This window comes from Eubalaena glacialis, chromosome 3 (assembly GCF_028564815.1).
Source record: "Eubalaena glacialis isolate mEubGla1 chromosome 3, mEubGla1.1.hap2.+ XY, whole genome shotgun sequence".
Classification (NCBI taxonomy): Eukaryota; Metazoa; Chordata; class Mammalia; order Artiodactyla; family Balaenidae; genus Eubalaena; species Eubalaena glacialis.
In genome coordinates, this window is record NC_083718.1 from 115,545,005 (window position 1) to 115,689,183 (window position 144,179).

Here is a 144,179-nt window from a genome sequence, read left to right on the forward strand (position 1 = left end):
GTGTGTGTGTGTGTGTGTGTGTGTGTGTGTTTGGGGAAGAGGGTGGTTAGGTAAGACAGTTTATGTGTGTGTGCCCTGGTTAGCAGGTTAGCAGGGCAAGGAGGCAAATAAGGAGCATGATCCCTGGACTTTAAAACCATGAAGAACCATTTCTAGAAAGATCTTTGCTACCATTGATGGAGGACTTTAACCTGTATTAAGCATTTTATATGGACCGTCTCCTTTTAATTCTCACGATAACTCCATGAGGTAGATTATATTATTATTATCCACATTTTGCACATTAAAAAACTTGCCCAAAGTCACACAAATAGAAAGTGAGAGTGAGGATTTGAATTAAGGTCTGTCCTCTAGCTTGAAGCTCTTATGCTCCACAAATTAGTTACTCATCAATCTAATTAACAATTTACAAAGAGCTCCTAAATTCCCTGTAATGTAGATTTGTTAAATCAGGTTTGTTTTAGATAAGAAGGGGGAAATATGTCATTTTATTCACTTGGTAATTGAAATATTTCGATCATTATACTTTCACAGTGGGTGTTTCCAAGAGATAGATACACAGATGAAGGCCTGTTTTGTTTTGTTTTGTTTTCCAACTAAATTGGCTTCATACTTATAGGGAATTTAAGCTATGGCGACTTCCCAATAGTCGTAGGAAACCTAGTGTTATGGGTTGTACTTACTTTCATTGATTAAAAAAAAACCCTTCAGAATTAGAAAGGCGATTAGAAATTACCTTGAAATGTGACTTTGAATTTAGAAACCTAGAATGGAAAAACAAGTGATGGGTAATTTCGTATGGCATGAATGGACCTATGAAATATACATTTCTCTTCTCCTCATCTTGCCTCAACTCATTTGGTGTTTCAGTTTGTATAATAGTTAAAACTCCTGGCAGAGCAGAGGCAGTAATTGCAAACAGCTGTAAAGGATTACTCATCTTGCTGATCAAAATGACTTCCTGCTAAATAAACCATGAAAAAAGCTTTTCCACCCACAGAGAAGTGAAGTGTAAATGATATATAGACTCCACCATAAAGAGATCAACAGATTGCATTTTACTATAACTATGGTCTTGTATAGCTACAGTCACTTTCAAAAATGGCTTAAAAACTGAGCTATGTTCAACAAAAAGAATTTGGGTAATAGCATTCACATGGCAGTAGAATCCTGCGAAGTACTTGGCATTTCAAAACTTTTAGGAGATCTGTCTGGTTTCTTCTCTCAGACTTTCCAACTTGGTGAAAGCAACTTGCAGTGTGGCTTTATGTATGCTTATTTTGGACACCATTCCGTTTATCTTACCTTGTATCCAAGAAACATTAGCTAGACATCCATATCTTAGTCTTCTATCATGGTTTTGAAGTTTCAAAGGAAACATGGTGGTGATAGCATTGACAACGGTGATGGAATTGACAATGGTGATGGCATTAACAATGGTGATAGCACTGATAACGGTGATAGCATTGATAATGGTGATAGCACTGACAATGGTGATGCTACTGCAGGGAGCATCTGACACAGAGTTTCAGCTCTCTGACATAAGAACAATCTGGTGCTGCAGTCACAGAGCTGACCTCTGATGTCACTCCAGCTATTTGCCCAGACTACACTTTGTGATTCTCTCAAACTAGGGAATTAGGCAACTTTTACCAAACTATACACACAGACATAGATCTTTGTCCCCTACCTATCTTCGTTCCCCAAATCAAGACTCATAAAAAATTTGCTACTAAACCTGTCTTTCCAGTTTGACTCTTTAAACCTGACCAAGCATACACCCATAAACACACGTCAAACCCCTCCTCCATCATTGATCCAATGCCAACCCAAGTGGTAGCTCCTCACTCTTATCTTCCCTCGTTCTCTGTACCCCATTTGACTCCATATTCTAGCCTCAGGCCTTCCTATACTATTACCTATTTGGAGCACTCAATTTTTTATTCAACTTCAGTACTTTCCTTTGGGAAATTGTGAAGTGGTTTGGATACGGAATTTTTTTTTACCATAATGTTACCTCAGATTTAATAAACCCAAAGTAATACTGTTCGTCTTCCTGCCAAAGTCCTCCTTTCAATTGCATAATCTGTCGATGTCACCACTGTTTCCTGGTTGTGTAGGGAGAAGACAGATCACTCCAGCACCATAAATGTGTAGGGGCTAATAAATATTTGTTGAATATATAAATGAATGGATTTTCACAGAGAACACCCTTGTAACTGGGCTGACCATTAGTACATAGGTGTGAGTTTTAGTCTCTAAAAAGTGAATGACTAAGGGTTTATACCAGGATTGTAAACATCCCTCAAAGCAGACTCAGGACATATATTGCAGAGTTACTGAACTCGTGGTACCTGCATGTTTCATAATGAAAATATCTAATGCCTTGTGTGTAAGATTTTTGCCAGCAGGAATCTGAACATCAACAACTCTGAAGGGCTTACTCTACCTTCTCAGCTATGTGCCCAGCCCTGGGGAAAAGGCAGGACAGATAATATTGCTTGCATTTGACAAATGAGAAACTCAACTCAAAGAAGTAAAGGTCATATTGTAGACATGGCAGAGCAAAACCAGCTGTGTTTGTAAGACTCCAAGCTCAGCGTTCTTTCTCCTGTGAGTGCCTCAGCCCATAGAGGACTTTTATCAACCCCTGTGCCATGATGCCACAGAACCACAGCCATGCTAATGGTTCAACAACATGAAGAAGAAGAGGCTAAATGTCATCTGCACCCAAAGCCTTTGAAGAGTTGTAAGGGGAAAATACTCTTGTTTCACTGAATACTTCTGTACTCCAAGTGTGTGTGTGAGGGTAGGGTTTCCCACATTAAACAAATCTCCAACACCAGTTGGGTTTCCCACAATTCAATTCGGTTCTGACACTATCTACCTGGAGTTAGGGTCAGATCCCATGGGTTAAGGGCTCAGTCCCACAGGCCCACCCTACTTCAAGTGCCAAACCCAAGTCCCAGCTTGTCATTTGTACTTCTGAACAACCAGCTATAAACCAGGGTTTCCACACCCTCTCCTCAGGCTCAATAATTTGCTAGAATGGCTCACAGAACTCAGGGAAACACTTATGTTACCAGTTTATTATATAATAAAGGATATGACAAAAGATACAGATGAACAGCCAGCTGAAGGGAAGCATAGAACAAGGTCCAGAAGAGTCATGAGTGCAGGAGCTTCTGTTCTCATGGAGTTGGGGTGCACCACCCTCCTGGTACGTGAATGTGTTCACCAACCCAGAAGCTCTCTAAACCCCATAGTTCAGAGATTTTTATGGAGGCTTCATCACATAGTCATGATCAATTATTAACTCAATCTCCAGACCCTCTCCCCTTCCCAGAGGATGCGGGGTGGGGCTGAGTTCCAAGCTTCTAATCATGACTTGATCTTTCTGGTGACCAACCCCCATCCTGAAGCTATCCAAGATTGCACTAAGAGTTGTCTCACTAGAACAAAAGATGCTCCCATCACCCAGGAAATTCCAAGAGATTTAGGAGCTTTGTATCAGGAGCTGGAGTCAAAGACTAAATTTAGAACAAAAGATGCTCTTAGCACCTTTACCGCATAGGAAATTACAAAAGTTTTAGGAGCTCTGGCCAGGAACCAGGGACAAAGACCAAAATATGTATTTCTTACTATATCACATTATCACAGGTGTAGTTGCCTGAGGTCAGGTTAAGGGTAGAGCAGTCCTTCCCCAGATGTGACTGAGTTTGTGTTGTACCCACTTGTCCCTGGTTTAAGGAGGAGAACATAGGGGAGCCAGATGCACACTCTGTTAGTGACTTTGTGCAGGTCTCTAACTTCCTTCTGGGGCAGCAGGTGTCCATAGTGCAGAGCTGGAGTCTTATGAGGAAGGGTTGATTTCCTCTCCTCCTTTACAATAGATACCTCAGTGTTGTAAAGGAAGCCACCACACTCCTCTATAAGGCCACATGCTTCCAGAGAATTTGGTTCCTACTCTATGTCTATCCCCAGGAGATGAATTATGATTTGTCTCAGCCAGCTTAAATATGGGTGCTACTGGGAGTCAAGTGGGAATATTCTTTGTTGTGTATCCCACACATTAAAGCTGGTTTAGCATCTGTGGACCTCACCTACTAAATGTCAGTAGCCTCTCCAGTCATTATAACCAAAAAAAAAAAGAAAAAATCACCACACATTTGCTAACATCTTGATTTGGGAAACACTGTGGTTTTGCTCCCCTCACCAATGAGCAGTTTAGCGTAGTCACGTGATGGAGTTCTAATCAACGAGACTTAAGGGAAGTATTGCTGGTGGACTTCTGGGAAAGGTTTCCCTCTCTGGCTGAAAAAAAAATACAGAAAGAAATAGTCCCTCTTCTTTCACTGGACATCGTCATGGTGTGTGTGATGCCTGGAAGTCCTGCAGCCATCTTGCAGCCATAGAGGAGGTAGTCTCAAGTGTGAAGGGAAATACACTGAAGGTGGCAGAACAAAAAGGTGGAAAGTACGTGGTCCTTGATGATGCCCCTGGGCCACTAAAGAACCAACCCTGGAACTTCCCTAGCTTGGAACATCTGTGAACTAATAAAGGTTCCTTGTGGTTTAATACAAATGAGTTGGATTCTTCTCTTACTTGCAGTCAAAGGCCCAGTTAATAGAAGCCCTTGTTTTGGTTGCTGGGGTGGGCTGATGCTATGGGAAAGCTCTTTGATACCCTGGGAAAGAGGGGAAGAACAGGGAAAACCCTTCTGGGGAGGAGAGAGGCGAGAGGAGAAAGTGCACGCCAGCACTTTGGTCCAACGTTGATAACAAAAGAGGATCGCATTCACTGTCCCACAGCCTTTCCAGGAGGTCAAAGAAACGAGGACAAAAGAATATGAAGAAGAAGAAAGTGCTGCTGCCCACTGAACTCTTGATAACTTCGATCTCTTCTGATTATTCCTTTGCTATTTCTTTTGAAATTTTAAGGACGAAATTCCCCGTTTTGAAAACTGATTTTGCTTCTTTTATTCTTTTGAGCTTCCTTCCAAATAATAAACAGTGGCCAAAAATGAAGCATTTGCTCTTTCCAGAGCATCTGCATATTGACCTTGCAGAAAGTAGACAGTGATGAACACTTTCATTTTAATACTTCATCTTATGTATATTTCACAACTCTTTAAAAGATTTAATGACATAGCTAGTTCTTTTTATTTAGACAAACTTAATTCTTAAAAGGATATGAAGTGGCTTGGAACAAATTCAGAGACACCAGAGAGGTGAAAACTATTAACATGGAATAAAGGACACATGTAATAAAGAGAGACAGTAACTCAGAAACTCCTTTGCTGGTTGGTTTGCTCATTGCTCTATACTCTGGAGAAATTCTTATGCATGTGTATATTTATGTGTACACATCCACACCCTGGAGAAATCCTTGCGTGTGTGTAACAAAGAACATATTAAAGGATGTTCATAGTACCATTGTTTGAAACAGGAAAAAGTCAGAAATAACCTAAATGTTCCTTATTGAGTAAAGGAATAAATAAAATATGGCATATTGGTATGATGGATTACTTCACAACAATTGAAGGAATGAGCTAAATCTATATGTATCATAATCAGATCTTGAAAAATATGAAATGCAAGAAGAATAACTATATCTACAGTATACCATTTGTGTAAATGTTTAAATCACACAAAAATATTTTTTACAAATGCACATATTTGTGTGCAAAAGTATGGAAAATGGACTCCAAAATACACAACAAATTCGTCTCAGTGATTGGCCATGGGAACACTGAAGGAGAGTGGGATGGGGGTGGTGGGAGTGGGACATTAGCTAAGTGGTAATGTCTTTAAAAATAACTACTGAAAACAAATACAGGAAAATATTAACATATGTTAAGTGTGAGAAATGGGACTATAGGTGCTTATTATGTTCTTCTTTGCATGTCTCTGTAGCTTTTAAATTTATTAAAAGAAAAAGCCAAGAAGGGAAACATTTATTAAACTATAAAGGAGTGAGTAGTTGAAAACAAGAAAACCTAGTTCTGAGCATCTTTGCTTCCTAGCAACCAAAACAATCAGTGAAGGACACGCAATGGGTCATGCAGTTCCCTATGTCTACCACGTCACCAGAAGGAATAAACTTTACCATAGGTCTCAAGTTTGGGTGAATCTTAGTATGAAGGACCTTGAATGTACATAATGTACAAGGTCTTTGATAGCAATGCCACCCAAAGTACCAAGATGTTTCAGTAGTGCTGTAGGTGTGTTGAATTAGCTCTCAGTAAGTAATCTGGAATACTGTGAAATTATACAGGCATACCTTGGGGATATTGCAGGTTCGGTTCCAGACCACCGCAATAATGCAAATATCGCAGTAATGTGAGTCATATATAAAAGTTATGTGGTCTATTAAGTGTGCAATAGACTATGTCTAAAAAAAACTGTATATACCTTAATTTAAAATACTTTATTGCTAAAAAATGCTAACCTCACATGAACCTTCAGCGAGTCATAATCTTTTCACTGGTGGAGGGTTTGAAATATTGCAAGAATTATCAAAACATGACACATAGACACAAAGCAAGCAAACACTATTGGAAAAATGATACTGGTAGACTTGCTCAGCACAGGATTGCCATAAACTTCAATTTGTAAAAAACACAATAAAGCCAAGTGCAATAAAACGAGGTATGCCTGTGATTCTGTATAGACAATTCAACGTAAGGGGTTAGTGGGATGTGACACAAATAGGTGCCTTTCTCCTGATCTGGTTTAGCATAAATCTTGGAGAACTGAGAAGAGTAAGCCTAGCATACCCTCGGTTCTCAGCCACTCTTCTTTACACAGCAGATGACATCACGTACCTGAAGGGTACTCAGTAGTAAGCACAGTTCACACACCAGAAAGCACATCATAATTCCAGTGAAAATGACATTCTCTGAAAGTCAATTACACTCACATGTATGGTTATGCAAGTATGAGTACGAATCATTCCCAAGCACCACTAATTTAATTAGTAGTAATAATAATCTTCTTGGGACATTTCTTTTCTTTGAGACAAAATTTTGTTTTGATGCTGTGTTTGAAACTCTTGTCTTAGGCCAAAGCTCTCCATTATCTGTTGTTTTCTCCAAGCTTTAAGAGTTACTTTATGCAGGCAACGAAGGAGCACTAGAAGGGCAGAAGGTTGCTGTCACGGTCCCTTCCTGTCCCTATGGCCAAGGAGGTAGAAGGTGTCTGAGAGAGACACCACAGCTGCCATGCCCAACTCTGAGGTAGACCTGCTCCTGTGCTCGGGACGGGGCTTTAAGATCACGGTACAGGAGAAAGAGCACCCAGCTAGCCGTGAAGCCAGCTGGTCTCAGCTGCAGCCCTGCCTCTAACTTCTTGGGTGACCTCAGGCCAGTCACCCTAATGGTGGCTCTCTCTGTCCTTCTCTGTAAACTGCAAGGATGGAACCAGACAATGGCTTCTAAGCTTCCTCCCAGCCCTGGGACCCGGGATGCCAGAAAACCCAGTGGCGTTGGCAGGATTGGCTCCGTGATATATGGGGCCCAGTGCAAAATGAAACTCATTCAAAATTTATTAAGAATTTCAAGACAACAGCAACAGAGCATTAAATCAAGGGCGAGACCCTTCTAAACTCAGGGCCCTTTGATTGCAAAGATCACAAGCCCATAAAACCAGTGCAGGTATCAGCCTCCCATGGTGGAGCTGGTCCGCCTCTCAGGGGAAGTGGGAGGGAGCACATGAGGCTAAAGGCAGCCAGAGACATCGCAAAGCGCCAGTAAGAAGGGCCGAGAACGGTGTGCCCTGAGGGAGAGGACAGGGCTGCAGAGGAGCTCAACCCCAGGAGATCATCTCCTCCTCCTCTCCAGCTCTCAGTCGTGGTAGGACTGCCCCAGATTTCAGAGCCTTCGAAGATCTTAACTTTGTTCTGAAACCCAGGCGAAGTCTGGGAGTGTCAGGTTGCCCGGCAGCTTGTGTGCGGAAGCCTAGCGGACACCCCAGTTAAGATGCTCAAGAAGCAGGTAGGTGATGCTGAAGTCACAGCCACTCGGGGTCAGCATGTCGGCAGAGGTGTCTCGGGCCTTTGATGCGTGAGAACAGACTTCACTGTTGATGGTCGGAAGCATCGCTCTTCTGCCTGATGTCATGCATGGTGTTCAGCCTCACAGTGAATGCTCTTACTTCTATGCACATCCCCAGATGTCAGTGAGGATCCTTGACCAGCCCTGCCTCGGTGCATGGGATGTGGATGGGACCTCCCTTAAGGCCCCCATCTGCCACCCCCAGGAGCTCCCTATCAGAGGGATCGGCTCCGGTAATTGTCTGATCCACGGCAGGATATTGTCAGCAGACTAGTCAGGTCCACGTTCAGTGTTTCCCATAATGAGGTCTTTGGTGTCAGGTGACATTAAAGAAGGAGAGTGGTGAAGAAACACCTCGGGTAAACCACTTTCCGATAGCCCGAGAAGGTGGCTTTCAAATCACTTCCCTTACTGGGCTTGAAGAAATGAGGGTGCTTTGTAGACAGAGCACAGGGCTGAAGGCTGGAGGACCTGAGGTTCAGCCCCCAGTTCCCATTTACACGTTGAATGGCCAAAGATAAGTCATTTGTTCTGCTGGGTTTCAGTGTTCCAACTGAAAAATGGCAATAAAATGCCTCATGGGGACGCTGTGGCCATAAAATGAGGTAACAGATAAAATGCACACTTAAAAATAAAATCACTGTGCAACTACGGGGTATAACCTGGGCTTCTTAAGACCCCAAAAGCTTCATGGATCCAATAAAATAAGTCATGATGATAATAATAATAATCTTTTGAGCTAGCCCGCAGGTAGAAACTGCTGTAATTCCAACCCCCCAAATCCCTTGTGAGGCGCTATGTTTATCTGTACAATCTAGAAAGGGACGCACATGCAAATTAGCAAAGTCACATCAAAATTTGGAGAAGAAAAAAAAAGAAAAGAGGTTTAAGAGATTTACCCCACCAATCTCTTAGTAATTTTCGTGCTCATTATCAGTAAGCTGTGTTTTTCTTACAAAAGAACTACTTGGGCGTGCAGTGACTTGAGATAATTAAGAATGCATTTACATTTTATGGAACCACTAATGCCTTCAGTATTCAAGGACCTTGCATTAGTTACCCATGATACTTCCCCCAATCAGTGAATATTAAAATATTTAACCTGTGGTCAGGCAATAACCTCTCAAGACACTGGGATTTGATTCAGCAATGTTAAGAAGTCAAAAGGGGATTTGTCAACAAAGAAAAACCATAGCTACTCTCTGAATTCCACTTCCGTAAGTGTTTTTCTCCTTTTTTTAACTGCTTGAAGGATCTCATTAAAATTTCCCAGTTAAAACAGAAATTGGAAGGGCCACAGAGTAACTTAGGAAAGGATAGCTTTTCATGGTTTCCGAATGACAACACACACAAAAAAAAGGAATGTCGCAAATCATTGGCTCTCTGAAAAATGAGGATAAGAAGGTAGAGAGTTTGACCAGCTGTTCTTCTGAAGTCCCTTCCAGCTCTAACATCCGTGTAGTGTACAGAGATTAGGATGTGTGATTATCCAGTATCCTAGGCCTTTGAGTCTCCTGGAGCACAAAGATTAAGACTCTCCTTAGTGCCATGAAATTGTGCCTGGACCTCACCTGCAAAGACAAGAGTCCTGCCACAGGTAGCTCCTGTGAGCCGAGTTTTCCAATGACAGAGGATGGAATCCCCTTTGCAAATCTAGACAGCCATCCTGCAAACTGGCATAGGACCTGGGGAATGAGATGGACTGAATTGTACGCCTGTGCTACATTGCTACCCTCTTATTTGGGCAAGTGCACATAAATAATTGAGCAAAATAAATTGCAGCCTAAACACAGTCCACACAGCAGCAGGCAGTCAAAACCATCTGGGACTAGATATGTGAAGAAGGGAGTATAAAAACAGAGTATTTAGAAGTCTGATCCATCTGTGGTTCTAATTTTCAAAGTCAGAAGAGATGAGTCCCCTAAGAGACCGGACCCTGCTTAGAAAGACATCTGAACTAGGCAATAAAATAATATGAAAATACCAAAAAATAAAAATAAGGAAGAGAAATAGATATGTAACTTCATCACGGGACTCCTGTGGTATCTCACAACACCATGCTTCATGAACCCCAAAGAAAGCGAAAAATCCAGCTAGTGTTATAAATCCTGGTCAGCTGAATTATTTCACATGTTGCAGCCTGACTTAAGTTATTCATCGCAGAGGCTAGCAGCTCCCTGATGCATCCTTCCATGTCACTGGACAGGGTAAAAATAATAAATTGGCCATTGTGAGACACTCTGAGTTCCTTGGGGTTGAGCAGAGCATATTTTATATTCTTCTCTTGGAACTGCCTCTTGTTGGTAGTAAATGGTTGCCAGCACTGCTGTTTCTCAATAGACAAGTCCTAGAAGTACAGATAATTCAATTTTCATTCACTCTTAGGTCTCCTGCTACCCATGTTCTTCCTTGACACCGACAAGACTGTACCTGTCTTCCCAGCCTGCGGCCTGAAGTAGCACTGGTACGGTTGGCGCCTTGCCAGAAGATACCATGAGCCACTCTGAAAAGCCTCTCACCCGGTGGATCCAGTGAGCAAAAATTGTCCAGTGGTCATTTTAGCTGGTTCTTCCTCCTTAGCTCGTTTCTTCCCAAGAACAAAGATACCAAGGTGTTGGCTCAGCAGCAGCTCCTGAAAGATGATAATCAGTTGGGTTTGGTTTAAATTTTTCAGGGTCTCCATTACAGGGGAAAATATCATAACAATGGTAGCATCCACTGTTATATTGAAATTAAATACTGCTCTCATTCTGTTGGAGTGGCATGTACAAGTCCTGCACCTCCTTGGAAAACAATATGGCGAGTTATTAAGGACCATTAAAATGTTCATACAGTTTGAACCAATAACCTCACCTATGAAAACTCCTTCTAAAGTTATTATTCAACAGTAAAAATAAGTGAGGTATTGTGCATGTTTCCTTCTGTGAAAACAATAACATGGAACTTATTAAACAAATTTTGATACAGATGGTGACATGGAACAATGTATCACATGCAATGTTAAAAGATAAAAGCCTAGAGAATAGAATATATTCTATGACGGTAACTATGAAAGTAAACATTGATCTATGTAGGGACAAAGATGATTAATGTGCAAAAATGGGTCTTAGGGCAATGGGATTATGTGTAATTTTCCTGCACTCAAATTTGTCCTCAATATTGCTTGTACATTTTTTAAAAATCTTAAAGATACTGAGATTGCCTCGATCAGTGTTTGGCGTTGCTCCTAAAACTGGGTCTGGACAACTCAATCTGTTCCAGTTTTTTGGAACAAGATGAGTAAGGAAGTTTACCTTTTCCATTGTTTTTAAATAACCAGGCATAGTGTCTTTAATCTCACAGTGGGCTTCTTTGAACACTTCGCCTTCAATCATTTTCATGATCCTCCACATGATTTTAAAAAGCTGAGAGGTACACTTTGGTGTTTCCATAGTCTCTCTCCGCTACTGTCATGGGATTCTTAATTAAATGAGTTTTAAAGAGCCACCGTCCTCCATTTCTAAAGATAGAATGCAGAGACAAGAGCTGGGATTGTGACAAACCGCCAGCCAAGAATTCAGACCACAACACACTACAAACCACTCAAATAAGATGCCCTCCATCAAAGGCCATCATTGGACAATATAAAATGTAAACCACAAGCCCCCAAATAGCAAATATTGTGGGTGGCCATGGCACTGGTAGTTGGAAAGATGAATAAATGCAATTAAGAAACCAGGCAAAGAAGTAAACATGCTGTGTAGCTTACAAAAGGCCAGCCACATTGTGTTTATTTTAATATTGTTTAACAGTAACACCTAATAAAGAGAGCATCATGATTGTGTGAACTAAATTTTCAGTCATAATGAATGCTACAAACTTAACCTCCCAAGTTTAAATAGGCTACAACGTCTTGGGAAAAATGCAAGAAAAATTATTTGATAAAGGTGATGGTTTTTCACACCTGAAAATAATGTTTTTCTTCCAGCCTATCTTGATCAACAGTCGGCAGCAACACATTGCAGATATAATCTCAAGACCTTGTGGCATGTACTTGTCACTACATGCATAACTTACTATGGACAGAGGATCACGGAGATTTTGAACATAATTTCCCACACAACAGGAGATTAAATAGACCACACTGGAAGAAGGCAAGAGGAAGCTAGGTCTCTGGAGTACCAAAAAGTAAACTTCAGCCAGTTCTGGAAGCAGATAAACAGCAGGAAATATACTTTCAGACAGGCTACTTTCTCAATAGCTCCTGCTTTCAAGAATTCTAGGGAAAGGATGAGTTACTGGGTAAGAATGTAATATGAAAAGGGCCTTCTCTGGAAAGATTTGGAGTGGAAGGAAATCAGCATCTCCTCATTTATGTCTTATTTTCTCCCGTCCCTTTGTGATGCCTCCTTTCTCAGGGTATCCCCTGCCCCAGAATACCTTGCCTATCACCCCATCAGAACCTACTCTTGAGACTGCATTCCTGATACCTGTAGTGAGGTGTTAAGTCAATGCCATACCTTTCAGTGTGTATATAAATATTAAGCTTTCTTTCTACGCTGTGTCTTCCAATGAGGAGCATCAGACATCAGCAAACAAGTAGAGAAGACACTGAGGTGCAAGAGAACTTTCCCGTATCCCAGAAACCATTCTTCCCAGCGTCCTCCAGCATGACCTTGGACCTGCTGTGCCTAGTTTCCTTATTTGTAAAAGCCAAGCACTCAAACGTATGGACACCAAGGGGGGAAAGCCACAGGGGGTGGAGGTGGTGGTGTGATGAATTGGGAGATTGGGATTGACATGTATACACTAATATGTATAAAATGGATGATTAATAAGAATCTGCTGTATAAAAAAATAAATAAAATAAAATTCAAAAACAAAAAAAAAACACCAAGCACTAGTAGTACCTAAGTCACAGGATTACTGTGCAGATTAAATGAGTTCATCCTTGGAAATCTGTAGCATCATGCCTGGTGCATAGGAAGTGCACAATATGTATTAATATTATTATCATTGTCATCATTTGATATAAAAACTTTCTGAAACACAGAAGTCACATGAAAATATCATCAGTCAGAAAATACACATGAATGAAAGCATGTATGGAGCTGGTTTATGATGCAGGGCAGGATAGTGGTTACAACACAGGTTTCGAAGGTCGGCCACCTGGTCTCAAAACCTTGTGTTGCCACATGACCACTGTGTGACCCTGGGCCTCAGATTCCTAACCTGAAAAATGTGGAGACAATATCTATTCCACAGAGTTGCTGTGAAGATTAAACCAGCTAAGAAATGTAAAACATTGAACAGTGCCTGACACAAAATGAACGCCCAACAGACAGTAGCGGGAAGAAAGGGTGCTCTTCAACTAAAATTTTATCCCCAGAAATTGTTTTGAGAAGGAATGAGTGTTTGAGAATCTTACTGTTGGAGCTGGGGACTACAAATAACCCCCAAGATGTGAACCAAGATGGAGAAATCAGGTATCAGAGTCAGTGAGTCCCTGGACTAGAGAATGTATCACAGACGTGAGGGCCCAACACCCCAGCCCTGAATTGGGCAGAACTGCCCTTTAGTCCTTGCCAAGCGGCACTGCAGGCCACCTATAAATGGGGGAACGAAAAGCCAACAGAGGCTGAGTCTCACCAGCTCAACTAATTCTTCTAAACACCCTCCCACATAAATCTCTCCTTTTCCCAAGGGGAGGATTGAGGGAGTTTGTGGTGAAAGGCTGGAAACTCTCCCTTATTTTTCCCTCCTGTAGAGAGGAATGGAAATGTCATGCCCTCACTGGGAACTTGCAGATTACAGAAATTTCCCCCAACATTTGGCCTTCACTAATATATCTGTTTGTTTTGAATATCCACATGTTCTATATGGAGAAACTAAGTGGGAATATCCTCCAAAATAATCTGATAGACATAAGTATGAATATTGTTTGCTTTCTTTGTGATACTTTGTCTTCAAGATGACCACCACCAATTCCTCCCCTCTCTATATGGACATGTCATTCCTCCATCTAGAGTTGACGTTTGTTCCTCCACCCCACTGATTCTGAACTAGCATGTGACTGCTTTGACTGGTAGGACAGAGCAGAAGTGATGCTGCTTGGACTCCTAGGCTAGGCTACTAGATACCTTACGACTTCTGTCTGACTCTCTTGGAATGTTCACTCTGGGAGAAGCCAGCTTCCATGTAAGAACCTGACTGCCCTGAAACCCCCATGCTGTGAGGAACCCAAGTTAGCCACGTGTAGAGGGAAGCCCAGCCAGCCCCCAGCTGTTCCATCCATCCCAAATGACATGTGGGAGGAAAGAATCCATTTTAGATATCAACCCAGTTCTTCAGATGACTCCAACCCCAGCTGCAATCCTGAGAGAAATTCCAAGTGAAAACCACCTAGCTGAGCCCAATCAACTCACAGAACCATGAGAAATAATAAATAATAAATAATGATTTCAAGTGACTTAGTTTTAGGATGTTAGTTATACAGCAATTGATAACCAAACACTGCCTTGATCAAATTTTTCACTGAACTTGACTTTTTTTATTTTGGATCTCACTCAAATGGCACTTGAACAACTGAGACTAATTTTTATTCAGGGAACCTTAACATTAAAAATAGGTAATGCTTGGCATTTGTTTTGATGTTATCTGATCAAAACAGCAAAATTCTCCTATGCATTCTCTACAAAAGATTGGTTTCTAATCCTCAATTAAAATGCTCTAGGAAAACAAATGAAATTGGGCTCCTTCTACAAGCCTAAATGTCATATCTCTAATGCAAATAATAGATTTGATAACAGAGAGAATGAATATTTACCATGAAACTAATTTCCAATCATTTGATGCCAATTAAGATTGTAATTGCTTCCTCAGTATCACCAGATCATTCACAGTTTCAGGAAGTACGAGTATATTTGGTTACATTTATTTAACTTGTGTAAACCCTTGTGATTAGTTATTTCCAGAGGAAAATGGAATTTGAAACAAGAAACACTTCTGATCTAATTTTCTGCAGATGTAGACCTTAAAATCAGATAAATTAGTTAAGCTAGTCATGCAGATGAGTCCATGCTCACAAGCTTGATGTTCAAAGGAACTTAGAAAGATAACCAAAGATATAACCAATTTCTAATTTACTTAGTCCTTCTTGCCTATGAAAATCCCTTTTATAAATAGGATGATTTTTTGTGAAATACATTCTTTTAATATATGGCTATGATATGGATTTATATAGAGGAAGACAACCACGTTTTCCAGCTAGAGTTATTTTTCTAAAGGCCAAAGATATTCTGTCTACAAGACTGTGCTTATATTTCTCTGGCCTAGGAAAGCAGGTACCTGGGACTGCAATCTTTCAAGTCCTTTGCACTCAGGGTTAGCCTCTTTACTTCTCTGAGCTTCTATTTACTGTCCTGGGGCAAAAAAAGAAAAAATAATAATAGAAGAATAAGAATAAGAAGGATATGTGGGATTTAGGTATTAGGCACATGAACTCATTCATGTAAAAGTGACCAGCTTGAACTCTGACTTTTACAGCAAATGACATATACGTAAGAACACAGGAAGAGGAGAACTCTCCAATTCCCAAAAGCCCACGCTGTCGGGTTGAGCACTTTGAACACCACTGGAAGCAGCTTATGTTAACTCTCATGGAGAACAAGTAAATCGCTGCATTGGTGTAACTTCTACGCAAGAGAATCCAGCCAGGATCAGGTCTCTGTTCAGGGCTGATGTTGATTTCTGTCCCAGGGGACATTTCTGCTGTTTTAAACCATTCTATCCCCAATCCTACCATTCCGGGTCATCTCAACCCACTATCCAACCAAACACGGAGGGCAGAGCAGCCCTGTCTTAGTTACGGTAGCAGACGAAGTGTCTGGGGCAAGCATACGAGAGCCTCCCCACCGTGGGCCTTATAAAACGGGATGTGTGTACTCTTTTTGCATTCTGTTCTGGGTATGTTGTTGAGCTTTGTGATAAAAGACACTGAGCATTTATGTAGCAACTGACATATGGGGCTTTCGTAAGGGCCCATGAATCACTGCTGATGGTCTGAAGCATTGTATTTGGTTGGTGTTCATAGCCCTGAGACATTTAGGACTGCTTTCAGGCCTCTCCCAGGAATTCAGAGCCATGTGAAGGAAAAGGTGACCGAGTGGGGGAGACGGGGAGGGAAGCATATAGAGCAGGAGGTTTAGACAAGGCTATTAAAGAGGTAGTTGCTGTGTGACTAATCTCAAAGATAACAAAAGACAGGCTTTTATTTGGACATACGTTTGAATGATCACTGTTACCACAAACAGAACCCAATTGTAGACTGAGAGAATTGAACTAGAATTTTAAAAATCAGTGTTCTGAGCAACTCTAAATTCTGCAGATATTGACATGAACACACAAGTTTCTGTAGAAAGCAAACATGACTCAAGCCAGGTAGACGTTATCAATGGTAGTGGCAGCCCAAAGTGATCATACTTTTCTTTGCTTGAAGAATGGAAAATTTGTGATTTTTCACCCAGTAACAAAATCAATAGAACTGTGACTTACATTTCACAATTTAAATGGCTGATTTATACGCTTTTGAAAATACAATCATATTTTCTACAGTTGCTTGTTCTGGAAAGTTACAAGGGGACACATCTCAGCCTTTGTTCCGTGCTCTGTGAATGTCGTTGTCCTAATGATTTTTCTGCAATTTCTCTAAGGAGCCATCAAGACATGTAGATTTTACCTTATGTTGGCTTTGAGCAAATAGAATTCAAAAGGCAAAACAAAATATAGAGTAGTCAGAAATTTGAAATCCTGTAAAAGCTTGTGGTGGTTAATTTAAATGGAAGCTATTTTCATTGTCACTGAAAATAACAATCGAGTACCATGCTGACACGGGTAGTACAATAAGCTCTTGGCAATTGTGGATTTAAGATTCATGGTTTTGAATGTACTTAAATGACCCTGTGTACTTAAAAGCCCATAACATATAGTAATTTGTAATTTTGCTGAGACATGAATCTGAACTGCCTGAACTAGGAGACAGGACTGAGTCATTTAACTCGATCCCTTGACTTTATTCTCTACTTGGTTCCTTGTAGAAGTTTTATGGATTTGGGGACTTGCAAAGGTCTCAGGGACTCCTTCACAAAAATTCTCATATCTAACATAATGTTTTAACAGTAGTAAAGGGGTAAAGGGGACAGATACGTAGAAACCATTGAGGTAGTATAATTTCAGTATAGAGCACTGAAATGTGAAACCTCAATGAATACTTATTTTATTGATTTCTCATGAACTGGAATAATGTATGTTAAGCATCTAATACATGATGGAGTGTTCTTTATATGTTAATTCCTTTTCTTTGCTTCCTATTTGTTATTGAAACCTTTATATTGTAGTTTCTACTTACAATGAACCTCCTTTGAATTAGATAAAGGGAGAAAAATATCAGAGGCTACCACTGTTTTATTTTGTTTTGTTTTTAATTTTTTTTAGGATTTGAACAATGTTTAGTGCAAAGTCTGCCTAAGATAAGGAGTCTCTGTCACAAAGCCTGCCCGCACTTGATTTAGCAGTCTATATTTATGTGTAGCGACAGAGGCATTGTTTATACATTCTCTTAATCTGCAGCCTCATAGTGTGACAGGATTAGGAATCTGGGCCCATATGCAGATGTTAGGGTGTGTGGCAAAACAGAGACACTTCAATAAATTTGCTTTTGAAGATTAGGAATGGGGGCTTGACACACCCATTTGGTTTTTCTCGGTGTCTGAACACAGAACCTTAGTAATCCTTCTGATGGAAATCTCATTAATGTGTGTTTCAGATCACATTATATTTATACATATGTCATGTCTGCTTAAAAATCAAATAAGGGTTATTTTTAATTAAGATGGTCTTTTTTAAGTGAGTGAATATTTCAATAAATGACACCGAAGTAACTCTTCTCATAGATTTGGTAGTTTACATATTTTGTAGATATACGCACGAAAGATGATCCAAAATACAGCTATCATTGTTCTAAAGCTCAGGAAGCTGAGTGTCATTTGATGCAACCTTGTAACAGATTGTCATAATGAGAGGAACCTAAGATTTTATCTTTGTGTTTCGACATTCCGGGGGTGAAAGACTATTTTTAATAACACCTTTCCCCTACCCAGGTTTCTAAAGTACTGCACTCTCCTAGGAGTGACAAACAACAGAAATCAGCCAATTGTTTGGTCATCAAAATCATGAATATGGTAATTCATGCTAACAGGAATACTGAGCTACCTTTCCTTCAATCAAAATAATGAGAAAGCAGTTATATATTTGCATGAAAATAGAAATTTAAGGTGGCATTACAGTTTTTCAATTGCAATCTGCTCTTTCGCCACCCCACCCCCCCACCCCTTAACAGGCTTAGGTTTGCAAACTGCTTCAGCAACCATCAGCCAAGAAATGTACATGTCATCTGCAAATCACAGATCTTGACTCGAGTGACTGCACAAAGAGAAGTGCTGAAGGGTTCATAGTGGCCAGGACAAGACTTAAAAGTGATGCGAAATAGGGAGCAAAGAGGGCTGCAATTGCCTTGGAGCCTAAAATAGACTGAGCTTCAATGCCATAGAAAAAAATCACCAGCTTCTCCATCATTTCTTTAAAGGTCAAAACTTTTGTAGGTGGACTGGGAGAGCAGCGGATTGCAGATGCGTTTAACAGCAGGATATTTTCCGCTGCCATGACCAGTTAAGGAAGATTTTCAAAAACACATCTGCTGGTAAACAGTTTGGCCCTACTCTGGGTCATCCGCCTTCTCTGGTTTCCTTGCTGCATGGATTCTTACCTGGGTAGAATCCCAAACCTCACATCAGTCAAAGTTAGGCTTTCAGTACAGTCCATTACGTTTCTTAAAGAGGTACCTCGGTGGCTTTCAGGGAGGTTTTATGATGTGGGGCTGCCTCTTCCCAAATGCACGAAGCACACACACGAGGCATGCAAGCACAGAGCGTGGACTTGCACCATTTCCGCTTCAGGCTGCTGGTCAGCAGGCGGGCATCAGTGCCCAGCCTCCACTGCCAACCGCCCAGTGCCAGCCAGCTAAGCTCTATCGCTTTCCCCGTGGAGCTCCCCAAAGGACCGTGAAGGGCCCAGTTGTGCGGCTGCCTTTTAGGGAGGTCACCCAATGCTCTACCATGTTATACTCAACTCTTGGCTACCGTAAACAGGTAAGTCATTCCGCAAACTCAACTTAAGCCTGCAGTCAGAGTCAGATTGAACGGTGGGAAACCTTCCATACTGCCCACATTTGCACACTGGTCTCCAGGGGTGCATAGCAAGAATGATAAAGCCCTAGGAGCTCCTTCGAGAAGTTCTTCCAGATGACACCCATCTCACGGGCTCCTCATGGGGAGTACATCTCTAAGTGGGAATGTGGGAAGATAAGGTCTCAGTATAGCTAAATAAACAAAGTCTTTCCTCTGGGCCAAAGGCATGTAGAAATCACAAACTTACTCTGTCCCAATTACCTTGGGTTAGAATGAGATCCCAGTGCCTGTTAGACTTTACACCTTATCTGACCCTCCTGCCTGCAGCACCTGGTAACACCCCTACCTGCAGATGAGTGTGACCGTGTGTGGGTCCCTAGGAAGAAGGTGTGTGATGGGATCTTATTGTTCACAATTTTCTCAAAAATATTATCCACAGTGTTCATGTAGCCATGCATTCAGGTTGGGATGTCAAAGTACTTCATGTCACCTGTCTGGACAGGGGGTTCCCCAAGGATGCCTCAGGGTCTCACACATTCCAAAAAGATGTTATCAGGTTAGAGAGGCTAAATGTCATAAATCCTTTCCCTTGGAAATGGCATAAGATGTTCTCCCTCCAACACTTTCCAATCCCCAGTTTTCCATTTGGCAAAGAAATAATAGGAATTAACATCAGTCCCTTATATAGTTTCCTTATTTGATCCTTTACCCCAAGCAGAACCGTGGTGACTAAGAAAGGGATACATGTAGTTGTATAACCTTAGGCCAGTTACTTGAGTTCTCTGTGCCTCTGTCCCTCATCTGAAAGGGAGGAATAATAGCATGTCCCCGCAGCGCTGTTGTGAGAATTAAATGAGCTAATGTGTGAAAATTGCCAAGAACAGTGCCTGGCACGTAGTAAGTGCCCAGTAGAGAGTTCAGTTTAAAAGATTTCTGTTGTTGCTATTGTTATTATGTCTTTGCAATATGCTATCAACCATCTTTCGCTGTCTAATGACAGGGGTGGAGGTAAGAGCAGTTAAAGATAACGGTCTGGGGAGTGGAGGGGGAGAGGGCGGAGGTTTCCAGATATAGCACTGGTGGCATATCAGCAAAGAATCCTATGGAATTTCATTCATTTGCAAAGAGCAGTATAGCTTCTGCTCTAGCTTTCTGTTTTACCTATTCAACTCCCATAACCCACTTTCTCTCTTCACATCCATCTAGGTCTTTCACAGGAACAAAATATGATCCTTTCAAGAGTTTTCACACGTCAGTGCAGACATGAGAATGAGTAAGGCCGGAGCGCACCAATGCAAGAACTTGTGTGGGCCCAGGAACAGAAGGTGGTAATACAGAGCTCAGGGTCCCAGGGTAGAAGCTCACGCCACAATCTGTGATCCTTGTGAATGAGAACACAACGGAGAGGAAGGAACTCATGTGGCTTTCTTAGCCCTTAATCATTAAGGGATCCAAGCAAAAATGCTGTCATCCATCCTGCGAGATGCAGAGTGGCTCGCTACTTTGCCAGGCCTGCCTCTGCCTGCTGCTTTAAAAATGCCTGGAGCCCAAATCTGGGTGAAGAGCAAGTGGTAGTTTATGCTAAAACGCTATAGCAATTTGAAAGCAAATGCATACAATACAGAAAATTTAAGCAGCTGGTAGTTGTCATTACATTTATTTCTCAAGGAGGCCTGCCTTCTGGTGACACCAATCAAAGAATTGGGTCATCTCTCAACAGTAATTTTCTTGGAGGCCATGAAATTCTTACATTGATTTCATCCCCCTTTGGCTGAACATGCACTGAGAACAGTCAAGCTGGTGAGGACTCGGGCAGCCCATGGGGCTGTCATCAACTCCATCTAAAGAGTTTATATCCTTAATGGGATCAGAGGTCTTATCGGCGATTCTTTGTAAGTGCAACAGAGAAACTATCTTTCTCTCACTACTGATTCCACACCTGACAATTCTCCTATTTATCAGTTAACAATTATTGTCTGAAAGCAAGTCAAATTACAGTGAGGAATTTATGAAGTTCTTAGCAACTCAGAAGAAGCGTGATGGAATCTAACCATTCTGTTCAGAAGACTGAAGTGTGAACTGTCCCGACTTCACACACATTAGTGCCACATCATAATATGAATCAATACGAATCATTAGGACCTTGATTCTTGCGTTTCTGTATGCATCCAACAAGTTACAGCTACGTATAGAGGAAAACAAAAAGTGTAAGGTTACTGTCAAAGGGGCCATGAATCCTGGCCCCAAACCCCCTCCTCTGTGAATCCTCCCCAACACCCTAGGAAGAGGTGGCTGTGCTCTTCTCACTCTCTTCAAATCTGTGATATGGCTAGGAGTTTATTTGGGGTGTTATCTGTCTGTTTAATTTTCTCTACCACTGACTGAGAGCTCTCTTTGAGGAAAGGAATCACGTCTTACTCAACCTCTATCCTCAGTATCCAGCATGAGTGAGGCGCATGGAAGGGGCTTGAGAATATTGGTCTAATAGATACGTGACTAAATCTTGGTGTGAGTACACAAACATCAGCATTTGGAAGTGATTCCCTGTCATTCTCTAAAGCTCTGGCTAACAAATACTCATTGGACAGCTAAGCAACACCCTTGGGTCCATGTTGTACCCTGAATTCACGGAATTGTCTCCAAGAAGCTTCAGAATGAAAAATTCTACATTTCCAACTGAACTGTTAGACACTGTAGATGCTGTGACCACCACCCCCATCTCCAGCCGTGGAAAGGAAGGAACTATTTTTCTAATTTATTTTATTGAAGTATAGTTGATTTACAATGTTGTATTAATTCCTGCAAAGTGATTCAGCTATACATATATATACATTCTTTTTCGTATTCTTTTCCATTATGGTTTATCACAGGATATTGAATATAGTTCCCTGTGCTATATAGTAGGACATTGTTGTTTATCCATCCTTTATATAATAGTTTGCATCTTCTAATGCCAAACTCCCACTCCATCCCTCCCCCACACCCCCCCTCCCCTTTGGCAACCACAAGTCTGTTCTCTATGTTTGAGTCTGTGTCTGTTTCGTAGATAAGTTCACTTGTGTCATATTACAGATTCCACATATAAGTGATATCATATGGTATTTGTCTTTCTGACTTATTTCACTTAGTATGATAATCTCTAGTTGCACCTATGTTGTTGCAAATGGCAGTATTTCATTCTTTTTAATGGTTGAGTAATATTCCATTGTATCTATGTAGCACATCTTCTTTATCCATTCCTCTGTTGATGGACATTTAGGTTGTTTCCATGTCTTGGCTTTAGTAAATAGTGCTGTTATGAACATAGGGGTGCATATATCTTTTTAAATTATAGTTTTGAAGGAACTATTTTTAATAGTGCTTTGTGAGGGAGTGCTGTCCCTTGTCCTAGACATTGCCACAACCAGGTGGAGCCTGACGGCACCTTGCCTCAGATGCTCGTGTCACCTCGCTTTGTGTCCTGGACTGCTCTGCCACCAGGGATTGGACATCTGCTGGGCCCGCTCAGCCACGATGGAGAAGACAACCCTCCCTGTGGTGGGTGGGGACCTGTGAATGAATGCGGCTCGCTGACAATTTTAAGGCACACTCACAAGGTTTCCTAGGCTGCCCTTGAGAGGAAGGAGCCTGTTTCCCACAGGGGTAATCAGCTCAATATCATCCCCCTGGACAAGTCTTCCTTCTATTCTTCACTCTTCTCCATTTCCCACTTTTGTCTCTGGTACTACTTCTCTGAAGAAACCTCCTGTGAGTGAGATTTGTCAGAGGGTCTCTCTTTGGGGAAACTCGGGCAAAGTCCAAGCCATGATGTGACTAAACCACACATAACACCTCTTCAAATGAAAACTTTGACTAGGTTCAGGATGGATCATGATGACCCAAAAAAAAAAAAAGAAAGAAATATAATGCTTTAGTCTTCATCCTCATAAAATACAGGGAGTGTATAAAGATTCTTTACTTAAGTGTATAAAATTAATCATTCCGCAAATTTTTAACAGTCCTTTAGTAATTCATATTCTTCCTTTGGATTGATATAAAAAATGAGGCCAATGAAATGTTTTCCTAAGTACTTACTTATAAAAGTGAATGAATAGCTATTTTCTAAGAAGCAACTGAACTTAAAATGTTACTTTATCCCATGAGACAGAAACTGACTCATCCAGGCTAGAGTAAAAGCCACATTGACTTTGCCTAGGTTTTTCTCCCCGTCAAGCTCCCCTTTAATGCTATTCATCACACTTGAAATTACTTGCTTAAGGCCTGTCTGTTCCACTAGACTGAAGCCCCATCATGGTGAGGACTATATCATTTGAAAGCATATCCTTAGCTCTGCATCTGGCACACAGTGGGTCCTCAGTGGATGGTTATTGAGTTTAACTGAACAAAATATAAAACACCTGACTAAATCCTTACCACTCACTTGATGACTCAGAGACCATCCCGTACAGTATCAGTCCCCTGTGTTCATGTTAATTAAGGAATCCTCTTGCTGAATCAGTCCACAAGCCCCTCATACAGTGGAGATGTAGCAAAGGTTCGGGCTGGTCAGGAGAAAACCGAGAACAAAGCAACCTGATTTTCTTTACATCTAAGGGGAACTCTAATATGAACTCTTCTCTAGCTAAGTCACTCAGTTTCTCTTTACCACTAGTAAAGTTGAAATAATCTTAAATCTTGAATTTCTGAAGTTGGAGAGCAAATTCAGCCAAGTACTCAATGGACCTAACTGGACATACAACTGAGAATTTGTTACCACTTGAATTTCAAAAACCTTAAGACCAAGATATTTGTCAATAATCATTAACATTGTTTAAAGTACAGCCCGAAAGTTCTTTATGTTCAAATAAAATGTTTCCTGCTAAACTCTCTGTAGAATAAGTCTGACCTTCACAGAAAAGGGGAGCAAGTAGAACATTCTTATAAAAACTCTTTTCCTCTCTCTTTTCTTCTCCCCACAAAGTAACTCCCTTCATCTTTAAAACTCATATAACACATATCCTACTCAATCATTTAATCATATTGGACTCCTTTAGCTTTTTCCATGTTTGCTGTCTCTCCATTTCTTTCTGGTGCTGTGAAATCACTTCTAGAACCATCACTTTAATAATGCCACTGATAAGTAAATGACATTATTAGTCTCAGAATCAAACATGGTAGAGGAAGTAACACTTGTACAAAGACTCTAGTTTTAGTCTTTGCTCTCCCATTAACTGGCTCCATGGCCTTGGGTAGGTGATACACATTTTCTGAAATTCTTTTTCCTCTATTGTAAAATAGGAGGAAAGAGGATTGATTTCTATTTCACCTCTCAGCTTAAACAGTCTGTGAATATTTTCAAAGATGAGTCTTGGTAGATGTTTTGTTGAGTCAAGTTTTGTTTTGTAAATTATACTGTGTCTGCGAACTATTAATTAGTGTGCTTAGTCTGTCTTGTGCCACTAATAACTGTCTTCATCATAAATGATCATTATTTTGGAAGTTGGAATACTTCCAGCAAGTTGGTGGCTTTACCACTTCAATTTCAAGGAGCAGGTGTTTTTTCTGAATTGGTGCTGGTCTGTCCAGGAAGGAAAACTGGATGAAGTTTGAAGCCTAGAAGGGTCTAGAATCTCCTCTTTGCAGAGCTAGAGGTGGCTTGCAGAGGACTCAGTTTGTATCTTGTATACATTTCCTTCTTAGCCATTTTCCCTGACTTTTTAACTGCTGAGTTGGGCAAAAAATAGAAGCAACCAGTGCTTTGTGTCCACCTAGAGGGGTGGGATAGGGAGGGTGGGAGGGAGAGGCAAGAGGGAGGAGATATGGGGATATATGTATATGTATAGCTGATTCACTTTGTTATACAGCAGAAAATAACACACCATTGTAAAGCAATTATACGCCAATAAAGATGTTAAAAAAAAAATAGAAGCAACAATTTAGTCTTGGTCTCCATACCAGAACCAGATCATAACCATTTAGTGATAGATTGTAAATGTTACTAAGAAGCTCAAGCTAAGAGGGCAACTGGTGCCGTTGTATGTGGGGTATGGAATATATCTTGAAGTTTCAGAGAGGAGGTAAACGTTAGAATATAGAGGATAAAATATGTCCTGTCAATAGTGATGGCATCACTAAATCCCATACACATCTTGGAAATGATCACAACATCAAGTCCTGTGATTTAAGATGAGATTACATGTCAGATCGTAAGCAGACCACACCAAGTCACATATTCATCTCACTTTTTCCCCAAAGAGTGACCATGACATAAGAAGGAATTGATATTGTGATTCCCAAATTGTCCTTAAGATGGAGATACTGAGGCCACAAAATTTCAGTCTCAGAAATTCAGAAAGAAGTTAATTAGATATTTGGGAACACTTCCCCACATGAGAGAATTGTGATTTGCTTTACGTATCCATTTTAAAGAAATTCAAAGCTGTTTATCAGAAACAAGGATTTTTTTAAAAATTTCATTTGATAGTTGTAAAAGAATAATAATTTGAATAATCTTTCCTCCTCAGAGACACATACTTGGCCCTTCAGGGTAAGATCTTTTTTCTTTTTTCTTTTTAAACAACTGATTATCAACTTATTAAAAACGTTGATTTAAGCATCTGCGATGGTGACTTCAACCTCGACTCCTGGCTCAATACTGATGGAAGTGCTCTGCTTGACAATCTCAGAGGGACTGTACAGGTCAATGAGTCGCTTGTGGATCCTCATCTGAAAACGATCCCAAGTCTTAGAACCTTCACCGCAAGTTTTCCTTGTAGTTATTCTCAGAGTCTTGGTAGGTATGTGTCCATTTGTTGCCAAGTTAAGCTCCAAGACATTACTTCCTGACCTAGGTACCGTTAATAATAGTTCTTAATTAATTTATTTTATTGTTAATGAATGTTAATTAATTTTAATTATGTATATTGTTATTAATTACATTATTGTTAATACATTATTGTTAATTAATAATGCACTATCTAATAAGTGAAATAATTCACAAATAACTCAAAAAAACTCAAAAAACAAGGGAGGAGTTTTCTAGAATTGCATCAAATACTATAGAAATGATTGATGATTTTTGTCCAACTGATGGATGATCAGATTGATCCATTTTTACATTACAATTCTAAATCTTCTGAGGTAGAAGCCACTATATCATTAATTAAGTTATTCGGGTATGTTTCCCCAAATCTTATCTGTTCTTTTCCAATATAAATGATACTCCTTAAAAGTTATTTTTGTGAAATATTTTAGACACAAAAGATATAGAAGGAAATGTAACAAATACTTTGTTCCTTGCCTCTAGGCTTAAAAAATAATACATCACAGCTACAATTGAAGAAGCTCTGTGTATCCTTCCTTATGCCATTCCCTTCCTTCTCCTACCATCAAACACCCATCCTGTGCATGTTTTTGTACCTTTACTACATGTTAATGTATCCCTAAAATATTTGCCACTGTTTTAAGTGTTCTAAAACTTTGTACAAATGGCATCATACTCTATGTGTCACCAACTTATTTTTATTAGTTTAACATTGTGTGTTTGAGATGTATCCATATTGATATATGTCATTTTGTTTATTCATTTAAGCTGCTAGGTAGTATGAATTTACCTTAATTTATTTATTCATTCTCCTCTTTATGGATACTAAAATTTTTTCTATTTTCACTTACGAACAGTGCTACAATGAATATTCTTATATACGTAACTTGTGCAAGAGTTTCTTTAGGGTATACATCTAGGAGTAGAACTTCAAGAACTCTGAGTTGGTATCTTCAACTTTATTAATATTACCAAATTGCCCTCTCATGTGTAAATTACTCCCATATACACTCCCACCAGCCATGTGTGGTTCCCCCCAACCCCACCTTTTCTCATCACTTGCGTTGTCCAGCATTTTCATATTTGCCATTTGATAAATGTGAAAAGACATTTCACTGGGTTTTCATTTACATCTCTCTCCAGCTCTTCTCTTTAGGAGAATATAGGCCCAAGCATAAGATATTCTGAAAGTTTTTGTCTTCACCATCCCACTCCCCATCCTTCATTCTGCTGGGAAACTCTGAGAACTTACGTATCAGGGGACACTTCTGATGTTTCCTTCCATGTGGAGGTGTGACAGTTATGACCTCTCCTCCTCAGTGTTAAGTAAGAAACTGTGAAGGGTCTGAGATTTTACCCTACTTGGAAGCTAACAAGTTAGCCTGCCATCGTTTTATATACATAAACTGACAGAAGACACAAGACCCCTGGGTCAGAGAAACAGACCATTTATGACTCACAGCACGACTCCTGTCTGATAGAATTACTCAGTAAGTCATATACACAACATTGTGCACTAAAGCTGCCCACCATCGCCTCTTGTTCCTTCATACCTAGGATAAATTTCAACTTCATGACCAGTATTGTAATCTCTGCTTTCCTAGACAATTAGGAGAAATCCACTATGGTGAAACTTGTTCCTTTTTATTTCTACAAAAGCCATGTATATCAACGGAGAAAATTTTCAGTACAGTATTTTCAGTCCCTTGTTTTTAGTTTAGCCAATTACAAGCTCAGCATCATGGCATAGTGGACGCTGTCCAAACACAGTTTGATCTACTTTTGAATACCGATTCTGCCATTTTATACCTGGATGGCTTTGGGCAAGTTTCCTAATTTCTCTGAGATCCAAAGACCTCATCTGTACAGTAGTCATAAAATGCTTGCATCAAAGAGTTGACAGACTCGGATGCACTAGTGCAGGTAAAACACCTGATACATGATAAATACCTCAGTGTTAACAGTGATTATTATTCTAAAAGGCAACATCCTTTGGTGGAAGGATGTTTATTTCCCTGAATTTAGCAAACACCCTTTGCCCTGATGTTATTCCATAATTATTGCTCCCAGGGATATTTTAGATTTGACAGAAAATAACCACTGCCTTTATTGGGTACCCACAGGCTAGATGTTTTTTCAAGGTAGAAATTATGCTACACACTTTACAGATGAGGATATAAAGCAAGAGAAGTTAGGAAAATTGCCCACAGTCATACAGTCAGTAAATGTTAGATCTAGGATTTGAACCCACGTCTGTTTACTTCTTAGCCCTGGGCTCCTGTTTATTTATCAATACAAATTAGGATGTATACATTTTAATAAAGCATCAGGATGTTAGAGTATTTGACTCATTTTACTTAGTCATGAATATGAATATGACAGTAAATACATTCACAGTTTTGAGATAGAAATGATGCCAAAGTCTCTTGTGATTTTTCTTTACCAGGGAAGTGTAGCTCTACTAAACACACACAAAGTGTCCAAGCTTCCTATATGAGTTTGGTAGTTAGCAAAGCCTCTTGAGAAAATGAAACAACCAAAAATCAGTAATGTTTTTAAGATATTTCCTTTTTTTACCACTTAATTAAAAGTATTTTGAAAATCCAGTTACAATTTTAAGGAAGCTTCTCCAACACAGAAAACAATCCCAGGCCAGAGACCCTTGAACTCAGGCACTTTACAACCAACTTCCTTTATGCTTTTCATTTTTTACCATCCTTCTGCTGAGCAGTAAAATGAGTGAGCAATACAGGAATATCAGAATTTTTAGTGTTTTCCTATTCCGTTGGAAGGACTTATCTGATCTGAGCGATGCTTTAACTATGTTAACACAGAAATACAGCCTCAATGTCGGTGGCTTAAATGTAAAGAACCATGCTTAGGATGGAATGGCATGTTTAGCTTCTGTCTTTCTCATAATCTAAAGACTTATTTCAAGTTATACAATCAGAAAAATCAATGTTTAAGATCTAAAGGACTATTAAGTTCAGAAATCTCCCCTCCAAAGTCCTTCATGTTTCACCAGGTCATTATTTTAATATGCAATTAAAACGCTGTAATGCCACAACTGATGATGGGAGACTTCCTGTGGGATTAGTCAACCCACATTTAGCCTTCCATCCTTTGCTTCCAGATTGAGCAGAATCTTGCAGTTTCACCCCATCTCTGCCTGTCTGTCTATTCCTCCAGTTGATATTTAAAGTTAGTTTCAAAATAAATAATTATAAGCACCTATCTGTGTCATCACCCATACTATACATTTTCTTCTTTCAAAAATTCTTTCTCCTTGATGCTCAGATTGCTTTGCCAGAAAACCTCCAAATAAATGCCTAGAAATAGGAACTCCCTGCGAAAGGGATCCCCACTCTAAACCAAACTGGACTACCTATGAATGCATCAGGAGGCAACCCATTTCCATAGCTACTTAAGGTATGTATAAAGCCTACAGCAATTATGCACTTTCATTTTAGGCAGCCTCTTAGACTTAACTTTTAATTACTTACTAGGAATGAGTGCCTCTACCCAATTCACTTAAGCAGATGTAACTACAACGGCCAAAAACACTGTTGACTGGTGTCCTCCAGAGACCTGTTCATTACCTGTCATTAAATGTTTTAAAAGTTTGCATAATTGATCCAGCCAATAAGTCATCATTGATTTATGGGGTTCTGTGCTGAAGAGTTGCTCTTTAAAAATTCATAACACTGGTATGTGTCTTTACAATCCATTAGTTGTTTACGTACCCACAGCCTTAGCATTGATTGACCTTGGACTGAGATTCTCATGGACTTCTTTTTTTTTGCAAGTCCTCAGTATAGAAAAGCAATACTTCAGCCTTCTCCCTTGACAGCTATACTTTGATTTTTTTCCCCCTCCATCAAAACAGAAACTTTACTTGAAATGATGAATAAAGCATATTCCATAAACAGCTCTTCACTATTATTTAAGCTTATGGGCTGCGTTGTGTGAATCTCCTTTCCCCGCCATCAGATTCAAGTGTGTAAATGTTCTAAAAGGCTTTGAAAGTTTTATGATGATTTCAGGGGATGGAGGAGTAATAGCTGAAGAGTGAAGCTATTAGTTTTAATATTTATATTGAGTGCTCTGAAACATTAATGTGACAAGATGTAAGATCAGTGCAGTGGGATATGTTTACTTCACAACCATTGCCACGTGACCAAAAAAACCCATGTGTGTGTATTTGTATGTGTGTGTGTCTGTGTGTGCGTGTTTATTTTCTAAAACTTTTGAGGCCAAGGTTCAAATGTTGTTTGCAGGTTATTATTTTTTCTTTTTCATGAGATTTAAAGTTCTGATTGACGAATACGTTAGCTTTTCTTGAACTTGAGCTATTTTTAGGAAGCAGGAATGGGCTGCCAGACAAAGGTTGATACATGGGTTTGTTAATTTGTGTGGGTCTGCATTCAAACAGTACTCTGAGCCCACCATGGTGAATACCATCCACCAGATTAGTAACACTTTCTCCTGCCTTCACTTCCAACTGTGTCTTGGGGAATCTAAAGAGGGATGATTATAAATCTGGACTGAGAGGACTTCATAATGAGAGCCACTCCTGGCGATTTCACATGGAAAAGAAATGAGGCAAGGAAGTTTTGAGCTCTGGACTCTGTCAGTTCTGGATTCAACCTCAGCTCCACCCCAACAGGCTTTGTGACCTTGTGCATGTCTCTCTACATTTTCAAGTTTGATTATTGATTTTTAAAAGGAGAATAATAATTTACCAATTCACATACTTCTTGCAGTGATTAAAAGAGATAATCCCTGTAAAGACCTGGCACAGTAAATATTCCTGAGTATTATTCCCACAATCAAATGAGCAAATACCTTCAGAGTGCCTGTAATGTGCAAGGCACTGAATTTTCACCAATTACTAGATTTTTAGAGTATGATATATGGTTCTCATTTTCAAGATAGTAACCATCTATTGGGAAACCAAGAACATTTGCCCAACTTAAATCTCAAAACAAAGGCAGAAGTGTTGTTCTAGAACTAGAGCAGACCTAAAAGGCCCGAGTTTAAGTCTAAGCCCTGCCATTTGCTGCCTGGACAGCACCAGGCTTGTCAATCTCTCTGAGACTCTATTTGCTCACATGTGAAGTAAGGGTATTGATACTTCACCTCACACAGTGGCCATGAAGATTCAAGAACATAACGTTAATAATGTTTGTGGCAAATGGTAAGCTACTAAATATGTGTTATATTCAGACAATTCCAAGTCTGGGGAGTTTAGACAAACCTGAATGGCCAGATGACTTCCTAGCTATTTTTGGATGTCCATAGCAATGAAGGCATTCATCATGACATGAATGAGACAGAGAGTAGGTAATGATAAAGATCAGTGAAGGAAGACCTTGTTTTATGCTGGGTGATCATGGCAGAGTGGGACTGGACCGGACATATAAGGTCAATTTCAACATCAATAGGCAAAGAAAAGTAATTAACTGTGAGAGTAGTCAAAATGCGATGAGTAAAAGGAACAAAAAGCAAAGGAAGAAAAGCCAAGGTCCATGGGGAGGGTAGAAGTATGGTGTGGGCATGGGCGCTAAACTGTGGGAGCTAAAGTTACAAAAGTGATCTAGGGAAGATGGCAGCGCCTAGAGCACCAGGATAGAGTTGTTATTTTGACCCAGAGTTGTTATTTTGACCCTGTAGCCCAGTGGGTTTTTTTTCTTTCCCATTTTAAAAAAGCAGTAAAATATTTTAATAAAAGTTAACTTTTTATTTTTTAATCTAAGTAAAATATATCCATAGTTTAAGGCAGCAGTTTTTAACCTTGGATGTATATCAAAATCACTTGGGGAGCTTTTATAAATTCAATACCCAGGCCTCACCCCAGACTAGTTAAATCAGATTCTCTTAGGGTGGGACCCAGACATCAATCAGCATTTTTTTTTTTTTTTAAGAGTTTTTTCTTTCTTTTTTTTTTTTTTTTTTTTTTTTTTGCAAGGGCTTTCTCTAGTTGTGGCAAGTGGGGGCCACTCTTCATCACGGTGCGCGGGCCTCTCACTATCGCGGCCTCTCCTGCTGCGGAGCACAGGCTCCAGACGCGCAGGCTCAGCAGTTGTGGCTCACGGGCCCAGCTGCTCCGCGGCACGCGGGATCCTCCCAGACCAGGGCTTGAACCCGCGTCCCCTACATTAGCAGGCAGACTCTCAACCACTGCGCCACCAGGGAAGCCCCCAATCAGCATTTTTAAAGCTCCCAGGTGATTCTGGTGCAACCAAGGTCGAGAACCACTGGTTTAAAGTGTTCATTTTGCACTACAACGAAAAAGAGCTATTCCTCTGCTCCATTCCACCCCTCCACTTAACCTCATAGTATAAAGGCCATAACTTGTCTCTTCTGTTTTCCATATATTAGTCTCTTGTATTTCGAAGGTTTCCCTCAGATCCATAGGAATCCTTGACCCTCTGTTCGTGTTTAAGAATGAGATACTAAAAAAATTATGGAAAATTCCTTTGCATGGATTTTGCATGGCTTATGGAAGATTCCTTCACAATTGTTGGGCTTTATCATAGCTAAGTGGTGAGCTAGCTTTTTAGTTGAAGGAACTTCATATGTCAACATTCATAAGCCTTTTCTCTGGGATTCTTCATTTTCTTAAGAGAAGACTCCTCCAGACTCCTGCCTGGGCACTTTGTATGACTTGGTTCCTCTATTCTGTGAATGGGGCAGGGGAAGGATGCCAAGGTCCCGCTAGTCAATAGGCCAACTGTCACTTAATGCCCTTATTTTTTGCCTTTGCACCTCATCCTTTGCCCTCTGATGTGGCCATGTTCCCCAAACCAGAGCCTCCTTGGTTCAGCTTTTCTAGAGGTTAAATTTCTGTTTTCTGAGGTAAATGTAGGGGAGGGTGGTGAATTGTGGGAGGTGGGGGGAAGGTAGAGGCGAGGAGTAGAATCTGGCTGTTCTGGACTGTGCAGTGGTCCTGGGAGTCCAAAAGCTTCATATCCTAACTCACCTTCCACTAATTCTCCTGATTTCTGCTCTGTCTCCTGATTTCCTCACCCCATTAGGTGGTACCTGATGTCCAACCTTGATTTTTTTCCTGGGGTTTTATTGGCTGAATCTGCTCATTTCTTATTGGTATTTATCCTCTGCAAGTCCTTGTATTTTAACTTCCTCTGCTCTGCTGAATCATTTACCACTCTCCATCTACTTCCGATCTTACAAAAATATCTTAGCCTTTCTTGTCTGTTGTCCCCTTTCCTGCTTCTTTGACCCTGTGGGTTTATATAATTTTGGTTTTGTTCTTTGAATATTATTTTAATGGAAATAAAATAAAGAGAAACACATGTGGTCAATCTGCCACGTCTAAACAGAAGTCCCAGGGGAATGGGGGGGGAAGAGTTGTGATTGTTTTTATAAATATTGTGCAGAACTATTAAAAAACAGTTAGAAATGGAGTCTATTCCATGTAAATGAGGAGTAGAGATCCCCTTCCCGTCTTCTCCCTTTTCCTTCAAACCCAAACAAACTCTGAGAATACAGATGGAAGAAAGTCCTAGTGTAAACAGGGAGTGGTCAGAGGTGAAGACCGTGGTCTCCAAATGCTTCCCTTCTGGATCTTTTTGCCAAAATATGGAGTGGCCAAGGAGCCATGAGGGAGTTGTCTTGTTTCCTGCTCTGATTTGCCATGGTCCTTTTGCAGATTGCTGTTACTCAACAAAAATTCCTTAAGTACTTTATTCCTAAGGATGATTAAGATTGCCTGGGGGACACAAAAATCAACAAAATAGCCTCTATGCTCAAGGAACTGATAAGCCAGTGGGGAGGCTGGTGGGAGAGTGGCTGTCACATCACACGCCCTTTCAAAAGCTCTGTCCCATCTCACACATCCTCCAGCGCTGAGAGGGCCTCCTATCAGTCCCCAACTTCACCTCTTCATTATCAAAAAGCACGAATCTCAGGAAGTTCTGCCCAGGGATATTCACAGAGGGTGCAAACTAATGGTTGAACAGGTGGGTGCTGCCCCTACAATCCAACCAAGCTCCGATGCCAACTGCCCCCGACAGCTCCCCGGCCTCAGCAGAGACCTTGAAGGATGGATGCTCTAGTCCAATGGCAATTCATATGCTCATATTCAATAAGTATTGCTCAGGTCTCAAATTCAAAGCGGGAAATATGTATCAGCAGATGAAAGTCTTGATGAGCACATTTTCTTTTTTAACTTCTTTTCTATTCTCTCTGTCGTCCCCTACATGCCTATTCATCCTTTCCTCATTTAAAGGATTCACTTTAAGCGCCATCCCAAATGCTCACATGGAGGCAAATAAATATGCTTTGTTTGTCCCCAGCTATGAGTCCTCTAATGTAAAGGTTACATGGCAAATATTTTCTATCCCAAATGTCAGAACAATCATGGACTTCCCTGAGGAGATTGTTTTTCAAAAACTCCGTGAAATCAGGTTGGCAGGCCAGGAAGGACGGAACGCTGCCACCACACGTATCCCTTGAAAAACCCCGGTAAATGGCATACTCACAGTCCGCACAGTAACACTTGGGAACACCCCAAGCTAGGGCTTCAGGAGGCATCATGGGTGGCAGGTCCAACCACCTACCCCCACCCCACTCCCAGTCAAGCCTGTGCCCCTTCACACTGTCGGCTCGTTTTTCCTGACAAATCTCCAAACGTACACATCTCAGTCACAAGGAATAATTAGGCTTAAAAAACTTTCTGTGGGAAAAACTCCCACACCTTTGTAGGTTTGTCCTGGGGATACCAAGCTCCACTACGCAAATATAATAGTATCAGCAGCTTTCTTGCATGTGCCCTTCCCTCTGTGGACTTCCAAAGTGCTGTACCCACCATGGGAGAAATCTGGCACAGTAATTCAGGTTGGTGGGCAGACTCGGACAGCCTTTTCACACATCCTGCTTCTCCCTTCTTAGTAAGGGGACAGGAGGAAGACAGAAAGGAGAAAAGAAGATGTGAGAAAGTTATTAACTTGGCCCCAGACTTCCCTTCCCTCTGCCTGACTCAGGTTTTGGGATCTTGTCTGCTTACCTGATCTCGTTTCCTGAGTGTTCTGAAAAAGGAAGCGTAAAAGTCATACTGGAAGATTCTATAGAGAAAATCAATAAGAATAAAAGGAAAACTGCACCCCCCCAAGGGGCTGTATGAAATGAAGGAAATGTGGCATATTGGGAAAGATTGTATGAGAGGGATCCTGGAGAAGAGAAGTGATATAAAGATAAACATAGGGACAATCAATATTTTTCTGGACTAAGTGAGTGAGAAATTCCTCCAAGTTCCCTTGAGCCAAACAATGGAAGACAATGGGTGATGTGACCATACTTTGCTTTGGTCTATGTACTTGAACATCCTTAAATGACTGAGATACACAGAGAAGATCTGAATTTTTATTGGCACTATAATTCTTTAACTACGACACATTGCAGAAGCTTTCTAAGCCTGCCCAGAGAGTAGCTCTGTACAAACTTGAGCTATCCATTTGTCTCTTCTGTAACCTCCAGTGATATTTTGTCCTATTCAGCTACTTCCTGTAGATTAGCCTTCTAGGCTATCTTTCCCTTCTCTTCCTCAGGAAATGCACCCTTGACCTTGAATGGATTCTATCCAGAGTACTCACTGAACCGAACCGAGCATTAACCAATAAATGGAGAATAATGTTTGAACCAATGAAAAGATAAGGACTCTTTGATTGATATGCTTGATGTCTTTTGTCTGCCCTTCCAGATTTACCTTTCTCCACCCTGGTCTAGGCCCCTGGGGGCTGACTTGCATGGCCTGATTAATGAAACACCTTGCTCTGACTTCCAGTTAAGTTTGGCCAACGGGAAGCACCAAAAGGAGACCTAGGGATAGGAGTTGAGGCTGGTTGTTCATTCCCCAAACTCACTTCCTGCCCTCCAGGAGTGTTCCTCAACCAAAGATGCAGCCTCAGTCTGGAGACCCTCTCCACCAGCTCTCCTTCCTGGGCTATGATAACCATTCCTCCCCTTGGGCATTCAGGCTTGGAGTTCACTAGCTCTGGAGTTTGGTGCTACCCCTTGTGGGTTTTCCCGGCTCCTCACCCACATCCTTGTCAATAGTCTAATTATTAGACTCTCTTCAAATTGTCCAATTCGAGCCTGCCATCTGCTTGCTGCTGGGACCCTGACTGACAAACTTGGCAGAATGAAATTTAGCCCACCCAGAGGTGAAAATAAAATAATGTGTATTTATTAAGCAATTATAAGATAAACATAGGCTGAGAAAAAAAATCTTGTTAGACTTAAGATATATAAGAAAACATTAAATTATAACAAATAAATCATATCAATAGTATGGGTTTCCTATACCTAGGAAGCTCATGATTCCAATCACTGTATTACAAGAAAGGCTGTTAAAAATCTTATACAATCATCTTCCTTTTTAAACTTCTAAAAGAAAAACAGACCCAAAACAATGCTTTCAACAAAAGAGCTGAGAAGAGTATAATTTAAGCTTAATAGACTGAGATGAGAAGGATGTAGCTGGGATAAGTAAAAATTATAAAGAAAATAAAAATGAAATAGAAGAATTAAGATCTGCAGTAGTAGAAGCAGTAAAGAGCAGAATTGTCATGGAATAAAATCAAGTCAGTGGTTGCAAAGAATTCACTTGAAGAGCTTTATCATAACACAGAGGAAATGTATGCAGAGAATCAGCCAAAGATCAGCTGAGATCTAAGTGAAGTTACTAAACAGGTGACGTACAAGATAAATATTCAATAAGCAAAGTTTTCTAATATATCAGAAAAATTACTTAGAAAATATAATAGGAAAAGATTCCATTCATGTTAAAGATATAAATTAATTAATATATTTGTTTATATTAATCACAAGTTGATGTATGGGGTTGTATGAAGAAAACTACAGAGCTTTATTTAGTTATAACAAAAAATGGAATGACGTTATTTTAGTGGATAGGAAAACTCACAATTGTAAAAATATCAATTATTCCCAAATTAATGTGGAAGTTTAAGTGCAATAATAATCAAAAGCCTAATGGGACTTCTGTTTGGTGTGGCATGGAGAAGGGCAAGGACTTGACAAAGGATTCTGTATTTATATAAGAAAATGTGCCAAAAAAAACCAAACACAAAGAAAATTTTGAAGAACAAGCTCAAAGGAAAAAGACTGTTATACTATAAAGTTATAATAATTAAAACATTGTATTACTTTTACAATAATGTAAAATAATGGAAAGGGGCTATACATGAAATAGAATGGATATTCCAGACATAACAATCTCTATAATATATAATGAGATGGTACCATAAATCAACGGACAGAAGAGAGATTATTCAGTAATTGGTGCTGAAACAAGTGGATACATTTTGGAAAAAATATGTTCAATTTTACCTCACCTACCTACACCAAAACCAATTCTAAATGGATTAAAGAACTACACTTTAAAAATTATACCATTAATAGCTAGAAAAAATTATAAGGTCTTGGATTGAGAAAGAATTTTCTATGTAAATACAGTGGAATATTACTCAGCCATAAAAAGGAATGAAATTGGGTCATTTGTAGAGATGTGGATGGAACTAGAGTCTGTCATACAGAGTGAAGTAAGTCAGAAAGAGAAAAACAAATATCATATATTAACGCATATATGTGGAATCTAGAAAAATGGTACCGATGAACCTATTTGCAGGGCAGGAATAGAGACACAGACATAGGGAATGGACATGTGGACACGGCAGGGGGTGGGATGAATTGGCAGATTGGGATTGACGTATGTGCACTGCCATGTGTAAAACAGATAGCTAGTGGGAACCTGCTGTAGAGCACAGGGAGCTCAGCTCAGTGCTCTGTGATGACCTAGATGGGTGGGATGGGGGTGGGTGGGAGGGACATCCAAGAGGGAGGGGATATGGGGATATATGTATGCATATACTTGATTCACTTTGTTGTACAGCAGAAACTAACACAACATTGTAAAGCAATTATACTGCAATAAAAAAAAGCTATGAGAGAAGTCATAAAGAAATACTTCATTAGTTTTAAAATCAACTTCTATTTAACATAAGGTATTAGAGTTCGGGTAAGATATTAGAGTAACTGCTGTAACAAAAAGTCAACAATATAATTGCTTAAAGGACAAAGCGTTTTATGTGCTCTCACGTAAGTGTCTAAGATGTGTCACTCAGGTTCATCTATGTTCTCTCAAATTCCTTGCTCTGTCATCTTCTAAGGTATTATTGCCTGTGGTTAAAGCTGAGCTTGTGCCACATCTGGATCTCCAGCTGGAGAAACACGGGGAAGAGCAGGTAGGAAGTATTTCCACCATCTTAAAGACCTGGCCAGACAATGGTAACCATCACTTCGGCTCACATTCCATTCTGGCTCCATTTAACTTCAAGAGGGGTAGAATATATAGTTCCTAGCTAGGTAGCCACATATCCAGCTATACTGGACTATGAAAAAGGGGAACAAATTTAGGTGGAAAATAGCAGTATCCACCACACCATCATAAAGACAACTGAAAGGCAGAGAGAAAACTGAGAAAAAATCGTGCAGCAAATATGGAAAAGCTTGTCATCATTATGACATAAAGAAGTCCATAGAGGAAATACAAAAAGAACTAATGTACCCATAAAAAATGGACAAAAGACATAAACAAACAATATAAATGTCCCATAAACATGAAAATTAGCATTGGTTGTAACAAAGGAATTTAAATGGAAATGATTAAATGCCATTGGTTATCAATCCATTTGTCAAGATCTTTCTTAATGATCATTCTCAATGCTGGCAGTGTGGTGAGACCACTTTGTTGGAGTATAAATATGAGGGCATTCAGCATTTGTAAAATATAATATATACCAAGAGTGCAACCATGCTCTTCTCCTGGAACCCTGAATCCATGTTAAGAATCTACCCTAAGGAAATAACCCAAGAAATGGTCAAAGAGTTGTGTACAAATATGTTCACTCTAGCACAAACAGTTATAAATAACCTAAATGTCTGACAATAAGAATGGTTAAATAAAGTACGTGTAGGGAGAGCACTGCTGCTGTCTTCATGTCCCCATCTCACCTATAGACAACTTCTTTCCACATCCCCATTTAGGAAGTGCTGGCAAGGAGAATATATTAAATTTCTTCAATCCTTATTTGTTTCTTTCCCAGAGAAAAATAGCTTATTTGCTTTCAGAGAGCCTCATATCAATGGGCCATATGCCACACAGATAGAGTTGGCAGGAAACATCCTCTATCCTCTCACACTCAGGATTCTTAGGAAAGTCCAGGCCTCTGCTTCCTCATAAGTGGCGTGATCTGTCTCAGAATCAAGACCCTCAGTCTCCCAGATTCCATGGAAGTGACTAGTTAAGTGTCTCAGAATTCACTTTATAAACTCAATTATTCAGACAGAAGCATCCAGTGTTAGGAGATGGGGTGGAGCAAGGGGGCAGTTCTCAGACCCTACTCTCTTTCTCCAAGCTAACTTCTCTGGGAAGTTCCAAATTCTGGGAATTACTAGGCCTTCATTGATAAGGGTACTTTGTTCCCTATATGGCTCCCTATCCCCATTTTCTACTGGTTAAAACATGGAAGGAGTAGCACCCTAAACCTCCAATACTAGGGGATATCTATAAGTGAAATAATATCCATTTTGTTTGAGAATTATGTTTATTTTTACAGGAAAATGCTATATGATATCAAATGGAAAGGCAAGTAACTCAGACCTCATTTCAACAATATGGAAAGCCAAAATATAATATCTTTGCAGGAAAAGGCATATAAAAATGCCAGATAATTCTTTTTTTAATCTTTTCAAGCTTAGCTGAACTGGAATGAAAATAAGTGAAGTCCTCAGGTCATAATGGACAAAAAAAGGGAAGTACCCAATGAAGCTGGTGGCTTTGGCTTTAATAGGCTATCGGTGGATTAAAGGACAAAAAGCTTAGACCACATACAAGGTAGGAGTTGCATCAGAGACCCTACCGCATAAAGCTGGGACCACAAAAGGCAACTCTTTGGATGGGTAAACATGGAAAATTTCTGCCGCCGCCCATAAGGAGGTAATTAAGAAAAATTTCCAATCTCAGCCTTGGCTTGTAGGGAGCAGACAAAGCAGCACTTTGTAAATGCAAGCCAGTCTTCACATGGGTTTGGGGCTGGAATTCGTATGATGGCCCCAAATACCTAAGTCATGAATTTGGTTTAAAGTGTTCCCAAGTATCTGGCAGAATCACATACTAATCCTCTCTGGAGAATCATACCACAGAAAAAAGTTCCAGGATCACGGATCATGAGCTCTCTCTCTCTCTCTCTGTCTTTCTCTCTCTCTCATACACACACACACACACACACACACACAGGTGCACAAGTGCATGCACAGACATGCACATATTTGAGGTATCGAGCCACCGTGAAAAATTGCTCATAGAAACAGAAATCAGGCAATTAGATTTGCAAAGATGGTGGATATTCAGATAACCAGATGCAGAATATAAGTTTAACATTTTTAAATAAATAAAAGAAATGAATACAAGCAAGACTAAGGAATAAGAGACTATGAAAAATGAACAGGCAGGCAGATAAGAAAAAAGAGAAACAAAATTTCTAGAAATTAAAAAACACAGTGAATACAGTTAGAAATTTAATGAATGGATTAAAAAGCAGATTAGACACACAGTAATTCCAATCTCAGGAATTTATCATAAAGAAACAAATTAACAGAAGTAAAAAAAATCTGTCATAGACATGCTCACTGTGGCAATGTCTACAAAGAAAAGCATGGGAATAATATTTATGGTTAAAGATTTTACATGGTTAAAGATATCAAATCTTTAAAAATGCTTTCATTAACTAGACATTTGTTAAGCTTTTAAAAAAAAGCAAATTAGTCATATCTGAATTAGTGAATTAATCAATGAGACAACTTGTGTTAATATCTTCTAGTAATATCTACAAGTATGTTTTTATATTATGATTTAGTATTATGTTTTATATTATGATATAATATGTTTTATATTATGCTTTAGTAGAGACACACATGTCTATATAATTAGCCTTTGATTTCAATTTGCAAAGCACTTTTACTTATAAAATGACATTATCCTGACAATAATCCCATGGGATTTTTAGACTAGACATTAATTCCCCAAATCGATTGTAAATTCATTGAAAGCAGGGGCTGAAATGTATTTTTGGTCTTCCACAGATGTTATATCTGTTGAATAAATATAGTTAAATCCATTCAGTGCTTCTCTAATCTGTAATGCATTTGAACAAAATATCCACTCTTTCTTTAAAAATCTTTCTCCAGCTTAAAAGTAATTCTTTTTCACAAATGATTTTGAAATCCCAAAACTGAAGTTTCTAGAAAGGAAACAACACGTGTAAAGACCATTTAATTGGGTACCTAGAGACCCAGATCTGCCCTGATGTAGTTATTGAACTTGGGCAAAGGAAGAAGTATAGTTGAATTAGGTAAATATTGATGGAGTGTCTGCCAAGTGCCAGACATTGTTTGGTAACTTACATATGTTATGGTCTCAGCAGTCTTTTGAGAAAATGTCCCAAAGTGATCTTTTCTTGTGTAACACAATGTGTAAAAGAATCATCACTTACTAGGTGCTGTATTTTGCGTCAGGCACTGTGCCAGTTCCTTGACATATATTTTTGTCCTCAATAGTTAACCAATTGCCACAGCATTTACATGGCATTTTCTCATAGAAATCTCTCCTGCAAGCAGTAGTGTGCCAGTGGAATAACCCCTCAAGTCTGCTGTGCCTCAAATGCTTCTTCAAGATCCATGGTAGGAAGAGGGACCATAACGAAGTGAAAGTCCAACCAGCCTTCCCTCACAGCCTGCATTAGAGGGGAATAGGGGGCTGATAGGTCTACTCCCCAAAATAACAGTGGGGAGTAGCAGCTCAGTGGAGACGGCAGGAATTACAGACCAAAGTCCACTATTGTAAGAGCCTGTAAGGGATCAGCAACCTTTTGCTCACCTTTTGTTTTAACTTCATTTGTGGAAATCATCTCATATAATTAGGCTCTACCAGAGCTTGCTGGAAAAACCCAAGTAAGTCACTCAAGAAAATAAAATTTCACATAGATTGAGGTGGTCAAGAACAATTTGAAACCCAAGCCAGGATCATAGCAGGAGTCCAGCTGGCCTAGGATATAGAAGGAACAGAACAACGAATTCCAAGTGGACACAACCTTCCCATCCCCAGAAATCTAGATGACAGCTTTAAAAAGAGTAATAACAATAGCAAATGCCTATATGGTGCTTACTTTATGCCAGGCACTGTTTATATATATATATATCTCCATATATCTTCTCTATTTAATCCTTTTTGGTGAGTGTCATTGTTAGTCCCAGTTTTTAGATGAGGGCACGTCTACTAATATCACAGGTACCCCATGGCAAAGCCAGAGTTCAAGTGCAGGCGATCTGGCTTCAGAGTCCAAGCTTTTCATCGCTAGCTCCACCACCTCTCACATACTAATCAGACACTCTTATTCCAGGGATGTACAGAGGTCTTTGATGACTAAGGCATACATACGTGACACATGTATTCCACATTAGTTGCACAGCGCTCATAGACTGAGAATTCCCAGGAGACTTCAGTCTGCAGAACTTTTTCACCTCACTTGCACGGTAAACCTGGGTGAGTGTGACTCTCAGTAAAGAACTCAGCTTCTGTGTATGCCAGATCAGCCCTGCACTCATTCATTCAGATACTGTCACAAAACAGGCAGAGCTCCGGTGCCAGCCTCTCCCGTGCTCACATAGTGATCTGTACCTGTGGTTGCCTTCCTCTGAACCAAGCATCAGAAGCTGTGTGTCTGGCTTTTCTTTAACCCGTGGCTCCATGATAAGGAACCATTTCCGGTGCAGCAGGAGTGGCAGAAGATCATTTCCTTTGTTTGCCTAGAGGTTTACCTCTCTTCTAGAAAATCCTCTTCCTCTATTCCCGTTGCCCCTTGGTCCTTTAAATCCCTCTAGGACACACACCTCTGTTACGATCATGTGAGGTGAGGTCCATGATTTCCAGCAAGAAGCAGCAGGAGAGCCCTTAAAATGTAGGGAATCTGTGAGCTTGTCTCAGATGACATGAAAAGAAGGAGTAGCTGGGGAGGATTGGCTAATACGTATTTGGAGGTGAGTGTGAAAATAATCAACCAGAGGTATGATTTGGGGAGGAAAGTGTACGATATACACACGGTAAGTGATAGAAGTAACTGAAGGAGAATAAAGCAGGGAGTTCCCAGACACTACTGGAAAATGGTTTGGGCTTGGGAAGGGGCCTGGAGGCTGAGGAGCCCAACAATCTCTTTACCCTCCCCCTCTCCTTTCTCTTCTGTCCCATCCACCTCTAAACCTCTTCTATTTTGGTGATCAGAGTATGGATTTAGGGCCAGATACTCAATACCAAGAAGCAGATTGACTCCTTCCCTCACGTTCTTTCAGCACTCAGAACCCATCTTACCATGAAGTTTGAGTGTTAAAATATAGTCACTTCTTAGGAGAAATCCATCTGGAAACAGAAATATAGTTGTCCACTAAGTGGAAATTGGACATCAAGCTGTTCCCTAATTCGAACCTGCTCATTTAAATTACGATGCACTACATTTCCAAGACACTTATCGGTCTGCTCAGTCTGCAGTCAACGAGAACTACGTCTTACCATGCAAACTCCTCTGATGGTGGAGTTGAAGACGCTGAGTGTCAGAGACATTAAGTTTCGTCCCCACACTGCCTAGCTGCCTTCCGATGGAGAATGATGCTGTGAATCCCAAATAATGTCTGAAATGTTTACCCACTTCTTCCATTCGTGGTCATGATTGATTTCAAACTAAGTGCTGGTGTCTGTCTCATTACATTGTCCTCTGAGTACCGTCAAGTTTGTTTTCAGAAGAAACTTTTCAACGTAATAGGCCTCAATAACAAAAAAAGAATGTCGATAGCCAGAAAGAGAAGCAAGGTGCATTACTATTGCATTGGCATCCTTCTTTAGAGATCAGGGGAAATACGACAAGCCGGACTCCTATTATTGTTACAGCATATTGCATTCAGCTAGGATGGAGCAGAGCTGTGAAAGTGTATCCTGAGGTATTTTCACTTCATGCATTTGGCATTGTTATTAGTTATTACATTTAAGATACATCGGTCTGTTTACTCCTCATGTTTCCTCACAGAGAAAATGTTAACTGTAAAAAAAGAACATTTGATGTTACAAATTATCTAGCTTGCTAGTCTCATCTCCCTTTTAGTATGCAATTATTTGTTTAGCTTCCCTTAGCAAATGAAATTTCAAGGGCATTTCAAGGAATATAAATAATATAAAAAGGAAGTAGGGTCCCAAAGAATTTTTTTTTCCTCTTCTTCCTTTTTTTTTTTTTTTTTGTTGTTGTTGTATTCAGGAACGGTCTTGAATCATGCATATGTATGAATCAACAAAATCAGGTTAGCTAAGAAATTGAAAATTGCACTCCACTAGAACATTCGTCTTGCTCTAGAGATCTTTGTTACGGATTTGAAGGACTAATAAAAAATCACCAGCATGACCAGAACAGATGTTTTTTATGGACTTGACATGTTAATAGTCTTTTTAGCTTCTCCTAAAGACTTCAGCAGTTTCCTCACTTGTTCTCAACACCTGAAACTCTGTTTACATTGTCCAAAATGGACACTAACAAGGTATATTTAAAATGTCATAAATTGAAATGGGGCTACTGGAGATTTTGACAAAGCAGAATAAAATCTACAAGCAGCAAAGAGAGATAGATGCTAAATAGATAAATAGATCAATGAATAAATATAAGATATAGGTATATAAGTAAAGATAGATTTTAGATAGATCAATACTTGAATAAAATGGACATAACAAAAAATAATTAGCTAATCATCATTTTCTTCTTAAAGCAAGAGGTAACTCCTTTCTGCAGCAGAAATTACTAGGATCACAGGAAGCACAGAATAGAAAACTCAAAATGCTGCTCCTATGTTTACCTTGATGGTGTACCTGGAAGTGCTTTCACTGAGAATTAATATGCAATGTTTTTTCTTTCTAAGCCCTTACAAGCCCCTCTCAGTGGAGGCCAAAACTGATCAATTTTGCAGAGACCAAAATAGGTAAGAAACAGCAGCTAATAAGCTTCCCGGTGTCACTGGGATGACTGTTTGTTGCCATCTTCTTAAACTGCATGAGTAGGTGCAAATGGGGCACCTGCCCCCAGCCTTGCCCTCTCCCTGCCCATCTCAGTTGGAGCACACCCCTGCTGGGCATGCCCAGTCCCATTCAGCTTAAGGGCATCTTGCCATCTGCTTCCTCAGTTTCTGGTGTTACCCACAATTTATTTTCCTCTCATTAATGAGTGATGATACAGGATAAGAGGCAGAATCAAGCCTACTAGTTTAGGACAATGCTGTGCACTCTCTTCTTCCCCCATTAATCACAAAGAGATATGCTGGTTTCAAAGCCAGCTCCCCAATTGTGACTTATGTAAACTTGAAAAAGCTTGTTGAGCTCTGAGCCTCAGTTTACTGCTCTGTAAAATCAAGGTGTATATTATCTCTCTCTCCAGATTGTTGTGAAGTAGAAATGAATAAGTCACATGAAAACACCTAAAATAGTATGTGGCACATAGTACACAGTCAATAAATGGTTATTACTACCATTCATTTGTTCATTAATTCCACAAACATATTTTTGAGCTTTCCCCATGTATATGTTATTGATATGTGAAGTTATGAGGATATAGAAAAATAAGACAAGATGCTGACCTTTCAAAAAGCTCTTATTCTAGCAAAAGAAACAGACACGTAGTTAAATACCTACTGTCCATAATACATAATCAAAATGTGTCCAAAAAGGCATATGTGTAATTAGAGTGTGAAAATAAGAAGAGAGAAAAAGAAGGTAGAAAAACTACTTCAAAAAATGATGAATGCATCTTTTTAAGTTTGATGAAAATCATCAACCCACAGATGCAAGAAAAACCTCAACCAAGCCCACGCAGGAAAATACAAAGAAAATTTTGCCAAGACATATATAGTTAAATTGCAGGAAAAACAAAGATAAAAAGAAAATCCTATAAGCATTCAGAGAAAAAAAGACACATTACAGGGGAACAACATTAAAACTGATTTCTGACTTCTGATTAGAAATAATCCAAGCCAGGAGACAGTGATTTGCGTCATTAAATTGCTGAGAGAACATAAAAACTTTTCAACTTAGAATTCTATATCCAGTGGAAATATGTTGCAGAACTGAAGATGAAATAAAGATATGTTCAGATAAACAAAAGGGGAGAGAAGTCACAGCCAGCAAATCCACACTGCAAGAGATGTTAAATAAAGTTCTTCAGGCTAAAGGAAATAATACCAGAAGGAGAGACATATCTACAGGAGGAAATGAAGAACATAAGAAATGGTAAATTTGTGGGGAAATATGATAGACTATTGTTTTTCTTTAATTTCTTTAAAAGAGATAAATAATGAAGTACTGTGAGGTTAGTAACGTGTTAATAATACATATCATATATTTAACAATAGTTGTGAAAAAGAAAGGGAGGGAGATAAATGGACGTATACTGTTATAAGTCTCTTACATTAAACATGATGTAATATAATATCAATTTAAGATAGACTATGAGAGGTTAAGGACACATATGTAATGTCTACAGCAACTACTAAAAAATAAATAAAGTAGGATAGCTAAAAGTTAATAGAGGAGACAAAAATGGAGACATAAAAATATTCACTAATTCAAAAGAAGCTAAAAACACAGGAACAAAGAATAGAAGAAACAGAAAATAAATAGCAAAATGGCAGATTGAAACTCATCAATATGAATAATTGCATTAAATGTAAATGGATACACACAACAATTGAAAATCAGAGATTATCACACTGGATAAAAGGGGGAAAAGATACAACTACAAGAAACAGTTGAAATGGAAAGATATGGAGGGTTAAAGGTAAAAGGATAGAAGAAGATATCCCATGCAAATGTAAACATCAAAAGTTGGTGTGGCTACATTAATATCAGACAAAATGGAGTTTAAAGCAAGAGATATTACTGGAAATAAAGGAAAATATTTGATAGTGATAAATGGGTCAATTCATTAAAAGACATAACAATATTCAATGAGTGTGTATCTAGCAACAGAGCTTCAAAAGACATGGAACAAAACCTGGCTGAACTAAAAGGGGAAATAGATAAATAATGCTTATATTTGGAGATTTCAGCACTCCTCTCTCAGTAATTGATAAAACAAGTAGACAGAAAAGCAGTATGGATATGGAAAAGTCAAATAACACTATCAGTCAACTTGGCCTATGTGACATTAATATTTCATCTACCCAGAGCAGAATACACATTCTTTTCAGGTACACATGGAACATTCACCAAAATGAGCCATATAAACCAAATCGTCTCTCTACTTTTGTTTCAAACAAATAAAATTACACAGTGTGCTTTCTGATCATAGTGAAATATAAAGCAGAGAAACAGCACCAAAATTTTTTGTTTGAAAAGATTAAGAAAATCGATAAGCCCCTAGGAAGACAATTTTTAAAAGAAAAAGGAAAGAAAAGAGCTATCAGGATACAAAAGGCATAGAGGAAGCATAAATGCGTATTACTAAGTGAAAGAAACCAATCTGAAAAGGCTACATACTATATGATTCCAACTATATGACATTCTGGAAAAGGCAAAACTATAGAGACAATAGAAAGGTCAGTGGTTGCCAGGGGTTTAGAGAGAGGTGGGGAGGGAGGGAGGAATATGTGGTGCACAGCGGAATTTTAGGGCAGTGAAACTACTTTCATGATACTGTGAGGGTGGATACATATCATCATACATTTCTCAAAACCCATTACACAAATGTCCAATACAGACAGTGAACCCTAATCTAAACTATGGACTTTAGTCAACAATAATGTATCCAAATTGGCTCATCATTGTAACAAATGAATGATACTAATGCAAAATGTTAATAATAGGGGGAAATTGGGGAGAGAGGTCTATGGGAACTCTGTATTTACTGCTTTTTTAGTAAACCTAAAATTGCCCAAAAAAATAAACTCTATTTTTCTTTAAAAAAGGAAAGATAAAACACAAACAACATCGTGAATAAAGGAGACAAGTTTTACACATATTTAGAAGATGATAAGGGAATATTATGAAAACTTTATGCCACTAAATTTGACAGCACATATAAAGTGGACAAATTCCTTGAAAGATATAACTTACTGAAGCTGAAACAAGAAGAAATGGAAAATATAAATAGCCCTATATCTGTTTAAAAACTGGGATCCCTAATTTAAAACAGTCCCAGATGGCTTTACTTGTGTATTCTATCAAAAAATTTAAAAATAAACATTATCAGTCTTAAGAAAGTAGGGAATGAAAGAATACTTCTCACTTTTATAGGGCCAGCATAACTCTGACCTTATTAGCTGACAAAGACATTACAAGAAAGAGAAATTACAGACCAGTAATTCTAAAAAAAAATTGTAAATTAAATCCAGTAATATTTGAAAACAGTTATACTACATAATCAAGTGGGGTTTGTCCCAGGAATTTAAAGTTGGTTTAGCACTCAAAACTAAGCAGATTTATCACATTAAGAGAATAAAGGAGGGCTTCCCTGGTGGCGCAGTGGTTGAGAATCTGCCTGCCAATGCAGGGGACACGGGTTCGAGCCCTGGTCTGGGAAGATCCCACATGCCGCGGAGCAACTAAGCCCGTGAGCCACAATTACTGAGCCTGCGCGTCTGGAGCCTGTGCTCCGCAACAAGAGAGGCCACGATAATGAGAGGCCCGCGCACCGCGATGAAGAGTGGCCCCAGCTTGCCACAACTAGAGAAAGCCCTGGCACAGAAACGAAGACCCAACACAGCCATAAATAAATAAATAAATAAATAAAAATTTAAAAAGAGAGAGAATAGAGAAAAAACAAATTTTCATCTCAGTAGATACAAAAAAAATTAACTTCATGTAATTCAACATCAGCCAACATAATTCAACTCAGCAATGTAGTCCTAGAAAGGTGATTCCTCAATCTGATGGAAGGCATCTATGAAAAACATATAGCTATTTAATGGTGAAAAACTGACTACCTTCCCCCTAAGATCATCAACAAGACAAGAATGTCTGTTCTCACTACTACTATTCCACGTTGTATAGTAAGTCCTAGCAAGTGCAGCAAGGCAAGAAAGAGAAATAAAAGCATATGGATTATACAAAGACATAAGACAGTATTTATTCACAAACAATATGATTATATATGTAGAAAATCCTAAGGACTACTCATACCAAAAATAGCTACAAGAATCAATGAGTTTAGCAAGTATCAGCTTACAAGGTCAGCATGGAAATTTTAATTTAAAATTTATTGAATTTTAATATACTAGTAGTTAAGAATGGAATTTGGGAAAAAAATGCTATTAATAGTAGCACCCAAAACATTAAATACAAATATTTACCTATAAATTACGAAATTATGTACAAGACCTATACACTGAAAATTACAAAACATCAGGAGAAATAAAAGATAACCTAAATTAATGGAAAGATATATCATGGTCAAGGATCAAAAGTTTTATTTAATATTTTTAAAATGTTGTTATGGGTTGAATTGTGTCTCCCCAAAACTCATAAATTAAAATACATGTCTACAAAAAGATTTGTAGAATAATGTTCATAACATCTTTAATCATAATAGTCCTAAACTGGAAACAACACAATTGTCTATCATGAGATGAATAGGTAATCACATTGTGGCATGTTTATATAATTGATACTACTCTGCACTAAAAACAAACTCCTAATGCACTTAAAATTTGTGCACTTAACTGTATGCAAATTGTGTCTCAATAAAATTAAAATTTATATTCCATCAGAAGTTGAGAATTATTAGGAAGAAAAATAAAACAGGGAGAGGAAATGGGGAATGCAGGGGACAGTGGGTTTCTATTTTACATAGGATGATCCAGGAAGTCCTCTTCTGGGTGGCATTTGAGAAAGACACTTGAAGGAAGTGATTAACTGAGGAGAGGGTGTTCCAGGCAGAGGGATCAGAAAGTTCAAATGCCTTGAAGCAAGAGCATGCTTATCTTTCTTAAGGAGCAGCAAGGAGGTCAATGTGGCTTGAGTGACATGTTCCAGGGGGAGTGTTGGAAGATGAGGTCCAAGAGGACAGGGTTTCAGATCTTGTAAATCATTGTAAAGACCCGAGGTTTAGCTCTGGGGCAAGATGAAAAACCATAGGAAGGCTTTGAGCAGATGAATGGTAAGATCCTTTAAAATGTTTGTGTGATGAGAATAAACTCAGTGGTGGAGCATGGAGGGTGAAACAAGCAAGGACAAATGCGGAGAGGTGAGTTAGCAGACTATTTCAGTGTCTTGGACAAGAGTACTGGCAATGATGAAAAGTGGTCATGGTCTGGATATATTTTGAAAGTAGAGCCAACAGGATTTGCTGGCAGATTAGTGTGGGATATGAGAGAAAGAAAGAAGTCAAGAATGATTTTGAGGTTTTTAGCCTGAGCTCTGTTAGGATTTGAACCCAGGCAGTGTTGTGCAGAGCTGGCAAGTACTTATAGCTGCCTTCCTCTCTCAGAGCTCTGCTGATAGTCATTGCTGATGCCTGTCCAATCCAGCTCAGCATGCGGACAGGCCCTGCCCCTTCAGGAATCATCCAGGCTCACCTGCCACCTTCCCTCCAAAACCTACCTTTCCCACCTTGTCACTTCTGGTCAAATCCAGTTTCTGCCTTTAGGCCCAGTTCCTTTGGACTCGGCATTAATTTAGACCCTCTGGTCCTCAGCTCCACCTTTGTCCATATCCTCCACACCCCCTGCCCAACTCCATGCCCTGAAGTCTTAGGTTAGTGGTAATTCACACTTTTGCAACAGATTCCAGGTCTGGCAAGAGGTATGACAGCTTATACCGCCAGGAAAGAAGTTCAGAAAATCATAAGGTTTCAAGGCAGGACCTCTGGGTAAAACCATGCTCTGCACAAGGTACCCAGCCAAAGGGTCAATTGGGGTCTGAAATCCAGTGCATGCTGTGGCCTCTAAGCCCTGAGCCCAGTTGCTAGGCTGCAGCCTAGAGGAAGCAGTACCTTTTCCTAATTTGTCCACTCAAAGGAGATGCCTTTTGTATAAGGCACTTTTTCCTAATTTGTCCAAAGGCAACGTATGTACAAAAGAAGTCCCTGTTTCATGGCCAGAAAAGCGTGATTCTGATTCACAAAGGTTAGACTTTTTTCTCTAGAAACAACAATGAGAACCTTAATAGAGCACCTTAAACTGCTGTCTCTCTTGCTTAAAATTTTTGAAAAATTTAAGTTGAAAGAGGACACCAAGCTTCATCAATATCAACATATCAGAAGGCAGTTTTCCTAGGCAGCATCCCTTGCCGTGTCCCACCCCGGCACGTTGTTGCTTCTCCTCCACTCCAGAAATGCTAACAGCTTTTGCTTCTTTCTACTGAACATTGTTCCTTTTTCTCTGATGTTGTCTCAATTGAACCTGAGAAGCTGGCATAATTGCGTGACTCATATCTAGTGAAAGTTGAACTTTGAACAGTAACTGGAGATCTGAGCAGATAAAGGCATCTGACAAGAGCCTGTACTTGACAACACCAGCATCCCTTCTCTTTTGAATAATAACATAAGTGAGTCAACGCCCTCTATTTTCCTGCCAGTGCAATGCTGAATTCAAGTGTCTGTATGACCTGTTTATCGAGTAAGAACTCAATTAATTTGGGTCCAGACTCATTAATTGTTCTTAATTCACATTTGACCATTGTATTTGGTCCCTGAACTCTGGTCCCACTTTTGCACTGAAATCTCTCTCTCAGTAGAAACACATCACACTCTGCCATACAGCCACTCATTGCTGATTCTGGCTGGGACTCTTTCCCATCACTGCAGCTGCTGAATTTCCTTGGACATGTCTCAGTGATAGGTTCAGAGAGTCTTCTTTAAAGATAGAGTTTAAAAAATTATAAATCCTGATAAGCTCTTTCCATGTTATTATAATTCATGAAGGAAGGCTTGTGCTAGTGTAAAGAGCACTAAACTAAATGCAATGCACACACCATGTACTTAGTGAACATGTGTTAAAGGAGGGATAGTGCTAGACCTCCCCATAACTAGCTTGTGATTTGTGTCAGATCACGTCATCTGGTAGGGCCTTGGTCTCCTAATTTAATGTCAAGAGGCTCTAAAAGAGCAGTTTTAAGATCCAGAATGGGGGCTTGTGAAATTCCCATCTCTCCTATCATGGTTTTCCAAAGTGTTCCTCAGGCAAATTAAAGACAAAGGCTGAAGGACAAGCTCCTGGAACTCAAATGGCCTTTGGAAGTTCCTTTTGGGTCAGTCCTTATGTGGACAACTTTGGAGACCAGCCATGTGGTCCTAGGAGATTTTCTCAAATAGCTTGAGCAATCTGGGATTCAATAAATCCAGCCATTATTTTGCAACATATCCCATCCCTATTTTATTATTTACATTTTTTCTCTCAACTTCATACAATTTTTAAAAGAAAATTCACCTTTAGGGTCTGGTTTATTTTGCAGGAACTCAGTTACTTTAACTCCTAGTGACTCATCGGGGTATAGCAAAAACACTGCTTGGGAAAAATCTTTAGTCCAATTAGTCTTTTTCTACCCTTTGAGTAAAATCACTGATTTTATCATGACTAGGATATTTATACATTCAAAGACAAAAAAAAAAAGTCCAAGTAAATGCACTTAGAACAAAATCTTTGTAAGCTTTACACTTAACAAATATTCTCTCACTCAATCTTTTAGGTTTCAATCTCTTCCATAGACATTTTTATGGATAGTTTAGTTAAAATTGAAGAGGCAATTCTAGAGATTTGTCATAGACACATCACTAACATGGGATTCACAAGAATCGATCTCTACTTCACCTCTAACTAGCACTGTTCAGCTATGAGAAATTACTCAAAAGTATCATGGAATTTGAAATTTGGGAGGAAATACAAAGGCTAACCCTGCAATGAGGAATTACTTAGAAGAGAGCCTCTCCTCTATAGCCTATGTAATTACTTCCTGTGATTAAAAACAAACAAGACGTTGCTATTTCCTGCCTCTTTCCATTGCTGGAAAGGTGTGGTAAAAAGATTTCTCTAATGACTACTTCTCTCCTTTGGTACTAGATTTGCTTATTTTAAGTATTAACTGTATGTAAGATGATTTCATTTAAACCTCACAATAGGCATTCGTTTGGACCAAAATGGAGTACTAGAGACTTCTGCATTAAACACCTAGAAAAACGAACAAAATATATGAAACAAAGTTTTTTGACATTGGAAAACAGGCATCATAGGACTATGATCTTCAAGAAAAGGGAAATAAACAAAGTAAGCTCTACAATTCTGCAGCTTACTACCTGAGGCAGTTTCTAAGCTGCAGGACAGGGAAAGGTACCCAAACAGAGCCCAGAGGTCTCACTTAGGTGAAGAGACAGATATGGAAGTTCCAGAAGGTAAAACAGCTATAACCTGTGGGGTAGAACGTCAGAGAAGGATAAGCTGTGCAGACAGAGAGAAAGAGAGCACACTCTGTAGCTCTGCAGAGTGATCTCCCTAAGTCTTTGGCTGAGGTTTAATCTGCACAGGCATGACAGTAAATTCCCCAAAGCCCAGGGAAAATTTCTGGAAAGTGAAAGATCAAACAATTCCTAAAGCTCGTTTCATGTTCCCGCCAAACACAGTGGACAAATCTCATATTACACAGGGCATCAGGCAGAATCATCAGAAGGACATGACTTTAGAAGCCATATTAAATTACCCATAAAATAAAGGCTGCTCTAGACTTGCCCTAACAAGCTTAAAGCAAGCTCCAAAAGAATCCAACTGATTCCAAGTAACTTAATCATGTACCAGAACACGTCCAACACTATTTAAAAAATAAAACCAAAGTCAACACCCAACAACATAAACTTCACAATTCCTGGCATCTAACCAAAATTCACCAGACATGCAAATAAGCAGGAAAATATTATGTCCAATCAGAAGGAAAAAAATCATTTCCTAGATTTAGACACAGCAATGATAGATGATAAATTTAGCAGATAAGAACACTGACACATGTATTATAAATATGCTCCATTGGTTCAAGAATATAGAGGGAAACATGGGTAGGGTGAAGACACATATAGAAGATATTTTTTTTAAAGACCATATTGGAACTTTTAGCAATAAAAACTAAAATGTCTCAAATGAAAATACACTGGGTGAGATTAATAGCAGACAGATTAGACTCTGTGAAAGAAAAAAAAATCAGTGAATGTGAAGACACTGCAATAGAAACAATCCAAATGAAGCACAGATAGAAAAAAAGACTTTAAAAATGAACAGAGCATCAGTGACTTGTGGAACAATACCAGGGGTCTTACAGACCTGTCATTGGACTCTCAGAGAGTATGGGTGGACAAAAAAATATTTGAACCTATAAGTACCAAAATTTTTCCAAATTAACTATAAACCCACAAATCCAAGAAGTTCAATCACCTTCAAAATGAATAACCACAAAGAAGAACATACTAACATACAACATAATCATATTGCCTAAAACCAGTGATAAAGAAAAAAATCCTACAAATATTCAGATGAAAAATATTGGTACATCACAAGCATAGGAAGAAAGATAAGACCATATTAGAGTTTTTGTCTACAACTGTTCAAGGCAGAAGACAATGGATTGATGTCTTTAAAATACTGAATGAAAAAAAAACTGTCAACATGGAATTCTATACCCAGTGGAAATTACTTTTAAAAAGAAAGGCAAAATAAAAACTTTTTTAGACAAACAAAATCTGGGAAAATTCATTGCCAGCAGGACAGCACTGTAAGAAACATTAAAGTAAATTCTTCAGGCAGAAGATAAATGATACTTAATGGGAATTTGGACATATGCAAAGGAAAGAAAAGAACTAGAAAGGGTAAATATATAGGTGTCTTAGTCTGTTTGGGCTGTTGTAACAAAATATCATAAACTGGGTGGTTTATAAGTGACAAACATTTATTTCTCACAGTTCTGGAGTCTGAGAAGTTCAAGAACAAGGCACCAGCAGATTTGGTATCTGGCAAGAACCTACTTCCTGGTTCATAGATGGTGTTTTTCACTGTGTCTTCACATGGCAGAATGAGCAAGGGAGCTCTCTGGAGTCTCTTTTATAAGGGCATTAATCCTATCATAAGGGCCCAGTCCACATGACTTAATCATATCCTAAAGGCCCTGCCTCCTAATACCATCACCTTCAGGGTTAAGAAATGAATTTTGGAGGGACACAAACATTCAGATCATAGCAGTAGGTAAATATAAAAGACATTTTCCTCACATTTACAGCCTTAAAAGAAAAATAGCTGTTTAAAGCAAGAATAATAGTCATGTATTTTGGGATTTATAACATTTGAAAATTTAAGATGTTTAACCATTGCACAAAGGATGAGGAAATAGAAATAGAACTACACTGTCATAAGTTTCTTACTATATAAGTGAAATGTCACAATACTGTTTAAAGCACATTATAAGTTAAAAATGTATGTTGTAAATCCAAGAACAATCATTAAAAATAAATAAATAAATAAATAGTTACTAAGCCAATAATGGAGATAAAATGGAATTTTGAAGAAACACATAATCCCAAAAAAAGGCAGGAAAATAGGAAAAAGGGAACAAAGAAAAGATAAGTAATTTAAAAAACGAATAGCAAGTTGCTAAGCTTAAATCTGGCAATATCAATAATTAAATGGAAATGGTCTAATACTCCAATTAAAGGCAGAGACTATCAGATGGGTTAAAAAGTAAGACCCAAATATATGCTGTCAATAAGAAAAGTTCTTTCAGAACAAAGCTGGAGGCATCACACTCCCTGATTTGAAACTATACTACAAACCTGTGATAATCAAAACAGTATGGTATCAGCACAAAAACAGACACATGGATCAATGGAACAGAATTGAGAGCCCCAAAGTAAACCCACACATATATAGACAATTAATTTATGACAAAAGAGCCAAGAACATACAATAGGGAAAGGACAGTCTCTTCAAGAAATGGTGTACAACCACATGCAAAAGAATGAACTAGACCACTATCTTACACCATACACAAAAATTAACTCCAAATAGATTGAAGACTTGAATATAAGACCTGAAGCCACAAAACTAGAAGGAAACATAGGTAGTATGCTCTTTGACATGAGTTTTAGCAATATCTTTCTAGATATGTTTCCTAAGGCAAGGGAAACAACAGCAAAACTAAACAAATGGGACTACATCAAACTAAAAAGCTTCTGCACAGTGAAGGACACCATAATCAAAATGAAAAAACAACCTACTGAATGGGAGAAGATATTTGCAAGTCATATATATATATATATATATATATATATATATATATATATAAATATAACGAGTTAATATCCAAAATATATAAATAACTCATACAACTCAACAACAAGAAAAACCAAACAAACTAATAAAAATTGGGCAGAGGATCTGAATAGCCATTTCTCCAAAGAATATGTACAGATGGCCAACAGGCACATGAAAAGATTTTTGACATCACTGATTATCAGGGAAATGCAAATCAAAACCACAATGAGATGTCACCTCACAACTGTTAGAATCACTTTTACCGAAAAGACAAGGAATAACAAATGTTGGAGATGTGAAGAAAAGGGAACTTTCCCACACTTTAAGTGGAAATGTAAATTGGTGCAGCCACTATGGAAAACAGTATGGAGATTCCTCAAAAATTAAGAATAGAACTACCATATGACCCAGTTATTCCACTTCTGAGTATTTATCGAAGAACATGAAAACACTAATTCAAAAAGATACATGCACCCCTATATTCATTGCAGCCTTATTTACAATAGCCAAGATATGGAATCTAAGTGTTCATTAACAGATGAAGGAATAAAGAAGATGTCATCAAGAAGACAAAACAATCCGAAAGTGTAGGCACTTAATAACAGAGCTTCAAAATACATGAAGCAAAAGTGAGAGAACTGAGAGGAGAAATAGACAAATCCATAATTACAGTTGGAGAATTTGACACGCCTTTGTCAGTAATTGACAGAAGTAAACAGAAAATCATTAAGGATATGGAAAATTTTTCATCACTAAACAAGAGGCAGTCTTTACTTTCCTTGACTGTATTTAGACTGATACCTCCCCTTCTCACTACATATGACATCATGTCGACTTCTTTCCCAACCAATCATGATTCGGCACACAGTAAATTGTAGCAAAAGACTGTAGCCCAACTAATACCATGATGCATTAAGAAGCTTCCAAACATGTCGGTGTGGAAGCACAAAGATAGCAAGGTATTTGAGGAGAAGGGGCTATTTTTCCGCTCACTAGATCAGAGACTCAGACAAACAAAAAGCCTCAACATGGTTGTCTCCATTCTTCCTTATTTCTAGTGATTCACAGACTCTTTCCTTGCCCTTCACGATATATATGTCCAAACGTCCACTGACTGAGCCAGTCACCCCTAAGCAAACATTTATCTCCACACACATAGGTATGCATATTGGCTGATAGTGTCAGACATTCTAAGAAGCATCCTTTACTGCTTGAGAAGCTTTGGTTGACAGAGAGCCACATTCCAGTATATACGCTTTCCTTTTTCTTCCTACAACAGTCCGGATTCTTTTCACACATTACGATGAATACACCAACAGTAAGTAGTAGCTTCTCTTCCATAGCAAGATAATTAACACCATTCTTGATGTAAATTAGTAAACTGACCGACTGGTTCTCCAGAGAAAAGAATGGCACTCTCTCTTTTGTTCTCTCTCTCACTCTAATTCTTCCTATACTGTCAAATAAAATCCTAATTTTACCTAAGTGATTATCTCGCAGCTTTGAATTGCTTTGCATGACATGTATCTATTCATTAATCATTCAATCATGGAACCATGAAGGCAAGATTGTCAGCAAATCTCCTGCCAGAGGGACTGGCTTTGATGGGTCACAGCTCAGGTGCTTTCCTGCAGCTGACAGGCAAATCTCTAAAACTATCTCAGGACAGCTATCACAGGCACTGTTTATCTTCCAGTGCCTCCGTTCCCCTCCTAGGCTACCCAGAACAATCTCACACAGACAGAAATTAAAGAAACAGACGGGAAGTGGGGGTAGATAGTAGAAAATGTAAAGTTTTTGTATTTTTTAAAGTCTCTGGTATTATGTAAGATTCTGTGTATATAGCACAACTGAGCATCAAAAGAAAGTCTCTGGAGAAAAAAAGTACTTGTTTCCAAAGAAACTTATTCTCATACTCCCTTTACCTTCCATATCTATAAATGAAATATTCCCTTCTTATTCCTCAGTCTCTAAATATTATTTTGTATTTCCGCATCCAAAATACATCCTCCTAGTAAAGTAAGATACAAACAAATGTGCTTTGCTAACTACCAGGAAATCCCTCACTTATCATGGATAGTTCTACGAGCTTAACAGTTCTTCATTATCACTAGGTTTTGTGTATTTTTATGTAACTAGTTTATAAATTAGTTATCAAATTTACCCAAGGCCATGAATTTCTGAAATTAAATCATTTTTAAATCATAATTTTAGAGACTCAAGATTGGGCTCAAAAAGCCACAAAAAATGTTAAAGAAAAAGCTATAATCCTCACAACAATGAACACATATAAAACCAAAACACTGGACTTGAACTTGACAGGGTATTTGGAATCACATAGCTTTGGATCCGATAACAACTATGAAACCCAGTATGCCCTGAAAAAAATCAGAGGCAATTCGTACTAAAATAAAAAGCAGTAAGTTCCACCTTTCCTTTCTGATGTGTTCTAATTATTTCATGATGACAGATTATCCCTATCCTTTGAATATTTCATAATTTATCAGGTGTTTTCAAGTACCTCATCTGAGTTTTGGCTAAAGGTTTGAGCTTCTGCACTATGTAGAACAGAATCCATTAGCAGAGTAGGAAAAGCTTGGGGGATTTGAACTCCTGGAAACACAACCACTGTGAATTATCATACAGTGGCAGGACTTCTTCGATGGACCATTAGTGTTATAATTCTGTGCCACATGTGCAGAGAGTACCAAGTGTAGTGGGTTGTAATTTGTCAATGAGGACAAACCAAACGTTCATATCTATTAATTATACTAATTATTAATAATTTATTATAGAATTGTATTTCAATTAATATATTCAAGAATTTTAGCATGTGAAGTATGAAAATGGCAAACTATTAGGCAAAGTTTATGCACAGTTACTCAAATTGCCTCAAAAAGCCCTTTGCTCTTGAAATCGTAAGGTAAACACCAATTTTGGCCAAGCAAAAAATTAAGGTGACAATTATGCCACAGAAGAATTTGATATACCCATGTCTGTGGAATTAAAAGGTCATTCAGTGAATGGAGGGAAGTATACTTTTAGTGTGCCAATGATAGCTGTAACTTATGTCCAAGAACAAGAAACCATGGCTCTTAAATCATTTTTTTCATTTTTTTTTTTTCACTCTATTCACAATGACTTTTTCTTGTTCTTCCAACAGAATTCACGTTTGTTATGTAGTTTAGAAAACTAAGGAATGAGTTGGGGGGCATCCAAGTCTGTGGGATTTGATGCCACCGAGGCTCTGTGTGACCTGTTCTGTACCTTTTTGTAAGCTGGTACTATCCCCTTGCTGGAATTTGTTTTCCTATTAAAATAAGATGTGACAAAGAGTGGGGTATCTTTACCTGATCATAAATGTAGGTTCTTATACTTAGATCAGCATACGTGTGGGTATAAATGAGTGGGAGTGGGTAGGATTGCTAACTGTTTTAGGGGGAGGGAAAGTATGTCAAAAAAGAAGGGATGGGTTCATGTAACAGAGAAGTAGGCAGCTGTTGTTAGAAAGAACATGAACTTTGTAGTTTAAAGACCCAAGTTCAAGCTCTAGTTCTAAATCTCACTGACTGTGAAACTGCAGACAAGTAATTTATGCTCTCCAAACTTTAGTTCCCTCATCTCTAAATTGAATTAATAAGGTTGTTAGAGGATTCACTGTAACACTGCAGTAAGGTTCCTGACATCTAGGAAACATGTTACCTAGTAGTAGCTAATGGCCTCCAACCGCAAAATAGAGAATGCCAGAAACAAAACCCACAGAATCATCAAACCTATTAACAAAACACCTATTTTGTTCATTCATTTAAAATGAAACAAAACAAACAAACAAAAAAACACGCACCTTCTCTGAGCCAGGCACCCTACAGAACTATGCAGTCCCTGACTTCCACCGGTTTAGTCTTGTAGGGCAGAGAGCTATCTTAACAAACTGAAGCCATGGAATGTATTATAGGTGTTTTAAAATAAGCAAATCTCTTCTATACACATCTTTTGTATCCTTCTTTTTTGAACACAGACCGCCAGAGTGTGAGAACTTGAAATCCAGCCTCTGAATCCAGTTTCCTCAGCCCCAGTTTAGGCTCCTTGTCATTGTGTGTGTAAGTAATTGCACGTGGCTTAGTTAGGTGCCCTGGATTCTGGAAGTTACGGAAATTATGCATAGATCTGCCATTAACACTAATGGGGGGTTACATGCACAAATCCTCCACACACCGAGAAGAGAATAGACTCTTCTCATTCATACATAATAGATCTGTAGAAAAATTAGCATGTACGCTTTTAGGAGCTGAACTCTGAAGATGCACCTTTTATGGGAAATATGTAAATAAGGGAGAGGATACACTGAAGGACAAGTGCTGTAATGTGCTCCTTTTCTGACGCCTGAGCACCTTGTCAGTTTCGCTGCTGCATAAAGTAGGACCAGGCTTGACTCTGTGGAAATTCCCCAGCACATTCATCTCCCTGGGGTGTCACCAAATTTCACTTACTTTGCCAAATTAGCCAGGTCTGCTAGGAAAAGGGAAGCATAACTGATCAGTCAGTAGGCACGTACATGTGAACATTTTCCATGGACGTGTTTCTTTGTTTTCTTAGAAGCTATTATTAAATGGCCTTATAATTTAAGCTGTCTTTGAAATAGGGAAATATGGTCTTCACTGTGCTCACCTTTCCAATCAGCTGGAGTCAGCTCTGAAGGCCACAGAGATCGGTCATGCTGACTTTTATCTATGAAAGGGGGGGAACGCCTTCTCTGTGTCTTCCACTTTCCTGCCTCAGTCTATAAAGGAAGGAAGTTATCTTCCTCCAGCTTTTCTATCAACCTCTTCTTAGCTCCTCCCTCCCAGCATAGTTGCGATCTGACATTCACTGGGGCACATTTCACTAGTGGGCAAGGTCATGACAGAGTAATGGGATTCACATGCGTAGGGATGCGGCACTCCCTCCTACACTGACACACTTCTCAGGCCAGGCCAAGGTCAACCTCTTTCCTCCACAGCAGGGCCAGCATCCTCCCTGTGCTCCCACCCCGGTGGCCTATCCCCTGCTTTCCTTCCCCATGGATATGGTACCCAAGGCAAGGCTGCTCTCAGGCCCACTCTTCCTCCCAGCTACCTGCTCCAGATCCCTGGTTGGCTATTCGGACCTAGAGTCTGCTCTGTATGATTTATGGGTGAGTAGGAGGGTATAATAGCAACTTTTATTGAGGAGTTCAATCCCACTTACCATGGAAGCCCCTCGTGTGGAGGGTGATTTTGAGAGTTGTATCAGGGGCTTTTCTTGATTCCAATAAAAGCCACTAAACCTCCATACCTTATATATATAACTTCTTGAATGTGCCCCAGAAAAAAGCATATCAACATCCCGAATGCCTAAGAGTTAAAACTTCTAGTAATTATTACAGTGCCTCATTTCTTCAATCATTCACTCATTCATCGTGTTGGCACACTTCTTATTCCAGGCATGGCTTAAGGCCAGAAATACTCCAGGGAGAATGAGCGACACCTTCACTGTGAAGAGCATACAGTCCACCAGAGAAGAGTAAGAAGCAAAAGGAAATTTTCAGATGGTGCGAAAAATATGATCTTAGAGGTAAGCATAGGTGATATGAGGGTAGAAAACTAGAGGCGTTAACCCAGGCTTTGAGGCTGTGTGTACTATCTTTCACTGAGCCAATCTCTTGAGATACGTTGAACAAGAAACAACAAAAGCTAGAGTCAGCCATAAAGAAATAACTGTAGGAGTATAATATTCAAAGTGTGCCTAAATCAGGGAGGTTAACTCCTGAAGTCTGCTCTAGAAAAACTCTTTTGGGGAAGAGATGTTTTTACTGTAACATGTTACACCATACTGAGGACATACATTAATTGCAGGTTTACTTCCTTCTTTTGTAAATGTCCTTAAGGCTTTGACTACTAATATGGTGGTCTTTCAGGATGTCCTATCAATGGAGAGAATGAATTGAACCAGTTGTATCTGACCCAAGATTTCATGGACTTTGTGTCCAAAGGGTGGATCTTTCATTTTAACTCCAGGAGAATGTCTCTATCAAGCAGGGAATGACCAGAAGATTCCCAGCCAGGGGCTAGGCAGCCACCTGAAACTCAGGTCTTGCAAAGAATATGGTAGAATACATGTTTGAATGTAGTGCTTTATCTGACCCAGGACCACTGTGACCTGCAACAATACCCTATCCTACAGACCCCCCAAAAGCTTGCTTCGTAGCAAGGGTAGATTAAGAAGCACACAGGCAGACACAGGGGCTGCTCTTCCCCTTTGAAATGTAGGACTTATCACCACCAAGACATTACCAGCATTCCCAGTCCCAGCTCAAACCTGCAGCCCCTGCCATGCCACCCCATGCTCTAAAAAATGGGCAGCAACCCCCAAATTCCACTGAAATGCCCATGATCTGGAAAGTAAAGCAGCACATGCAGACACATAGAGCTCACTCCACTCGTGGAGTCCAGGGACACCTAGTCTTAGCCTTAGTACCGCCCTGTGAAATCACAGCCATGGGGCAGTTTGGGCCACCAGCTTTTGGTTCATTGTTCTTTTAAAAATTTAGTGGTTCAAATCTTTTTCAGAATCATTATTTGCATTTTCCTGAAAATGGATGTGCAATCAGATGGATAGGAGAAAAAGAGACAAGTGGCAAACCTCAAAGCAGCTATTGCAATTAGGATGAAATTGGAGATCTGATAACATGGAAAAAACCCATCCTTTCATTAGTCAAAGGAAAAGGATTTAAGTGTCACTATAATAAGTTTGCTCCTATCAGGTATATAGCATGGAAATTGACATTTTTGTAAGGAAATCAAATCAGAGCCTAAAATTATATCTTTTATGTAGCTTAAAATCTCAATTAGAATGTTTTTGCTGCTATCAATTTTTATCGTGAATGACAGCATTTGGAAGGACAGAGTTAAAGAAGGAAAAAAAAAAAACCGAGAAAGATTGAACTAGCATTGCACATGCAAATGAATGCACTATGGTAGTGGGGTTTTTTTTCCACTGAATAAATTTACATTTACATCAGTTAGATCTGATATAATTCTGCAACCAATGAAACTTAAATATATACATATTTTGTCATGAAAGCCCTCATAGCCATACTTTTGATTAAGATCTATTGTAAAACTAAGAATAAATTTCAGTCAACTAACTTTAGATTTGACAACTTTATTACTCATTTTAACCAGAAGTACACTTTAACTGGTATTTTACCAGTACTCAGTAGCAATCTCCTTTGGTTTTTCTGTTAATTCTCTAGATTTTATAACAATTCCCATAAACTCATGAAATTTTATAAACTCCCACCATAAAGAATGAATAATATAAGCTGCCTGCTCTTAGCCAAGGACATGCTTATATGTATGTGATACACGGCTACTATTTACATTTTCCCACTGGACTGAAAATCAATCACAAAATTAAAGGAGTGGGGAAAATTGGAGGAGAAATAACTTCCTTTAGGTTAAACAGTCACCTACTCCCCTGTTTCCTGCTTATGTTAGCCACTGCAAAACTAGTAAATGTAGTCCTAAGCATTTGACTTGGTCACCTAAAGAGGTGTCAGAGATTAGCACGCAAGTAAGACATCACAGGAATAAGCAACAGCAGCGGTGCTAATGTTCTAAGTGACCTTCCAGTGTAATTACAATTTGTTTCATCACAGTTATTACACATGGCAAATTAGTGAAGCTGAGATTAGGGGGCTTTGCATGGCAGGACTGGGACGAGATTATAAAAGAGTAAACTGCCACTATGTTATCAAATTTAGGGAAAAGATATAATTCAAAAGACTAGTAAGAATAACTATTTCTTGAGGTCTATGTGCCAGACTTCATCTGCTGAACTCTTAATTCACCCAACGGTCTTATAAAATAGGCATTTCAGTTCCCATCTTACAGATGAGAAACTAAGGGACAGAGAGGAAAATTCCATGTCGAATTCCCATAGTTGGTAATTTGCAGAGGCAGGACAAACCCAGATTGGTCTTTCTCCAAAGTCTGAGCTCTTCCCACAACGCAATCCCACCCACAGGAAATTAGAAAACAAATGGATATTATCAGCAAAAATCACAGGATTACCTTTTACGAGCTATATAGGGCAGAAAGAACAAAGATTGTTATGGAAAGAATTTCCAGCAAGTCCACTGAAATCATCTATAAAGATACTCAAATTACAACAATTATATTACTATAGACCTCATGATGTTTTGGTATGTATAAGGATCTTTTACCTTGGCTAGCTAACATCTCATGATTCAATTACAAACTTCTATAAAATAGCTAATGGTAGTTATACCTAATATTTGTATTGCACTTTACCATCTAAAAAATGCTTCCTTACACATTGTCTCATCTAACTCACAGAGCAGGGTGAGATCCAAATCATGGCATGGAACCACACAGGATATCCCAAAAGGAGAACTTGCATCTCTAGTTCTTAAATTTTAATATGTGTAAGAATCACCTTGCATTCATCAAAATACAGATTCCAAGGTCCCTGGACCCAAAACTCTTAACCTGTGGTTTTGCAGCTGGTGGGCCTATGAATCTGTATTTGTATCAAGCATCTGGTGATTCCGTTACTTGGGGGTGGGGTGGGGATCCTAGTATCATACTTGAAAAACACTGGTATTTATCAGAAGAGTAATGACATAACGTGACCTGCTATCCTGTACCATGTGTGGGAGGTGAGGGAGAATGGGGGGTGGGTAGCGTCTTTTCCTACCACCCTAAGGAGAGGACCACTTTCCATAATGTGGAGCTATTTTCACAATGGTTGACCTCAAGCAGTAAATGACAGTCACGGTTGCCTGAGTCCCCAAATTCCATACCCCATCTTTGACTCTTCAGGCATTTTATTTGCAATACCCACTCAATCCCTTTCCCTTCTTATTTTCCCAACCTTCTTTTCCACTCTCCAGGCTTTCTAAACCCTCAGTGGGACCCCACTTAAAATAAGCCTTGCCAACAATAAATATATTTTAAATACCCAGGACCATGTTGGCGTCCCTCCCCAGTGCTCAGAGCATGTGTCCAGCAGTTCTGCCAGTTACTTAAAAGCCACAGAGCACGAAGTTAGTTAGGAAATTTTTCATCTCTGAGTGCCAGGGTCATATTAGGAATTTATCACAGGTCCAGCATACATAAAATCTATTTTGTGATTCAGGATCCAGGCAGGAAAACTTTAACCTCAGAATCTACATACTCAGCCCCAAGCTCCCCAGCCAGCACGGAGGCTCCCCACAGCAGCAGCTCTTGGGAGTAGCTTTCAGCATACTGGTTCCTATTTTCTCTTTCTTCACGTCTGTCTTCCCCATTTAACCTTGAGTACTTCAAGAGCAGGGACTGTGCTGTATTCATCGCTGAATTCCCAGGGCCTAGCCCAGTGCTAGGCACATAATAGATGCTCAATAAATGTTTTTAAGTGAACGTTATATCAAGGAAATTAACCAAACAGCAAACTGGAGGGAAGGGGTGGGGTGGCAGCCCGTCACTGTCCGCAGTCTTTGAGTTTCTGCACTTGTCTCCCCACTCTGTTTTTTACACAACAGGAACCAGATGGGCATTTTCTCTTAGACACACTTATTGTAATGAAATCTATAGACCGGACAAGAAGCATCCTTAAACTTTAATTGGGTTCTTTATACATTCAATAGAAATTATTCTTCTGTGTGTTGTTTTTTCAAAAGGAAACACTATCCTTCCCTATCTGTGGAAACCCTTCGCCCAGACACACTAGAAAAAAGAAGGGCTGGCGGAGAATGAACGCCTTACTGTGTGTGCCATGGACGTGATTTATTGCACCTCCTTTTAACTCACAGAAGCCACTGCAGGGGGCAGCCGTGGTGGCGTGATGTAGGGTCATTGTCTCACTCTTGGGCAGCACTTGGTGTTTTCCAGGTGTTCTGCAATCACTTTTTTACCATCCCTACAGCACCTCCAGGAAGGGAGGTCAGCATTACCATCCCAGCCTAGCAGGAGAGGGATTGCAAACTCAGAAGTGCTAAGAGGCAGGCTACGCTGAGTCAATGCCGGATCATCTCCTGCAGCCAAGACTGCAGAATCCATTCCTTTGGGAAAGGCAGAGTTTTCCAAAGCTTCTGCAGACCTCTGGGTAAGGAAAAACCAGGTGACAAACTTCAAGATGTCAATTCAGTCTGGTTATTTCAGGAGAAAAAGTGAATGGAAACCCAACCTTAACATGTACACTCAAGGGACCCACCCATTCTCAAAGGATGAGGAACTGAAAGTGGTGCTTAAGTTACACACAGGAGTTGTTCACGAAGTATTAAGGTTAATTTCCAACGTCCATACTGCTTGTTAGTAGTTTAGTAACCCCTATTCAGTGGACAGGCGGGAGAGCAGGGCCACAGTTCCCACAGGAGCCCTGGCTGCTCTCAGCTGCTCGGCTCTGCATTTTGGAGCACAAAGCAATGAATACGACATCACCCCTGCCTCCCTCTCTCTCACAAACACAAAGACAAAGGGAGGTGAAATCTTAACCTGCTGGATTCACTACAGAACCAGCCAGAATGAGACTTGCATTTGGAAACTCAAAGAGTTAGGCAGAGTTGTCTCCTTCTCTGCTGGAGGAGAGATCAGATCAAGGGGAGGTGAAGACAGGAGGTGAGAGAAAGCCTCACAGCTATTGGTTAAGAGTGTGGGCCTGGTGATAACCACAGGCCTGGTCCAAGGACCAGCAGCAGCATCACTAAGGAGCTTATTAGAAATGCTGAATATTGGCTCCCCGCATCGTGTACTGATGGTCAGCATCTCTGAGGATGTAGTGTGGGAAACTGTGTTTAGTAGGTACTCCAGGTGATTCTTATATGTGCTGAAGACTGAGAAGCTCTGGGTTTCAGACAGCCTGGGCTTGTTTCCTGCTCCATCACTCTTTGACCTTAGACGAGCCATGTTGCCTCTCGAGTCTCCATTTCTTCCTTTGTAAACTAGGTATAATGGCAGTGCCTACTTCATAGGATTATTGACTGGTGAGGATTACATGTGATCATGCATGTAAAGCAGTTCAATCAGGATCTGACCCATAATAAACCCTCCATAAAGGAACAGAAAAAGATACACTGTCCCTTCTTAAACTCTTTAACCCACTTCTACCCAAAGCTTGTGCTCCCCAAACCTTCCAAAGTTAACTCTTGGCCGACTGTCAACTGTAACTCATGAGAAACTCTTGGATCCTGCCAAAGCCATTCATGGCCCATTCATTCATGGATCACAGGCAGCCCACAGGCATTATTCTTTACTCCCCCAATAAAGCTCCTGACCCCTTCATCAGCTCTGGAATCAGCTGTGGATTCTGCCAGTGCTAGCTTGAGATGAGAGGGGGGCACTTGCTGTGTCTTCCCAAGAAGACAGAGACCTCCAGAAAATCACCCATAAAGTCTAGAAGTGCCTGTGGAAATAGTGGGCTTGAACTCACTCCTCATCTTAGATTTGCTGCTTAATAAGTGTTTGTTAGTAAATGAATATTGTTCAACTTGGAAACTACAGTTGCAGGTTATGGTGGCTGGCAGGAGACTGGGCTGGGCTTCTTCTCTCAGCTTATTGCAGAAATTTATTTATGGTTCATTGATCCATTTGGAAGTACCAGGGCAGCTTGGTTTATTGTAGCATCCTGCCACTTTCACATGCATGCCAAACAAGCTCCTTCCCAGATAAAAACTATCACAATTTGTAACACAATTTTTAAAAAATACTTTGATTCATTCCTAAGAAATGCGTTACAGAAAAACAAAGGAAGGTTAATATAGCCGTAGATTCATTTGGTGTATTGTTAGAGAAAGTAAAAGTCAAATCTTAAGACTAATAAGCCTGGTGATCATGAGCGTTGATTGTGTGTGTGTGCGCGTGCATGTGTGTGTGTGTGTGTGTGCGTGTGTGTAAACAAAGGAAAGCAGCCAGGAGGGCGAAAAAACAGATTCCAATTGTACAGGGGAAAAAAATACATATATATGTAGTCCTACGCAAGAAAAGATTTGAGAACTTTTTCTTTTCTCCAATCCTGCCAAGACTCGTGCTTCTCAAACCACATTTGTGTGGTGAAGGATAAATTTTTGTTCTTTGGTTTTTGCTTTTTCATTTCCTATCTGTCATGGACCAATACTATAAATGCTATAAAATGAATTTTTTTAACAATTAAATTTGAAAAAAAGCACACGGAATACATGACACTGTCCTTGCCGAGAAATCTCCCAAGCTTGCCCTTGCATCCAGGGAAGGAACTAGACACCGTCTGAGAACCTACTTCTGAAATTCTAAGACTATCATGTGAGCTAAGGCTATGACATGGTTGCTCAGTGCTGTAGGTGACAGTGGTAGCAGAAGTAGAACGGCTTCTCCTCCCCTCAGCCCCTGCCAGGCTGTTCCGGGCATAGCCTGCTGTTTGCACTAACGAAGGTGCATCTAGGAGCCAGCAGAAGCTCAGCAGAGAAGCCTACCCATGAAGGAGCTACAAGCAAACCTCCTACTTTCTCGCATTTTCCCTTTTTTCTGCTTGAATGTACCATAAAGAGTCATATATGCCAGGTGGAGATGCAGATTTGGCAAGGTTTAGTATGCCTACTTGTTATTTATCTTCTCATTTCATTGACTAATTTCTTTCATCTTGTGCAAACTGAACTTGCTGTAAAACGTGGATTCCTAAGTGCAGCAAGGGCACGGCTCTCAGAGGTGAAGAGAATAGACCTGGGCCCTTCTTGGTGGCAATATTAACAGAAGAGGAACTTTGAAACCATTTTGACTCCACAATTATTAACATTGTTTAATCACTGATTTGGAGAGGCCTGGGGGACACACTAACCTAATTCTCTAGCTCTCATCATTACCAGAGGAATATTATTTCCCCTCAGTGCCCTGACATTTCTTCTTCCTGCCATTTGCAGTACAGCTCATTTACCTCCACCTCTGCTCCTACCCTTTCAATAGTATCATTTTATTCCTCAGACGGACACTGCCTACTGCTTCTGTCCATCACCCTGCATTTCTGCCCATCCTTTTGGAGCTTATTGTCTCTGTTTATGACTTGAGGATTTTTGTCTGCTGGTTTTTCTTATCCCAATTATGTCCACTAAGAAGTATAACCTATGCGTAGAAGTAAATAAATATGGTAGTAGTGATAATAATGTGATATCTTTGAGAAGTCTCTCTTGATTCGATGAGATACCTCAGACTCCACGGAAAAGTGATGTCCTGTTCAGAGCCCACAGATATGAATATATCTCACAAAACTGTCCTCACTTGCTTTAAACCATGAGCTTCATTCACTGACTTGGCGCTTGTTGACTATAACAGTCTTAGTGCATCCCTTTGCCTTGCACATGATTCATTCTCTCCAAGTTTTTGTTTTTTTTTTTAATTATTATTTATTTGTTTATTTATTTTTTGGCTGTGTTGGGTCTTCGTTTCTGTGTGAGGGCTTCCTCTAGTTGCGGCAAGCGGGGGCCACTCTTCATCGCGGTACGCGGGCCTCTCACTATCGTGGCCTCTCTTGTTGCAGAGCATAGGCTCCAGACGCGCAGACTCAGTAGTTGTGGCTCACGGGCCCAGTTGCCCCGCGGCATGTGGGATCCTCCCAGACCAGGGCTCGAACCCGTGTCCCCTGCATTAGCAGGCAGATTCTCAACCACTGCGCCACCAGGGAAGCCCCTCTCCAAGTTTTGATCTTAACCTGCTTCCCAGTTGGGTTGTCATGACTGCCGCTTGGCTCTCAGCGCACACAGGGCCCCCAGGCAGCATTCTCTCTTGTTAGGAGCACAGGCTTCCAAGTCAGGCAGAGCTAGGTTCAAGTCTTCGGTCCACCACACAGCAGCTGCATGACATTAAGCAGGGTAGTCAGAGTTATGGAGACCCAGTTTACTCATCATGGAAATAATGATAGCACCAATCCAAGAGGGCGGTTGTGAGGATTAAATTAGATGGTGTATGTAAAGCAGTGCCTGGGATGTAGCAGACACTGAATAAAAGTTAGCATTATTGTAATCTGAACTTGTGGACAGGATCCAGACCACGTCCTTTAACGGGTGACAAGCAATATTTGAAGAAATTGAGCTTAAGCATAAAGTATAAGTGAATATTGTAGTTGGCTCCTCTAAGCCTGCCCATTCACTCAGCGCGTGTTTATTCAGGGCCTACAGAGTGCTGGTTGCTGTGGTAGGTTAATGAGAAGAATCTTCTAATAAGGCGCTGACAACATATTGGAAGAAACAGACCCATACAAACAAAATAACAATCCGTACGACAATTCTTTTTTGCTAGCTAAACAAAGATCTGAGGGGATGTACCGATGTTATAAAGTGTCCTTGGGAAACCTTTGCTTGGAAAAACCTACCTGAGGTAAACGGCCCCCTGAGCACTGGCGGCTTTGGAGGCAGCTTTGAAGACAAGCTCAGGAAGGCTAAGGAAGGGGCATGGCTTCTCTGGGGCCTGGCCTCAAAAGGCACCCCCAAACCCCAAAAATCCAGGGCCGGGGAATGCCTGTCAACATAGTTGCTATGACAGAGTTACCCACACGCCTCGGACAGGCAACCACGAAGGTGTAAGCCAAATCCCCCCTTTGAATTAACTTCTCATCGCATCTTTCCACAGGGCATGGGCAGCAATGGCAGGGGCCTGGGACACTGCTTTCCTTTCCACTGTTGTTTATAAAATCAAAGAGAGAAAAAGCATCACTGGTCTCAAACTAGTCTCCTCCTCCTCCGTCCAAAGGATTCGAGCATCGGGTCCATCATATCCGAGCAAATCGCTCTGCATATTCTCTTGAACAAAGAGCATCTGTGATCGGCGACATACGTGTTTCAGGTACAGGGTAAAGGAGACTGGGTTACAGCCATAGTGGGAGCTGTTTTATTCCTTTTTTTTTTTTTTCTTTTCTTTCTTTTGTTTTTGGGTTTTTCTAAACACCTTTTTTAAAAACATCTTTATTGGAGTATAATTTCTTTACAATGGTGTGTTAGTTTCTGCTTTATAACAAAGTGAGTCAGCTATACATATACATATATCCCCGTATCCCCTCCCTCTTGCCTCTCCCTCCCACCCTCCCTATCCCACCCCTCTAGGTGGTCACAAAGCACCGAGCTGATCTCCCTGTGCTATGCGGCTGCTTCCCGCTAGCTATCTATTTTACATTTGGTAGTGTATATAAGTCCATGCCACTCTCACTTCGTCCAAGCTTACCCTTCCCCCTCCCCGTGTCCTCAAGTCCATTCTCTACGTCGGCGTCTTTATTCCTGTCCTGCCCCTAGGTCCTTCAGAACCTTTTTTTTTCTAGATTCCGTATATATGTGTTAGCATACAGTATTTGTTTTTCTCTTTCTGACTGACTTCACTCTGTATGACAGACTCTAGGTCCATCCACCTTAAACGCCTTTTTAAAAAGCAGCAGAAAAGGCTCTGCTTTAGAGCACATTTCCTGGTTCGAGGGAGGGTTGAATAAGCAAATGACAACACCACCAATCAGCCCTTTGCTTACAGCCTGCGGAGTCAATCTGCCCCCTGGCTGTGGAGCTACCAACCAGCAAAGGCAAACTAATTAGACACAGACAAGCACTTAGGCAATCACACCTTGCGAATGTAAGCGTCTTCCTGTCATTTGGCAAGTCTCTCAGCTGCCTCTGAGCGGGAGACAACAAATCCCCTGCAAACAAGTTCCTCGCTCTCCCCGTTAGTGAGACCTAACGGATCACAATGGCTGGAGGTGAAAGGTGGCAGTCTCGTCAGGTAATGACATCTCTCCAACAGCCCATATTAAAACAGCCGCACTTGTTTAGACTAGCCTATTTGCACCTACCTACAGAGGGCCTTTTTAATGTAATTATTAGCCTCTGCCGCCCTGCTTAGGATTTGAAAATATCGTTCATTTTCATCTCGCTTCAGCTACCGCTGCTATCTCCTATTCCGTCTCAGGCACCTCATCTTCCCACAACTAAGTGCAGAAACAGGCAGGAGCCAGAAGAGCTGAATTAACAAGAACAAGTTGGCAGGTGAGCTACGTGACAAAAAGAAAAAAAAAAACAACAACAACAAAGAGATTTGACAATATATTCTAATCACTACCTGTGGTTGGAAATCTTGAAAAAATTTAAATGGCTTTTCTCAGAGACACCAAAAAGCTATCGCAATAACTGACCAAACCCAGAGATGAAAAAGCAAAGAGGTTGGAAAAACAATAGCATGCAGCCAGTAAACAACTGTATGTGCTTTAAAAAACAGAAGGAGGCTAGAATCTATTGACAGGCTGGCTCAGGAATTCTGATAACTGTTCATCATAGTGCAGAACGTGGCCTTTGACATTTTAAGTAGCTGGAAGGGATGGTCCCACGTGACCTCACTCTGTGTTATACAAACACATGCATCACCATGTAAAAGTTTGGCTGATGCATTATAGACCCGTAGGTCAAAGACCAGAATTTATAAGTCCCCCGGATGGTTTCCATCTCCACTTCTAAGTATCCAGGTCACATTCGGGCAGAGCGGGAGGCAGTTCATCAACCCGCTATTAATTGTCAAATATCTGCCTTTGCTTGGAGCTGTGCTCACTTAAAAATGAGGCAGTTGACTTTCTGTCCAGATGGTTTTTAGTCTTGCCCCTCACACCTTACTGGGGCTCCAGTTAAACTCTAGATTACGGTGATTGCTTATGAATGGCTATAAACAGGGGCGATTTTTTAAAGGACACTAGCTTAGACTGTTATTGACGAGAGACTTTTGTATAAAGGAAAGTGCATCTTCCTATTTTCTTCCTACATTTTTTCCCTTTGTCTCTTCACCGTTGTCTTCTTCCTTCACTGTCCCCCAGTGGAAAAGGCAGATTTTATAGAAATCAGTTTTCAGGAGAGTCATCAGGGCTACAGCGGTTCCAAACATAAGGAACAGCCTGGGATAAATCTCCGGGGGAGAAAAAAAGACCATCTGTAAGCAGAGTAGTTAGAAGGCAGCATTTATCTCACATTTATTAACCTACCACTTGGGGCTAGGGACTGTGTGGGTAATTGGGGTAAAAGAAAAATGAGAAACAGGGAATTCCCTGGCAGTCCAGTGGTTACGACTCTGCGCTTTCACTGCCGGGGCCCCGAGTTCGATCCCTGGTCGGGGAACTAAGATCCCGCAAGCTTCGCAGGGGCCAAAAAAAAAAAGAAAAACAAGAAACGGCCCCTGATGCAATGTACTGAGGAAGAGGGGGCTAACAGCAATGAATTAATTAATTGGTCCTCTTAATTAACTAAGAGGATTCCATCCTTAATCTTCTGATTCCAAATCGGATGAATGCCTAGCAGTGCATCGACCACACTGTCAGCGAGAGATTCAGAATTACCAGCAAGAGATTGCTGCTCAAAACTAAAATGAGGACACAAATTCACATTTAAAACAGCAGCTGAGAGGAGTTTAAAGAGAAATGGCATTGTTTTTTCTAGTAAAAGACACGATTTTAACAAAAGCACTTACAGAGGAAAATACAAGAAATAAGATCAGAGTATTGCTTTGCTCTCTCTGGCTCTCTTTTCAAAGCAGGGGACAGAGGATTTCTGTACCAAGGTGGGGACACAAAGCTGTGCTTGTGACGCCCACCCACTGTGTATGCATATAAAGCTTTAGGGCTGAACGCTCACACCCACAGAATGGGCCCAAATCACTTCAACCATTCACTGGAAAACCCCACCATAGGGGTCAGAGGCCACAAGCCACCAGGGCCCCAAAGGTTCAGGAAAGCACAGATTGGAGGAAGAGACGCTCCGTTGATGGGACTCTGCACAGCCCTGGTCCCCAGTGTCCACCAGGAAGCCGTTCCCCAACGTTCTTGGAGTGAGCAGCCAAGGCCAGGGACGTGGGAGCAACACAGAAGACAGGGTGTCCTGCAGGTGGAGAAAGCTTCGGCCTTGATTCATTCATTAATTAGTCCGAGGCAGCCGCCACCCCACCCTAGCCGGGAGTCCAGCCTGCTGCCCTAGCTTCGCCCGGCCTTTGCAAGCATCAGACAATCAACCAAAGGGCCGCCTGGCCTCAGGAACCTATTCAGAGCAGGTCCCCAGGCCTGTGTGGGTCAGTCCCAGTCAGCTCCTTGTCCGCAGTATCTAATTCTGAAATTGTAGCTATGACCAGAGAAGCAGCTAAAGCCTATGATGAGGGCAGAAGAGAAAATTTTGTTCTCGGCACATTGCTTCCAAAAGCAGGTTAGCACAATCTCTTTTAGAAATATTTCCATCAAAAAGCCACTTAAAAGTGCCACTGCCTAAGCAAGGGTTACAAACCCAAATTCCTTTGGGGCCCAGGCATATGACTTAGCTGTGTGAATCAGTGGGGTACAGTCACAGGGAGAGATATGAGCTGGTGAGAGTTCTCCTGGGGCATCTACAGCTAGTTTCTGTGCCGTGGCTTAAAGGGTTAACCTTGACTATCTCGAAAACACAGCTATTTGAAATGATACATTCCCAGAAGTCTCTATAATGCTCAAATTTGGCCAGACTCTAATTATAAAAGATGTACTAGGATCAGTTGCCAGGGTACTCCTTATATTTTTAACTTTTCCCCTTCTGAGAGCAGTAGGGAATACCAGTGGCAACTGCTTGACCTAAATGACGCTATGATTTCGGCAGGAAAAGGTGGTCTCAACTGAGAAGTACGATGAAATTATGCAGTATCCAGGGCTCCATATGGCCCCTCAGTCAGAGGTACCATTAGAGTACATCAGATGCATTACCTTCTCGCAAAGAGCTGGCTGGGGGCCTTCTCATTCCATCTGACCACCTGTCCCCCGTCCTTCTCTGTCGCAGAGACTCCTTCCTCTCTTCCTACTGCACAGTGCCAGCAAGCTCGGCTGCTGCCAGTCACAGCGGAGGCGGGGGAGGTGCTGAGGCATCCGGGGACCACTGACTTGACCGAGGCCTGGCACCCCTCAGCTCTCTCTAAGACTAGAGACAAGTCAGCTCTCCCTCTGGGAGAGGGTCTGAAAGAGTCAATGGTTCAGAATCCATGAAGCTCTTTAAAGATGGGAGAAGCCAGGCCTATAAATATATGGGCAGGGTTTCAGGGTTTCTGGGTTTCTGGATTCCCCAGGCCCATTGGAGTCGTTTGCAATGCAAAGCAGGGTACTTCACAGTTGGTTCATGTCCGGGTGGAAATATTTTGCATCTGATTGTAAACTCATGTTTGGAGGACAGAAAAATCCTCTTGTTAAAACACAGTTACTCGGGAATGAGAAACTGAGTGTGGACAGAAAAGACAAAAACAAAACAAAACAAAAAAAACCACACCACCCTCCTCCTAACTCTGCCTGGACTCAGTGATGGCTTTCGGCACAACTTCCTGCAGCGCTATCCTGAACGTCCAAACTGAAGACAGTCATGCTCTGCTTTTATATCATGACCCCTCCCTCATTTCCATTCATTATTTCTTCCCAGGGAAGCTCGATGAATAAACATGTCACTCCTAGAGCCCGCCTTTCCCCAGCAGCACGGTGCGAGGCCAGCCTTCATGCCCACAGAGAGACAAGGCAGAGCTCTTCATGGTGTGTGGCACCCAGGATTGTCGGGTCCTGGTTGGAACTGAAGAATACAATTACCTTTGTCTCTGAGATAGCTCAGTATAGGAGAAGAAAAATTCTAATCAAAGCTGTCTTTATGCTTTTGAGAACTCTACCTCCTATTAAATGTGCTTAGCACGGTTCTAGACCCATAGAGTAAGTGCTCAACAAATATTGTTCACTGATTAATGATCAAGCCTCCTCTCCCAGCCCATGTCCAGAATGACTCTGCATGGTTCTCCTTAAAGGCTTTGCTGCTGCCCAAGAATACCCTGCTTCAGAAACCCCTGCTTTAAGGTGAAATCACACCAAGAAGAAGAAACACCTGCCCAGCGAGGAGCCAACAGAAGGCATCCCTCGGAAATGGCCAGAGGCACTTGAAAGCTCAATTTCACTTTTGTCAGTAACTTCCCTTTTTTTAAAGATGAATCATTGATGGAGAAAGAAAACCTCAACTTACTCTGAATTCACCTACCACCCCTCCTGGCTAGGGGACACGTGGGACCTCCCTCACATGTAGGAGTTTGAGTTTCACATTCTATGGTTTTCACTTCCATTGCCAGCTCTTCATTGTCACCAATTAACAGTTGTGTTCAGTGATACTATCAGTTCACCCTTCTGTTTTCCAGACTCTTGTGGTCATTTAGGAAGTGGGGTATTTGCTTGTATTATATGGTGGCAATAGGAAAATGCAAAAATAACTATTAACAAGGTATGGTTAGGGCTGAAAACTTTTACTTTAGATGTTTACATGTTCTTTTCAAGTGGAATGGCCTCTCTTGTGTCTCTACCATATATTCCATTTCAAATTATTAACATCGTAACCATCTCCCCAGGCCCTTCTTAAATGCCGTCTCCTCCACAGTCTTGATTCTCCACCAGATGTGACTTCTTCCTCCAACCGTGGTGTCCGGCTGCCTAGGATCTGATGCTGGCCCTGCATGTTCTTGTCTGTGGGCCCTGGAAAGGTTATTTCAATTCAGCGTGCCCCGTTTCCTCAACTGCAAATTGCAGAGAATAATAAAGCCTACCTCAAAGGGCTGTGAGAATCAAATAGTCCAACTCATGACAAAAGCTTAGGAAAGTGTCTGGCAGGTATAAACATTTAACTTAACTTAAGGGCTATTATTAGTTATTAGCTGTGAACTAATAGAACTTTTATTTCTCTAAAAGATCTTGCCTTTTTCCCTTATATGTGTGGTATCTTGCCCATCTACCTCTTCCCACTCTTCTTAGATGTTTAAAGAGGGCTCTCATTTCCCCCAGCCAGGAGGGGAAGCTCAGGGCAAGTTGAAGTTCTCCTCCGTAGCCTAAGGTGCTTGGGAGCAAGAAAAATGCTGTCTCATTTCTGTAACTGGTTCATATATATATATATATATATATATACAACAAGTACCTATTGAAATTAAGCACATGAGGTTTACATAGTGCCTAACATATGCTAAGTTCTAAGAATATATTTATCAACTTTTGTTGACATCATCTCATACCAAGAGGAAGGATCCAAAGTATATATCTTTGAAAGTATCCACATCCAATTGAGAAATGAGACATAACGCAGTCAAATTTTGCCTTTTAGTAAACCAATAAGACTGAAAAAGTCTGGCAGTGCACAAAAACTTTTCCCAACGTGCAGAGCTGTCATCGGTACTTCCCCACCTTCCCAGTGACATACAAATGTTGCAGTAAATGCCAGAAACATCGGTGACCAGAGCAAGGACAGTGCCCTGTCCATAGTTAGCAGTTACTATATTTATTTTCACTCTGAGCTGCTGTCAGCTCGTTCCTTTCAGATCCATGGCTATACTGTGAGAGAAGATTTCGAGCCTTCATTAGTTGGCTTGCAATATCTGTTTTCAGAATGCAAGGTAAATCTAATCGTTTTCTTTCTTTAATGTCCCTAGACTTTCTCTTTAGTCAGCATAAACCTTTCTTACATCCTTTTCTGCTTTAGTCTATTATCATTTTCCCCCCAAGAACTCCTTTCATCAATCTCTTCTTCCTGGTGCTCCCACTCTGATTCTTGGTCATTTTAAGCTGCTCTGGTCATTTTCTAAAGAGAAACATCTTCTGGGTGCATCCGTGTGAACATCCAGGAAGCTCTTTGGAATGTGATCCATTTATCAGTCAGGTCCTGGTGGGGAACAGAAGACCCACTCAGATGGGATTCTGAAGAAATGTAAGGAAGGACTATCCACAGAGCAGGGTCAGGGGATCTAGTGAGGGGTATTGAGGTGCCCAGGACCAGAAACACTGAGGAGCCATTGCCACCATGGGGCTGAAGGGGGATGGGAAGGAAATAGCGTTACTGGAGCTTGTGAGAGCTGGAGCCATAGGAGAGGACCAGCCCGCAGGAGCTGTAGTCTAGAAGGATGTAGCTCCACCAGGCAGGGAGGCAGGGTGTCCAAACCAAGGTATCAGCTGCCTGGAGCCCAGTGCAGTGAAGACTAGGACAGAGAATGAATCTCACGGGTGAGGTGGGGAAGGGCAAGCAGAGAAGAACCAGCACAACGTATGTGAAAGTGCACGTATCCAAACCTGTAAACGCAACTCCACCTGCACACCTGCACACCACAGGAAAACTCCATCCACGCAACACTCTTTCCAGGGCTGTCTAAGGAGCTTCCTACTTATTTGATTCTAACTGGTCTTTATTGGTAGTACTAGAAAAGAGAGGTCATTTTAATTTCTAAAGAAGGAAAGTAGCATATCCTCACCCTTGAAGGTGATTCTCTCAGATGCTCCTAAGATTTGTGCAACATCCCTCTCTTTTGGTTGCAGAAATATGTTAAGGAAGAAAATTTTCTATTTCCCACTTAATCATTCCTGGACTAAAAATAGCAATGAATGAAGTATCCACAGATTGTGCTTATTCCTTTCAGATCCATAGCTATATTGTAGGCATTTTTTTAAGTTTATGTGTTCCAATTCTAGGTGTAATGCAATGGTCTCAACCCTGGATACTCATCAGCATCACCTTCAGAACTTGTACCTAGTACAGAATCCTGTGACCTACCCCAGAGATTCTCAATTGAGAATCATCAATTTAAAATGATGAATGCATGAGTAGGAAGCGCTACATAGAGATTTAATCCAGACCTCTTTGATCTATCAGTAAAGTTTAACATCATTCTGTTATGTTTTTTAAAGATCTCCCAAGTTGCTCCCAAGATAATTTATTATTTGGGAATATCTACCCAAGGAAAATAGAAATCAACTTTCACATAATTTCATGCTCTTAAAAAGAAATGAATTTAATTAAAATCGAGCCTTTTCAAAGACAAAATTAAAACTAGTTTGTGGTTTAAGGGTGAGATTGTGGCATTTCTTTGAAAGTTAAAATGGACTGACTGAAACTTGCCTGTATTGTCGTCCAAGCCCAGCTCAAATCCCTGCAGAGAATAACCAGTGCAATGTAGGTAATAAAACACCAAACCTTCATTCCTCAACATCTCCAATAGGCAGTCTTGCCATCCACCCAATCTAAAGAATTCCGCTCATATCACTTCTTTGGTTCCTGTTTGCTTGTTTGTTTGCTTGTTCACTTTAGCATATCTCATCTTCTGGATTTTTAAAAGCACTTATTTGTGTACATGTCCTATGTGAGCATTTTGAAGTTAAAGACTGTGTCCTGTTCGTTTCTACGTCATAACCCACAGTACTAGTCTCTCTAGGTGTTCACTGTATGTCTGTTGAATTAATGTATTACTTTGAAAACAAATGTATTTCTTTATGAAAAAAACGTACCTGGTACTAATGATGCTTTACATTGACATACACCTTTTCCCATCCCAGCCTATGGTGCCAGCCTCAACTCTTCTACTCCAGGTGCAGACAAAGATGAAAATCTAGATCTCAGATCCAAAGAGATCATGCTCAAGTTAAACACTGAAGGCGCCTAATGGGTTTCATATCCAAAACTTCAGAAAAATGTTTATACCTATTCAGTGGACTTTCTTGAATTTAGTATGATTTATTGATTTTCTGTTATTATTGAACCTCTCTGCAGGTCTCTCCTGATGGATAACAGGTATCCCTCATTTATTTTTATTCTAAGTCATTTTTAATGAAAGTTTAAAGCCACCTACAAAATGGAGAATATCATTTTTTTAAAAAAGAACTGCAGATAATATTTGATACCCGGGAAATCATGCACATGATGAAAAAGGACCAGAACTGATAAATTTTAATGCAACTAGGCACAAACCCAAGGCCTGTCACACCAGCTGGTCATTCTTGCTTTAGCCATTAAAAGTGGCCTTTTTTGTGGCTAACAGAAATGTCGGTCAATCAGGCACAGCTGTAGGTCTGGGCTTGGAGCCCACTCTCAACCTTACCCCCTCCCTCTCTTTCCCCCCGGCTAGGATGGACTGAAAGGGTCAAGATTGGCAGTAGGCAAAGAGGAAGGGAAACCAAGATGCTTAAACCCAGATGAGAGACTGATTGCTGCAGCATCCCAGGCCTTAGCCCACTAGGTAAAGTTTAACCTCTGCAAAGCAGGTCACTTGGCAAAAGTAGATGGAAAATACAAACTTCATGTTGAAAGACCAGGAGGCGGCAAGGCAAGCTGCTCCGCTGCATATGGCGCTCCATTAATAGGTATCACACTCCATAATGGGAACATTTTTATACAAATGTGTTCTTTGGAATCCAGCCAAGAGCAGGGCACCCTAGTGAAATCACAATGCACAGCTAATCAGCTATTTTTGGTGAATTTGGCACTAGAGACTAATATAACCAATTTGTCCCCAAAATGTTAAATCATTTAGCGCTTCTTTGGAGGTGCTAAGTGCATCTAGAACTTTTCGGGGCTGTCAATAAAAATTAGAGACTACTCAAAAGGCTTCAGTCTTGGCTTGCAGTCCTTTATCCTTGGATTAGAGGGCTGCTGGGCACCTGAGGATACTCCAAGCAAAGCCTGCTAGCTGCAGGAAGCAAGTGGTCAAGCTGAGCCTGACTAATGAGAGACTAAGGAGATAGTGAGCACTCTTTACAGGCCATGCTGTCAACCCATGCTTCCACTATGATCACCCAATCGTCTTCTCATCCTCCCCACACTCTGCCATCCACTAATTTTCTTTCACGGCACTGCCATTCTCCCAGGCCCATAATGTTAGGACTTTGACTCCTCCAACACACTTACCATTTCCCCTTATACTTCCCCTCCATTCCCTTTAAACCAGCTCTCAGCCCTCCACCCCTGGATTTCTGAAACTACCTGCTGGAACTCCCTTCCACCAGCCTCCCTCACTTCCAGCCATACTGCATATTGATGGAAGATGAATCTTCATTAACTAACACTCTCAAAAGCTTACTCACCTATTTGGAAACTTTCAATGGCTCCCCAGCACCCACCGTGTCAAGTCTGGACTCAGCTGCCTGACTATCAAAGCCCTTTATAAGATGACCCCATTCAACCAAGATAGGCTCATTTTCCATGAGCTGTCTTACCCTGCTTGGCTCAAGATAATCATTAACCATTGTTGAATAAATAAATCCCTGCTACTGCTCACCCTGCAGCCCACCTTGGGTGAGCAAGTTACCCAGAGCTGCCCACGTGAGAAAGAGTAAAATCCAAAGGCAAAACCTGCAACTTAAAGCATCTGCTTTTGCGGATTACATTTTAGAGGTTAAAAAATGCTATTCGTTTTCTTGGTCTATGACCCACTCACCCTATTCCCACAAAAAAAGCCCCTCTTCCCATGAAGCCAAATTTGGTGCAAATCTCTCAAATTATTTCTTATGCCGCAGTAACAAATAAAAGCAATTTTATGGTGACGACCAATTGCCCAACACATGGGCTCTGCTCCCCTTAGAGTGGTTTCATGTTCCATGAACACCTGCATTCATGCCTCCTCTTTGCCTTCACATCTGCTTTGCTCTTCTCGGCATGCTGCCTTCTCCCCGCTTCAACCATCCAAATCCCATTCTGTATGGCTTAGTCCTAGCTCCAAGTTCCACCTCCTCAAGTAGGGCTGCCCTAACTAAATACCTGGTTCTCCAGTATTTCATTCTTGAAAACAGTATACTATGCCATTTTATATAAGGGACTTGAGCATCTGCAGGTTTTGGTATTCCTGAGAGTCCTGGAACCAATCCCCCAGGGATACGAGGGACAACTGTTTATACAATAGTACTCACTACTAAAGGTTAGTATTCTTTCTAGCACTGATTGAGGATCACTTCATGGGAGTCTTTCTTGCTTCTAATGCTATGGTTACAGTAGGTGCCAGATAAATACCTTTCAATTGATTGATACATTCACGCTTTAATTCTTTCCCTATAGTGCCTAAAATTGTGCTGAGCATATAGCAGGGGCTCAAAAATTCTAGTTAATCAATACTTAGACACTTTCATGGAGCATTTTTTAGTCTACTTCAGATATCAGGTTGGAACATTCTCTAATCTAACAGTACGGCCACCGTGCTAGAGAAGACTAGCCATCCTACAAAAATATGTGTGCTCCCTTCCATCATATAGAGTTGTCTCTGAGAAGCAGTTGCCCAGGCAGGCATGACATTTCCCAGCCTCTTTGCATCTAAGTGAAGCCATATAAGTAGTGTTCAACAATGGAATGTGAGCCAAGATCATTTCTGGGCTAACGTGGCTAAGAAGTGGATGTGCCTTCTCCACCTTCCCTCCTCCCAGCTGCCACCTGGATGCAGATCTCTTGAGGCTGTAGAGGATGGTGGAGCCAGATGTTGGAAAGAACTGGGGCCCTGAATCACCACATGGAGGAAACTTCCTGCCAATTTCATTGGGCTGCTACATACAGGAGAAATATACTTTTATTGTGTTTAGTTACTGAAAATCTGAGGCTTGTCACAGTTAACTAATCCACTTACCTGCCTCTGAATGAGTGAAATTGCCACTGAGGGGAAGAGCAGCTCAAGATGAGAAGCAATTAAATTCTCATGCATTAATACATGATGAGTTATCAAGCTGAAGGCTAATTGGCTTCCTAAGTGCACCTCTGTACATTTAATGAGGAATCCAGGCATGTTGCACCAGTCCTAACAAAATGATTTTACTGTATTTTCTAATATAGCCAAACCTGTTGTTACAGGTATTATCTGAAGTTGCCTATATCTCCTATCACCAGCTCAAACCACTTTCCTGAACTGCATATATAATTGCTGATGGATAGCTTTGCTGGGTGTTCCACAGGCCCCTCAAACTTGGGATCTCTAACACTGATCTCCTCTTTACCACATTCTTCCTTCCACTGAATTTCCTGTTTAAGTTAGTGGCAACACCACCTATCCACGTGTCATACATTTCTTATTTCCCACATGCAACAAATCACCAGATGCTGTCTATTCTTCCCCTCCTCAAAATCTCCCATACCCCTCCCTTGTTCTCTTCCCCCACTGCCACTGGGTCAGGCTCGAATCATCTCTTTCCTGAACCATAACTGTAGCCTCCTAACTGCTCTGTTCTCTAACCCAGTGGTGGCTATCTTTTGCAGGGTGTAATCATCACCCAGGGACCTTGTAAAAAATGCAGATTCATGAGATCCAGCCCCAAGTTTCTGATTAGTGGGTCTAGGTGGAGCCTGGCAAAGTGACTCTGAAATGGGTGGTCCATAGAATGTATTGTTATTTTTAGTCTGGTATCTAGACTGCCACTGAAGTTATTTTTTCCATCACACAATTCTGATTTTGCTCAACTGTACAAATTCTCCAAAGGCTATCTGGTAAAATCTAAACTTTTCTGAATGTGCTTCAAAGCCCTTTGTGAGTTGGCTTCTGCCTACGCACCAGCCTTATCACCCCACCTCCACTCCCGTTCTCCACCTGACCTTATTAACCTCCCTATACCTTTGCATATTCTCCTACCTCTGCCTGATAGCTCTCCCCCAGCACGCCACCTGGACAATTCCTACTTCTCCTTCAAGTCTCAGCTCCAACAGTAACTTCTCTGGACAATGGGCCTTGACTCCCACAAACCAACTTGGCTCTTTCTGCTCCTGTGCACTTTCTAAATAGTTTACCCACCTCTGCCATAGCAATAATGTGCTGTGATCTTTTGTGTGTGCATTCATCTTCCCACTAGAGTATAAACTTCTTCAGGGCATGGACAAATCTTTTTATCTGTATATTCACAATACTCAAATATTGCTTAATGAAAGAATAAATTATCATAGATCTAAATATAAGAGCTAAACTATACCACAAAACTTTTAGAAGAAAACGTAGGAGAAAAACTTCATGGCCAAAAGGCTCTCAGGCAAAGAGAAAAATTTCATAGGCAAAGAGTTCTTAGATATTATAACAAAAGCATGATCCATAGAAAAAGGAAATTGATAAATTGGTCTTCATCAAAATTAAAAACTTTGGGGTTCAAAAGACACCATTAAGAAAATGAAAGACAATTAAGAAAATGAAAGAAAATGAAAGAAATGAAAGACAAATGAAATGATGTCTTTTTAAAACACATTTGGGAGAAAATATTTGTAAATTATATTTCTGAGAGAACCTATATCCAGAATATACAAAGAACACTTACAATTCAAAAAGAGGAAAACAAAAAACCCAATTTTAAAATGGGCAAAATATATGATAGACTTTTCACCAAAAAAGATGTATGAATGACCAATAAGCACATAGAAAAGGTTCAATGTCATTAGTCATTGGAGAAATGAAAATTAGAACCTCAATGAAGTAACATGTCACTCTCACTAGAAAAGCTATAATAAAAAAAGACAGACAAAGTGGAGACAATCCAGGTATCCATTAACTGGTGAATAGTTAAACAAAACTGGATTGTGGTGATGGTTGCACAAGACTGTAAATTTACAAAACATCACTGCCCCCAAACAGGTGAATTTTATGATATGCAAATTATACCCCAACAAAGTTATTTTAAACAAAGAATAAATGATAGTTTTTTATGTGTATAGATGTGACTAATACCACTACAATGATAACATACATTTATGTGTTGCCATGTGACAGGCAGTGACCCATCACTTTATACATGTTAGCTATGTATATATTTAATCATCACAATAACGCTACTGGTAGACACTATAATTATCCCTATTTTGCAGATGAGAAACCTGAGGCACAGAGAAGTTAAATAACTTGTCCAGTGTCACATACCTGAGAAATGGTTGATCTGCATGTTTTACTCCCCTCTATGTTCAAAAGGACCCGGATCCATAGAGAGGAGTAGAATGAAGATAAGCAAGGCTTGCTTTTGATTACATACAATTGTATTGCCATAAAATTCTACCTTTCCATAGTAGTGTTTAGACAGAAATGTCAGTTTTACCAAGTGAAAATAATGGGAAAGAAGAATCGAATGATAGTTTTGGGCCTTTTATATAATCTTGGTTCTCATGTGTTACTTAGGGAAAAAGAATAAGCAATCCAAACATTGTTTATTTCTCATAATTATTTGAATTAAATTGTACATCTTTTTGATATAGCAAATGCTGTGATTTGACAATTTCATTTTCTCCCAATATTTGCAGTAAACTCGAGTTTGTGTCATACTGTACTGCACATTACCAAATCACAATGTAGTCAACCCAAGCCAAGTCACATGAGTGACATAATGTGAGTGAAGAGACAGGGTCTCACCTTTAAAACAAAGAAAGGGCTTCCCTGGTGGTGCAGTGGTTGGGAGTCCGCCTGTCAATGCAGGGGACACGGGTTCGAGCCCTGGTCTGGGAAGATCCCACATGCCGCGGAGCAACTGGGCCCGTGAGTCACAGTTACTGAGCCTGCGCGTCTGGAGCCTGTGCTCCGCAACAAGAGAGGCCGCGATGGTGAGAGGCCCGCGCACCGCGATGAGGAGTGGCCCCCGCTCTCCGCAACTGGAGAAAGCCCTCGCGCGGAGACGAAGACCCAACACAGCCAAAAATAAATTAATTAATTAATTAATTTAAAAAAAAAAGTTTAAAACAAAGAAAAAGATAGATATTTAAGACTTAATTCTTCTAAGGGATGCTTGACCGAAATTTACAGTTGATTGAAATGTTTAAATTCTGACATTATTGAAGATAACTTGTGTGAGTCAAAAATAAGATTTCTTTCCCTCTTCCAATCTCTTTTCTCATCCTACCCTCCAGATTATAGGTACAAGCTCTTTTGAGCTGAGGCTGAATCAATCATTTCATTTCTTCATTACAATTCTTAAGACAATCGCAGCAAACAAAAAATGGAATTTGACGTGCTGATGTTTAATTATTGATGTGGCCTTTTTAAAACACATTTGGTTCTCAGAACTGTGCTGCATTTCTCATTGGTTCCCATTCTGTTTGTTCTTGGCCTCTGCGATCCTTTTCGATTTTCTGCAGGTTAGCAAGTGCTGCATCGTCTGCTTTTGAAATGTGTCTTTAGGCGTGCTTTTGTTTGACAAGGAATGCCAAGCCTGAGCTGACAAAGTCTGTTTGAAAATCTTTTTCCAGGTATTCAAGATCAGTGAGCCTGTTCAATGTATACTGTGATTAGAATTTTTCTTCAGATATTTATATCAACATTTCAGTTTTAGGGAGAGATGTTTTCTGAGCTTACCTGTCAGACAGAAACTTATAAAAGGTAAGGAACTCTATCATTTATATATTCAAATGCAGAAATACGTTTGTGGTAGAGCTGACATCCTCCCCCCTCGCCCCTCCCACCCCCCCCACCCCCCCCACCCCCCCCCTCCCGTGACTAAAAAGAAAGGAGGCGGGTTATAAGCATGCAGTCACCACTCCTCCCACAGGCTGGAACAAACCTCTCCTTAGGAGTTCTGGTCCTCAGCTATGGGATTTCAAGATTTAACTTGGAAAGACTTCGGAGGTTTTTATCATAAGAGTTCATTTCCTTCATGCTTTCCCTTTGAGGGTAAGGAAAATGGGGGCAATAGTGAGAGAAAATCTAGCTAGTGAAGAAAAGTTTGCCTCTCTAAACTTAGGTACTAAGAATATGATCTGCCAATAGAAGTTTTTAAATATCTAGTTTTTTTTAATCTAAGACATTGAATATTCAATTCAGTTCAACAAATATTCATTTTATTCCCCAGATGTCTTCAAAAGTACAATACATTTTACCTTACAAATATAGAAGATATTATTTCACAATATAAACCTATTTTTAAAAGCGACTTCTTTTTGGAAAATAAAGCTTAGCTTATTACAAGGAAGGGGAGTCACCTTGGCTACCAGTTAGTTATTTAGACCCCACCAGCCAGGCTTACACTAATTTGCTATAAGAAAAGACTGCAAAGTGCAGTATAATAAAAACTTAGAGTCGGAGGCAGTATCAGCTTACGAGACGGAATAATTCTTAAGAATCTTGGTAGACCCATGTAGAAAAATTAGTTTCAAATGTGGCTTACTGAGGGATTAAATCTATCAAATAAAGCAGGCTCCGGAGGTTGCCCACCCGAAAACACCTCCTTAAACTTTCCAGTTAGCGGGACAAGCGAAGAGAACATTCCACAGTTCCTGACATAAGTGCCACAATTCAGATGTTAACTAATTCTGATTGACCTTCTCCCCAGTTAAAAAGAAAAATAGACTATACTGAAATACATTTGTCTCTGTTAAGTTATATTTTGTTAGTCAACCATTTCATTAACAAATATTTATTGATAACTCACTAGGCACTAAGCACATTTCCAGTACTGGGGATATAACTGCAAACAACACATCTCTGAACAGTCCCTGAGTTACAGCCCAGCAAAGGCAGAAAAAGAATCAGATTTTGCTCTCAACAAGGTCAAAAACAAAGAACTTAAAGATCCCAACATGTAAATAATAATATCAGCCATTTTAAATTCTTTGCAGAATGAGATGAATAAACAGATAGTTAAAGTTTGAGATCAAATGCAGCTTTCTAGAAAAAAAAAAAGAAGAGCGTCTTAGACAATGTTTTTATGTTGTACAATCCATCATTTTTTCCCAGGGCAACATTGACATGCCTATGTTCCCTTCTCGATAGAGTCTTCTATCAAGAAGAACAAGTTCCTATAACCACCTGATTCTGCCACTAAAATGTATGAATGCAAGACGCTTTTCCATTAAATAACACCGAGGATTGGTAAATCTTTCTGGTTTTCAAGTGCTAACCTATGATAGTAATGTACATCAATTCACCTTTCTAAATTCAACAGAGGAGGGTGAGGGGCAGAGGCAGAAGGAGAGCTTATGGTTTACACTTTACTGAGGTCTGACTGCCAGAGCCTCGCTGTGATTCGCGTCCCAGAAAGTACTGGTTCTATGTGATGATCTGATCTTAACCTGAGGCACTTTCTACACACCTAAAAGAGAAAGAGGACGAAAAGGCATGCCTATTATGTGGTTAAGTGGCTCATTTTCACACCAGACTGGTTGTGATGAGTACCACCTCTGATGGATAGTGGATCCCAATGTTCCCCTCCAGCCACTGAAGATGAATGGCAAGAAAGAGAATATTTTTCTTTGTGCTTATTCATGGTTAGTTTGGCTAACTTGGTGCAGCTGTTTGAGTCTTCCCCATAGAAAAGAGCTAAACCCATGCCAGATACCTGGAGTGTTGCTTCAAGAAATGTTGCAAGATCATCCCTGTGGTGTGGCCAGAGAAAGTGTCAGAATCTGTCCAAGTGAAATGAGACAGAAAAAAATCAATGTCATTTTAAGATGGAGGAGTATATACATCCTATCCATTTCATTTTGCATTTCTGCCAGCTTTAACTGGACACATTATACCGAATCTCTTGTTTTTCTGCAGAAATTCTAGAGTTATCCATGAATCCCCAAGATGAGAATATCTAATACGCTTGGGGAGATGTTACTATGCTCACAAATTCAAATGATAAGAACAAATTGGACTTTGCAAAACATGTATAAAACCAACATACATGTTAATGCCCATGGTCGACCAGCTTAAGACAGAAGGCCCCAGAGAGAAACACTTCAGAATTCCATAACTACACCTACTTCAGGGCTTGTTTCAGGAATGAAGAGTAGATAATCATTTTTTTCAAATGCATAGCAAGTGAGCAGGGAATTTGAAAGGTGAGGGAGGGAATATTCTTATTGGGGATGAAATGGAAATTATTTACCCTGGCAGTCCTCATTATCCTGTTGATTTCCATCCTGCTGACACTAAGAGGTCCTCTTATTCCCCGCCCACCTCTTACAATTTTCTATTCCCTTTGATTTCGTGACAAAAATTTGCAAGTCTGAAACTTATATTTCACCTGAAATATTAATATTCAAGCTCCAGGTATTAAAAGGAGGAATAGGGAAAGCCCTCGCTTTCAAATCCACAGTCAATGCTTTAGTACATACGAGAAGTTTGACAAGCAGAATTGCATGTCCGATTATCAATGCGTTATCAACATTTACCAACATTGCTTTCATTGGCTTTTTTCTAGTGCAGTCATTTCATGCAAAATTCTAAATTCATGTCAAGACAGAAGTAAGACCTACATTTTTTTAAGTGTGCCAGACATGCAGAAAAAAATAAAGCCTAATTAATTTTTTTTTTTATGAGACTAGAAATACATTGTGTTTGTGGTCTGTTGTGGGGAACAGACCTTCCTGAAAAGGAAGATATCTCTGAGACCAGAAATATTCTCAGGGCATGGGGAGGAAAATCCATTAAAGAGTTTAATTCTGCTAAAATAAGATCCCTAGCTGCCTTGTGCCCAAGGCAACTCATGCGAAGGGTGCAATTTGAGAACTTGTTTAAGTAGGCTCTGCTACAGTTCCCTGTCCGTAGCACCCTCTCCAGGGCCCACAACTCCCCCAAACCCTGCTTCCGGTTCAACTTCCAATTCATCAGTGCCACACTGCATAGTGAACTTGAGTCAGACTCGTTAGAATCCCAGCCCAACAATGTATTAACCACCAGATCATAACTCTTGGATTTTTTTATTGGTAAAATGAGTAAAAAACTGATTTTAAAAGTTAACTCACAAAGTTGTTCTAAAAAATAATTTATATAAAGCCCCGAACATAATACCTGCCATACAGTAGGTACTCAATCAATGTTTCCTTCTCCCAAAAATAGATCCCTACCCAAGACATCTATCCTAAACATTTTGGGAAAAAACACTAAGTAAGGGACAATCTTACAAATAGACAACTTATTATGAGCCTATAACCACTCAACTAAAACAGAATACAAACTTTTTTGTGCTGTACTAATTATACCCAAAGTACCCACCTTCACTAATTTATCCCAAAGGGGGATTATGCTTGTCGATACAGGCCTTGGGTCTAAATCAACAAGTCAGCACTACTTTGACTGGTTTCCATCTTGGTGTCATTTGGAAAGGAACCTTAAAATGTTCCCCAAAGCTCCCCTTATAAATCCTTGGAGGAAATTGCAAGCGACTTTTACCCTAGGGTGGGGGACTCTTTCTCAGCAAAGGAGGCTATATAACTAGGCTCTGATGGCTCCCAAGTGTGTCTCTATTTAGGTAACTGTGACGAACAAGGCATCTATCACCATGGGGTCAGCCTCTCGGGAAACAGAACTTCATCCCTCAGTCCCAGAAGCTGATCTCGTTCTTTCCCAACTTGGAGAAGAAGTGAAGACCAAATTGTTTAGGGTGTTAGTAAGACTCCAAAGGGCCTAAACAACCACTTAATAGTTCAACTGGCCATCCAGAACTCTGTTTTTTCTCCAGGGTCAGGCCACCCTGACTGCAGATATCTTAAAATAAAACAAATCACAGGATGTGCCTAGAGAAGATAATTTTACTCTTCAGTATAGAAGAAAAGACTCAGAAACCAGCTGAAAGCATAACCCTCACCACTCAAGTCAAGGGGTATTTGTGGGACCACCAATGGGCCAAGGTTTATGATGAAGCCTTCAGATTTATTTTGAAGTCATCACATACCAATGACAATATAAAAGAAAAGAGCAATAAAACCACCTATCACATATGCATAGTTGGAATTGTTCTATTAAAATGGAAAGCCAAAATGCTCTGACTGTGTCACTTTCTAGCAACAGACAAGAAAAAAAAAAAATATTTTAAGCAGTTCTCACTCTTAGCAGAATAGAATAAAGTCATTGGTCTGATTCCAACCCCATTATCAAAAAGGACCATTCACTTAATGTAAAAAAGCAGCTCATCAATTTCTCATTAACAAGAGCATTACTACCTAATGTAAGAGAACTACTCTTCCCCAGGGATTCTGTTAACGGGAGGCTGGAGCCAGACGATAAGCATGGGAGCAGGGTGGCCACAGGAGGGAACACAATATACATGCTCTGTGTTCCCAGCAAAGGACATTGCACAATGGCCTCCTATAACCAATGAGTTCTGGCACACTCAAAAAGTCAGACTTTCGCATGGGCATCTTCTGGAATTTTGTTGTTGTTAGTGGTCCATGCTTGTTTTCAACACACATTCCCCAGTGGCTCTTAGTTCCTGCCCAGTTTCTCAGCCTCTCTTTGGGAGCATGCAGACTTGCAGTTTGGGAGTTAGGCTCCCTGGAATAATAGACAATGTAAATGAGCACATTTTTCAAAGGCTAAGATGCTACTGTTAGTTCCTTCTTAAGTCATCCAGCAATAATATCAAATACTAAGTGCTTTTTAAACCCTCTATTGGTATTAACTAATTTAATCCCCTCTCAAGAAGTCTAAGAAGTAGGCACTATTATTTTTCCCATTTTACAGATGAGAAAGATGAGGCACAAAAACCTAAGATAAGTTGCTCTTGATCACAAAGTTAATACACAGTGGAACTAGGATTTGAACCCAAGAATTCTGGCCTCAAAGTCCGTGCTTTTAAGCAGTATACTATAATGCCTGTCCGTCCCATCAGTAATAAAATAAGAGCCGACAAATTAATACATGACTTTGAATTCAGAGATAACCAGTGCATAATCAAGAATTCACACTGGTAACGCTGAGTTTTTCAATTAGACTGTGGACGTTGGAGTCAGACAGACTCAAATTCAAATCATAGACAAGCTCTATCGCACATTAGTCAGTGAAATTTTGAACAAGTTATTTGACTTTCCTAAGCCTCACTTTTCCAACCTTTAAAATGGAGATAATAAAAGTACATACCTCATAGAGTTATGAGAATTAAATCAGATATTTCCTGTATAAGCACACTTGCATGACTCTAGCAACATATTTAGTGCACCATAAACATTAGCCCTAATCATCATCATTATTATTTATTATACACGTGGCTTTCCATTGCAGGTGAGCATTTGGAAAGAATGATCCTTCTTCACCCTACTGATTTCAAAAGCCCACAAATGTGAGATGTGTGGGGATTAAGGGTATCGGCCGCAGCTAAGGATCACAGCAAAGCTAAGGGGCTCATAGGGACCAAACCCCTCAACCTTGACTTCATTAGCAAGTTTCTCTAGCTGAGCTAACCCAGCCCATGCCAGTCAAGCATTCCCTTGCAAATATAAATCATTACCCAATAAACCACAGACATACAAGACTGTCCACAGCAGATAAAGCTGTGGGTCAGAGTAGCCAATCCCTGAGGCTTTGTGGAAAGGGAGAAAAAGCTACAGCATTAATTATATAAACAGTTACTTGGAAAATGCTTTAAGCAAGTGTTTTAGATTCCCCTTTAATTAGGATAAATAATTACTGCACTTTCATCTTTCAATGAGCTTCCAAACTCTCCCATGCCCCATCTTCAAATACCAACTAGAAATACACAAAGATCAAGGGAATAAACTAACAGTGTGCACTTTTAAAGCCATTTTATCTGTCTGGATCTTAGCTTCACCATCTGTACAATGAGGAGGTTGGTCGAGGTAATTCTCCAAAGCCCCTTCCAGTAGATTTTCCACAATTCCGTGAAGTGCTTTGGGGCTGACATAATGGCTACACCACTTTACTCATCCCATGTTCTTTTCTAGGGAGCAGCATAACATTTGAAGATATTAACTGCATTTGTTTATTGAGCTTCGAAAGCTGTTTTACAAATGCAAACATCAAGACATCCAGCAATGCTGTAAGTGTGCTGTGGAATAGGGAAACCCGAAATACCAGGCCTAAAAAATGTCTGGAGAATAGCTCAAATGAGGAATGGTTAAAAGAACTGAAATGTCATTTCTTGGGAAATGACAAAGTTATCTCTTTTAATTAGATTTATTCTGTAGAGCTCCAGAACTGGAATCAATAGATTAACACTGCAGGGAGAGATGGTAAATAACTTTATAATAAATAGCTTACTATCCAAGATAATGTTTCAAAATGGAAAAAAAAAAAAAACATTTTATATTGTTATGAGCATCACTGAAAGAAATGTGAAGACTTCCTATCAAGATGCTTAGACGGAATTCCTCAATGGGGACCATAAACGGAGGGGTGTATGCTGAGCTCATATTACCTCTGAGAGTCTGTCCTGACTCCCTGCAGATAGTTAGTAACTTCTTCATCCAAGCTCCCTAAACACCATTTAAATAGCTCTAGTAGAGCACTTATGTGTGATGTTATAATATTTGTTTATAGGTGTCACCCTCATCCGACCAAGAGTGTCTCATTATCCTTTGTCTATATCTGTCACAGCTCCAAACACGTGGTAGATTCTCAATAAATATTGGATGAATAATAAAAATAAATCATGACCAAGGAGTTTAAAAAGACCATCCTTGCCTTCAGAGATGCTTGCAATCTATCTGAAAAGTCAAAAGTAACATAGCTGAACCAAATGTTATATAGTTATATGTAATACCTTGGACTCAGTTGGGACTTAGTAAACATTTAAGAAACAAGTTCATTTGACAGCACTTGAGCATTAAATGGTGGCAGGAGCTTATCGTTCAACGAAGAGGGGCTGCTAAGGCTGGCCCAGAGTATCCTCCAAAATCTGGCCCCCACCTGCCTGATGACATGTTCCTCTAAATTACCAGCTGATTCCTCACAGTCTCCCAAACTCACTCACATTCCAACTCCTGCACTTTGGCTCAAGACCCTTTATCAGCTGGACCTCCCTCCCCTCCCTTCTGTAGAGCACCACTATCCTTCCCTCCCCAGAATTCCCTATCACTCACTAACCACCTAAAAGTATGTCTGCCATCCATTCATTAAGCCATCAGCCGTTGGCTCTTCAGTATGTGTGGACTGAGCTAAACTTTGTGGATACAAATGAAAGAGACATATTCCCTGCCCTCAAGAAGTTTAAAGTTCATTGGAAGCCAAACACTGTCCATTCAAGTGAACGGTTTTAACGCGTAATGTCATGAAGTAACCACTGAGGATGACACCACACACAGTCTCCAGGTGATGATGGGTGGTGGTGAAGGTTAGACAGGAACTCTTCCTGGAGGAAGTGTGGCCAGAGCTGAATCTTGAAGAAATGATGGTATTAAGCCAGATAAAGAGCAGAAAGATCTTCCCAGGCAGAGCAGAATACACAAAGGCTGCAGGATGAGAAGACACAACAAATTGAGCTTGGCTGGCCTGTAATGAAGAGGCCAGAGGTGGGTGTGGAGAAATAACAGGAGCTGAATTAGGAAGAATACCTATGTTGAAAAGCCCACTTTTTATCCTCATGCTAATGGAGGATTTTTGAAGGATTGTAAACAAGGAAATGGCCTGATCAGATTTACCTTTTATGTTAATTGAGGCAAGAGTGGATTGAAAGGAAGGTCAGATCCGAGGAGAGGTAAGTTAGGAGGCAATTTAGTGAACAGGATATGAAGTGAACTAGGGCATTCTCAGTGGAGGGAGAAGGGAGGGACCGGGTAATTCTGACGAGATTGGACTACAGGATTGCATAAGTTATATTGGGAGCCAGAGTGATCAGGGAGTCAAGGACACCTCCCAGGATTCTGACTGGAACAGCTGAGTGGACAGAAATTACATTCACTGAGAGAGAAATACTGTATGAGGAGCAGGTTTGGTAGAGAAAATGGTGAATTTTGTTTTAAACCTGATGAGTTTGGGATGCCCGTGAGATAGTCAGGTAGGAGGCAGTTGAATACACAAGTCAAAATCTTGGGAGTAAGAACTAGGATGGAGATGTGAATTTGGGAGTCAGGAGCAAAGAGGGAGAATAGAAATGGTGGAAACCAGTGAGATCCCATGGGAATTACCAGTGAGGAGGAACTCAGGCAATGTCACCCCACCCCCAACCTGCTTCCAAAAGTAAAAGAAACCAATAAAGAGCTGGGACCCCCCTGTTGTCCCAAAACATCACTTCCCCCGAGGAAAGGAACAAAGATTTTTATGAATGCTAGCGGGTCAGGAGTTTGTCTGCTTGTGATTATTTCTCAATTTAAATACAACCTTTTTTTTAAAATTTCTGTAATTGCAGAAACTTTGAAAGTTGACCTTTGCTGCAAACATGCTGACCGTCACTGACCCTGATTTCCATTGTGCCCTTCCCCCTTTAATCTGTTCTCTACTTTGTCTGAGGGAGGTAGAGCAGCTGGCTTAAAGTTTCATAGTTGGTTTTTAACTGATAAAGACTCAACTTTTCTTTTCCCTGAATGTTGTTTCAGCCAAACCACTTTATTTTGCTGATTCAATTTCAAAATAAAAAGAAACAAACTGAAGAAAAGAAATAAAAGGAATTCCCCCTGGACCCGAAAGTGCTTGAACTCTTGAAGAGGTGCTGCAAAGGTTATTCACTTTTCAGTGTGCCTGTTTGTCACACTAAAGCAGTTGTAAGCTTCCAGAAGGCAGAGTCAACCTCTATTTGCATGTGGGTCTCACATGGCAACTAGCAGAGGGAGCCCTACATAGAGAAGCTGCCCAGTAACTATTTATGGAACCGATGTACAATTAGACTCATTCATATGCACACTCCTGTAGCTCTTGGAGTCATCCATGATGTTTAACACAATCAATTGCTGTGTCCTATTCTTTGGCTATTTCATGGGAGCTATCCTTGGTACTGCAATTAGACAGTAAGTTTCTTGAAGACAGGAATACTGGCTCTTACTTTATTTTGTATTGCCAATAAAGGCTTGTTGATTCATGTGTGTTGTTTTATCTAGAATGAATTTATCCTGCTGTGTTATATCTTCTGAAAGAAGAAAAATATGTCTGTCTCACATTAACAGAACTAGAATAAGCTATTCTGAAGCACACCCTAAATGGTATATGTTACTTGTGTCGCTTAATTGAGTGATTCATTCAGGAGAGTTTCTACTGAATGAGGCTTCAACAGGCTGCACATGGGGCTGCACAGTGCCCTTCAGTTGGTGATGTGCATTTCATATGCAGATTTATTAGCAGCATCAGTAATTATATTTCTTGTGAATTAAATCATCAATGGCTTCTAAGGCAATGCAGGAAATTATACTCACTACACAGAACTTAAGGAGAAAGGGAATGAAGGAGGGAGAGAAAGAAGGAGACGGAAGAGAAAGATAATGTACTTCCAGAAGGTAAAGGAACAAAAAATTTTTGTTCATCGCAAGAAATCTGCATCAATAGACTCAAGCTCACACAGACCAGAACAATACTGCATGGCCTCCATATGGCTTCACAAGATCATTTCAATTCAGAAAGAACTGCAGTAAACCTTCCTAGGAAGTATTACAACAGAATGACTAGGTTTCTTTAAATAGTTGCACCTTGACTCCAGGTCACAGAATGAATGCCCTGTCTTGATCATTGTTAAGAGTCATCACTGGTTGGCTTGTCACATTGTCAAATACAGATAGCTATACCTTTCCCATTTCTGAGAGTCCACAGAGATCACACTGAAATGAGGCATCAACCAAGAGACCATAGCCCAGAGAGGTGAGCGAGCAGCCTCCAAAAGCACTAGAAACAAGTGTCCAGTGTCTAAGAAGGTCCCAGAGGAGCTGTGCTGCTGTGAGCCCACATGCACAGAAGCACACAGGGTGATTATGCTCTGGGCATTGGTAAATCACAAGGTTTTGTGCATATGGATGAAAAAAAGGAAAATATTCCCCACTTCCTTCCTTTCTTTCTTTTTAACATTTAGAGATGTAGGCATCCTGACAAATTATGGTCACCATACTAGTGCAGAACTCCAGATCCTACATCTAAACATTTTAAAATCTCACCTAGTAAGATAGTGTAGAGTAAGCTGATTTTTAATGTATGTGCACCAGTAGAGTGGTCCTTAAAATACTGAAGTTATTCTGCATGAGTTAGTAAATAGCTGTGCCCCAAGCCTCAGAGTGTTCCTAAGCTGCCCCAGCCTTTCTTCCCAGGACATTCCAGAGCTCTCCCCTAAAGGGTTAATGCCTGGCACTGCAGTAGGCTTTGGGTCCCTCTTCCAGGCTGTCAAGGCAACCTGGTGTTTGTGTCAGACTGATGATCATCTTGTTTCCCTATAGGTACAAGAAGCCCAAGTATCAGAGGTTGCTAGATGAGATGGAATCTAGCAAGTGCTAGCCTGGCTGGAAATGGGCCCAGATGGCCATATCTATGGAGGCACAAGTTGTGTTTTGGGTGCTGCTTTGTGGGGTTAACTGGCATCCACTCAATTTTCATATCTTTGGCTAATTATATCAGAAACCTATAATGTATGAGAGTGTTGTCTCTTCCCCCCAACCTGTAAGCCCCTAAAAAGCTACAGCCCTCAAACAGCAAGGGTTCACCAAGTCCTAAGCCAGATAAATTAAGTCCACACATAGACACAATTTCAATGCAACTGTTGAACATCAAGGATGAGAAAATCCTAAAAGATATCAAAGAGGAAAAGGTGGAACACATGCAAAGGAATGACAATTAGTTCCTCAGGAGGCCTGAGTAACAGTATATGCCAGAAGCCATATATAATATCTTCAAAATGCCTAGGGAAAATCCCCACCAACAAAGAGTTCTGTATCTAGCTAAACTAGTCTTTAAGAGTGAGAGCATACTGACAGAAAATAGTTGATTAGTCGTAGCCCCATTCTGAGACATCAGGTCACCATGTATAAGAAACAACATTAAGTAAAGAAACTTGACACATTTTTGGCAAATTTGATTAAGAATTGACTATTATTAAGAATAATAATGACTAAAATTGAAGGGATTAAATTCAAAGTGTACCTAAAATTGTAAACAGAAACTATATGAAAATATGCAGGGAAAGTTCAAATTCTAAGCATTTTAAGATCTATATATTATTCAGAAAAATTATTGAGGTTTTTTTCACATTAAACATTTTTTAAATTACTAATATAAAAGACAAAAATGAAATGGATTACTCCAAACTATAGAGAGAAAAAGATGGGACAAGTAAAGTTAAAGTGTTCAGTGAAATAGAAGGTAGGAAAGGAATGAAGAAGCATAATAATTTTTTTAACTAAGTAGAAATTAGTAATCACAAAAAAGTAAATGGATTATATTTACTATTACCTATAAAAGTTGGAAATTCTCAGATATTTGGAATATTGAAAACAAAACAAAACAAATTCCAGCTATTATATGGTGTTTACAGGAGACATATGTGAAACATGATGACATTTTTCAAAGTTGAAAGTTAAAGAAATGGCAAAAATATACTGAGCAAATACTATCTGAAATAAACCTGTTTTAGCAAGAATAATAAGACATAAAATAGGATTCGGGGTGAAATGTAATAATAGAAGAACCCTATAGGCCGTTGGAGGTGCAGGGTGGACAGTCCTTCTGGGGCAGGCTGGGAGGGTCTTAGTAGAGAGGGTGTGGGATAGGTCCCAGGTAAAGGCCAGGTGGTGATGGTCAGGACCAGGGAGTCAGGGCTGATAATGACAGACAGGTTTCTGCAGCAGAACTTATGCCCAGGCCTAAGCCTACTCAGCCAATTTGTGGGCCCAGGTACTTCAAGCAGCCAATCTACAGTCATTTGATGGTCAAGTGACACGGTGCCCTCAACTAGTACAGACCCTGAGGTCTATAAAGATAGTTCGTACCTAATAATAAAAAGGAAAACCCTGCCAGGAACATATCACAACATATCACAACATGAACTTACATGTACTTAACTCAAAACATAAAGAAAAATTTATCCTATCATAAAGGGAAATTTACAAATCCATGATTATACTGGACATCTTAATATGCCTCACTCAAAAAAAATATACATCAAGCAAAAAGAAAAATGTGAACCTATAGAAAAATTACACAATTAATAAGCTTGTTCCAACAGACATAACAAATCTCATCATCAACAAAGGGAGACTACATGATTTTTTTCCAAGCACACATGGAGCCGTTATGAAAACTAAACTAATCCTCACAAACAACCAGTGAGGTAGGTACTATTAAAGTCTCATTTTACATATAGGCAGTCTGAGACACAGAGGTTAAGTAACTTGTTCATGGTCACACAACTGAGATACAAGCAGAGCTGGCACATGAACCCAGACATTATGATTCTAGAGTTCAACTTTTAACCGTCATGTTGAGTAATTGAGGCAAGACAAAAGAATTAATAAAATAGAAAATTATTAACGTTAGAGGCATTCAAGAAATCAAAAGCTGATTCTCTGAGAAGATAAAATTAAAAACTGTCTATGAGACCAATCCAAAAATTTAAAAATGGGGCTTCCCTGGTGGTGCAGTAGTTAAGAATCCGCCTGCCAATGCAGGGGACACGGGTTCGAGCCCTGGTCTGGGAAGATCCCACATGTCGCGGAGCAACTAAGCCCGCGAGCCACAACTACTGAGCCTGCGTGCCACAACTACTGAAGCCTGTGCGCCTAGAGCCCGTGCTCCACAACAAGAGAACTCATCGCAATGAGAAGCCCGCGCATCGCAACGAAGAGTAGCTCCCACTAGCCGCAACTAGAGAAAGCCCGCGCACAGCAACAAAGACCCAATGCGGCCAAAAAAACCAAAAAAACCCCACAACATTGTAAATCAACTATATTTCAATAAAAATTGTAAAAAACCCCAAAATTAAAAAATGGAGAAGGCACATACCAATCATGATAAAAATAAAAAAGAAGACATAACTACCAGTATAGTAGAAATTATAAAGTACATAACAAAATACTGTCATCACCTTTATGCCAATAAGTTTTAAAACACAGAAAAAATGTACAATTTTCTGAAAAGATTTCAGTTCGTAAAACTGACTCTTAAAGTTTAAAACTAATAAAACATTGCAATTAAAGAGATTGACTCAGTAGTCAAATTCCACTACTTCTCCCCCAATAAGACACCAGACTCACTGGTTTTTATAGTTAATATTCTTATAAGAAAACTCTTAAGAAACTGTTGTTCATATTTTATGCAACTCTTACATACAATAGAAAAGGAGGATGAGCTTTATTAAGAAGACCCAAAGTGAACTTAAATACAGATGGGGGGATGGGTGCTATATTACCCTTTATACTTTTCTCTACAGTTCAAATATTTCATATTAAAAAGAGGTTCAGGGAAAGGTATGGGGATAGCTCATCAAACAAGTATATATCCTATCTTTGATTCAAAATTTTATATTCTTTGATTCAAAATTTAATCAATCATCACTGAATCAATAACTTCTAATACTTATTTTTCTCTTTTTAATTTAAGTTTCTGTTTCCTAGGGGATGGCTCCAATACATCAGATCTACATCTCAACAACTTTTTCAGCTTGGAGGTAACTTTCTCCCACAGGCACCTTTTTTTCAGAGAACAGAACAGCTAGTTTTCTTCCAGTTAGTTTCTGAATCTGTGACCTTTCGAACATGCTACCACTTGAGATTCCAAAATAATTTTGTAGAATTCCTACCTTAAGAAACTTTATGAAGTCCTTCAGTCATTAGTCCAGCTTCTATGGGGAATTTAAGAATAACTCATCCCCATTCCTTCCTCAAAGACGCATTCATGTTAACTTTCTTGACCAAAGAGGAAACCATCTTGGGGAAGAATTAATCCATGTAATGTTCTGTCCAAGGCATGGGCTTGGAAAGAGTCTAAAAGCATGGGCTTGGAAACAGCATGATTAGACTGAGTAACTTCAGCACAGGTTACAATAGGAAGACCACCTTCTCAGAGTAAAAACTTTGTTGCACTCTGTTTCATGAGGCTACTAGAGAAATCTGGAAAGGTCACAACACAAGTTTCCAATTTCTTCATTGATCCTGGGGGAAAATTCACATTCCAAGAAATACATTAGAAAGTTAACAAAAGTTAAGTTTAGATGTGGTAATATTAGAAATGAAGTTTTCGTTAGGGTCAGGTAATAAGGAAAGATAAGTTAACATTAAAGTTCAGCATAAAAATATCTTAATTTGTGAATTATAGTATAATGTCTTACATACTGTCTATGATTCAGCTGAAGCCATTCTAAGGGCTGGAAACTCTCTTAGAAAGAGACTTTATGAATTTGGAAATAAGTGCTTTCAATTATTACTCAGATTCCCACTCTTAATCCTGATAATAAATTATTGCATATTATCCTTCAGCAAGTTCCCCAATCCAATTGATACTGAAGAATGATAATAATCAGTTTTCACTACTAAGAACACAAAGGGCAAGAGGGTTATATTTAAAATTTATCAGCGTTTTTATTTAGAATTCACTATTTAAAAGAAATATGATGTGAATGATTTTTGGAAGGGTGGGATGTCTTTTGAAGAGTAAAGTCACTTTTTAATTTATCTGTTTTCATACAGAAGTACATTGTTGCTTCAGGAGCAACTTAATTATCCTTTTATATTCAAATCACTACTGTCCATGATGTTAGCAATATTGATTTAGCACACATTTAAGGTCACACTGACCTGTAGTATGTCATATATTGTAAAATAAGTTACACTGGAATGTTACTATTGATCTCCTAGGGTGGGCAATACGTGTACGTTTTTCCACGTTCACTTGTGTTGATATTTTTACTGTATTTTTAGCAAAATGAATTGTCTTCATGACAATTGATCATTTTTCTCAACCTGAGCATCTTGAATTGTCTGCATTCTTTTTATTGTCTGCTGCCTTACTTTCTTCTCCACTAATGATACCCAACAACGTTGTACCAGAATTTCCTTGAAGTTTGTTCACTGATTTTTTTTTCGTTGTTGTATTGCTAGAGTGTATTGTTATTGCTTCTTTCAGTGTTTACATGTGTGATATGCTTATTCAACATCAAAACACTGGAGATTTTCTATTTGTTCACTTTATCCTTCAACAAATATTTGTTTCACTTCTGTCCACTGTGCAATTGGTTCTGGAAATGCAAAACCTAAATAAGACACTTGAGGCATTCAATCTCTTGCTCATTCCTCCCCCTCTTCACCTGGCTAATTCTTACCCACCCTTCAAGTTAAATGCTTCAGAGGAGGAGTAGGATAATGACTGAAAACAGGAAATTGGATTTGGCATCAAGGAGGTCACTAGAGACTTTAACAAGAGCATCTTCAGCAGGATGTGAGGCAGGGAGCTGACAGAATCCAGACTACAGGTGACACAAGTGAGGAATTAGAGCCAATGAGGACAGACTGTTTCAGGAGACAAGTAACAAAATGGAAGAAGCAGAAATGGCAGCAATGTGAGGGGAAGAGATCATCTATGAAAAAGGTTGGTTTTGGTTTGCATGAAATATGAGTATGTTTGTAAACTTAGAAACAAAGAGCCAAATCATTGGGAGAAATTGAAGATACAGGAAAGAATGAAGATAATTTACGTGGTAGGCTCCAGAGTAATGTGTGGTGTTTTATGGGCATCGTTCTTGGTCTTGGGAAGGAAGGACAGCTCTTTGTCTGCAATATTAGGGAAAGAAGTAATATGACAATTAGAATCTAAAAATGGAGAGTAGTGAAGCAAAAAATAAGAGAAATGCCTCTTATCTCCATTGGGGAAAATGGAATATAATCATGCTCTAAGAGGATGATAGATAAGGAAGAAGCAAACAGATTGAGAAGAATGGTGAATGTTTGGAACTGTTTCCATGAGGAATGTGTGCTGTGTGTACTCCTTTTGTCCCCTTGATCGATCCATTCTCCATACTTCTCTAACCTGCTCCATGCCCTGAGAGGCTATGGGTTATATCAGCCAGTTTCCTAACTCTCTGGCTTTTCGCTGGTTCCAACCAATGGGAGCAAGGAGAGTTTGTGATATTCATTCTGCCAGGTTTTTTCTGCCTGGCCATGAGCTGCCAGTGGCAGAGTTCCTCTCCTGAGAGCCACAACTACTGTTGGGAGGCCTTCCCTTACGGCTACATGTCTCAGTGGCTTCCTCCTTCCCTTCAGGCTTAAGGGGAGTAGTAGCTTTCCCTCTGATGCTGGCCCCAGGGCACTTAGCCATCCTTGTTTTCCCGTAAACTTGCTTACACCTGGGCAAATAGTCTACTCACTGAACTCTCCTCACACTGGAGTGTGCCATTTATTTCCTCTCTGGGATCCTAACTGATGCAGAATGCAAGAGGAAGCTGAGTGGAGACAAGTAAAGTATTGTCATAGGCACATTGTCTAAGTCAGTCGTGCTTATTTTCTCTGGTTAATCTTGCCATCCATGAGAAGAAGCAGATGAAGAGGATGGTTGGATTCATGGAAGCTTGTAGATGAAAGAATACATGTGGCAAAAGAATAGAGAGAGGAATAGAGGGTGCTGGTGAATGGGTCATTGAAATTATTGCCTTAGACCTAAGAGCTGTGCTTTCCATGTGCATTCTGAGTTTGAGAAGAACACTTTTCTACTGGTTTTTCAAGTCTCTATAGCTGAATTATTATGTCCCTTGAATTTGCCCGTATAGTCAATGAATCTTCAGAAAATGAGAGCACACACACACATACACACAAAAACACATACCCACTTTAGATCACTCCAGATCTGAAAGTGTTATTGGACTGTCATAGACTGAATTGTGTCCCCCTAAATTCATATGCTGAAGCCCTAGCCCCCAATGTGATTGTATTTGGAGATAGGGCCTTTAAGGAGGTAATTAAGGTTAAATGAAGCCATTAGGGGAAGGCTTTAATCCAATAGGACTGGTGTCCTTACAAGAAGAGGAAGAGACACTGGGAGTACATGCACAAAGAAAGGTCACGTGAGGACAGGGCGAGAAGGCAGCTGTCTGCAAGCTAAGAAGAGTCCTCATCAGAAACCAACTCCGTTGACACCTTGATCTTGGACTTCCAGCTTCCAGAACTAAGAGAACTGAGAGAATATACATTTCTATTAAGTCACCCAGTCTGTGATATTCTGCTATGGCAGCCCGAGCAGATAAATACATGGACCACCCAAACCTTCACATATCAAAGGGGAACCACACTTTCTTGGCCATGGAATCCAGTGACGCAGAGTATTCCATTCTGCCCACTTGCACTGGTCTCTCTCCACATCTTTACTGACTACGATTTACTCTTCAGAGCCCAACTCCAATTTCACCTCTGGGCAACCTCCCATGACTAGGGAAGGCTTATCCTCCCTAAAAATTCACTCTTTAGGGATTTGGCCTCTCTGGTCTTAGATAATCACTTGTTTTTATTATTACCTCTTCTAGGGCTAAAGTGTTAGAATTTTTTTTTTAATAAATTTATTTATTTATGGCTGTGTTGGGTCTTCATTTCTGTGCGAGGGCTTTCTCTAGTTGCTGCAAGTGGGGGCCACTCTTCATCACGGTGCACGGGCCTCTCACTACCGCGGCCTCTCTTGTTGCGGAGCACAGGCTCCAGACGTGCAGGCTCAGCAATTGTGGCTCACGGGCCTAGTCACTCCGCGGCATGAGGGATCTTCCCAGACCAGAGCTGGAACCCGTGTTCCCTGCATTGGTAGGCAGATTCTCAACCACTGCACCACCAGGGAAGCCCAAGTGTTAGAATTTTTTAACTCATCCCAGCTCTTAGCAATGCTGAGTATATAGTAAGTGCTTACTAAATGTTTGTTGACTGACTGATTACTCATCCTCGATAATTAGAAGAGAGCTATTTAATTTGTTCCTATGCTTAAGAACATATTCTGAGAACAGATGAGAATGCAGGGCGAAAAGAGCATGATCGTAGCATGGATGTGACTTTTGAACCTTTACTATATCCCCTCACAATGTTCAGTCAAGACCCCCAGCACTGGGATGGCTCCAGAGCAGAGGTGAGAGGTTGTCTTCACCACAGCTACTCATATTTAAGCTGCCAGAACAATAACCAGTTTTGCACTCCCAAGACAGAGCTGCCTTGAATAATTTTGGCAAATCAGACGTACCAACCCTTAAGTCCCTTGCATTCTCTCCTTTTAGACATTGTCTAAGACAATGGGACTCCAGCAAGGTATGTCCAGGTCTGAAAATATGTCTAAATAGCAGCTTTTATAATTGAAAGCAACAGCTGCTTCTCCAAAATGCACTTCCGATGCTTAACAGGCTTTGCATGGCAAATGCTATTAAAACAATCCCCTTGAACCTTGCATTTTGCTTTTAAAACCACTGGTAAAGTTAACTCTCCCTTTTTCTTGACGACTGTATCACCTTTAAAACAAGCTCATCATCTGCTAATCCATTTCCAAACCCAGTTTGGGAATCTGGGTTAAGCAGAGTATAACGGAACGAGGCTGTGGCTTGATGGAGTGAGAGATCCTTCTTCATCCTAACTGGCGGAGTCCTCACAAGGGAAAACAGAGCCCCCGGTTCTAACTCTAATCTGTCTGCATCGCATGAATAATTCATGCTGCTTTTACACCAGCAGCCACTGCAATAGTAAGGGATGGTCTCTACGTGTGGATTACTGGCTGAAGACTGGTCTGAAAAAAAAGTCCCTCCCCACCCAGAAGGAAGCTTTGGCATCTGTGTATGTGAGAGTTCTTGCTCAAGGTCAGGTCGATGGCCACTGAATGTTAAATTAGGGTATTGGGAATTTGGTATTAGTAATTCCCAATTTGTTTTATTTAACTAAGGCTGACATGCCTCAATATTTAACATTTAAAGGAATGCAGGCAGTTTTCTGGAAATAGAAGAATATGTCAGGTGAAAAGTTTGAGAATATTCATATTTGAAGGTTTTACAAGAAAAAAACCTTCTGAAAATTGAACAGAAACTCAGAGTGATTTTTTGTTTAAAAAAAAGAGTGAAAAAGAGAAAAAAAGAAAGGAAGGAAGGAAGGTAAGAAGGAAGGAAGGAAAGAGAAAGAAATCTGATCATGTCATTCCGCTGCTTGAAACCTTCCTTGGCTCCAATGCTCTTTGGACCAAGTTCAAAGTCCTCCATGTTGCCTAAGTGGCCCTGAAGAATCTGGCTCCTTCATACGCCTCCAGCCTCAATCCACCACCCTACTCCTTGTTTGTGGTACTCTGGCCACACTGGCATTTTTGGGTCCTTGAATTTGCTCTGGGGCTCCCTGCAGGTTTTCCCCTCTTTTCCTCTGCCTCCACCAACCCTATCCCCAAGGCTTCACCTGCCTCACTGGTACTCATCCCTCAGGTTTCAACCAGGAGGCTGCTTTCACAGGTAGGACTAACCTCACTGAATTAAGTTCATAGACCCCACCTCCTACCCCATTATGTTCCCTGGTTATACACAAAGTCTGTCATCACACAAGCTTCTTCATCTATGTGAATCTCACCTCACTTGTAACTAAACAATTCTAGACTAGACTATAAGCTCCAAAACTACAGGACCCCATCTGTTCACTCTGTATCCCTAGCACTTAGCATAGCACCTAATGCTTTGTAAGGGGCAGCATGAATGAAAGAATGAATGAAAAAATGAACAGACTTATGAATGGGTCTCTGTACGGATGTAGCTACACCAAAGCCCAACTGGTAAGTCCTCGTTCAGTTGGCATGTTTGTTTGGTGAGATTCTTGCCAAAGTGGAGGGTCTGACAGTCTCAACCAAAGGAATAAACAGACATAAAGATGTGAGCATCTCCACCAGCTCCCTGCTTCTAGGTTTTAAAGTCTGACAGTTGATCTACTATGCACCTGAGTTGTTTTCAACATCTTCTTCTTGAATAAGGGCCTGCACTGTATAGGCTGTGTCTGCCATTAGACGAAGAACGAGAATTGGGAAAGCAAAGAATCCAGTGTGACTGAGGGCAATTAAGGCAGAAGAAGCTGGCCTGGATGTCTCTAGGGCAGTACAGAGATGTGGGGTGCCCTGGGAACCAGGCACAATCCAGGCCTTGGCACATTGCTGGAGAACTCAGGGAGGTTGCAGAAGGGGAAACTAAGACAGAGTCTGAAAGTGGGTAACCAATGAGATTTTAGGCTATAGAAAGACACAGAAAAAAGTGGTGAAAGGAAGAACCTAAGTGGGTTTTACTGAGGTAGAAAAGTAACATTTTGGTAGTTTGAAGTTTAAAAAAAAGAAAAGCCAGAAACAAATGTATCACGCGCGCGCACACACACACACAACACTCCATGTTGTATGCTTGTATAGAGCAAAATGCACTTTCCTCTCTTCTCCTTCAAACAGAGAAAACATCTGGAAGCAAAGGAAGCTCTCCTGACCTCACCCACTGAAAAAGGAAGTGGTATGTGTAGTGACGATAAAGGAGCAGTGCCACCAGCCAGATAGGTGCCCTGCCCCCTGTCTGTCAGAGCCCAGGGGAGCAGGGACAGGACACCAGAGCCTCTGCTATAGCTGCTGCAGAAAACCCACATGCTCCCAATCATGTGGGCAAGAAGAATGCTCAGGCTGCTCCAGTCCTGCCTTCCAAATCCCACTCAGGAACGTTTGAATGCTGGAACCGCAATCTCATGCAGAGCCTCATCCAGCTTTCCGGCCCCTGTGGTCCAGGCAAGCACGGGGAAGCTACACACATGCGACGGAAGAATTCAGAGCTCTTCAGGTGATGAAGGTCGGGGGACAGAGGGAGGGGGAGGAGAGGGAATTAGAATTCAGTCATGAGGGTGGAAAATAACTGAAACAGTAGAGAGAACTAAGACCATGAAATAATGCCACTGAAAAACATAACCAATTAGCCGGGAGAGGTTTTGTTAGAATGTAACTTGAAAATCCCTTTAGTGTGTCCGTTCAGTCACACTGAAGAGACCGCCAGTCTTGGAATCAATAGACCTACTAGTTGTTCTGTGATAGTCTCACTGGGCCTCAGCCTCTATGTTTGTAAAATGGGATGATGACACCAATACTTAATAGATAGTCAGTTTCTTTCCTGCCCAACACTGCCTTCCCCGTCAGCACAGTGACCAGGGATCAGGATACTTTGAGGGCCCACAAAAATAAGTTAATTTCTTTTAAGGTCAGAAGAAAATTAATTAATGCAGTTAGCCTGGATTATATTCATCATTATGTCAAGATAGTCATAAAATACAAATTTCAATGTACGTATGAAGGAAGAGGTCTACAAAGGCCTTAGAAAGGCATAAATGTTGAGGGACCACAAAATACATAATGCAGCCCTGTCCCCACCCTCCTTTTGGAGATCTTTCTCTCCCCCATTCCCTATCCACTTGGTTAGAGCCCTGGGTCCTCAGCAACCAGTTTTGACTCTGCTCCTGTGGTTTGATTGTATCAGGACCTACACTTGAGCCAAGCTGGGCCAGTCAGGGTCCCCTCTACTCAGCTCTCCTCCTGGCCATAGTTGATTGGTTTGGGGCAGGGCAAGGTGGGGAGGATTTGGGGATGGATCACCTGACTCCAGCTGAGCCAATCAGTATCTTCCCTCTGAATTTGGGCTTGATTCTGAGATCCAGCCAGAGTCTGACTATACCCTCAAGATAGAGATGAAAACTCAGGAGCCATAAATTGCTGTTTCCCAACATGTGGACTTAAAGCAGAGGAAGCCATTGTGAGGGGGAATAAATCCCAAAGTAGCAGAGGACTAAGACAGAGAGTCCCAGAGATATTCTAATCCCAGGCTCCAGCATCCCATCCCTTGGGTCCTAAGACTTCAGTAGGACTGAATAGGGTAGTGGTTTAGGGCCTAGGGCCAGGCTAGGCCGCTGGCATTCAAAGCCCAATGCACCAACTCTGTGACCCTAAGCAAGTTACTTGACTTCTCTGTGACTCAATTTTCTCTCTCATAAAAAGGACATATTGTGACAATTAAGTGACATTATCTATTAAAAGTACTTAGAATACAGAATAGAAAGTCCAGAAACAGACCCAACATATATCATCAGTTGATTTTTGACAATGGTACAAAGGCAATTCAATGGAGAAATAATGTTCTTTATAACGCACGGTGCTGGAATAATTGAAAATCCTTATTTTTAAAAATTGACCCTTGGCGACAGGGATTGACATGTATACACTGATGTGTATAAAATTGATGACTAATAAGAACCTGCTGTATAAAAAAATAAATTAAATAAAATTCAAAAATTCCAAACAAACAAAAAAATTGACCCTTGGGACTTCCCTGGCTGTCCACTGGTTAAGACTCCAAGGAACTAAGGTCCTGCATGCTGCACAATGTGGCCAGAAATAAATAAATAAAAATTGACCCTCAACCAGTACTTGGCCACATATACAAAGATTAACTCAAAATGGATCATAGACCTAAAATAAACCCCAAAACTATAAAACTTCTAGAAGAAAATAGGAGAACACCTGACTTTAGGTTAGGCAAAGATTTCTCAGATATGACATAAAAACCACAGTCCATTAAAAAATGATTAATTGTGCTTCAAATTTTAAAACTTTTATTTTTTGAAAGACACTGTTAAGAAAATAGCAAGCCACAGATTAGTAGAAATTATTTGCAAAACACATATCTGAAAAAGACTTAGAATATATTAAGAAATCTCAAAACTCAATAATAAGACAAAGAACCCAATTTAAAAATGGGCAAAGATTTGAACAGAAACATCACCAAAAGCAGACACATGAATGGCAAATAAGCCCATGAAAAGATGTTCAACATCACTACTCATAAGGGAAACGCAAATCAAAGGCACAATGAGATACCACTGTACAGCATTAGAACTGCTAAAGTAAAAAAGACTGAGGATACCAATGGCTGCTGAGAAGGAAGAGCAATTAGAACTCATACACTGCTGATGGGAATGCAAATAATACAGCCCTTACACTAAACAATCTGGCAATCACTTATAAAATTAAGCATACACTTATCATATGACTCAGCCATTCCACTACTAGATATTTTTACTCAAGAGACATGAAAATACATGTGCATTCTAAACTTGTACACAGATATTTACAGCAGTTTTATTCATAATCATCAAAACCTGGAAACAACCCAGATGTCCTTCAACTGGTGAATGTATAAACTGTGGTATATTCATGAAATGGAATACAACTCAGCAATAAAAAGGATCAAACTACTGATGTACATATTGACCTGAGTGAAAAAAGCCAAATTCAAAAGGCTACATATTATATGGACCATTAATATGATATTTTGGAAAAGGCAAAACTATAGGACAGAAAACAGAGCGGTAGTTGCCGGTGGTTAGGGGTGGGGAGAGGGTTGCCTACAGTGGGGTATGAGGGAACTTTCTGGGAGTCAGAAGTGTTCTATATCTTGATTGTGGTGGGGTTACATGACTATGAGTTTGTCAAGACACAGACCTGTATACTTCAGTGAATGTTAGTGTGTGTAAATTATCGCAATAAACTGGACTTAAATTTTAGGGGGGAAAAGTAACTCCATTTGCTTAAAACTAGTCCCAAAGAGTTTCTGTCACTTGCAATCAAGATTCCTAAATGATACAAATATCCAGCTCATAGTATTGTGAGAATTAAATGGCACAGTGCAGATCCACCTTAAGAGGGAGTTAAATTCTAATGTTAACTCATAAGCCTAAGTTTACCCTTGAAAGTCCACTAACAACCCCACAAAATACAGCGTACATTTTTCATGTATATGGCATGGCACAATAATTCTTTTTTTTTTTTTAAGTTTTTTTTGTTTTTCTTTTCCTGCAGTTGCATTTTTAATTAATTAATTTATTTATTTATTTTATTTTTGGCTGTGTTGGGTCTTCGTTTCTGTGCGAGGGCTTTCTCTAGTTGCGGGGAGCGGGGGCCACTCTTCATCGCGGTGCGTGGTCCTCTCACTGTCGCGGCCTCTCTTGTTGCAGAGCACAGGCTCCAGACGTGCAGGCTCAGTAGTTGTGGCTCACGGTCCTAGGTGCTCCGCGGCATTTGGGATCTTCCCAGACCAGGGCTCGAACCCGTGTCCCCTGCATTGGCAGGCAGATTCTCAACCACTGCGCCACCAGGGAAGCCCAATAATTCTTATATGCACCAAAGTCTGAGAACAGCTGAGCTAGACAAAAGGAAATTGATATGAAGATGACTGGACTATTAATTAAAAGCAGATTACCTAGGTTCACATCCCAGTTCTACCACTTCCTAGCCTTAGGCAAGTTACTTAACTTTTCTATGCCTCAGGTTTTTTTCATCTGTGCAATGGTAATAATAGTACCTTACTCATAGGGTTGTAGTATAAATTACTTAATGTATGTAAAGCCCTCAATCAGGCATAAGGTACAGGCTATGTTAGTGCTAGGTGTCAATATGTCAGATATAACATATATCTGTATAACAGATAGACCAGCATTGCAATCTCAGGTTCCCAGTCAATGAACATCTATTAAGCATCTACTATATAACCAGGCACAATTTTAGGTTCTGGTAAAAAGAAATATTTTTTTCTTGGAGTTATATTCTAGTGCCTTTACCACATACTGGCTACATAACCTTGGGCAAAGTTTCCTCATCTGTTGTCATAAGGTAATGATAGGGTGCATAGTGTAATATATAATACAAGGTAAAGGGTAGCTACATCTAGTAGTTATTATTATCTCCCAGGCTCCACATTGACCAGGGAACTTATCAATTAATTTGGTTTCCCCAAACTAATCAGGAGCCACATCCTCCTCTGAGTTCTTCTGATAAGGGGTGGAGCTGTGAGCAACTTCTTATTTTCTCTAAATGTGTGGGCATTTTTACCTAGAGAATACAGACTCTCGAGGTGTGAATAAAATCAAAGGAAATGTAAACACTGCCTCTCATTCTCTGTAGTAAGGGGGAAAAAGTAGAAAATCCTTAGCCAAAGATGAGAGTAAGGGAAAAGTTGCACATCTCACCGTTCTAAGCAGAAGACCTCAAGAGAAGAAGGTGGAGTTGTTCCACACAGGGCTGACATGTACAGTTGTACAGTTTGTGAACTGCACAAAGGATCCTGGCTAAAGGGGTGAGTGAGAGATGAAGTCCAGCCTTGGCAGGACCGCAACTACTCAGATGAAGAGGTGTCTCTTCCGTTACTGAAAGGTACTATATGTTTGCCACCCTACGTGTACCTGTGAAGCTGGGTTGACCCAGAATCCATGACTTTTCCTAATTTGCAAAAATGTACCACATGACCCAATGGAGGCCCTGCTTTTAACAGGCTGAATGGCCCCAAGAAACCAGAGTTGCTCCAGAGTTGAGATGGGAGGAACAGGTGGGCTTCAGAAAGTATGGTTGTAGTCACCTGGACAGCATCACTGTATGACCTGTTGTCTCAGGTCACCCAGAAAGAAAACTGACCCTCTCTGTTTGTCATGTGAATTGAATTTGACCTAGATTCATTTGGAGTAGGCTACGCATTCAGGAGCTAAAGCTGCCCACCCACAGGTGACTCAACAATTTTTTTAAGGTAATACCTAAAATTCAAACAAAATTATCCATTGCCTCAGCCAGCACTATATTAAAGCCTGCATGTTCCAACTAGTTAAGAGGATAATCTGGTAACCAGAAAAAAAGTCTGTAACAAAGGAGCACTTATTTTGGGGAGTCCAGACCTCCAAAAGTGATTGTTCTATGTACACCATCCCTACACCTCCTTCTCCTTACCTCCATAAGTAGCTTTAAGTCCCGGTCTCCTATTTGGGTGTCCATTCTAACAAGGTATCCTGCTTGTTAAGATACCTTGAAACTTTTATTTAGCTTCCTTGTATTTGAGCTTTCTCTTACATCAAAGTGTCTTAATATCACCTGTCCTACATTTCCCAGAAAGGATAAAATTAGGTAACTATATGACAATGCCTTGTCACCCACAGATGAAAAGGAAGAATCACTCTCTGTTTCCTTATAGGAATACCTTCCTTTGTACAACTGTTTTCCTCAAACATTTCTTGTGAATCAAATCCATATTTTAAAGTCCCAGGGATGCTCACTACTTAGGGAAATCTCATGGTGGAGAATTTTGTCAAACAAAGGCAGGCCTAACAAATAAACACCCCTGACTTTTCTGAGCCTCTACATTGGGTTAATTTAGATGATGATGACAATAATGATGACAAACGTCATGAAAGCAATCTTAATGCATTTAACAGTTTATGGGTTTTCAAGCCACTTTCACACACATCTCATCTGATGCTCATAACCATAACCAGGAGATAGTGGTCAGATATTTTTATCCCCAATTGCCAGGTGAAGAAGCTGAGGCACAGTGAGGTTAATGATATGCAGCTAATGGGCCTGTGCTGAAGGTTTGGACAGTGTCAAAGCTCTTACCCTGACCTGTGCAAAACAGCTCAAGGACCAAAAAACCAGGAATCATCTGTGGTCTGCAGATACGCAAATAATTTTCTCTAAGCATTCATGCCCTCAAACCCTTAAAATTCAAAAGCCAAAGTCTCCAACACATAAAATTCTAAATGAATAGAGGAGACTGCTGACATCTTCAAAGCTGAAAGGCAGTAAATGCAGTGTCACCATGATAAAAAATGATTAAATGCTAATCATACCAGCTGAGATATCATCATCAAATTTCACATTAACTGCATAGTAGAGTTATTAGCTACATTACGTAGCTGCCAGAATCTTTGTATTTTTCTACCAAACTTAAAAAAGACCTTCAATCAACTTTAAAGGGATAGAAAGTAAAAAGATAAAATGATGTCACTTATATACATAGTGGGGGAAAGGGCCTCAATGACCATGCAGCTGAGGCCTGCAGTTTCCAAGTGTCAATTTGAAGAATATGTTAGGCAGAGGTAGCCTTCATGCTAATGAGATTCTAGATAAAACTCCTATGTAAATTCGACCTTATCTCCCTCCACCAATCCCCCCCAAAATATCTAGAAGGGCATGCCGTGGAGGAAAATTGTCCATTGCCAGGATAAAAATATCCTACTATGAGTTGATCCAAGCTCTTCTGAAATCTGAAAGATGAAAGGTGGCCAGAACATTTCTTTATTGATCAGATGGGGCCACCTTTCACTTTGTACAGAGTCAGCCTTGGATGGATGCCCAGGAGTCTTAGAGGGATATCCATGAATCCCTTCTTCCTCTGACTCCCCCATCTTCTCTCTTTTCTGATCTTTTGCCTTCCCCCAGTGTCCCAGTGCATCCAGGTTTTTCACCCCTTGGTCTGGACCACAAAGATCATGATTCCTGCCCATTCTGGGGATGGAGAAGTTATAAGGAATCTTTCAGTCAATAACTCCTAAAGTTCTCTGTAGGCATTATCTGTGATCTTTCAGCTTCTTATATGTAAAATCACTACTAGATAAACAAGACTTCCTCTTGGCAGTATAGGTGGTTTCTTATAGCCATCTATACTGGCTGACAGTAGGTCTTGCCTTATTAAGCTAAAAGTTTTCTTTCCTACCAAGAGTAAAGAAAAGTGCTGGAGAGGGTGTGGAGAAAAGGGAACACTCTTGCACTATTGGTGGGAATGTAAATTGATACAGACACTATGGAGAACAGTATGGAGGTTCCTTAAAAAACTAAAAATAGAACTACCATGTGACCCAGCAATCCCACTACTGGGCATATACCCTGAGAAAACCGTAATTCAAAAAGAGTCATGTACCACAATGTTCACTTCAGCTCTATTTACAATAGCCAGGACATGGAAGCAACCTAAGTGTCCATCAACAGATGAATGGATAAAGAAGATGTGGCACGTATATATAATGGAATATTACTCAGTCATAAGAAGAAACGAAATTGAGTTATTTGTAGTGAGGTGGATGGACCTAGAGTCTGTCATACAGAGTGAAGTAAGTCAGAAAGAGAAAAACAAATACTGTATGCTAACACATATATATAGAATCTAAAAAAAAAAATGGTTTTGAAGAACCTAGGGGCACGATAGGAATAAAGACGCAGACGTAGAGAATGGACTTGAGGACACGCGGAGGGGGAAGGGTAAGCTGGGACGAAGTGAGAGAGTGGCATGGACATATATATGCTACAGATGTAAAATAGATAGCTAGTGGGAAGCAGCCGCACAGCACCGGGAGATCAGCTCGGTGCTTTGTGACCACCCAGAGGGGTGGGATAGGGAGGGTGGAAGGGAGACGCAAGAGAGAGGAGATATGGGGACATATGTATATGTATACCTGATTCACTTTGTTATGCAGCAGAGACTAACACACCATTGTAAAGCAATTATACTCCAATAAAGATGTTAAAAAAAAAAAGAAAAGAAAAGTGGTAGAATAAAGGATATGTAGAGAACAAGAAAAACCCATCCTCTCAAATATACCTAAATGCAAGCGTACTCTTCCAAAATAACCTTTTTCTGGCATCTTCTAATTCAAGTTTTCTACCCCCACCTTTCCTCCCTTATAGCCTCTCCCAATAGAAGATATGTTTGAAATCTATACACCTTATTGGTTTTGTTTTGTTTTTTTAGTTATAAACCACAGGTAGGTCATTTTTTGATGACAGATGTTGCTTATGAAGGCCTCCTCAGCACCCATTTTATGTTTATTTGCCAAATTCCAATAGATGATATAAACAACTGTGAGAACAGAAGTGATCAGGGCCTTGATGAAGTCTGATTGAACAGCTTTGTGGTTGGAATATTCTGAACGTCCATCAGTAGCACAAACTCAGAGGACAACGGATGAGGTTCCAGACTGTGCCTGTTGACGTTTATTTGAAAAACTTTAGTTCAAAGCATTCTGAAAATGAAACGTCCCCGAATATGATGGCTTTCCTGAATAAAAGGGAGCATAACCTGTGCACGTGCAGCTATTAAGGTCTCTGCATTCACATACAGTCTGCAAGATTGGATTCATTTGTTCGCTCATTCATTCATCTAAATATTTGTTGACTGCCCATTATCTGTTAGTCAGGGGACAAAGTCCTAGGGATACATCAGTGAACAAAACAAGACAGACTGGGTACTTGCTCTTGAGGTATTCCTCCTCTAGTGGAGAGAGAAAAAAAATAAAGAAATTAAAATGATTGTAAATACTGGTAAGATGTAAGAAAGGAACAGGAGACCGACGTAGGGAAACAAAGGAGTGGGATACAACTACGTTACACAGGATGAGGAAGGAAAGATATTCTGAACAAGTGACGTTTAAACTGAGCCCTGAAAAATGAGAGGCTGTCATCTACACACAAGCCGGGTGAGAACATTTTCAGGAGAAGGAAATAGCTCCTACAAAGTCTCTGAGGAGTGCCAGGGTTTGGTGTGTTCGTGACATTGAAAGGAAACCAGTGCGGGCGGAGTGTGCTGAGAGGCAGGCAGGGGCTAGATTGTGCAGGACGTCAAAGGCCGTGAACAGGAATTTCCATTTTATTCTGCGGCAAATTAGAAGCTGCTGGGGATTTCAATAGGAGAGTGGCATGACCTAATTTATGTTTTATATTATACCGGCTACTGTGCAGATAACGGACTGAAGGAGGAAATGAGTGGATATGGGAGACAGGAAACTTGTAATAATCCAAACAAGAGCTACAGAGCCTGGCACAGGAGTGTAGAAGTGAGATGGGGAGAAGAAGACAGACTTAACATACATTACTGAGGTAAAATCAAAGGGATTTGCTGGTAAGTTAGATGTGGAGGATGAAGGCATGAAAGGAATCAAGGATAACTCTAAATTTCCAGCTTGGTGGGTGGTGGTACCATTCACTGAGATGATGAAAATTGGCCCTAGTTTCTTCTGTTCTAGTGCAAAGCCTGTGGTACAGTGAGGTCCTTGCACATGTGAGGTCCTAGGGGTTGTTTCATTTCCTTTCTAGTACAACTTCCCATGGAGAGGGCTTTCTTGACTCTTTTGTACTGTTAGGGAGCTAAGGAAAAAAAACACCTGAGTTAGCCAACATAGTCCAAAGGATACCTGAGACCTATCTCATCCCCTAACACTAGGTTTCCCAGCCCCAACTAATACATGGAGTGACAGCAGGCAAGACCAGCTGTAGCTTAGTGATACTCAAGAGAATTAAAAAACAACCACATGATAATATAAAATTGCATCTTTCCTGGGGATTAGGCCTTGGGTACCAAACCTTGGGCATGAGTTTCATTATTGGGTGTATTGAGCTGAATTCACACACACACACACTGTCCACTGGTATCAAATTCTTTAAAGAAAACCCAAATCAAAGATAGGCAGTTGTTCATTGGGCAGAGGAAATTGACTTCCTTAGGAAAGGGCACTGAGAGACGAACTTAGGGTCTGCCCTCTGACGGATGGGCTTCTCCACAGAAATTTGTTGTCAAAGACTCTTCCGGCCAGTTAAACTCATCTGTATGGAGCATAAGCCCAACTTGAAGGCCATCAGCTTAAGAGGGATTATGGAGCTGAGGTCTAATCCATTAAAACAGCTTTTGGGCAGATACCAGTTATGTTTTATTCCACAGGATTCCAGACATCTCTTTTATTGTTTGTGTGGCTCTTAATGGGAACACAATTGACATGGAGTCATTAGCCATATGTTCTTCCTTCACCAGCTTACACCATCAGTACTTTACACCATCTCGTAATGATGAAAAATTTGATTACGAGAATTGTCAAGTGTCTTGCAAAGATAAAGACATTGCAAAAGAATAACTCAGCACCTAAAGGAGAAATGAAAGGGATGACAGACTTCATTCCATTACTCTGGACCCCAATCCCAGCTCTCTTCTTACTAATTAATAGAACCTACCATCAAGGCAAGACTTCTAGGAGAAATGGAAGCACTTCAGTAAAGATACCTAAAAAGGGAATCAGATTTTGTACCCCTCTATGGAAGCAATATATTACAAGGTATTAAGTGTAAAACAATTCTATAAGGTATTCAAAACAATTGGCATAAAGAAGTAGAAATCTTAAAGTTAAAAGCTAGAACTCTAAGACTTAAGAGGGCAAATTTATATACTTTATTAAACTGCAATCTGTAAAATAAATCAGCTATTTCCTAAAGATTAACAGAATCAACATTAGTCGCAATCAAAATATTGATTCTGAATACATTTAATTCATTTAATGTTTATTAGAAACTGAAAACAACATTATTCTATTTATGGATTAGTATCTTCTCAGCTCTGTAAATATTTATATCTATAAGGATATCAAGAAGAAATGCCAAACAGTTCATTAATTATTTTTCAAAGTCTTGGAAAAGTAGCATCTTTGACTGCCCTCCCAAGGAGGGGGAAAATACTATTTAAAAAATACTACAAAAAATATCAAAATCTACAATCAATTCTTTCCCCCAAAGAAGTCCTTTTGTTAAAAGAATAGCAGTTTTTCTGAATTCTTTTTTTCCTCAGGCTAGGGATAGTACCAGTTCGTTCTTCTTCTCAAGGCTCTGCCAACAAAGCATCTTTAATTAGCAGATCACTAATTATGTCAATTGACCTTGTCTTCACTCCTCACCTTGTGCTTGCAGGTAGGAATTTTCCCTTGCTGCCCTGCTTTTTCTGCCTGAATGCACTCAGGATTCTGTCTTTATCAATCCCCAGACTGTGCCATAGGGTGTGTTGATGGTCATAGACTTGTCCTGTGACACAGTGTTCTCTTGCTCTCTGCAGAGTCATGTCTTTATTTCAGGAAAGTTCCCACCCTTCTATCTGTAAAAGTTTTATAGTTTCATCCATTCTATTCTATTCTTTATAAACATCAATTGCGCATATGCTAGATATTTCTGTCTGTCTTCCTTATCCATCACCTTTTCTTTAATCATTTCCATCACTTCTTTCTTTTTTTTCTTTTTCATTTTATTTTGAGTGATTTCCTAACAATTGTAACCCTATGTTTTCAATTCTGTTTATTCTGCTTTTTCTGTTTTGTTTAATGAGACTTTTATCTCTGCATCAACTTTATGTTTCCCCATTATTTCTTTACTTTTTTTTTATTGAGCTCTACCAATTTTTCATTTTCTTCTATTGTCTTATCATCTTCTTTTCAATCTTTATATACCTTTTCTGTGCTTTTTTTTTTTCCCAGAGAGATCATGCTGGCTGTAATCTCTTTAAGATTCTTTGTCAGATTCATGGAATAATTTCTCTTCTGATTTATGTGTGTTATCTGACTTCTGCTTACGCTTTCTTTTTTTATTCTTATGCATGCAACCACATTTGTTCCTTTCTACATCCCTCTAGATCCCATGAGCCTGAATAAAGGATACTTTGGACTTGAAGAACTGTAACATGTACTTTCAGAGAAGTCTAATTCTGCTAAAAGCTGAGATGGTTCATGGGTTCTCAATGTCCACCTTTAGTTTTAGTCTCGATTTCTCAGGACTGGCCAGATATTGTTCATAGTAGGGTTTTTGTATTTGATCAAAGGTGAAATTCTTTATTATCTTCATGTTTTTCAAGTAGGTTTCAAGGAAAATTGGTGACTGAAAATGCTTTTACTGTGACTTCTTTAACTGAAGACCCTCTCATTCACTCCTTGACCCATTGCAAGCTTACTTCTCTTCCATCAAGTTACTCAAACTGCTTTCTCAAAGGTATCTCCTAAATTCTCATTCTTTCGCTTTCTTTCAGATTTCCTTCAGATATAGATATTCCCTCAGGATTTTTCTTTAAATTATCTCCCTGGTCAACTCCATTCATTCATCAGGCTTAAACTACCCACTGTATGCTTTACTCCCAAATGTTTCTCATCTATCCTGATCCTCTCTTTTGAAATTTACACCTAGTTTCCAAGGCCTATTTTACACTTCTACCTGCGTGTACCACTGGCATCTCACTCTATATGTGTTCTAAATCACTATTTTCTAATCTAGCGATTCTCAGCATATAATTGGTATCGTGTTGTGTTGTTTCTGTTTTAAAGATTCCCACGTGTATTAGTTTCCTAGGGCTGCAATGACATATTACCACAAACTGGATGGCTTAAAACAACAGAAATTCATTCTTTCACAATTCTGGAGGAAGTAAGTCCAAAACCAAGGTGTTGGCAAGACCATGTTCCCTCTGAAGGCTGAAAGGAGAATCCTTCCTTGCTTCTTCCTAGCTTCTAGTGGTTGCCAGCAATCCATAGTGTCCTGAGCTTGCAGCTGTATCACTCCAATCTCTGCCTCTCTCATCACATGGCTTTCTTGTCTGTGTATCTTTCTCTAAATCTCCCTCTTCTTTCTCTTATAAAGACACCATTCATCGGATTTAGTGCCCACCCTAATGCAGCATGACCTCATCTTAACTTGATTACATCTGCAAAACCGTATTTCCAAATGAGGTCACATTCACAAGTCCTAGAGTTAGAAGAAATAAAATATATCTTTTGAGAGGGCACAATTAACCCACTACCTCATGATAAAATACATTTTGGAAATGTTTGTTTAAGCAAAATTAGACAGATTTCATTACTATGGAGCGTCTCAGAGACTTTAATAAGCTAATGTGAATTGTAGGGATTTTTTGTTTGTTTGTTTTTTGAGGTATAATTGACATACAACATTATATTAGTTTCAGATGTACAACATAGTGATTTCCTATTTGTATATATTGTGAAATGATCACCACAATAAGTCTAGTTAACATGCATCATAACCCATAGTTACGGAATTTTTTGTCTTATGATGAAAATTTTTAAGATTTACCCTCTTAGCAACTTCCAAATAATCAACACAGTATTATTAACGATAGTCACCATGCTATACGTTACATTCTCATGACATTTATTTTATAACTGGAAGTTTGTACCTTTTGACTCCCTTCACCCATTTGCACATTCCCTGCCTCAAGCAACCACCAATCTATTCTCTGTATCTGTGAGCTTAGGGGTTTTTTGTGCTTGTTTGTTGGTTGGTTGGTTTGTTTTTTAGATTCCACATATAAAAGAGATCATAGGATATTTGTATTTCTCTGTCTGATTTAATTACTTCACTTAACATAATGCCTTCAAGGTCCATTTATATTGTCACAAATGGCAAGATTTCCTTCTTTTTATAGCTGCATAATATTCCATTGTACATATATACCACATTTTCTTTATTCATTCATCCATTGATGGACACTTAGGTTGTTTCCATATCTTGGTTATTGTAAATAATGCTGCAATGAACATGAAGGTACAGATATCTTTTTAAGTTAGTGTTTTTGTTTCCTTCAGATAAATACCAAAAAGTGGAATTTCTGTATCATAAACTAGTTTTATTTTTAATTTTTTGAGGAATTTCCATATTGTTTTTTATAATGGTTGTACCAGTTTACATTCCTACCAACAGTGCACACAATGTTTCCCTTTTCTCCACATTCTTGCCAATGCTTGTTATTTCTTGCCTTTTTGATTATAGCCATTCTAACAGGTGTGAAGTGGTATCTCTGCACGGTTTTGATTTGCTTTGCCTGATGGTTAGTGATGTTGAACACCTTTTCATGTATCTGTTGGCCATCTGTATGTCTTCTTTAGAAAAATGTCTACTCAGGTCCTCTGCCCATTTTTTTAATCAAATTGTTTATTTTTTTGCTCTTAAATGAGTTATTTATATATTTTAGATATTAACCCCTTATCAGACATATGATTTGCAAATATTTTCTCTCTTTCAGTAGGTTACCTTTTCATTTTGTTGATGGTTTCCTTTGTTGTACAGAATCTTTTTAATTTGATGTAGCCCCACTGTTTATTTTTGCTTTTGTTGCCTTGCTTTTAGTGTCAAATCCAAAAAATCATTGCCAAGATCAATGTCAAGGTGCTCACCACCAATTTTTTTTCTAGGAGTTTTATAGTTTCAGGTCTTACATTCAAGTCTTTAATCAATTTTGTGTTAATTTTTGTGTATGCTGTAAAATAGTGTTATTCTTTTGCATATGGCTGTCCAGTTTTCCCACCACCACTTATTGAAGATACTGTCCTTTCTCCATTGTATATTCTTGGCTCCTTTGTCATAAATTAATTGACCATATATGTGTGGATTTATTTCTGAGCTCTCTATTCTATTCCATTGATCTATGTGTATGGTTTTGTGGCAATACCACACTGTTTTGATTACTATAGCTTTGTAATATAGTGTGAAATCAGGGAACACAATGCCTCCAGCTTTATTTTTCTTTCTCAGGATTGTTTTGGCTATTCAGGATCTCTTGTGGTTCCATACAAAGTTTAGAATTGTTTGTTCTATTTCTGTAAAATATGCCATTGGAATTTTGGTAGGGATTACATTGAATCTGTAGGTTGCTTTGAACAATATGGACATTTTAACAATATTAATTCTTCCAAGCCATGAGCACAGGATATCTTTCCATTTGTTTGTCTTCTTAATTTCTTTCATCAACATCTTATAATTTTTAGTGTACAGGTCTTTTCTATCCTTGGTTAAATTTATTTCTAGGTATTTTATTCTTTTTTGATGCAATTGTAAATGAGATTATTTTCTTAATTTCTCTTTCTGATATTTATTATGAGTTTTAGAAATGCAACAGGTCTCTATAAATTGATTTTGTACCCTGTAACATTGCTGAATTTATCTATTAGTTTTAACAGTTTTTTGGTGGAATCTTTAGTGTTTTCTATGTATAGTCTCATATCATCTGTGTAAATATTGACAGTTTTACTCCTTTCTTTCTAATTTGTATGCTTTTTATTTCTTTTTCTTGAGTAAAAAATTGCTCTGGCTAGGACTTCCAATATGATGTTGAATGAAAGTGGCAAAAATGGGCATCCTTGTCTTGTTCCTGATCGTAGAGGAAATGTTTTCAGCTTTTCACTATTGAGTTTGATGTTAGTTGTGGGCTTATCTTATATGGATTTTATAATGTTGAGGTACATTTCCGCTATACCCACTTTGTTGAGAGATTTTATCATAAATGGATGTTGAATTTTGTCAAATGCTTTTTTTTGCATCAGTTGAGATAATCATATGATTTTATCCTTCATTTTGTTAATGTGGCATATCACATTGATTGATTTGTGGATGTTGAAGCATAATTTCATCCTTGGAATGAATTCTACTTGATCATGATGTACTATTTTCTTAATGCATTGTTGAATTTGGTTTGCTAATATTTTGTTGGGAATTTTTGCACCTGTGTTCACCAGGGATAATGACCTGTAATTTTCTTTTTTTGTGGTATCCTTGTCTGGTTTGGGTATCAAGGTAATGCTGGCCTCAGAAAATGGGTTTGGACGCATTCCTTCCTTTTCTAGTTTTAGGAAGAGTTTAAGAAATATTGGCATTAATTCTTTGAATGTTTGTTAAAATTCACTAGTGAAGCAGTCTGGTCCTGGACTGTTGTTTGTATGGAGTTTTTAAATTACTGATTCAATCTGCTTACAAGTAATTGTTCTATTCAATTTTTCTAAATCTTCATATTTCAGTATTGGGAGGTTCTATGTTTCTAGGAATTTGTCCGTTTCTTCTAGGTCGTCCAATTGTTCATAGTAGTCTCTTATCATCCTGTGTATTCCTGTGGCATCAGTTGTAACCTCTCCTCTTTCATTTCTCATTTTATTTATTTGGGTTTTCTCTCTTTTTTTCCTGATGAGTCTAGCTAACAGTGTGTCAATTTTATTTACTTTTTCAAAGAACAAGCTCTTGGTTTCATTTATTTTTCTGTTATCTTTCTCACCTTTATTTCTGCTCAGTCTTTGTTTTTCCTTCTTTTTACTAACTTTGGGCTTTGTCATTTGAATTGTAGTTTTGAATCTCCAAGAATAGCTTTCATATGTGTTATCTTATGGAGCTTTTCCCAAACTTATATAACCATAAAATACTCTTCGGTGAGGAGTCTTCCAAAAGACTAGTGTTCCAGCAACAGATTTTGTGTGTTCTTTTACCAGTGCTTCTCAGATTTTCATGTGCATATGCATCACCCGGGGAAGGTGTAAAAGTGCAGATTCTGATTCAGTAGGTCTAGGATGGAGGTCTAAGATTCTGCCTTTCTTACAAGTTTCTTGGAGCTGGCAGTACTGTTGGTCCTCAAACACACTTTGAGTAGCAAGCTTCTAAGCCAAAGTCTTAATTTCCATTAATCATGTTTCTCTTCCTATATTTTCTATTGTGGTTAATGGCATCACTATCCACACAATTACTCAACTGGAAACTTGACAGCAAATTTCCTTTTCTTCACTCCTCCTTCTAAACCCACCTCCAATCCAACTTATTGCCAAGTTGTATTTGTCTCTTGAATCCAGTCCATTATCTCCATTCCCATTATCTAAGTACAGTACTTTAGTATCTTTCCATGGACTATGAGAAGACTCCTAACACATCTTCCTGCATTTAATCTTTTCTGTCCAAACTGTTGTCAGACACAGACTTGATCATAAATAAATAAATCATAAATAAAACCCTAACTGTTCAGCATTGAGACATTACAGGTTCTGCAAAATCTGATCTCAGGGAATTCTGGAGCCTTCCTCGTACTACCAATCCATGACACAGCATATGATGTGCTCATTCTCTTCTGAACACACTATGAGTGTTCCCATCTCTGACTATTTTTTCAAGCTTCTCCCCGGCCAGCAATGTCCTTCTCCTACCTCCTCTGCCTGGAAAGAAACTCTCATTCTTCCAAGTCTAGTCTAAATATAATCTTCCTTGTGAAATTTTCCACAATTATAATTAACTTTTACATGCTTTATGTTCTCAAAGCATTTTGTTCATAAATTTGCTTATAGCACCTTTAATGCTGCCCTATAACAATTTATGCATGTGTTTTTCTAGCTAGCTCCTCAAGGGCAGTGATCTTGCATGGTGCATAATAAATGTTTATTTATTCAAAAAATTTGCCAATCATATATATGATGAATGAGTGAGTAACTAAGCAAATGAGTATGTTGGATGAAGGAGACTCAACTGGCTATAGATTCTTTTCAAAGTATAAACAACAGAACACCTGACTAAAACGTAGATTACCAAGAAGCCAATTTCAGTCCTACCAAATCAAAATTTTGAGGAGGAAGGACAGTAGGATATAATCTTTAGCAAGAAATCCAGGTGATTCTTATGCAGGCTAAGGTGTAAGAACCACTGCCTAAAATTTAAAAGTAAATAGTTCATTGGTACTAACTTGTGCTACCAATGATTTTAAAATATTTGAGATGGAAATCCTCCTGGTCAAAGTTGAAAACTCTGTAAAGCAATAGAAAAAGTTAAGAAAGCATATTTAGCATCAGTAAAGAACAAAAATAATACAACGATTTGGAGAGTCGTCTGAGCAAAAAACTTGCTGTTGAGCCTGTGATTTTTCTTTTTAATATTTTCTGGCCAATGGCAATTTAAAGCACTTACATGTTAATAATATTTCAGTAAAATAGGCTATTCCAGTTGCCACATTTTTCTGAGGCAGAGGATTTTTTTTAAGTTCTGTCTTTCTGAGCAATATTTAAAAGCAACTGATTCCTAAATCACAGTTAAAATCACCTACTCTTCATTACTGGGATCCACACAATACTGAAGGCCATCTTGATGAATATGAAAGCTAAATGAAAGTTAAATTTGTCACATTCTTTACTATGCTGCACACTTTCAGAGTTTCATTAAAAAAAAAAAATCCACATAATTAGTTTAGCTTTACCAGAAAAAAAAATTGAATGACAAGGTCAGGCTCCTGACCTTTTAGTAAATTAGAGAAGATTGCCATAAATTGCACAATATAATGAAACACCAATTTGCATATTTGCTGCTATATTAAAAGGGATCAGTTTTAGCTCACAAAGCAGAACAAACAAAAACATGCATTTTAATAACTCAAATTACTCCCAGGAAGTGACCCTCAGCAGAAAGCCTGATTATCACTACTTAATTAGAAGCCTTGGAAATCTAAATCCTCCTTTAAATCCTATTCTGGGTACAGTGAAAGATGAAACCATGAGTTTTGTCTAAGATTCAATATTTACTCTTTACTAATATGTTTGCTGGAGAGGCTTCCCAAGCATTACAAAGACACGTGAGAAAAAAAATTAATATTCAAAGAAAGAGTGCACAAAACCTGTATTGGCTTGCAGGTGCAAAGCAATTAACAAGCTGGCATTTACAGTACTTTTAATTAATTAATTAAAAGTGCAAAGCTGACTTTCATTTCTTTAAATGTTTGAACATTTTATCCATCAATAATAAAGCACTACATGCTGCTGGGTGACAACATCTGGTAAATGAAAAAAGTTAGTCCAATGCTGAAGTAAGTAAATAGAGCTTTGGAATTGGCTTCTGTATCCCCATCTCTTCCTTCCCCTCTCCCACTCGTCCCCACTAGGTATATTACTAAACTTAGTGTCAAATAAGAGGGGAAATGGCCTGTTGCCTACTCTGCATCATGAACTGCAAGTGACCATATTTGATGTGACATGGTAACCTTGAATGGGAATGAAAACCACAGGCTTATTACAATTATAGTCACCATTAAGGACTTGCCGTTCTGTTTCCTTAGGGGAACAGAGTCGTTTGGAGTGGAAGCTATGTACCTCCATCTTATTTATAAAGGTTAAAAACATAATTAGCAGAGGGAATTTCAATAATTTGCAAAAGAAGTGGGTAATGGCTTCTAATGTAATGCTACTGTGACTAATTTTACAGCTGGACGCTGCTGGAACGACGACTTTACTATTCCCCGTGAACACATTTTTGGTCAGTACATATTTAAAAACAACACCGCAATGTACTTTAATTAAAACATAAATACCTTGCTAGGCATTCACTCAGCTGGAACTAACAGTATTTGCTTAATCTACAATTTTAGATGTATTAGCAAAAATAAATGTTGGTGAATGTAAGAGCCTGATTACATATCTTGGGTAAATTGGTGATAATGAGTCAAGAGACTTTGTGTTCATTCACATATATTAGAATAAGAATCATTATGAAATTAAAGCTAAGATTAATCCTGCTAATGACACCACAGAGCATCTGGGAATAAGATAACCCAGATGTCAGATTCACTGCGCTACTGTGCTGCTATTTGATAGAGTAACCCTTGAAGTGTTCTTCTAAGGCAGATAGCTGCTACACCCCCCGCCCAGTCCCAGCACTTGAAATGCAAATGAGTGACAAGATAGTCTAATAATGAGAGCAGATTCTAGCAGTAAAGAAAATGAATAAATTAAAAAAAAAAAAAAAAGAAAACCTCTGCACCACTGATAAGAACAAGCAGCAGGCACCCTGATGTCCTCAATTAGGGTGGATGACATCTGCTGAGCATTTCTCTCTAATAAAGCCCTCACTCGGTATTCCAAAGCACACGATTCTAACACTGTTAACATTTTAATGTCCTGGGCGTGTGTGGTAACATTAATTACAAGATGATTTAGATGACTTCTGAATCTCTTTTATGTCTTCTGCAGAAGAGAACACAGAGATGCAGCTTTGATATCATAAATAAAATGGGGACGCCTGCCAAGCATGAAAGGTATCCTGAAGTCACTTGCGTCTGCTGTGTTGTCCTGAACCTCTGTAGCCAGGCGAAGAGAATCCTCTGGGCATTTACAGAGGGGCAGCAGCTATGCGTTTTAGGGGGAAGCTATGTGGCTTACAAGGATTTTTTTCCCTTATGCTAAAGGTGAACATTTCTGTTGCTGTTTTTAATTCCTAATGAGCTTAAAGTCCAATTAATATTTTTCTAAGCACAGTTTGCCTTCCTAATAGCTATTTTCGTGAGCTTTGGCAAATGTCACCAGGACTTTCTTATTTGCTGGCAGGGAGACGGGGGCAGTTTCTCCCCTTATTTGAAAGACTAATGCAATGTACTGGCACTACAGGGGACCCCAGGTGGAGAGCGAGGCAGGGGGGCACAAGAGAAAAGAAACTTTTTGGGTATCCTACTACATAACTGGCACTGTATCACCGGGGCTCACAAGAAAATACTATCATTATCTCCATTATATGGGGAGGCAACTGGGTCTAGGAGAGAGAATGTAATTTGCTTGCAAAGTTATTAGACATTTAATAGGAAGCAGAACCAGGATTTGAACCTGGGTCTGACTGAGCTCCAAGTCCACTATTCCTCTTCCCTACATCTGTGGCAGTCATTAGGACTAGTCCCAGACGTTCTGAGTCTCGTCCTTCAGGGCATATGATAATGTTATGGAGTTTTGCCCTCCTTTTGAGTTAGTATGGCCTTGTAAACGTCTTTGGCCAATGAAATGTAAATGGAACCTTGAAAAATTGCTTTGCGCTTCAGTTGTCCCCTTTTCCCTATGAGGAAACATGAATGTCTCTCTCAGCCTGGATCTGAGGATGACTTGGAGCAGAGCCCACAGCCAACCTACAATGGACATGAAGAGTGAACAAGAGATAAATCTTTGTTATTTAAGGCTCTGAGAGTCTGAAACTGTTGGTTACGAGGTGTAAACTAGCCTATCCTGACAAATACAGTACTATACCCTGCAGACAGCAAAGCGCAAATCTGCAAAACCCCCAACTGGCCTCTAATATGATGAAGAAGTTTGGGCAAAAATAAAAGTGAGGAACGATGTGACTCAAAAGGTATCCCAAGAACTATAAGACTCGGGGAAAAAAATATTGCAATTTAAATAATCCTAGTGGGTGCCATTTACATCATATGTGCGAATGGCTCCCCCTAGAGTTTGGCAGTACCCAACCAGCAAGATCTCATGCAGCAGCCTTGCCATTCCTAGCCCTGCTAGTCTGAGATCATGGCTCCTCATTCCTTTTACAGGTTAAGCCAGATTTGCATGATGTGCTGGGTATAGAAGTCAAAGCTCAGCCAATGAGCACACGCCCAGCCCAACAAGGAGCTTGCTCACTGGGAACATCAGGAGCAATTCATCAGCATATGCATTAGGGTGCTTGGCCGTGAATCAAAATTGATCCCAGATGACAGATTGCTGTGACTAGCCACAGGTAATAAAATGAAACGATGTTATATAGTCATAAACAAAGATGTTTTATCCAAATGTGAAAGGAAGAAGACAAAAGACTCTTTGGCTTTTCATAATTGACTCGCTGTAGTAGATTTGCTGCTACAAGGAGAGGGATGTCTGGGGAGAAAAGAGAAAATGAGACAAAACAACGAGGCAACACACTAACCTGTGGGAGTCCAGCCCCCTTTCTCTCTTGAATCTCTTTCCTGGCTGAAAAATCCTGATTCTCTAGGCCAACTCACCATATTCAAATGGCCTGTAGTTTGCCAAAAGAACAACTGAGCAGCAGGTTCAAAGTTCCCAGGCAACAAGCAAAAGTTCTCCAGGATATCCCCCAAGTTTTCAGAGCTAGTGAACTGGACAGAGCTACTACAGCACTAAAGCAACTAATAGCTCTTGCGGGAACAGAACCAGAGTGGGTCTCAAGCAAACCACACACAGCTGCAGGTCCCGGGCCTCACTACCCTCGTGGCACTGTCCAATCACTGCATTTGTTCAGGGAGCAGACCAGTGTCTCCATTTGGCAGCCCCAAGTTCCATCTGTCCACTTCCACTTACAAGAATGTTGGTTAGTAGGAGTGGGAATGTCTAAGAAAGTTCTAACCTTGAGTAGGAGTGGGAGATCCCTCTAAAAGAATGTATGCAAAGCAGCTCAGCTGCTTCTAAAGATGTAGGCATAAGCTACACTAAGATCCACATTTATACTCCTACCTAGCCTCTCCCCAATGAAAGGGATTAGATACCAAAGTTTATGCTCTAGAAAATGAAGTAACTTGATACGAACCTCATGAAGCCTACTCTATATCACCATGAGGTTTCACATTACTTTGCCTTTACATGGGTCATTTCCTTCACCAAGAATGCCTTCCACCGGGACTTGGTGAACACCTACTCATCTTTCAAGATACAACACAAGTGTGCTTATGAAGCCTTCTCAGACCCACTCAACTAGAGGTGCACATGCCCTCTTTTGTTCTATACCTCTCTCATGTCCCTGAACTCACTCTACTGTTGTAATAATGTCACACATCTGTCTCCTTTACTAGACTGCAAGGGCCATTGGGATAGAGGTGGTATTGCTTTCCCCAGCCCCCGGCAGGATGCCTGGCACACAGGAACACTCAATACCTACTTACTGAAAGAGTTACTTGAATACTGATAGTAGGAGGCAGATTTAAGATGCTGTGCCAGTCTTGAAAGATAATAATATCCTATATTTTCTTATCAGGTGCTTAAGAACTGGTTCAATTATTTCTTTTGACAAACATGTAATACTTTTTATCTCCCTTTCCTAAGGCCTCTGCATCATCTTTTTACCTTCCCAGATACTTTTTTAGTTTCTTAATAAGGTGTCCTTAGATAAGCTTCATCCAATTAGCATTATTTTGTGCCCATCTGTGACAAGATAACTGAAAAATCAATAAACACAAAGGCTGAATGACCTGAGTTCTCATGACTGAGTAGACTCCTAGGTGTCTTTTATGTAGAATAATTTATGGAAGCATCCTTTAAATGCAGATGTTTCCATCTGTTCCACCTTCATTCTTGAGGGGAAATGAAATAGGAAGATATTGTTTGTTTTTCAATCTAATATTTTTAACCTCTTCTTCTCAGCATTGGGAACTCTTGGTGCCACATCTTTGAACGATATTTCAGAGGTAGGAGATGAAAAACAACAATGTATTGTTTGTCGGTTTGCTGCCAGGCGCTGTGCTAGGGATTTCAAAGGCTCAATGAACTTAGTCTAGATGGGGGAGAAAACATAAACGGCATCTGAAAAAATACTAAATAGAGATACATCACCAATATGGAAGGATGTGGGGAATAGCTGGGGTAACATTTGCACTCAGCAGTAAGGGAAAGTAGAGGAAGAAAGACCAGACAGGAGAGAAGAAAGAAACTCTAAGTGATATGTCGCACCTAGAACAGTGATACCAGAGGACGTGGTGGCAGACGAGGTATGAAATGTGGGAGCCACGTTGGAGAGATCCTGAGTGTCCTGCTGAAGAGTTTGACTTTACTGATAATGGGGATCATCTAAATTTTGAAAGAAGGGGGTGACTCAACCTGTGTTTTGAAAGAATATTTTTAAAGAATATTGGGGAGAGGGCAACAATTTGAGGGATCATGGAGTCTTTTGCAGAAACTCTAAATAAATAAATCATTGAGGTTTTACTTTTTTCTAACCAGAATAAGTACAAACTGATTGGCTAGGTGATGATTTCATTTAAAAGCAAACATAAGCTCTGAACTGGATACAAAATGGCTGTAAAAAAGGAATCCTAAAAGAGAATTTTAGCCCTTTAGCTTAAAAATGATGTCAACACCAGGCTTCTCATTTAGAACATGCTCAATACCAGTTGCAGATGGCAGCCCACAGTCAAGCAAAGGAGAGAGGGGAGAGGTAAACACACAGTCAGAATGCAGTATGCATGCCCTCATAGTGGTTTGTACATGAGTATATAGTTGAGAAAAGGAAAGGATTGGACAACTATGCAGGAAATAGGGGCATTCAGATAGAGTCACAAGGGCAACCTGAAGTAGGTTTTGAAGCATCAGTAGGAGTTCATCAGCTAGACAAAGGGGGAAGAAAACCATTCTTGATATAAGCGGGAAAAAAGGCCCCAACTATGGCGACAAAGGTCTAATTCAGAGAGACAAAGGCTGCCCCCCAACCCCAATCCTGAGGTTAAATATAATCTCCCTAAAAATCAGTATTTTCTTTAATTAGCTTTCATGAACCTGCCATCCATGAATTTCTCTTTACCTCTTTAAAAAGTCATTTCTATTTTCACCTCTTGAGATTATAATCTCAATGCTTATCATTAACTGCTTCTAATTTGACCAAAATTTGCTTCACTTCAGCTTCAAGGGAGTACATTTTTACTAGTCCTGCTTTTTCCAGGATTTGTTGACAGGATCATGTTACTTCTGTTGATATTCCTCACCCTTCAATGTCAGAGAATCTTAACTTCTTTTGTCTTTGTTTTTTGGTGTTTATTTTCTCATGCCAACACCAGGATCATTTGGACCAATGTATGCTCACACCATCCACCCTAGCTATCTAGAGACTTATTTTAATGAAATAGGAACATCTCTCCACATGTCAGCCCCACACTTCTGCCACTTCACCCCAGTTGCTAGATACTATTCCTTGTTATAATGCCTGTTAGTATATCAGGACACTTTAATCTGTACGTTAGCTTCTCAATGTTCTTGAAAGGACATATCACGTGCAGAATTCAATCCAAGAGTTCTAGGGAAAAAGGGACACAAGGATCATATTAAATATGGCATCATAAACCTGAACTTGTAATTATTTGACCTGCTCTCCTTGTGCCCAAATTATTTCCCAATACTTCTACAACTATTCTTGGCAAGCAGACTGCACACTAACTCTTATTTAACCACAGTTGGTTCTTTACTGTCTCTCTTCTTTCTTTCCTTGGGTAAGAGAGTGCCTTTAATAAAAGTGATCGTCTCAGAGGAAACTTAAATCCCACCGCCTCCCTCCAGGGCTGCACTTAATGCTGTGTGTTTAACAACACCTTGGGGATTACACTTAAATCCTGGAAAATCTTTAAGCAGCAACACACTGGCAACAGGAAACTCTTCCTCCCCTGAGATCTCAGGGACAGGGAAGAGCTAGAGTGATGGGCTGTCTGAGGGAGGGCGGACGTCCAGAGGATGGGAAGCTCCTCTCAGAGTGGGGCGCAGATGACCTGCAGGCTCTCCCTCCACACACGACAGATGGACCAGGCACTGAGGGTCCTGCAGGTCTGGGATTTCAGGAATAAAATCAACAGACATAGTGTTATGAAGATACAGGTGGTCTGCACAGCCATATACTTCCATCCCCGCCCACAATCAAGATCTAACTTAAACCAACCCAAAGAAGAAATTTGGGCAATTTTTAAAGATCCTTTCCCTAAAGGAGATTTACCAACACACACACACACACACACACACACACACACACACACACACACACACACACCCCATTGCTCAGTCCAGGATTTAAGAAACTTCACTAGGCACTTCTTCATTGCCTCCCACCAAATTTTCTCTGGCTAAAGCTCAAACCCACTCCGGTTTCGCTCTTCCTTCATTGTGGAAGGAAATAGTTGGTCATTCTTTAGGAATAAACTGTTAGGATGCAATGAAGTAAAAGATTCATTTTCTATATTCTAAGCCAGAAAACCACCTGGTCATTTGTGTGTACACAGTCTCCGCTCTGGCAAGAAAGTTCAAGGACATAAACAAGTGATAAACCAAACAAACATTTTGCCTTCAAAAATCCATTTCATGTTTTACCACCTGAAATACCAAGGCTTAAGAAAAGGCAGTTTTGATCTGAAAGAACAAAAGGAAAGATGTACTGGGATGTGTGTTTACCTTGGGGGTTATGGCATACCAGGACACAGGATTGCTAAAGCTAGCATGCTACAGATATCTGAAGGTTTTTTAACAGGGGAAGTCAGCCATCTAGTTAAATCTATTTCAACATTTTCCAGGCTAGCCTTAGTAGATGGTATAAAGCTCTGGGCCCTCAACTACACATTTGTTTTGACATTAGAACAGATTCAAAACTATTTTCTGAGTTGAAATCTGGGCCCACCTATAGATGCTCTCTTGGCTCATGTTCAAACAGAGACAGAGCCTTTCTCACTCAACTTTCACAGGTTACTCCTTGCTTAATGGTCTAAGGTAGACATAACTATTTATGTGGCACCATATACCAGCTGTGCTGCAGGTACTTTTCAGGAAGTACATCCTATCAAAAATCTTAGCTAAAAGGAATGACATTTGGAAGGATTTTCTGGAGGAGAGATTTTACACGTCCTCCACGATCTCGAAGTTTTACTCCTGGGTTAAACCATGTCACAGAGAGCTGGGTACTAGGACAGCACTGTGTCAGCTGGCTGTGGTGAAATGTTTTTACTGAAATTGCAATTTGTCAGGATGTAACTGGAATATTTTCAGGGCCTGAATTTAGGTGGTATGGATGCCTTTAAAAATAAAGATTTGGGAAATATTTAGGTAATAAAATGTTTTGGTCTTGGTGACTGATTGGACGTAGGCTATGAAGAGAAAGAGAGTAAGAAAAACCAGATTTCTTTTTTAAGTTACTGTAAAGTATTGGCTCTAGTCCCTGTGCTGTACATTACATCCTTGCATCTTATTTATTTTATACCTACTAGTTTGTACCTCTTAATCACCTTCCCCTATCTTGTCCCTCCCATCACCTTTCTCCTGACTGGTAACTACTGGTTTGTTCTTCATATCTATGACTCTGTTTCTGTCTTGTTATAGTCATTCATTTGTTTTATTTTTGCCTTTCCCTGTCTGACATTTCACTAAGCATAATACCCTCCAGGTCCATCCATGATGTCACAAATGGAAAAATTTCATTCTTTTTTATGGCTGAGTAGTATTCCATTGTGTATATGTTCCACATCTTCTTTATCCATTTATCTGTTGATGGACACTTAAGTTGCTTCCATATCTTGGCAACTGTAAATAGCACTGCTATGAACATGCGGGTGCATATATCTTTTTGAGTTAGTGCTTTTGTTTTCTTTGGATATTATACCCAGAAAGACAGATTTCTGACATGGAGAATCTGACGGGTGCTGGTGCATCCAACATTAATAGATTGAGGCTCAAAAGAGAATAATCAGAGTTTGATGTGCATGTGAGACATCCAAGTACCCAAGTACTTGTGTTTAGCACAAATGCGTGTTTCTGACCCAAATAAATGGGTCAGAAGTCGGAAAAGAGGACAGTACTAGAGCAATGGGCCAGCAGGAGAGGATCTGAGAACATCAATAGGAAGAGGACCCAAGGAGGCCGTTTAAAAAAGAAATCCAATGACACATAAACCACAAGATCAGTATTCCTAAATAAGAAATCATTTGACACCAAATAGCATGAAATTGATAATGTGACTGTTCAACCTAAAAATAAGAGAGCCCAGCGATTTCATTATGTTTAGGAGTAAACAAAAGACTCATGCATGACAGCTTAGTTCTCACCAAATAAATATATATCTTTATTGACTTCTCCCTCAGTGGGAATATTTCCAAAAAAAACTAGATTGTTGGATCAAAAAAAAAAACAAAACTATGATTTCAAAGAGGACATCTGCAATTCAAGGGAAAATACTGCACAAATATACAACAAATTATTAACAGTAATTATCTCTTGGGAATGTGGGTAAAAAGACACTTCCATTTTCTTGTACATTTCTGTAGTATTTGAAATCTTTCTCTCAAGTATTTTTAAGGATGAAAAAAAAATGAAAGGTTAAAAGAAAACAAAGTGGACTCCTACGTATCTTCCCAATAAACTTTTATCTTTTCTCTGCTTCCTTCTTCAATCCTTACCACCAATCTAAGGAAAGCTGCTTTTATTTTACCTGTTGGTGTCTGTTGGACTCGTAGATGCCAAAGAACTCAGGTTTAAGGGGAAAACTGTGACGTCCAGTGTAAGAAACTAGAACACAGCCTGTCCTTTGGCAGGCCTGCTGGTTCTCTACGGGGGATTACTCAACAGAAATGGAAAGCGGGCTCCTGGTGGATCCACTATCTGTCATCCACAAGCAACCCTGGCCCTCAAAGCGCTCTAGCCAAGCAGAAATGAAGCTTTTTGTCCACTTCAGCAGACCCTTCCTCTCCACTTCAGTCTTTTCTGAGTTCATTCCTTCATACGGTGCTCTAAGCCTGCAGCTTTGCAGAGACCATATCTGGGACTGAAAGGTCAGCCCACCTGGATCAGGAGGGCATCTGCCCCTTGCCCTGCAAGGCTGTTAGCGTCACATTTTCAGAGAGAAACGTATCCCCTGTTGCTCACACTGATGAACCTAATGGTTTCCTGGCGTGCCCAGGTTCACAGCCATCTGCCCTGCTGGCAGCCAGCCCACATCGAAGGAGGTGTGCCATGTTCAGACTGGGGGGGCCATAGATAGCAACCAATGAGAGGTTTCGAAAGTAGGCCCAGTGAACGCAGTCAGTGATGCCTATTCGCAAGAAGACCTCCTGGTAGTTAGCAAAGTCAAATGGAGAACACATGACATGCTGCCTACAAGGCAGCATATCTACTGACAGTTGTTGGAGTAATATCATCAAGGCTGGTTTTTATTCTGTATCCCTTGTTCTAATTGGTCATCAGATGTGGCATTATGGGCTTAAAGGAGGTAAAGCCTGGATGGCCAGACTTCCTCTGGGTGATAAAGCACAGGACAGAGGATAAAGCACCATTTGTGGGGGAACCTTTCCTGAGATATGTAGATGAAGCTTATTAAGCTGCCACCAGGGCTGGGTCCTCACTTCTGGTGAGGCTCCCTCACTGAGAAATGTGACTATACAGGCCTCTTAGATGTGGTTGCCATATATATTGCACTGGAGATACTTATACTAAAAAATTACTTGTTTATCTGAAATTCTAATTTGGCTGGTGTTCTGAGTTTTTATTTGCTAAATCTGATAACTCTACTCTTAGATCAAGCTAAAAAAAAAGAGGGGGCAAGGAAGAAAACTCAAGAAGATTTGGAGCAAGCCTAGGACCATTGGCAGAAGTTACATCTTAGGATCAGGGTGGCTTGGAGAAATCTCCTTTCATCTGAAAATACCCCTTACCTATGCCTGATGCCATTGACTGTTGAAGGATTTCAGTAGTTGTTTTAAATGCCAGCGGCATCTCTTAAGCTTTGTCTTTCATCATCTCCCGTACACACGCTTGAATGTGCATGTGTGGGCGAACATACACACACACACACACACACACACACACACACACCTCCAGCCAAACTGTTGTCCCTACCCGTCCTTGTGATGCCACACACAGTCCAGTCTCCACGGCTACCTGGAGTGACTCCTTCCTCATTGGTACTTTATGTCAGACAAGGAGAGAAAGTGGAAAGAACATTGACTTTGGAGGCAGTTCAACCTGGGTTTGAATCCCAGATTTGCTACTGAATATTTACAAGTCCTGGCAAGTTCCTTCATCATTTGTTAAATGGCAAATTCTAAGATTTTATTTCGTTATCCTCAAAGCATGAGTCATAATCCTGCTCCATCAGGCTCCTGTGAGAATTAAATATGATCATGTACTAAAGTGAATTAACCGACATATAGCAATTACTTTTTTTTTTAAGTTACTACTACTACTACTACTGCTGTTGTTGTTGTTGTCAGTATATTACTCAAGGCTCAGCTCACAAACACAGGAAACCAGGAATTGACTGCGTAGGTTTGAAATCTGCCTCTCTCTTGTTATTCTGCTGATCTGTGCCTCAGTTTACTTATATATAAAATGGGCATACATACCATGCCTGGAAAAGGGGAAGTACCGTATAAGCATTGGCCATTATTACTGTCTCCCATAAAGCATTCCCAACCCACCCCAGACCAGGATGGCACAATCCTGCTCTGAATTTCTCTAGCATATGTTACCAGTCCCACAGGCATTTGGTTTATAGGACGTGTCTTGTCCTCCCACTGCGCCCTTAATAGGAGCTCCTTGAGTGATGATGACGGTAATGAAGAGGAAGCAATTATGTAAAGCACTGATCTGAGCAAGCACACAAATGAGGGCACCAGACTCTGAGCCTATGTGGACAGACAGACAGACAGACAGCAGATTACCTCTATTTACTATGCCTACTGTGTGCCAGGCACTGTGTTAGGTACCATACGTATTCTCTTTCACTTAGTGTCATCTCCACCTTTTGAATTAGGTCATTGTTTTTGGCTTTTACCGATGAGGAAACTCAAGCTTAGAGAGGTTCAGTACTCGCCTTAGCTTGTACAGCCTGTAAGGTATTTCAAGATACATTCTCAGGCAACCTGAAGCTAGAGCCAATGCTTTAAGCTACCATGCTGCTTGGCCTTGGACAAATTACTTAAATTAACTGAGCCTTAGTCTTCTCAGCTGCAGGACAAGGGTGATAATGGTAACTGGTTGACTGGCAGTGAGGACTAAACAAGGTCATTCATGTGAAGTGCCCAGCCCGGGCCTGGTACGTGCCCAAGACACACTCAGCAAGTCCTGGGTGTTAGCCGTGCTTTTATATATCACAGTTGGAGATGGAACTTCTGTCAGTCTGCCTCCAAAGTCTAGACTCTTAACCCCTGCCCTGTGATGCCAATTGAACATAGACCTGAAAAACACATAAAGAAACCCAAAACCTCTAATCCCAGGACTGATTCAATAACTGATAACTTTTTAGGTCTGCCCTGGCTTTTCTGAAAGGAGGCTTATTCTTAAACTACCGCATCTGGAGCACATCTCTCTCAAAGAGAGTTTGAGCACGCACTCGGGGAGGGGTTTTTTCTCTGAGATAGGGCCCGACCTCCCGAGGTGAGGACCGCACTCAGGACCACCAGGAGCAAGAATCAGATTCACAGCCCTCATCTCTCCTTCCCCACAGTCGTGGGCTCCAACTCTAGAAGATCCTTCCAAATCCTGGGCCGACTTCTCTGGCACCACTTGTCTCCAATGTAGACCAGAGTCACTCTGTTTAAAGTAACACTTACCTGTGCCTTTCCCCAGGGGACAGCACGGGCTCTGGTTCAAAGTTCCCCTCCGTGTGCTCCTTGGCCATTTACCAACTCCTTTTTAACCTCAGTTTTTGTTTTTTTTTTAATCTGTGAAAATAGGTTAATAATAGTGACTCACAGAGCTAGAGTGAAGATCAATGTGAAATGACATCTATGAAAATGCCAAGTTCACAGTAGGCATTCAATATATTATTTATAAACATGTTTATTAACATGTTAATTAAGAAGGCACAGTTCCAATAGCTTTACAAGCATCAACTATTTGATCTTCATAATAACCCTATTGAGATAGGGATTATTTTTATCCTACAGATAAGCATACTGGGGTATAGAGAGGCTCAATAACCTTCCCAAGGTGGCACAGCTAGTAAGTGACAGAGCTGAGGTTAGAGCTTAGGTAGATTTCATACTTTTAACCACTATTCTGAGTATCAGTTCTTCTCTCTTCCCCTTCATTGCTGACTCTTCTCTTCGATCCCTAGGGTCCCCAAATATGTTGTCCCAACAGTGATATTTTGGGAGCCCAAATCGCTGTCCCACAAGCTGATAACAAGGGCAGCTGTAGAGAGAGAAATGATGTTAGGGTTTTCAACAACGCCCTTCATGGTGAGGCTCTTGCCTAACTCTCCAGTCTCCCTAATTCCACAAAACCCCTCTGTTCCAAACAAAGGACTGCTTATAATTCCCAAACCTGCAAATTGTCCTCTGCTTCCATTATATCGCACACGCTTTCCCTTCTGTCTGCAACGCCTTTCTCCCCTCCTTCATTCTCTCCCTCCTCTTCTAATTCCTACCAGTTCCTTCATGCATCACTTTACCAGACAATTCCTCCCTTATCCTTGAGTTTAGGTGCCCATTCACCATGATTCTGTCATATCCAGGGACTACCTCCTTTCAAAGCATTTGTCACACTGAACCACGGTAATGAATTGACTCCTTTATTGCCTGTACTTGACTATGAGGTTTTGGAAGGCAGGAACCGTGTTTTGTTTATCTCTGCATCTCCAGTGCCTGGCACTCTACCTACCTTAGAGTAGGCATTCAATATATATTTGTTCCTTGTCTTGGAATTCTCTTTCTGCCCTCCAACTTCTAAATCTCTTACTTTGTCCACAGACATATATTATCTGACAGAGAGGCAGAGAAAGAAGTAGAGGGTGTCAAAAACAAAAAGAGGAAATGGTGAGGAGGACAGTCTATGGATCACTTTGGCTTACCAGTGGCTCACATTCTTTGGTATTACCAAAATTCACTAAACCATGTAAATCTAAACCAAAAGTTAGCATTTAATCTGTTGCTTACAACTAAGAATTATTATTCATCAAATTTAATTGGTTAGATTATTTCCATTTGATCTTTCTTAAAAGAAAGCCAATGCTCTCTACCAGAGGATTGCATTCAAATTCTGAAAAATGTGTAAATATTAATATCAAATGTGTTCTGAGTAATGAATAAAACAGAGTTGGCCCTGGAGCAATTGGAAGTACTGTTTAAGTTATCCCTTTTTTGCAAAAGAATGTTAGTTAATAAAGCCCCATAAAACACATAAAGTGGAATGGAAATCATCAAAATTTCCCAAATTGATCCCCTGAAGTGAATAAGAAATCTGGTGGGTTCCAGTCGTCATTGTTTGAATATAGGCACAAAGGGCTAAAGAACACAAAAATTTAAGAATCTGCTTGTATGCCTTATGCGGTAGCATCTCTACTTTCAGATTTTTCTTTGGCTTTTCTGAGAAAGGTATTTGCTCTCAATTACCTTCTTCAACAATTAGAATATTCAGAAATTTAGTTCTGCTTATTTAGTCATCAGAAGCCCAGTATAACACCTCCAAGAAGACTTTTTACAGCTACTTTGCGATAACTTATCCAAACGTAAATTGGAACAGGAACAGTGAGTGTCTCTTTCAATGTTACAAGAACCCATATATGGTTTTCTCTTTCACCTAGAAAACACGTCATGACTAAAATACATTTATTTCAAATTTTTAAAATACATATTCGAGGGCAAAGTATATACATATGTGTACATGTGCCTATGCCTGGATATTTGTGGGTATAAATTTCTTTTTGAGACTGTTTCTTTGAGAAACGTCACCATATTTTTTTAAAGACTATTTAACGACTAGTTAAAATAATGCCATTTTATCTAATATTGGCTCCATAACAATGCTCCTATTAACAAATGGTAGGATGTAGTTTGGTAATTGGCTGTCATACCTAATCTCCATGAAGAGCTGTGTACCCCAGATGTCTCCACAATACATTCAGCTCTAAGTTGGAAAATTAAAAAGAGGTTTTATACCAACAGTGATGGAATAATAATGAGAACCAAACAATGGTTTACCCTCCTGACCCTGAAAATCAAGGATGAGGCTACTTTTTGAGTCTTGAATCTCACCCAGTGGACCAGCCCCTTGGCATGCTCTCTGGGATGTGGAAAGCATTGGTCCCTGAGCATCTCATCGGTTATCCTCAAGGCTCAGATCAAAGGAAGACCATCTTCCAAAAGAAAGCTGATCCACCAGCAGTTCTTGCAGTGATCCACATCACTTCTGCAGGGCTCACTCTTGAAAACAAAATTCCAGGTTTAATAGCTAATGTAGATAAAACAACTGGTAAATAGATGTGTTTGGAGAGGTGAAAAAAATTAAAGAAAGCTGATAAACCAGTAACTCCATTTGTGTTTTATTCAGTTACAATAATAAGTAATTTAATATAATAATTTATGTGCATTTAAAAGGCTAGGCAATAGAAGCTCTAAGGTAAGCATGACTTCTACAAACCTGTTGTAATACTTATCTAAAAACAGTTGATATTTATTTGTGGAATAAATCCCTAAAATTCCTTTCTAAAGGCTTATCAAACCAGATTGGGTCCCATCCCAACAAATCGAATTAGAAATCCATGTAAAGCTGCTAACTGAGTCATTAAAGTGATCTGCATGGATATTCCCAGTTCGCCAGGAAACCTTCTATTTGGACACTTAGTCAAATGCTGCCCTCTTGTGAGGAAACTCTTTAAAAGGCTCTAGCAGGCCCTGGGATTATAAAACACTTACGGGCTTCAAGTAAGAGACGTGAAGAAGATAATCAAGTAGAATCTTCAACTAGAAACCATACTTATTCTAGAATTAAGAAATCCATTTCATTTTTACTTTGTTAATAATGCCTAAATTTTCTTTGTAAAATTATGTTACAACTGGTAAACTATTAAAATTACAGTAGGAGAGTAGCTTGACCTGTGTGACATTTAGATATTTTTAGGCTCTTACATTTGATAATCTAATAATAGTAATTAATATTAACGTTGGATATGTTTATTTTTAGCTAGTGATGCAGCTAGAGAATTTATATGAAATTAAATAGACCAACACATGGCTTCCCACTCTGTCAATAAAAAAAACACAGAAGATAAATTCTAAAAGTGAACTTTGTATGATGACAGATGGTAACTAAATTGCTTGTGGTGATCACTCAGCAGTGTAAAAAAAATCAAATCATTAAGTTACACACTTGAAACCAATATAATATTATTTTTCAACTATACCTCAATAAAATTTTTTTTAAAAAACACGCAGAAAAAGTGATGGCTATTCCGCTGAATATTTGTGTTTCTTTACTTCTAGATATTTATTTTGCCATAAAAGTCGTGAATCATAATGTTCTTAAAACAGGAGTATTGTTATATCCTCAAATAGAAATCTCAACTTGTCACTTCTAATTCAACAGAGGGCAATAAAGGAAAATCTCTACTTTCAAACTTCTTCACAGAATTTTAGTACATTTTATTTAACCAGCAGTAACAGGCATTTAACATTTTTTTTAAAATATTTTACTCTTTTTTTTTTTTTTTTGTAATTCTTTATTTTATTTATTTTTATTTTTGGCTGTGTTGGGTCTTCGTTTCTGTGCGAGGGCTTTCTCCAGTTGCGGCAAGCGGGGGCCACTCCTCATCGCGGTGCGCGGGCCTCTCATTATCGCGGCCTCTCTTGTTGTGGAGCACAAGCTCCAGATGCGCAGGCTCAGTAGTTGTGGCTCATGGGCCTAGTTGCTCCGCGGCATGTGGGATCTTCCCAGACCAGGGCTCGAACCCATGTCCCCTGCCTTGGCAGGCAGATTCTCAACCACTGCGCCACCAGGGAAGCCCGGCATTTAACATTTTTAAAGTGTATGCTAAACTTTATAAATCCTGGCAGTGCAAATTTCCTCCTAAGACACAATCTTTCTACTAGAGCATTCATTCATTCATTCATCTTTTATGTCTTTTAACGAATCTTTATGATTGCCGACTCAGTACCCACACTCTGCTAGTCACATGGAATACAATGGTGAAAGAATGGACCTTGTTCTAAAGCAAATGGCTCCTACAGCCAAGTGGGGGAGACAGACATGTAATCAGGTCATTAGGAAACATTGTCACAAATGCTTAAGATAGGGATAGCCATGGGGCTGTCTGGGAGCACATGGAAGGGACACCTGATCCAATACTGGGAAGGCAGGAATGCTCTGCTCCCCAAGGAAGTAAGGTTTGAGCTTTGGCAAGGTTCTACAGCCAGAAAGTCCTCTAAAGGTAGTGCTAGCAAGACAAGACAAATTTCTCTCTCCAGAAGAAATTCCACCAAGACTGTGACACTGTGACAGTTTTGTGCTTTCATCAATATATCATCCCCAATTAGATATTCAGTAATGGTCATTCCACACTCAGCAACCAGCCACACACTGGTATTTGAATTAAATCTCTCCATAAATGTAAAGTGAAATACTCCTATTTTAGTAAATTTACTTAGCAGGAAATTTAGTTCTCCTTTCTTAATTTTGAACACATCCACAGAATAATATGCCCCTTTTCTCCTAGGAAAATAAGAGAACTAAAATTAAATTATTTTGTAATTATATAGTCCTCATGTGCTCCAGTGTAGCAGCTAGCACCATCTTGGACAAGTCATACATCTACAGTCTAAGATCCCTTCAGTTCAAATATTCTGTAAGTCTATGAGCAACACTATAAACAAAAATTACTCTTCATTTTATTTATTTTTTTAAAATTAATTAATTTATTTATTTATTATTTTTCGCTGTGTTGGGTCTTCGTTTCTGTGCGAGGACTTTCTCTAGTTGCCACAAGCGGGGACCTCTATTCATCGCGGTGCGCGGGCCTCTCACTATCGCCGCCTCCCGTGTTGCGGAGCACAGGCTCCAGATGCGCAGGCTCAGTAGTTGTGGCTCACGGGCCTAGTTGCTCCACGGCATGTGGTATCTTCCCAGACCAGGGCTCGAACCCGTGTCCCCTGAATTAGCAGGCAGATTCTCAACCACTGCGCCACCAGGGAAGCCCCTACTCTTCATTTTAAAGCGCTGTATTCATTGTTGAGTGTGGCTGACTGTCAGCTTCTCTTCCTCCAATGGTCATCTTGGTATGTAGGAGAAAACTTCTTGCTTGAGAAAGATTTAATCTTTTATTTTCTAATCAAATGCTTTTGTCATTGAAAAAGAAAATAGAAAATGAAGTTTTGGGGGAAAAGTTTACTAAAGTCCTGGTCCTGGATAAAAATGTCAGCAATATGTCAAAAGCACATTTCTGGAAGAATAGTTAAGTTCAGGAAACTTGCTATGTGAGAGACCTTTAACATTTTTTCTGAACTTAAATATGCATGAGAAAAAATTTGTTGGGATTTTTGGTATTCGTCTATTAAAATATCTGTTTTATAGACAGTTATTTCTTGATTAATATCTTGAAACTAATTTGAATGCAGAAAAAATTTAAAACAGATACATACACACACACACACATATATATATGTATTTATATAGTCTCAATTTAAACTGTGTGTAGGTAGGCTACATTACAATTTTTAAATGGTACTCCATGCTTTGAAGGATGAAAAGCTATATAAATCAGAG